Raw genomic sequence first — 108,839 nt, forward strand, 5'->3', positions numbered from 1 at the left:
ACCATTTATTGATTGCTTGCCAGGTATTTAGACACTCAATCGCAGCATGTGGTATCAAAATGTTGCAACTAGCTGAGGTTGGTTAGAGACAGTATGCTTGTTGTCACTATAGTTTATAATTTTTTTTGTTTTGTTTTTTTCCTCAAATATCAGTGGTTGGAAAATCACTGATTTCAGGCAACTTAAAATGGAACACTATCCATGGCTGAGGTTTTTCATCTCACAATATAATCATTTACTGTATGATATAACAATATTTAAAAAAAATATTTGAGTTTGCAATGATACCATAGAAATCAGGATGATCGCCCATTGATGCATATTTCCAGAGCTCATATCCAGGCCTGTTGTTCATTCACTGATTACTTTATCCTCCTTGACTCTTCCTTCATATTTGAAGTACTGCCTCTTAATTTTGTTTGAATATTTTGCAGTACAGAGAGAGTCTATGCTGCCTCACTGTGTTTATTCCTGATGCACTGACATGTGATGACAGAGGACTGGCAACCTCTTTCTTTCCAGAGGCTTCCCCTCTGGAGGCACTGGAGGCCTACAGTATCTGTGTTTGTGTTACTGACTAATATAACTCTGGATTTTGGTTGAACACCCAACCCACATACACACATAAATCATTATGCACCTGTAATACGGTTTAGACCTGCTCTGTGTAAAGTGCCTTGAAATGACTTTTGTTTTGATTTGGCGCTATATAAATAAAGATTGATTGATTGATTGATTGATATTTCTGTATTCTGTCAGTAGTATTCACACATGTCTGTGGTGAGCTTTATGTATTTGCCCTGAAGTTTTGTTGTTGAGCAATCATTAAATGTGTAAGCAAGGCCAGTAATTATACAGTCACAGCAATAAGACGTCACAATCCCGGACATACATGCGCAGATTGTCTTCACCGTGCATTTACACATATACTCGAGAATTCCAGGCAGAGTCATTTAGTGCGTCACAGTTTCAGTTGTTGTGTCTGTGCTTGTCTGAGGTGAATTAACAGCTTCAGTTGTGTTCAGTCTATCCCACCTTTCTCTCTCTCTCTCTCTCTCTCTCTCTCTCTCTCTCTCTCTCTCTCTCTCTCTCTCTCTCTCTCTCTCTCTCTCTCTCTCTCTCTCTCTCTCTCTCTCTCTCTTTCTCTCTCTATTTTCTTTTCATCTCTTTTACCCTCTGCCTGTCCTCCATCTGCTCAGGTTCTTTGTTTGTGTTGGTTGTGTGTGTTAAGCTCTGTTTACTGGGCAAACATGCTTTGTGTTTTCATGAGTGAGGATTTGTCACTTTGTCCGAGCTCCTGGCCTGACCCTCACACACACACACAAGCACATGTCCAAACACACACCTCAAACAAACTCAAGCACAAGATTTGTCCCGACAACTTTCAATTAGCTATAATCAATATTGTCATATTAACAATGGATCACATATGACTACTTGTATGTGAAAGGGGTGGTTTATTAATTATAAACCAACTCTACAGTTTCAACACGACTGTTTTGGTTCTCTGTCACCTCTCTTATCAGCATCAATTTTGCAACCTTTTCCAGCGAATAAGCCCTAAAAACCTTCTGCATGCTACCTGTAAATGACAAAAATCTACAGGTACATTAAACAACAAGATGGTAAATATCGTGAAGCATATAGCAGCTAGAGAGTCAAATATTTCTCTCAGGAATTAGTGGACATCAAATACAGAACTAAAGGAAGAGTGAATATTTATTATATTTATTATATTTTATGCCTCCATTAGAAACAAATGGGCTTGGAGATTAGGAAGTCAAAAGGTATTGAGGGATGTTTTCTTTTCATTGGATTTGTTAACAAGAATAACACCAGCATTATTCTTTAGATTGCATGACAGACAGAGACAGACAGAGAGAACTCTTCCTCCTGAGAGTAAACATTGAAGCCCTGTGAGTCTGTATATAGAAGTCTGTGAAACTGTGCTGATGTGTGTACCGTCTGCCTGGCCTGTTACTGACATTGCTTGGCTCTTGGGGTTTGTGTTGTCTTTGTGTCGGGGCTCCTGGGCCTGGCACCCATCACACACAGGAAACAGGCCCTGGCCCTGAGCTGCACATTAAACACACAGGAAATACACACAGGAAACCGTGTCTCAACCTCATGTGCGCAGCTTGCTCACTCCTCCAGATCCCAGAGGAGGGCTGGCCGCCAAAGGCCTGCTGCACACTCAGCTGACAACCTGTCTAATTTCTCTGCAGTGTGTACAGTCTCCTGTGCACCCTCCAACCCCCTCACCCCACATCCTCCACATCCCTAACCCTGAACTCAGACCTACCATAAGTCCTAGAGCCAAATCTGGTTCTTAGAAGGCAGGAATCAGGGTAGAGTTCACCTTTTTTTGTCAAATGCTTTATGGATAGCATTGCATTTATCTGTAAGAAATGCCACAAAACCATATTTATAAGAAAGTACTGCTGTGGTCATGTACTAATGATTAGCTGTTAAATGAACAGGTACTGCACTTGAAACCAAGTGCCCTGAGTCTGATGTAGTGGATATCTTTCTGCAAATTTGTCTCACAATTCCACAAACCACATGTGCTGCTAATGACTTTTCAGCTGTTAGACAGATATTTTACCTTCCATTAAGGATAGTTAACTCTATATCTCTACAGCTTGAAATCATTCTCCCCTTTGTTACTTTTCTTTGCGCTCCCAGTTCTCTCATAACCTTTTTTTCTCCTGGGTTCACCACAACTTCTGGGAACATCACTCTCCTATTTCAACTGTGGGATACATGCCGGATCAATTGATTTAAAGTGTGTAGAAGGGGATGCAAGGAGATAATTTATAAGGCTCCTTGATAAGAAAATATAACTATGTGCCAAACCTGCAAGTATAGCAAATAAACTGATAAATTCATCCTCTAATCCTCTTGGAGTTACCACAGCAGTCTGTGGGCCCCTCCTCAAAGTCACATTGCAATGTGGTACTTAATGCACACAGACTTGTAGGGTTAATAGAAAGAACAAAAAAAAAAAGTCAGTTATACAGTTCAGATACATGAGAATGAATCTTTCTTTCCCTGTTTGTCCTTCGGCTGCTAAGTTAAAGCAATCATCAAGCACTTAGAGACTTAATAATTGAGACCCTATCTGTTTAGTGTTGATTATTCAATGTCATGTTTAGCTCAGCTGGCTTGGAGTTAATTTTCCTTTTCAGGGATATTTGTTTCACTCTGATGCCAAAAGCACAATGCACTTATAATGACTCTTTGTAAAACCAGGATAAATGTATTGCTGTTTTCTATTAGAGATTTGGCATATTCACATTGTTTTTTAAAGGCTTTCAGTATATATAAGGGGCATTGCGCATTAGAGCTGCAGTCACAGGACTCCTTGAACTAATTGGTTAATTCATTTAATTGAAAAATCAGTCAGGCTGGGTTTCCCCCTTTTACTGGGGAATGTAGTCCTGCAGAGGGACTTTTTCAAATCCTTGCCCTTGCCCCTTGTTTTAGAGTTTTCCCTCTTCCAACACACCTGATTCAAATGATCAGCTCATCATCAAGCTCTGCAGAAGCCTGATAATGACCCATTCATTTGAATCAGGTGTGTTGGAGCTGGGAAACATCTAAAACATAAAGGGCAGGGGTTTGAAAAACACTGCTGTAGAGATATAGTGATATCAGACAGAAATGTGACCAGATCATTTTTTTTAAGAACTGCCTAATGACTAAACGTGTGTTCCTCATAAAAAAATGATTCACTGACTAAAGAAATTCTCATTCAACCAGACCTTAAAATTCACATGTCTAACCAAGAGGGAGCTCTTATGTAAATGTAAGCCTCACTGTCAGCAGTTCTGTTTCTGAGTCTGTCCACCATCTGGTTCACATGTCTGAGTTTCCAAGATGGAGCCATCCATCAGTTAGATGGATGTCTGCTGAATTTTTCCTCTCTCTTTCTTGTTTTTTGGAATCTCTGTCAGTGTCTCACTCTTCAATGCTGTCTCTGTGGGTTTCTTTCACTGCTCTTTCTCTTTCATTCATACAGGATACAAGCATATAAAAATAGATCGACATGTACTGCATGAGCACATTCTCATGTAGAACAGGGACTATGGGGAAAAGTTCATTTCCTAGGGTTAACAATGAGCAATAATGCAAACCAGGGTGGCAATACATTCCTCATACACTATATGCTTTAGTTTATTCAAATTGGATGATGTGTGGAAAGATGTGCCAAGCTAAAATCTTGCATTTAGTTTTTATGAGCCATATAAGAGAATTTGGAAGCAAGGCAAAGCAAAGCTCAGACTGGGTCATGAGATGGATCAGAGATAAAGAGACAGAGGCAAGTGTGATAGATGGGCAAAGCAAGGGTAGGAAAGTAATGGTTATGTTTGATCAAGACATGAGCTTTCTTTGATTCCTTTGAGCTTTAAATTGAAAGATAGATTAGGAGGTTCATCTTAAGGGAAAACCAGTGGGCTGGTCATATATCCTTGTGACACTTTTAGCTGTGACTTAATTGAAAACTGACTCCTGGAGTTTCAGCCTCTTCTGCTCCCATCAGCCCCCTGAGGTAGACTGACCTCTTTCCCCAACCTCTGGTGACCTTATGCCAGGACCAGAGTGCCTGACTGATGCTCACCTGGTTTTCATTACTTGTCAATCAACACACTTCTCACATCAACAGCCATCATTATATCTAATGCAAACTTAGACTTAAAGGTCTGATGTTTTGTACAGGTTTTATGCTTCAAATGACACTGGAAATGTCAAGAAACTCTACATGCTATATGTAACTTGATACATATGACATTCTGTGTTTTCCTCTTTGAGCACCATCAGGAAGCCTGTGTGTATGTATGACCCCAGAGTTTCAGTCCCTCGAACTGGCATGGAGAATCAGATAAGTGACAGGTTAGGTCTATGTAAAAGCTCATCATCTGTTCCTGTATTTTGTTACTCGGCACTGACTTACCTGACATGTGTTCAGACAGCAGGATCCAGATGGAGGCATGACACGTATGAATAGGAATGGTCATGAGGATTCCTATTACACATGAACACCACTCACACGCACACGTGTATTTGTATCCACGCATATCTGCACTAAGCATCTCAGCTTCACTGGAAAAAGAGGTAAGGGGTCTCAGTGGCCCTCATCTTTCCATATAGGAAAGTATTTCTAACATCCCTCCATGTGCAGCATGTTTCATGGGAATAAGGGTGCATGTTAGAGCAGCCAAATTTAAATTAGGCTCTAAACTGACTGATCCATGTCAGAGGCATACTCTCACCTTCCACACTATGTAAAGTTATTCCACACAGCATCTCAGCACAGCGATTGTTCCCTCTTTCAAGGTCTAGCTTGGCTGATGTCCATGAGCTTAATGGTCCAAGGAGAAAAGCAACAGTCTTCACAGGACCATTACACTCTAACAGAGCTCTCCGTTTACACCATGGCAATGTGACCTGTCTTAAAATCACTCATCCAAGTACAGTCAACATAACCCTCATCCCCCTGTTCCATCTAAATGTATTCTCGCAGTGCAGTATAGAAACCTCTGATGTACACAGGGTGCCAGCACAGGACTTAGCACAACAGACCAGAGATGAATGATGAGTGGGTGGGGTAGTAGGTTACAAGTTTGATTGCATGGCTAATGTATGTACATTTTTAATATTGCAGTGAAAATAAAAGGATGTGCTATGCATGTGCAAACAGCTGTAGGAAAACATGTGCCATTAAAAACATTCAAGCACAACACGTGCTCACTGTCTGTATCTGATCCTCTGCCCAGACTCATTGGGTCACTTAATGCTCACATGCTGTGTCAGAAAGAATTTGTCAGCTGCTGAAGCAAAACAACATATTTATATCTATGGAATAATATCTGCAAAGCTTCTTTACGTTTACTCTGTCTCTCACACTTTTTTTAAAAGTTTCTGTTTTTACTTTAAGTTAAGACACCTCTAAGATTCAGCTTCAGTAATCGTGAGTATCAAGTAATCAAACACTTACACAACACACTGAACTGAAATGAATATGTGGCTGGATGGAGCCAGGTCAGGTTGAGCCCTGAGGGACCTGACCTCAGGGTTAACTACTCAGCAAAGTGCTGTAAGTCATAAAGCTAAATGTGAGAGAAAAGGATCATTAATGAGGATTGTTCATTGTTAAGGAAGGACTGCTGCGGTGACCAGAGACCAGAAAGACGCTTCATCCCTGTCACATTGTCTCATATGAGGGATGGGGCCTGGGTAGATCCAGCTGTCATACAGCACAATGACAGTGACCACTGTCCAGCTGTGGCTTGATGTGATGTATCTTATCATGTGGTTTGGGGTAATTAGTTAATGAGCTTAAAACAAGCAACTATCAGCTATTCAATCATACATTGTATGTTCCCTACAGTAACTTTTTGATTTAAAACACAGCTCCATAAACACATAAAACACATCACTAAGAATGTCATAAAATACCATTAATTGCCTGTTTGAATAGCACGCTGTACAGCAACGTTTATGTCACAGTATACTTGCAGCAGCTTACAAAGCCATCCTATTTTATCTGTACAAATAGTCATGTCGTCTGATTTTGACTTCTGAAGGCAAATCCTGGCTAGCAAACCAGGTTTGAGAGTAAGTATTGGAGCTGCTGATTTATATAGCAGGAAAAGCCTCTTTGATTCCTGTCACATCCTCTGGGCTGAGCCCAGAGCCTTGAAGCCTGTTGTGGTATGCTGTGGGTGCGATGATGGCGTTTCCCCCTGGGAAATATTGTGTTACACTGCTGGTTTTTAGATCAGAAATGGGATTCAGCATACTCTGGTGCAAGGGTTTTTTTGGATCAGTGGATCAGACAAGGGTTTAAAGAGGAGCATAGATGTCACATTTGGATAATAATCCTTGTCATCATATGGTGAAATGGAGAACACTAATACTGCACTCCCCCCAATACTATACATTTCCTCCCTTTAAGTGTGCCTGATTTGTAGTTAATAATAAACTCCTGTTAGAACTGAGTCTGAAGAAACAAGTGCATGAATTTCACTACTTAACAACTCAAAATCCGTTTTGTTTTGTTTATAATGATGTAATGTTTGGCCCCTCATGCACTATTGTACTGGTTTCCACAGGGGAAAGATGTTTTTATTTCTCTATTTAATTTATTGTTACATGTCATTGGAAATCTCAAAATGACTATTTTTCACAAACTGTTATGTTCCTTTATCTGGACTCCAGAGTCATTTAAAAATGTTGAGTCCTGTCCTATTGAGGTCAGTGGTGCAGCAGGCTCCATAGCAGAAAGGCAGAGAGAGAGGTGCAGTAGCTCCATGGTGACTCCTCACAAGCTTGCTTTGTGTGGAGGGCCGTTTCCTGCATTCACAGGAAACACTCATATTGGAAACACATTTTCTCTGACAGATGATGTGAGCCACAGCCCGGCTGAAACCAATCTCATCTGCTCCAGCCTGCACACAGAAAAAGAGGAAGGTATTAAGGGAGGGGGGACAGCTTTGAAACTCATCTCCCTCATCCTACAGGGTGTGGAGTATTTCCTTCATTATTTTTTCTTTTTCACATTCACATATTTTCTTTCTCTCTCTCTCTCTCGCCCTCCTCACCGAACTGCTGCCTTTCCTCCTCGTGTGGGGCTCATGTTTCACTGCTGAGTGCTGTTTAGTTTTTCAAATGTCAACACACAGGAGCCTGCCTGGGTGGAGGAGTTACCACCAGCCTCAGCAGTACAGCAAAGGTCCATGCAGAGCAATGATCAGATGGAGCAGCCAGGGCCCAAACATAAATACAGCATGCGACACACCATCACAGCACGCTTTTAAACCCTCTAACAGAGGAAGTTAACATCTCAGTGTTGCACTGCAAGCAGACAGTCATCTACTGGGTATATAAAACTGTCAGGAGAAACGCAACTGACCCTGGACTCAACCCAAACAATCTTTCTGCTGTATGCAGCATACAGCAGCAGAGACACACGTCAGGTTTATGCACATGCATGAACATACATATATACTCTTAGATGACACTAAAAGAAATAAATCTGAAAAAAGAAAGGAGAGGAGTGTTTGTATTTATGTGAACTGAAAGCTTTACATACTGCAATAACTTTGCATTCAAATTTAAAATGTCTAATGCAATAAATATATGAAATTCACTAGAAGTTTACTGCCTTTAAATTCTGGCAAAATGGTTCAAAATAGATATCGCTGACTATATTTGGTGTCTGGTTTTATTGTTAATGCATACATGATTGCCAACACCCTAATGTGAGAATGACAGATGCAGTTATGTCTGTATTGATACAGAAAATGACTCCTCAGTGACCAACACACCAGAGCAGCTGCTTAAGTCTGTGTAGGTATCATCCAATAGCCACCATCATTCCTCATGGGTGCTGGAGCCAAGATTACCATGGCAACAACCCTGAGGTCAAGGGAAGTGTGCCAGGGGCAGGACCCCCCACATTGCAGGCAGGGGTCCTTAGGGGCCACACTGTTACCCCACAGGAGAATACTGTTTACCTCATATCATAAAGTGGGGAAAATGGACAAAGTGGCATACACACTCAAATGAGAACTATGTGCAATGTTTTTTTCCTGTCACAAGCTTTCTAAGGAGGAAGTATTGGAATAAATAAAATGTGTTTGATTGCAGTAACATATTGTATAACATACATGGTGTAAGATCAAATTTATGTGATGCTTGTTGCCTCTAAATTGTCAAAGTAGTAAGGTAAAAGAAGAACTCCTTAATTTTAACTCAATATGTAGAAATAAAAAAGAAAGGTGGACTGGGATGCATGCAATCAAAGGCAAAGTTAAATTTAGTTTAGTGTTTTATTGTTCCCTGCAACGGTGTATTTTCCCCTGTGCCCAAGTTTGACAGAGACAACTAAATAAAAGGAAACATTTAACTGATTTGGGTGGGGCTGTGCAAACCCTTTTTTGTGTTTTATAAAAATCACTGAAATTTGATTTAAATTGTCTCCACAATATACTGATTGCAGTTTTTAATTTTGCTGTTGTGGTTGATCCTTGAGGATTTCCCACCTTTTCCTTTTGGTGTTGTATTTCTCTATTGCTAATCCTCATCCCCTTTTTCTTTCAGTCCAGCCCACGTCTCTCCTGCTGTGAGCTGGCTTGGCCAACTTCATAGCCCTTTGTCCTGCAGTGGTGGTGGCCTAGGCCTCATCTTACCTTCCAGGTGTTCTAAATTAGCTGCAGGTATCCTAGCAACCAGGCAGGGAGCTGCTTCTTGGGGAGTACAGGCAGATGCGGGTGCACAATGCACCCACCACCAGCACTTAAATCATCCAAAACAACCCTCCCTTGGATCCTGTGTTTTTCCCACCATGCCATGTTTTAATTATAGCGCAATCCTGTAATGCACACACACATGCACAATAACCAATTGATGGCAGGAATACACCGCAGGAGAGAAAATGAATCTGCCGTAAGCTATGAAAAGGAAAGGAAAGACTTCTCCAGCTCTCCTTGTGGGAGACGGCAAGTGTGTTCACAAAGCCCCAAACATGCAGTCAGGGAGCTCTAAACAGAGGTTAGTGGGAGAGAGGTTTCCCTTCTATCATATTTTATTCACAGGAGTGCCACGCTGCCAAACAGCATGTTGATTTTAAGACAAGGATTCAGGGTGTGTGCTGTAACCTTCTGCTGGGAAAGAATTTGCTCTGTGTGTCATTTTGTGCCTCTGCTCTTGTCTATATTTGAGCATGAGAATCTCCGCTGTGGTAAACCAGAGGCTTTACACTGGGTTCAGATTGGAAGGTTCTTGGCGTGGCCTAGTGATTAAATACTGGGAAAGAAAAGAGCAGCTGAGCAGATTGGATCGTTTTACCATAAGCCAGGATCCTCGAACTGACTGACAACTGCACAAACTACTCTGTGGTCCCAGCAGAATGACAGCCATTATCTTACTGATTGCTCTATGTAAAGTATTTTTTAAATATTTTTCATGTTGAAATAGTTTTGTCACAATAAACAATGAAAGCAAACAGTTCATTGTTCCTTATCAGGCACAATATGGCAAACACTGATGTACTTGTATAAGATAAGGAGGCCTCTGTAAATAACATACATCTGTTTAAAATAGCAATACAAATGTAAGCAAAACATTTCAGTCTAGCAAAGTGATTTTAGGCAAGAGGAACTGAGCTCCCGAAACAGATGTCTCCCTCTGTGTTTATACCTCACCTTCTATTTTCATTCCACCTATTTTCTATCTCCTGCCATCTTGCAATCACCCATATCTTGTCGAGGCTTGTCATCCCTGTGCGAACCTGAAAGTGCATGTGGTTGTGATTTTATGTGCTTGGTTCCAGGGCAAGTGGCCTAGTCCCCCCACTGCACTTAGAAGCTTTTCACACATGGCTGTCAGGGGAGGGGAGGCTGCTGCACAGCACTCCTATTAACAACTATAATGAACTGTTCACCAGCTGGATAAAGACTAGCTCTGGACCTGACAGGATATAGCAATTAGATATATTATAATGTATATATTTGCTCAATGGCTAACATTATTAAAGGAATATTCGCTTGCTTATTGAGAGTAAGATGAGGAGACTGACACCACTCTTATGTCTGTACACTGAATATGAAGCTAAAGCTAGCAGGCTATTAGCTTAGTTTAATTTAGTTTAAGGAGTGGAAGCAGGGAGAAACAGCTAGCCTGGCTCTATTGGAAGGTTTAAAAACATCTGCCTACCAGCACCTCTAAAGCTCACTAATTAGCAGTTTTATATCTTATTTGTTTAATTTGTACAACAAATTAATTGTAAAACAAACAAACAATTTGTGATTTTACAATTCTGGGACTAGCACTGTTATCACCACAAACAGGACATGTTTCCTGCCAGCTAGGGCTACATATTTAGCTTTAGAGTGGTATTTTCTCATCAATTTTCTAATCTAACTCTCACAGCGAGAAAGCAAATATGCATATTTTCCAAAACTATTCTTTTAAAGGATATTCACTGTAACTGAGATGGTTGTTTTCTTCAACCAGCCAAGTGAATGTTATGTTGATGAAAAAAGGGAATTTGATGGAACACAAGCACGTAGCAGCATGAGGCTTCTTTGTGATATCTTATATCTCTGCGGTCACATTTCAATCTATATTTGTATACTGTTGATGTTTATAAATGGAAATTATATCTATGCGCTGTGAAGTAATAGCTACTAATGTTGAATCAGTAGCTTTCTCTCAGGTCAACTTAAGGTCATTTCCTTCGTGTTTTTCCACGGTCAACTTCTAACAGCAGACACCTACCACATTTTATAGCATGTAAAAAGATGGAGACAGCTATAGAAATAACACAGTGATACTAAAATCGAGTATAAAACTGCTTGGGGTTACCCAGTGTTAATGTAATGGATGCCAGTAGGCGTACATCTTGCCCTCCGCCATTCACAAATAAACACATTAGAGAGTAAAAAATCTCAACCCATCCTTTGTAGTTTGCAGTCTGGTGCCAATTATCGTGATTGGACAGCGTCTGCTGTGTGAAGGTGATTACATCCCAGCACCAAAGCCACATACCATCAGGTGTGGGACAACATGAAAAACCTGAAATAAGAGATGGGTAGTGGGGGGGGGGTACAGGAACTTGGGCACTGGTGTAGTCCAGCTGTGATTCACTCAACATAATTAGAGTCTAAGGTTCTTCACAGCCAGAATAGCTGGAATCTGACTCCTCTACAAAATGGTGCACCATTTTCAAAAGTAGTAAAACACCACACTCTCATTTCCCTGATGATTGTACTAAACTATATTTTACAAGGAGGCTAGCAGTAAAAACAAATATGTTGGATGTGCTAGTTCCTTGGGAGAGCTGCCCATTCATTTTGAAGAATAGTAATAGACACAGAAGATTAAGTTGATGCCAAATTTAATTTTGGGCCAGTACAAGCAGAGGCAGGAGAGTTAACCACCAATTAATATCTGGGTAAACAAAGTATTTCCTCCTGCTGCAAGTGGTTAATAAAATGCTGATTCATTTAAAGCTATTATACACTTGCTATACACAACTGTTTTAGAGAAGGTGTTCTTCTCATACTTTTAAAACAATATATTCCCAAGACATTGTGGGTGGTGCTCAGGTACGCTCTATCATAAACATCATGATAAGCCACAGCTGTCAGTTTAAGACAAATATGGGACTGGATACATAAAGTAAAACCTCGCCACTCCATATCCGCCTCACTTGCTATTGTTTGGACAAGTTGCTGTAAACGTCTGCCCATAGGGAGGAGTAGCAGAAGTTAACTACATTGTTTAAACTCAGCAGCTTTCAGTATTTCTTCAGTCCTTTCCTTATATAGACCTAGATCACCACTTTGTTTGGCTGCAGTGTCTAATTTCCTCCAGAGTAGTGGACAGTGAACCTCTCCCAGAGGGCAGATCTTGGGGTCCAGGAGGTCACTGGCTGCAGGCACCTCTTGGTTCTTGTGGGTCCCTTTGTCCATGTGAAAGTCCCTCTGTTCTTGTACTCTTAATTTCGCCACACTTCCTTCCCATATTAAATCTCAGTGGTCTACAGAAGCCTGTGTTGTAAAATGCCAAGCCACACTGAGGCACAGTCTGTCACAACTGACCCTATTGATCTTTTCCCAACTACTGTGACATCTGCTCTGCACTAATTGAGAGAAGTTTCATGTATACAACTGTCAGCATGTATAGTGCCAGACTGCTGTAAAAGTAATTCTCTCAATGGCGTTAACTAGTCTGTGTTGTTTACTGACATGGAGAAGTCAAGATGAGTGTTTTTTCTATTTCTTTCCATATGGAGATTCAGTCACAGAAATGTATATTGACTGTGCAATATATTTCTATGTAGTCTGTCAGAATAAAGGTATTAAATCAAAGTCTCATCAGACTTTATGATATTCAGTAGAAAAAAGATATTGGACATTTTCACTCTCATCACCAAATCAGTTTGCTCACTTTATGACTTTTTTATTTGGAGGTGAAACTGGAAGTGAGCCCACTTGAGCACACAATTGATGGCAATATTTCCTCATAGAACAGTAAAACTGTACAGCACATAACAACAGCAAATACAATAGGTCAAAGTTGAACCAAGAGGTTAGTCTGTGAACTGTGATCAGATGTTCAGTTTACTAAGAATTTTACTTGCTATAAGTTTGCCTTTAGTTAAACTAACTTTGGGGTCTGATTTAAACCTGACTGACTGCCCATGTTTAATGACCGTTCTGACATCTTTATAGCGATGTTGCCAGGTTTTTCACATCTCAGTAATTAAGGTGGTAAGTACAGTATAGATTAGATATAGTTTACAGAAACAAACACCAAACCTACACAAATATGATCCCAGTTGTAATATACTGGAATTATCCTTTATTATTCACTGTGATAGCGCAAATGCAGCTAGTCATCTGTACTGTATAGCATGTGGGCGTCAGAGATCCCACCACAAAGAGCAGGCTGAAGGGCACACATCACCTCAGGGTCCAGGGGTCGAGAGGAGCCACACTTCCTGTTGCCCATACCATGTAACCCCCGCTGACTGCTTAACTGGCTCTCTCATTGTTCAGATTTATCATCTTCTGCCATTGATGTGGCCTCTCACAGAGGCCATTAAAGACCAAAGAGCATCACCCCGAACCAGATGTTTCACCCAACAAAGTCATCAGTGCAGTCTGTCACTGAAACATACAAAGTGCATAGAAGTCACTGGCTATCATAAAGCACTCCTGCAAATGAAAGGATCTGTGCAGGTAAGACATTCCTGCAATGGTTTTAATTTAGACAACCACATCCGCCTCCAGAAGAATTCTTTATACTGTATATTATAAACTGATGGGTGATGTGTGTTTTAAACCCACCGATATGAGGTTTAAAGCACACTTCATCTCTGAATAAACCTTTTTAAGTGATTCAATTTAACATTATGGTTTAGACATTTGGATGACTGAAAAAAAGATATATATATATATATATATACACATTACAAACAACCAATAGGACAGCACTAGCATCATACTAGTGTAAACAACTGAACAGAAGGGCAAGATTGAGTAAAACTGAAAAATACAAAACAAAACTGAACAACAACTTTAAACTCTTCATTATCTCTTGTTTGGGTAGAAATGTCCTTTAATCAGAACAATGTATACTTTAAACAAATTGAGTCATGATGTTTGCCTTAAGAGGAACATAAATGAAAATAGTTACTGCTGTTTGCCTTTATGAAACCTTCTGAAAAGCTGTAGTTGATCTGCTAAAAAAAAAAATCTTTCTTTAATTCTTTAAAATAAACATCTTCTAGTATGTGTTACACCGGATAATAAATATGGAGGATGCTTAAAAAACACTGTTTGGGCATTTTTCATTACGCCTTTTGATACAGCAACTGATATGTCATGACCTAATAGTCATGATGTTGTTTTAACACTTTGTAAAAGACATTTTGATACAACAATATGAGAAAATAAAAATGTTGCAAATTTTTAACATTCCATGTCAGATCTGTGCATGCTAATTAATAAGTAAAAGTTGAACCAGGAAGTTAGTCTGTTGACAATTTGCACAAGAGTTTTATACTAGAACGCCTTTGGCTTTTCAGTAAAGCAACCAGTCAGGGCAGATATCCGCTCACTTAAAGCCTAGTTTTGCTCATGGTTTCTTCCTATTAAACACGGGTTTTTCCTTGCCACTGTTGCCAAGTGCTTGTTCTATGTAAAAAGTGCTCTGAGATAACTTCTGTTGTGATTTGACACAACATAAATAATATTGACTTGACCTGGCTTTTATTCCAAATTACTTTAACCTGGAGGTTAAAAGAAAGTCAACACATCGCACCCTGACATGGCACACTTGGCAACACTGAACTCGTGCCAGAAAAAGACAAACAAACATTTAAGCCTTCAACAGAGCCAGCTTCTCTGTCAACAAGATATAACTGGACAATATTTTTGAGACTTAAATAAATAACAATGACGTCCCCACCACACTGCCAACAGTCTAAAAATAATGATAGCACAAAACATACACTTCACATATAATTTGGTTGTCAGAATCCGGTATGCACAGCTCATTTTAGAGTTATTTTGGTGGTTAAGTGCTTTTCTTCAAGGCAGCTTGGTGTTTGTTGTGGGTGAGAAAGTCCCCTGTGGTCAGTGGAAACAGAGGGAGAAAAACTGTGAGAGAGTAAGAAAGAGAGAACAGAGTCTGGTGTGGTCTGACGATGTGGCATGAGAGCTCTGTCATTAATGCTATAGTCAGGACCGCAGGATCACCATCTCACTGCTGCCTGCTAGGCTACAGAGGCAGGACGTGGCTGCAGAGTCAGGGGGATAATGTGATCACATCAACCTTATTAAGAGGGTGCATGAGGGGGAATGTTGCTGAACACAAAGGAGCACAGTATTCACCTCTGTTGGTCTGATAGAAGAGAGCTCCACATGCCATGTGATAATGACATTAGCATCTAATCAAAGGCAGCAGTTCAGACTGCTCCCATTGCAGATGATGTGCATTTTGTGATGATGATAGTGTGGTTTCTCATTTGCCTAATGCAGGGAGTGTGGCAGAGCAGTAAACAAGTGGATGCAGCATCTTCTTTGACTCTTTTTTGAAAGTGATGTGTCAGATGAGAAGACAACTTAACAATTCCCAAGTTGTGACCCTCATAAGGAATGATTTCAATTAAAACCCCTGGGTTCCACAGCTGTGACATGAGTGTGACTGTCTAAGCATGTGCTTGAGACAAACAACAAATGCTGACAAAGTAAGGAGCAAGTAAGGGAAAAACACATCAAAGTGCAAATTTCTACAGCAGGCCCTTCAAATTTGAAGAGAATTCACTTCATAGTCAGCAACATTGCCCTTAAAGGGGAACACCATTGATTTTACACATTAAACTCTGTTTGCAGGTCTTGGGTAGTACTATTTGAAAAAAGGTTGTATAAACATATGTAAAATGCATTTTTTGGCTCCAGATGAAGTTTGTTCGAAATTTGGCTGGGACTCAAGACTAAGTCTGAAAATGAGAAAAATCTGAGGTTTTGGAGTTAGAAAGTAATTAGATTAACAGACCTCTTTACCCCACTCCTCATTTCTGCTTGAGAATAAAAAAGACAATATCTCCAGTTCTGATGTATCAATTTTGTTGTTTGAAAAGAAACATTTAATTTCAAACCTTAAAAAATAATTCCTGGCTGAATTCAGCTGAATTTACATTTAAAACATCAGCATACTTGTGGGTTTACCACTCAGTAGTAATGTGGATATTAATTGCTGCAGAGCCAGCGTACAGTATTTGATTTGTACTAAAAACATGCATTACTCAGCCTTGCCAAATGACACATCCTTGAAAAGCAGCCAAGAGCATGGCCTGTCTTCACTGTGTAAACACAAGTACTATCTGGGGTTTGTTTGCTCTAGTTTGGTTGATGTATGTGTTTTGCTTCAAATACAGGAGGTGAAAAGGCTGCGTGATAACAAAAATGGAACAGAAATTGACTTCTGATTAGATTACACAGTGTTTCTATGATCACTAGCACTGATAAGATGATGCAGTGGTCATAGGCGCCGACTTTTGTTTTTGACCGTGGGTGCTCGCGGTTCCCAACTGGGGGTCGCGACTCATAAATTGCATAATAACGTTTCATATAGTCCTATTTATTTTCCCTGTGCATATCGCATCAATATTTTACAATAAAATAACCTATTTAAATTTAAATCGAAAATGGAATTACACGGCAAACGCTTGACGCGACACAACCGATGGCACTTATGACCAAAACTATTTCCCGGGATGAAAACACGGTAAAGCAGTCAAGCTGAGCTTTGTAATATGACAAATCAATCTGTAGCCAGCCTAGTACATGTGTTGTAGTGTGGTAATATCACTTTGCTAAAAGATGTAGCCTACATTTTATCAAGGGTGGTGCTTTTATCCCTGCATTGAGTTTGGATAGGCTGCTAACGGATGGGTGCGCGCGCCATCTCCATTGGCACTTTTAATCTGACTCCCCTCCTCCAAATTTTCGACACTCAAAGGTTTCAGACATCATGAAAATATTTCTATTAACTGGTTTAGAGTTAGGCTAAAATAATGTCCAGTACAATAAAAGAAACGCTTATTTAATGCCTGAGCGAACAGAACGCACAGAGGCGAAACGTTGTTCGCTCTGAATAAAGGAGCGTAAAGTCAAACAAGTGCTTTCCATTTGAAACGTTTATTTACCTCTTATTGCAAGGCGAGTAGCCTAACTTTGGCACTGTCAACGTGAGTCCTAGGCATTGCATTTTTTTTAACTGAGTAGCTTAATTTATTTAGCTGAGTAACCATGAAGTTGTATCAGGAAATTCAACAGGCTGATACTGAACGCTGGTTGATTGCAATCAAACAAGTTAAACACAATCACATTGCCCAAGATAACTGATTCCATTCATAAACTAGGCTAAATCAGTTGATTTAGACAGGTCTTGCTACTGGTTGTAGCCTATAACAGATTTAAACATGAGTGCTATTGAAACGCTTCACAAAAATAGCCTATCTTTAACAGATGAGATGACATTAAAATAAAATAAATCAAGAGTGAAAATCATTAGGCTACATTACATTATCATAGCCTACATTTCATTGCATTCGTGAGACGCTTTATAACCAAAAATTAGAAGTAAGGAACTGAGAACGATGTTGCTGTAAGATTTAGAATGGTCATAAATGTATCATCTGGAATCGTGTCCCAAAGCTGATCTGCTGCATAGCACCACACTGCGGTTTGACAGGTGTTTCCAACAAGTTTTTCTGCTGAAATCTTAAAGACATTTTTGGTGTGTACCTGTACAGCAGCTGCTTCGTTGGGCAGGAGAGTGGTAGCGTGTGTGTGTCTGTGTGTGCGCGCGCGCGTATCAGGGCAGCGATCCGAACCCTTGGCACAGGTCCAAAACCTCCTTTATTAAGTAAATGACTACACTTCTCTGCGCACCGTTATGCAAACATATTTTAAATAGAGCGCTATATATCCCAATCGGACGTCCAACGGTAGGAGTTACAGTGTTTTAACAGAGAAACCGCTAGTCTCGTCCGAAGTACGTGTTTGATTAAAAAAAAATGTCAGCTGGATCCCGTGGGTGCTCATGAATTCCCGTGGGTGCCCGGGCCCCGGAGCACCCACGATTTCGGCGCCTATGGCAGTGGTGAAATAGGGCTGTTATTTGAGCTGATACAGTGCTGAATAGACCCAAATGGGAAACTTGAGTGGACTGATTTGTCCCTTATACAGTGCCAACCAGGGATCGTATTATGCACTGTATTGGAAGATGAAAAGGAAGAGCTTTTTCCAGCATATTGTATAATACTTCAGGTCTGAGTCAGGGGTTTAGCTCTCTTGTCAAGTCGAACACTTTCGCTTTTGTCATGGCTCAGACTGTGTTTTAGGGGAGGGTTGATGGCTCTGTGGTGGGTGGTGACAAGTCACAAGGGACCACAGAGGTGTCAAAGCACAACAGCAAGGTAATTAGCAACACAGTGGTCAGTCAGAGTGGTCAGATGTAAATGCCGTTGTACTGTTCTGCCCTACAGCTACACAGACAATCTGGTGCCACAAGTCACCATGGCAGACAAGGTCATAAAGTGGTTGACATCACAAGCTTATTGCCTGAGTGTGTATGTACACCTTTGTGTCTCTGTGTCATAGATCACATGCTCAAGCCAGTGTCAAATGGTCATTTGGTCAAAAGATGCTGCTCTGCTTTGTTTGCTTCTTGTTTCTCTTATTCATAATGTACTTTGCGTAACTACTATATGAATATATAAATACATACAGACAATGGAGCAAATGCATCCCCAATATTCAATTAAGAGTAGCAAAGTTATGGTTTTGCGACCCCATGCTTTGTCTTTTTAAAAATAATTTTTCACCCCTGCAATCAGGTGGTTGTATTTAAGCAGTCTATATATCAATGACCCTTTTACTGTTTTCAGCAGCCGACTAAATCAAATACTAAAATAGTGAGAAATCAAATATTTTAGACTCTTTGAATTATTTCAGTTGACCCTGTCACAGATCGATCAGAGCAGACTGACAGCTCAGTGAGAGAATATATGTTCTATGTTCTTTGTTGAAACATTGCGGGGCATGACGAACGCGTGTTCGTCATGGGATGCAGGACAGTGGCTTGTTGTTGTTGTTGTTCCCTCCTGAGAGTAGAATGGCACCAACATTCTCACATCCATTCTCCCAAATTTTCAAATCCCTTCATTCTCCATTACTTCTAAAATCTATTACATTATCAGTTTAGTCAGAACCATTTCTCTCTTGTGGGTGTCTCAGATGTATAGCAGGTAAATGACCAAGTTATTTCTATCAGTTGACACCCTATCTGTACATAAATTACATTAAATATTCCTCTCCAACTTGACAAGATATCACAAATATACAAATTATAATCAACAAAACCTTTAACCCACAATAATCCTCCCATTCATATTTAGTTGAACCCATTGCATCACTGATCATCGAGACCATAAAACCAGCAAGTGTTTGGCTGGCACCCCCTTTTGAATCTTGAGGAAGCATGGTGGATTTGGTAACAATACTTGACTGATTTGATTTAAGCAGGAAACATAATGTGACGTGATGTAACTTTAACAAAACATAAAGCAAAAGGCAAACATACTCTTCATAGTATGCACAAGCAATGCTACAGATAAAGATTTAATACTGCCTCACATGCATGGTTATAAACATGTTAAACTGTAAATAAGGTAAATGGTGTGGTCTTTGTTACAATTATACATCATATACACCATGAACCATTAGATTTACCATTGGTCAGTGTCAATGATGAGACTCAAATTATTCTACTTGAAATCAGAACACACAAACTACTGACAACTGAACTTTGAGGTTTGCTAGTTTGACTCCTGGCCTTCAAGATTTGATTGGGATGAATTGATATCACTTGGCAGTTACAGTTATTTGATGTCTTGCCATGACCACAATTACTATGGCCCTCACTTTTTGAATCACCTACTGACCAAGAGTTGAGAGAAAATACAAAAAAAATGTATCAATTACGGTTTTCATGCTTTCCCACATGCCTGAAATTATATTTATAAAAACATTACGTAGCCTAAATGGTTGTAGGTTGCAGGCTTCTAGGCCATCTTCAAGGTCATACAAAGAACCAATTTATATAAATGTCAATTTCTTAGACAGGTTTTAGTTGTAGCTATTCTCAATAGCACTACTAGGGATGAATGTAAGATTTCTAAAACACCAACACAATTTACAAGAAGTGTTTGGTTGCCACCCCCTTTGAATCTTGAGGAAGCATGGGCATTGTAACAATACTTGACTGACATAACTTAAGCAGTAAATCTAATGTGATGTAACTTTAACAAAACATAATGCTACGCACAAACAAACTCTTCATAGAATGCACTAGAAATGCAACAGAGAAAGACTTTATACTGGCTAAACAAACAAATGTCATGCATGGATAGAAATATGTCAAAGTGAAAATGGGGCAAATGGTTGGGTCATTGTCACAATTATACAACATGAACACTGTTTGATTTCCAGGAGGCCATGGTCTGAATTCAAGGACTGTGGGTCTCCTCTCGGGTTAGCATCCTAGATGGTGGGCATTTGGATTCAGTACAAACCCACAAGGAAAAACCTGATGACCTGTGACTTCTGAATACAATGTGGCTGCCAATGGCTCTAGCTCGACTTTTCTATTTATTTCTTGTCTTGATGGGCTTCTGTTCGTGTAGTGCAGAGGCAAAACACTCAAAGTCAAGTGCCTGGAGCAGACCCATTTAAAATTTGATGCAGTTATGCGTTCGGATAGTACATTGTCCCACATTTTTCCGGTCCTCTGGTGTCTTGTTTCCTCCTCAAGTCGTAGAGCTTCATCATGGGGAAGCTTTTGCCTTCATAGACATCAGACAGCTCTTTGGGCAGTACAGTGGAGTAGTTGAATGGGGGAAGAGGGAGAGAGGGAACATTGCCAGACAGGACAGGGGTACTCAGGATCTGGTAGGTGAGAGCAGATCCATGTGGGATCACATATTCCACGTTTTCTGTTTGTTTCTAAAAGTCTCGCCATCTCACAGTTACTTGTAGTTGCTTTAGAATTTTACAAATAAGTATTTGCAAAGGGCAGAGGTTAGGAGATGGAACAATACATGTTTGGCAAAGTGCCATAATTTTCTATCTTTTGGTTTTCATGTGTCTAGGGTGGTTTGATTTTTATTAATCTTCAGTAGAGTAGTTGGTGTGGAGTTTATACCTAATTCATGTGAGGAGGCATGCCAAGTCTGAGGTAATGACGTTTTACTTTCCTAATTTGCTGTAATGGGCAATAGTGTAAAGAAGGAGGCAAATAACATGGGAGCAATGTCTTAGACCAGCTGTGCAGGTACAGCTGTTTTTTTAATCCTCTAAACTCCCTCTGAGGGAGGGGTCCAACAGTAGTGTGTGCCCACAGGTGATTTATTTTAACACTTTTCTACCATTTTTCTGACAGGCTCCTTTTTACACAAATTAGGGTTTGCCTTTGCTATGACTGTGGTGTTACTGCTACCCTCATTTTTGACTGAACTCCAAACAAACCGGTTTGTGGTATTTCACTTCCCGACTATGTCATTTAATATTACATTGCAACATGAAACCTATCAGGAAAGATGAGAGTAATGTTTATTAATTGAACACCAAATAAAACAACGAAAGCCTAAGTGGCCTAAGTGATGCACTTGAAACACTTTTTCATTTTTATTTTTCATTCAAAAATAACTAGAATAACAACAGTGTTAACGTGTCATGTTTGTAGGCTATCTTTTGTATGTTGTGCATCTAGATTAGCCTGGCTAACACCTGGCGTCTCAATCTCATTTGAGATTGAGGTAGGGTCTGGCGAGGAGCCGTTCATTTCCTCGTATTTAAGGCGGGATCAACGAATGTCGATTAAATGCTACTGTACACTACTGGACAAACTTACAGCCAATCGATGACGTATTCAGAGCCTGTAGGGAGCAGCGCGAACACATCCTTTTTATGAAGGGAAACGCTCTACGGTCATCATCGCCTTGAGCCCACCTCCCTGTTCTGTGATTGGTTCCCTATCTCAGGCGAAAATGTTGTCTTGGTGGCCATGCTAACTTTATGAGCGAAGTAAAATCTTGCTCGAATGAGAGCATGGGTATACCCAGGCTACATCTAGATAATAGTGCATAAGTCATGTATTTGATACATGCATTAATACTTTTTTAATGTGGACCTAAAATTTTGAATATGGGTTGCTATCATTTAACAGGTTATGCTGTAAATGATGTTGATGTTTTAAAATCTTGTTCCATGTACCTTTTTTTAACTTAAAGCTCCTGCACCTCTAAAGGTCTGCATTTTGACATAAGAACTTGAACATAAGAAAGTACAGATAAGTAGCCAAGTAGTGTAAAATAATGTGACGCTGTGGTTGGTTTTCTTACTATCCTCCCCAATAATCTGAGTCATCAACAACCACTGGTCTGAATTAACAGTCAAATATTCAGCCATGGAAAGTGAATTATTTAGACTTCTACCGACTACTTTTCCCTAATTTCAGTTTTTGTCAGGATCCAATGTTCTTTGTTCGGATGGAATGATTTTTCAATACAAGGATGCATCGCTCTGTGCAATTATCTGCTTTTGACGTTATGATTGTGTCCTGTGTAACATTACAACTACATCTGCTATTAGATTGTTCTTGTGAGGCCATTTCATTCATCCAAAGTGTTTTACCAGACTTTGAAGATAGCCTTGTGAGTATTGAGAATAGCAACTCTCAGGTTTAACAGTGTTTAACCAGCTTTAAATATACAAATCATATTGTGATGTGTTATTTTCAGGACTCTGGCTGGGTCTCCAGTTTTTCTCCATGTGTTTCTCTGTTTTCCCCTATGTCTCTGTCTCTCCTGCTTGTGTGTGTGTCTGTGCCGTGGGTGTGGCTTCCCTGACCTGGCACCTTGTTCAAATCCACACCTGTCTGCAGTTAGCTCATCAATTCACAGCTAAAGCACTCCTGCTCTGTTTCCATTCATTGCCAGATTGTTCAGTCAGCTCAGTGATAGCTAGTTTCCTGGCCACTCACTATGATAATACTTGAGACATTTTTCTTGTGATTGCCTTGTGCTGTTTACTAACTCAACTTCTCCTGTGTTCAGGTATGCAGTTCCACCTTTTCCACCACCCTCTCTCTTTCAACACAGACTCAAGCCTACTTTTCAGCAACTCCACGCCAGGTTCATCCAGCCAACAGTCTATCTCCACCATACAACATCCAAAGCAACCTAAGCCTAAACAGCTGTTTCATTTATATACATTTTGACCTTGATGATGCCCTATTAGACTACAGCATACTAATATTCATGCTATATAATGTTTTTATAAAAATAATTTCAAATATGAAATTCTTCTGATAATCATTTCCCGTCTTGATCCACCCAATTATACTGTTCTTGGTGCATTCTTGGTTTTCATAGCTCCCTCAATCTAACTAATCTAGTGCAGGTGGCTGTCTCTTGACTTAATCCAAGTGGTTAGGTTTTGTAGAAATGCTAGACATTTGTTTCAAATAACCATTGTGTGTGTGTGTGTGTGTGTGTGTGTGTGTAAATGGTTAATAATATATTTAGTAATATATTTAATTTACATTCAATTAATTAACTGATCATTTCAGCTCTAAAGGGTATTGATTTTTATTATGATATAATAAAATGACTTTCTAGCTATATAGTAACCTAATAATGCTTAAGAAATTCAGTGAACTATTTTTGGTGAGCATTTTGGTGTTCTTTAAAATTTACATTTAAAAAAACATGTATAAATATAGTAAAACAATTATTTTAAGAAATATTTACTGTGGTTAGTCCACTTTATTGCAATATTCTGCTGAGATAGAGCAGCTTTTAATAGTGATGTTGACAAATAAAATGTTTCTGTATTTAAAGTTCCACCTTTGGGGCTGTAATGAAAATGTTGCAAAAACCACTGCATAAACATTTAGAAATATATAAATGTGTCTCAGCATTGAAAATATCAGTCTGCTTTCAGATGCATTTTTTACTTAACAGAATTTTTATGTGCTTGCATGGGGGATAAATGAGAAAGATTTTTCCCACGCTGCATCCTGTGCGCAGTTTCCCCCAGTTTCAGTTACTGAGCTGGTTCAGCCGGTCTAAAGTGTGATTGGAGTTCCCACATTGCTCTGCCTTGGGTGCAATAGTGATCCATCCCGTTGCCTGACTCATCAGCCAAATTGAATCTTGTTTTCCTGCCATTCACATTCTTGTTAAGGGACAAGTAGAGGAGGGACAGCAGTTTATTTCAAGGCTGATCTGCAGTGACAGTTTGGTGTAGAGGCCTGGAGGCCAACAAACCAGAATATTACTCATTTTATAGCCAGCACCTGAAGTCATTTCTATTTGTGCTGGTGATTGGATGTGAGAACTAAACTGTCTACTGCTGAACATAAAAGTGCTCCAGTTACACTGTACTGAGTGCAACTTTGGTCCCTGGTATTTCAAGCACATGTTGCATGCAAATTATGTTGGACAGTGGGAAATTTAATTTCAGTTTCCAACCTTCTGTGTCCTTCTCACCTCATTTAATAAAACAGACAAAACCTCAGTTTCTTTGTAAGCAGTGCTGTAATTATGTGTTTGTGTGTCTATTTGTGAAAGTGTCGAACTTTGTGTGGTCCTGTGATTGGCACAACTTTGGCGGGCAGGGTTTACCCTTCCATTAAATTAGCTTTCATCAGGTACTGCTGCTAATCAGTTCTCAAATATTGCTGTCAGATGAGACCAATCAAGAGGGTCAAACAACAAAAGTCACTGTATGCTGCTGCCTCTCTGCACTCTTGCACTAAAATGTGACTCTAATTAAAGTGACAAGTATGGTGAGGAAACAATGAAAATGAAAGTTTTTTATTTGATCTCACCCAACCTGTCTCACTTTTTTTGTGGACTGTTGAGTCAACTAACTGACTTCTACCACAAAAGGCTGGAGAAGGCCTTCAAAGGGCCTTAAGGCTTGAAATTCTGATTATGAAATAGTGAAACATAGTCACACAAGTCATACAGTACTGTAGTCAACAAATGTTTCTAAGGTTGCTTGTGTAGTTTCATTCTGGCTCTACTCACATGTGATTATACTTAAGTTGTCTCTAACAATAGCAGATCTGTCCAGAATTCAATTATGCTGCATATTCAAGGATTCAATGAGCTTTATTTGGCACAGAGATACAAAGTAAAACATGCAGTGAAATGAAGGGAATGCTCAGTTGTAATAGATAAAATAAGATAAAGATGAGACTATATATGTGTATGTATGGGTATACATACCGTATGGGTCAGTGACAAATATATGTGGACCAGTGACAAATATATATATATGTACAATTTATTAAGAATATAACTATAGTTTGACATAATAAACCCAACTCAATATCCACTTACTAGCTCTTTCCTAAGTTCTCAACAGCTATACTGTAACATCATATTAATACAGTAATTTAGAATAATCAACTAATCTGTTGTTTTTAACTTAAATGTGTAATTTCTTATTAATTTCATGTTAATTTCAGGTAAAATCCGATTTCTAGTTTTAACTTACAAACCATTTCTTAACTTATGAACACAAGTTCTTCTGACTGATTGAAATTATTTAATTGAAATTAATGTACTGCTGAGAGTTCACTCAACTTGTTAAATCTTTGGAGAGTAAAATACTCTCCAAAGACCCTTCTTTTTGTATTTAGTTTGAAGATAACCTAAGTAGTGGAAATTTGCTGTTTGTCTTTAGTACATACTTTAATACATTCTTTTCATAGTTAAGAAATCAAAGCAAACCATGATGGGGGTTAGTACTGAAATCAATCCCTACCCAAGAACACTTATAATTTTTACTGAGAGCAGCCTCACATGTTGACTTTTTCCTTGCTCCGGTACAAAGTGGCTACAACTGCACCCACAGCTGTAAGTGCTTTGTCAAAAACTGAGTCTTCAGACGTAGAAAATCGAAATGGAAAGCAAATCTTACAGTGACCTTTTGTCAGTGTGAATGAACGGTTGTAGATTCAACTTAATACCTTATTTTTCTTTTCAGTCACTTGTTGGGTTAACTTGTCTCAGTTAGTTTTACATTTTCATAACTCATGAGTTGACTTTTCCCTAATTCTTCAACTTAACTTCATTTAACTCACATTTTTATGGGAACCGATTTCTAGATTAAACTGTGGATGAAATTATAACACAGCCTCTGTCTTGATAGATCCATCTTCATGTCCACTGAGCAAAATGGGAGGACAGCGGAATACAGTTGAAATCTACAGTAAAAACTAGTGAGTAATCCTTTAGTTGAGATAGTCAAACTATATTCAGAGTTTCACTGTAGATACGTTTTTTGTTTGTTTGTTTTGCCTTGTTTTTTGCTGGAAAGCCTATCACAAATCCTGTGATGCACTGTAAATTCAATAAACTATATATAACTAAACTATAGTAGCTTGCAGTTATCTTCACAGTAAGCAGTATTGAATCAATTTAAATGGACCTCAAACTATTGAGGCAGGACAAAGCATGCAGTGTGTACGGTGTGAGACAGCTGAGTGGGTGAAAGGGTGGAGGGGAGTTTGACAACTCTTAAGTTTAATATTTGACTCCATCAGTGGTACTGAGGCGGTCACTCAGTCATGCGGTCTGCATTAGGACTGACAGCTTTGTTTAAAATCAGCAGATGTCCAGGTGCGGCAGACAGCCATCTGGTGCCTGCAGTAGCCCACCTCCACTGGGCCCTGTTGACACAGGGGCCATGACGAGGACGTGCCTCACTGCCAGCCAAGAGTGTTGCCAGAATACTGCTGTACTGTTGGATTAGGTGCTTGATGTTGGAACTTTACCTATTATACAAAAAAAATATGTTATAAATGATCAGGTGTGTAGGAAAAAACCCACAAAGGCTGCAAACACAGAATAATTTAACAATACAAGCATCCCAGTACGAGAGCAAGAAACATGAGAGGAGTGAGGTTGAGATCACTTTATTTGGGGCAGATTAGAGCAAGAAAAGGCTGATGTCATAACAGGGGGTTTCTTCTTTGGTGTGAGGAATCTCAAACTTTTCAATCTTTTTCTGTGTTTCCTACATCTAAATAATTATGTTATGAGTGAATTTGGTGGGGGAGAGAGGTATGGTGTCTCACATGATTGTATAACTTTATCCTCTGTGTGGACCACATGACGACATGCCCTCAAACATACGTTCAGCCCAGTTGATCATCTACAACACATGATTTGAACTTGGATCACAAGACACTGCTTTTTTGATAGGACTTCGTCCACTTTTGCTCTATGTCAGATGCAATCCCTTTAAATAATGTATTAAATGTTTGTCACACAATGGTGGAGTCATGTAAAAAATCAGTAAGGCTTAATCATTGACTCATGCACATCTGTTTTTGATATAGATTTCTGGATTTAATCCATGTTTGTTAAACTGGTCCAAGATGGCCAGAATCTTTTAAACTGGGGTTAACAGTGGGGTTTCTATTTACTGCAGCACATTAGAAATAAATCTCTGAAAAGGTAAACAAACAACCCGTGGGGTATCATTATGATTATAATTTGTGTGTGACTGTGTGGCCTCTGTGGACATTTCCTCTCATTTTTCTCAACATTTCTATTTACACTCAGGCTGCTCTGGCATACATCAAGACAAGAGGTCACTAAACAAGTTCAGACGTCATAACAAATTAAACGAGTCAGGCATGACCAACTGGTTCGACAGTGCAATAAAGCAAAGCTAACACAAACAAATAGTATACATCTTCAGTGACAAATATCTGCAGGGGTCTATTCTGGGTGGACAAAGTTGAAATGCAAATCATTTCTGTTGCAGTGAATTGAGAAGACAGAGCTAGATAGAAAAGATGAGATTGGGGGATGTCAGCAGGAAGTAAAAATGTCAGAGAAAAAAAGGCTGAGAGGAAGCAAGAGACTGAGAGATCTTTGAGACCACACAATGTCTGCTTTCTGTCTGTGTTCTCAGTGTAGCCCATCTTAGAGTGGAGAAGGACTCTATTGTGTGAACGTCTAGCAAGGGTTTTCTGTCTGGAGTTGTGAAGGGACAGTTTGTGGTATGACCACGCTGTGGAGCTCCACAGGAAGACAACTTATCAAGGTCATTCTTCTGACGTCAGTTTCCTGCCCATCAAAATGACCGATTGTGTGACCGAGCAGTTCACAAGCTTGCATTCTGATTATTGATTTCCCACCCAAATGTGCTGCTTTGCTCACATCTTAAATTATGCTCTACAAATGTCAGATATTCTGGTATTGTATGCCTCCGTTTGCTCCTTCCCTTCTCTCTCTTCCTCGTAGCACAGGATTTATTTCTCTTCAGTCTACATCTTATCTCAGCACACCTTGACTTCATCCGAACACAAGCCAGACAAACCCACTCTCCCACGCTGCTTGTCTGCTTCCTGTGTCTGTGATATTTGGGCAAAAAAGAGGTTATATTGCTCCCCCATGCTTTGAATGTCAGTCACATGTGCTGCTTTCAGCCAAGAATGATGGTGGATAGATGATGGCAAAACTAGGCAACTTTTTATCAACGGTTTAAAGCCCAAAGTCAGTTTTACAGAAGATCACATTCCAGCTACTCTGAGTAAAAAAAAGCTCCATTATGCCCTTAAATCAGATGACATTGGTGGTGTATGTTTATAAAAATGTGCATTTTTAACTTCTTTTCCTTCTTTCTGGGTTCAGGCGAATTCCTCAGAGGATATTTTAGTTTATTGATTGTAACCTTCTGTGTCTATTGTATCAAGGTAAACTATGTGACAATGTTTGTGTGTATGAGAGTGTGAATATTTGTGTTTGACTTAACCTGGCTGTTTGAGTTGATGCCTTGCCTGTGTGACCATAAACACACATTAGGCCATGTGGTTGTGAAAGGACTCAGAGACACTCTCACACTTGCATCCTCCAACATTCAATGGCACGAAGGAATGTACAGTTTGTGGCTTTGGTGTCTTGCACAAGCTCTGTTTTGAGAGGCCTTTTTTGCAGGGACCATTTTCAATTTTTCACCATTTCCAGTTATAGCTTTGCAAAGTGATAGGGAATGACATGATGATGAATTTCATCTAAATGTATCTGTATAAACAAAAACATGTGGGTCTCTGTCCCATTGTCTCAAGCAATTGCCTTTTCCAAGCCAACCTTCTGGGGTCAATCTTTTTTTAGTCAAACGAGGGGAAATGGCATTTTTGTGGGAGTGCTGAAACATGATGCAATGCAAAAAATAGAAAAACCATTAATTGTCTCCAGTGAAGCTAATGTTTTTTCCGTTCTCTTTACTGTGGTGCTTTTTCTATATTTTTCCAAGACAGAGGATGGAGTTGGAAGCAGGCTGCGGGTTCTGCAGAGGCCCGTAGCTCTTGTCATTGAGCCAAATGTTGGTGAACTGGCACGTGAAACGACACAAGCTTAGGCAGGTCCAGGCTCATATGCAGGTACACTACATTCACAGTAAAAATAGACAGCAGATAATAGCTCTACATTCCAGAGATGTGAGTTCTTTATTCAAGCTTTAAAATCTGCAATGCAGCAAAGAAGGACTCTCTCTAATAATACCTAATTAGCAAAAAGCCTATGGATAAGCTAATAGATTAATGCATATGGTGTGTATAGATTTTACACACTGTATCACGTATTACACAAGCAGTAAAGATATTATTATGCATATTATTATCCTTGATTTTCTGCAGAAACTGCTGATTTTGCAGAAAACTAGTTGTTTTATGTTTCCCTGTATTGGTTTTCTGCCTTTTTGTTGCAGTTGTAAGCAATAATATAAGTAAAGCTTTAATACAGATAAAATATTTTTCTTTCTTATGTAGGAACATTTCAGAAACAATAAAACCTGAAACTTCCAATTGATTACATAAGCATAAAACATGTATGTATGTATTTTAGCCTTTAATGAGGCAGTTTTATGTTTATGATGGAATTGTGGGTTTGCTTGTAAAGCTGCGTGTTGTACTGAACAGAGGAAGTGAGATGTGACCTAAGAGGCCCTGTTTGACCATGAGAGCCAAACCAAGGTCTCCTGGGATATTTCTCCTGTGTCATCTCAACTGTTATGATTCCCATGAACCTCATGGTCTGGTTTATAGTAAGCAGAAGAAGCAAGCAGCTGTGTAGTTTCTAAATAAAGCTTGTGTGATAGTTCAAATCTTGTATAGGTCCTGTACAGATTATAAAAGGTAGTCTACAGTATAAAGGGCATCCAATATTGATCAAATTGTATCATTTTTTAAGGGTTCTACTCATTATGAGTAATGACAAATGATCATTTCTGTAGTAAACACTGCAATGCAAGAAAACCTACTGTGGAGGTTGGCGAAGTATGGTTCAGTTAGATATAAGAATCAGAATAGGAACAGCAGTGAATGAATGACTCCGGAAATTAACTCTTAATCTTGGCCAGGTTTTAATGGGGGAGTTTTGCCTGGTAACTGAGAGCAGATTCTCTGACAAGTGAAGGTCCAATATTAAATGTTCTCTCTGGTTTTGTTTACACAGACATTTCATTGCCAAAAAAGAAAGAAAGAAAATAGAAAAGAGCATTAATCACATTCATTCTCTGTCAGACTGCAGGCTAAACACCCCCCACATTTCACTTCCTGTCCTGCTCTCAGCTAGTTGATAGGTTAATAGGAATAGCATGCTTGTGTGTGTGTGTGTGTATTTTGTGTGTGTATTTTGTGTGTGTGTGTGTGTGTGTGTGTGTGTGTGTGTGTGTGTGTGTGTGTGTGTGTGTGTGTGTGTGTGTGTGTGTGTGTGTGTGTGTGTGTGTGTGTGTGTGTGTGTGTACAGTATGTCTGAGCAGTCATGGGAAGAGTCCCATTTCAGTAAAGGCAACATAAGTGCTAAGTTGATACTTTCTATATCTGTGACGGAGCGTTTTTCTGTTTGTGCAGCACACAAGAATTTAATCTGTGGAAGGCAAACATTGTCGGGCAACTGTCCAACACATAACTTAACTGTTAACTGGTTAACTGCACACAGCTTCATAGGCACTTTATTTGAATCAAACCTTTCCATGATTTAATTCCAGGATATACTGTACTGAATGTACAAACCATGGTTTTCTCCTTCCCAAACCTGCTTTTTTGATAGTATCACATGATGCAAAAATGCTTCCAGCAAAATGGCCTCATGATGTCATTTACCACTAAACATCTCAGTGACAGTGTTTCGTGTGTGGGATCAATCGAGGATCATGTAATCAGAGTCAGCAGCTCCCTGTGAGCAAGTAAAAGTCATAGAAACAGTGGTTCCTTTCTTCTTAAAAGAACCAAAAGAAAATCACAAGATCTTGTAATTATTATTTAACAGAACTAAAGCAAGCTTCTAACAATTCCACTGTTTTCTACTGTGCAGCAGTTAAACGGAGCACTTTTACTCATTGTCGTTCATCCACTTCTGACTATTTTTTGCAACTTCTGACTGGAGAGAGATGGAGCTCATTAAATCTGTTCAAGTGTTTCACATAAGCACTTGTCCCTTGCCCATATTTATTCACATGAGTGCAGTGAATGAGTATGATCATTGTTTAATGCAACTGAGTAGAGAAGCATCAAGAGAACCTTACTGGAGCAGAGAAATAATTCTGTTACATCCCTATTGATTGTAATAACTGCCTGACACTCCCTGCTGTGTGAGTAGACCAGTCAAATGGGATGGATTATAAATTCTTTTTGAGTAAAATATGACACAGTTAAATGTTCTAATTAGTTTGTTTTAATGCACGTTTAATGCATCTCTGCAAGTATTGCAGAGATGAAGAGTTTGCCAAATGTTAATACATGCCCTTCTCATTCTGTGTACTGAAGGGATAATTATAACTTGGGTGATGGGAGTGAGGGATTAGTGAGCATGAGTTCAAGGCTGCCCAAGACTATCGGACAGGACCAGTAAAAAATCCTCAACACCTTTTAATTAACGAGAGATTTGTTGTGTGTAGACTACATTATTCTGGACCACCCTGTAAGTCGGTGATGCGTCAGCAGGTTTGGTCTAGATCATTTTGTATGCCAAAATGAAAACCTGCACATACTGTCAACAGCTACAGAGAGTCTCACCATAATCAAGGTGGCAGACATCATCTGTCTAAAAGCTTGAAAGGTAAGTCATTTTAACAGACTCCTGTATTTGATGCATCAGCTTTACCTCTGTGCCCAGTATAAAATGTTCCTCTAAAAGCAGTTTGAGACCCATTAACATAGTGATAGTGATTGGTGATTATTGCCTTATTGGCATTATTTACAGAATAATAGCACAGGTTTTAAGAGGTACATTTGCATTTTGAATATTAGATGAAGGAGGTGGTCACAGAAATGAAGATAAGGAGCAGAGGTTCAAGATCACGCTCAGCCTATTGTCGTGTCTGTATGTAGAGCAGGGATGCAGAGAGTGAGATCAAAAGGTGGAAAATAAAGGAAAAATCAAACTGAAACTATCTGCAGGTGGGATGAAACCATTTTCAGCGGGGGGGGGCAGAAAAGCCTGTCAAGCTCTTATTGTATGAAAGTCATCCAGTTAAATTAGGGGTTGATGGACGGCACTGTAAAGTCAGAACTTATTTGGCACCAAATGGTTGATGTTTGCAATCACAGACACTGCATCTTGTAAATACAACTTTTTTCTGTTACTTCTGTATATTGTTTGGTCTTGGGTTGTTATTTATTTATTGTTCATTTTTATTTAGATTTACGAATGATGCTGAATATAGAAAATAATCTCCTCTAACACAGATAAATTGTGTCCTACGTGGGGGAGAGTATGTGCTGTTGAGTTGAGCTGTGGGTTTAATCCGTTGCTTCCTTTTTCTTTCCTCTCATCCCCTGAATGATTCTCAGTAAAATGGGGAAGTTGATATAATGATGCCCTTATCCAGCTGTAGACCACTGGGAACCAGTGTACGCTAAAAAGGAAAATCAGCAGTGCAGCCAGAGAATGCTCTGCTCTGCTTTCTTTACAAATATTTCTTATTTTTCCATCACTGGTTGTCACACACTTTAAGAAATGTTCAACGTAGTGTGAATGTTGCAGCTGTGCCCTGATAACAGTTCATTATGCTGCTCAGCAGTGTGCCACAGTGACATTCCACCAGGAGACCTAGATAAACAGGCTAAGACAAACGGCACCCAGAAAGAACCATCTCTCTTCTGTAACCCCACATGCCCTCAATATGAGGCATGATTGGTGAGGCTGGCTGCAGCAGGGAGCATGGGAAATCCCTTTTGGGAACACACTTTATCTTTATAATGTCTGGTGCTATTTTTCCTATGAATTGATGAATAAAGCTATTACGGTAAGGCAGAGGTGAAGTGATCATTAGCTTATCTTGGTGCATATGTCACTCCTTTGTATCATTGTTTTTTTAAACTTTCCCTTAGAACTAATGGTACCATTAACCAATGTGTGTGCATGGTTTGGCACCACCTGTGAGGCTAAACCAAAAATAGGAGTACGGACTGGGTTAAATGATGCAGGGGTCTGTTAGTGAGACGTTATGCTTCATAAAGCAAACGGCAGAGTAAACTTCTGCTCCATCTGCAACCAGCTGCTTCGCCTCTCTTCACCTTTCACTGCACAGACACATGGGGAATTACCTCATCAGGCACACAGAGCTCTGTGTGTTGATACAGCCTCTGTTTTTGGCTTGTAAATAGCTTGGTCATCCTGTTTAATGCCTCTCCAAAGGACTCAACTTTTAGTTGAGTAACAACAGAAATGTTTTGATAAATCTGAGTCCCTTGGTATCTAACAAATATGCTCCAAAATGGACTCAAATGCCCTTATTAGTCCTGGAATAACTTCACATATTATCAGTGTGGCTTCTAGTCTCTTTTAGGATCAATTTTAAAGTGCTTTTGATCACATACAAAGCTCTGAATGATCTAGTGCCAAAGTATATAACTGAGCTCCTCACACGATACTGTCCGAACAGGCTCCTCAGGTCTGCCAGTCTGGGTCCTCTAACTATTGCACAGTCCAGAATAAAATGGGTTATTGAGCCTTTGCAGTGCCTGCCCCCCAGCTCTGGTACAAAGCATCAGCAGCAATGTATGTATGCATGTATATTTGTTTCATCATTTACCTCTTGCAATTGTCCCTAATGTTGATTATGTTTTGAATTCCCTCACCTTGGAAAGCCCTTTGTTCTGTAACACTTAATGCTTATTCCCCGAAATGTGCTCTATAAACAAAATTATTATTATCATTCAATGTATATTTTCTATTATATACCACTTACACATGTACTATGCATCTATGAACTCAATCATGCATGCCCAGAATATCACATTTCTAATATAAACAAATTAACACACTCTCATTTGCTATACTGCAGACACAAGTAAATGCCTCTTTTAGCTAACTGGCTGTAATAAGCAGTAATGAAACTCAGATGACTTTGGCGGAAGCTTCGTTAAAAAAAGAGGCTTCAAATGTTTTCTTGAAATTCAAAATGATACATACAGCACATGAATAATATAAATAAGAATGTCAGTTTTAAATTATGAGAACGTCTTTATTTCCAATGTCTACATCACAGCATATAAAAAGTGAACAGTCATATAAAAATAATGTGAGTCTAAGGGTTGTCCAGTCTGTACATGGCTTTAAGTGAGAACTGGTGTGTCAGATGTAACTAATGATATCTTTGCAGATAATCGGCTGCCGGCTGCCTGATTTCATGAGGGCTGCAAAGTGGTAGAAGTCTGTGTCCAGTTCATTAATGCCTGAGTGGGACTGGTGGAAAAAGGGGACTTTAGTCTGTGATGCCACAATGGGACAGGACAGACGTTTTGAAGCATTGGCAGCTCTATTAACATGAGCAGACTCTGTGGGTCTCATCCTCACTCTGTCGCCTACACTCTTAGAAAATCCAGTTAGTCTTTTTCTCATGTTGACAAAGAAGCCTCTTCCCGACCTGTGTCTCGAATTTGGCGTCAGCTCAATGGGCTCAGGGCAATCTGGCAAGTCCATCCAGTTCTGTATGAGATCAGCAAAGCTATTGTCACCAAGAACCAGAGGTTGGCGGTTGCGTCCTCTGGTCAATAAAGAGTTTGTCCAGTCATCTGGGTCGCTGACCTCAAAAGATGTCCATCTCTCTAGACAGGCGTCAGAGGTGGATTTGGGTCGAATACGTCCGCTTGGTGCCCTGTTTGTGCGGAGGCAAGCTGAAGATGACACACGCACATTCCTCGTCCTCCTGAGCACCACTCCATCATCTTGCCATGATGACTCAGAGTAGCCTGAATCAAACTCCAAACTCTTCTGACTGCTGGGAGAGCCCAGCCTGAGGCTCAGGCCCAAACGACTACTTGCATCATCTTCCTCCTCCTCCAGAGGACTCGCCAGGCAGCAGGCTGAGTCATAGGTACTGGCCGTGCTGGCATCAGACATCCGCAGACGCGTTCGGTGTTCTCGCTGCAATGCTCGCTGCTGACAAGCATGTGCCACTGCAGAGTGGCGCACTAAGGCTGGGAGTTGGGTGCTGATGGGAGCAAGGGGGCATCTGGCTGCAGAGCAGGTTTTCCGCAGATTTTTCAGGTCTTGCAGTGACCTCATCATATACTGCATCTGCTCCCGTAGGCAGTCACCTGAGTCACGTAGACAAAGCTGAGGAAACAAAAGAAATTGAGTCAAACAAATGTTGGCAGTAAATGAAAACAATAACATAAGTACATACATTCATCAAAGGCAGATGACTGGAAGGATTCAAAGTGTTTATAACCAACTGCTGCACAGTGCTCTAATAATAACAAGAGTTCAGTAAATGCAGAGTATCACAGGAACAGCTTCATGGGCATGCTGAGGCTTGCTCACTTCAATGTCATATTGTCAAATTTCAACATTTGAAAGAGCGCCTTTTTCATATTGTATTCGTGACGGCTGGGCGAGCCATGTTCAAATTCAACTGTTCAATAGACACATTTCAACACAAAGCAAATGTATCTGTCCGTTGATTAAGTCGACCACACCAACACAATAAGTGAACGCCCTATTTTCACTGACTCAGAAGTGCCAGACAGATGTTATTACAGAGAGATCTGTGCTCATTTCTAACTTCAACAATTTATCTAAAGAAGGGCAGGGGCAAAGTAAAAACAGCTGCACTATATGAAAGAGAAACTGGGATCTCATGGATCTTGATTTAGCTACACAGTTCCTGCCGCTTTAAGGGTGCAGCATGCCTTCCTATGAAATTCACCATTGGCACACGAAGGCATATAATACGAGGGCATTTCCTCTCTGACTCACAGTTGTGATTGGTCAGAATCAGCCAGTGAGCGATAGCGGCCCCCTCTCAAACTCAAACACAGTATGAGAGATCATGTGACAGTGTGTGTGAAAGGTTTTGAAATGGGAGTGAAGCAGGGAAAGAAAGAAAAAGTCCCAAGTTATTTAAACAAGTATTGTCTATTCTGAACTCAACTTGCCCACAAAGATTAGTTTGCTCTATCTTATTGAAATCTTTTCAGTTGGGAACAACATTAACTCCCAGACTATGCAAAAGACCTCCAGCTTAGTGTGACACTGCCATAAAAAATGAGAAACTGAGCTAACGGAGAGGTAAGATATGTAAGCACAACCAGCAGAAGAAAAAAAAGCACAGGATGCAGGTTCATTTCTGGCTACAGAGGTCACTTACAACACAAGCCAATATAACAGCACACTTCTTTCCTCCACCAGTGTCAGTGCAATAACCTCTGAACCTGTGTGACCCCTCTCCTTTGAGTCTGCACTGTCTTTTCAAGCATTTGACCCTGTTCAAGACCTTCTGCCCCCATTTTGTTCTCATCATAACTCTGCTAGATGTTGCAAGAACTTGAGAAAGTATACAAGTCATATAGTCATGTGCCAACACAGACAGAAATGAAAAAAACAAAAACTAAATACTCCATCACAGAATGAACAGAAACTGCAATTATACTGATATATATGTTCTGAATCAGTAGGCTATCAGTGAATGCGGTTAAAAAGTCTCCATATGCTTCTTAACTGTCATTATGTACTCCATCAAACACTATGGATGCATCTGAGCATCACTGACTATTCAGCCGTCTGCTACATTGGCAGATGTTGTCTCCATATGTTGGAAGACCACCAAACCTGGTCTTCTATTCTGATTAAAGACAGTTGAGAGTTTACTCTTCATTTTAAAATAGCGCTCCAGATGCGCAAAAATATAATAAAAAGCGCAGTTTTGATCATTATAATATAAAGTTTTTAGAGAGAAAACACACTTACCATTTATTTTCTTCTCATCTGTTAAGCTCAACTTCTGCAAGAAAAAACATGAACCACTTTTTAAACTAGACCACACAGACACATCCCCTCCGTGAGAAATCACAGCAGCTTTTAAAAAGTAGGCAGCACAAGTAGACACCGCTCACTTCTAACGCCACAGGCTCTGTCTAAAGGAAATATTCGGTCCCATAAATAAGGTCAATGTCCCGGTTCCACAAGAGGTGTTGCGGGCCACAGTGTCACCAGATCCTGGCTCCAGCTGCTTGTACAGAGGCAGATGTGCTGAGTGAGATCTTCAGCTCTGTTCGCCTCTTTTTCACGGCTCCAGCCAGTCACGGCCGCTCGCATCTGAATCAGCCAATCACTACGCAGGAAGCTCACAGTCTGCATGCGGCTTCACTGAAGTGCAAGAAATGCAAAGAGGACTCCCTTATCATTTAGACCTTATCCCACAAGCATAACAACGTGTGTCTTTTTTTGTAATTTTAGCTCTATAAAAGCTGGAGAAATATTGACCAAGAGATTGAAAACGTTAATCAGAATGTGTCTTTGCTTCACCTTTAACTTTAGCCTCAAATGATAAAGGTAATTAGCCCAGCAAAATTGCAGGAGACCATCAGTAACATTACTGTAAACACACTTCATGTAGTTATTTAGAATCAGCCTCAGATCCATTTCACTTTTTGTATTTTGTTGAACTGGGTGCAAGAATTTGAGTTTGTTTTGCATCTTGCAGCTTAAATATATGTAATTCTGTGTCTTCGCTCATTATTTAATGTATTGTATTGTTCTGGCTATGGCTGTGAGGATCATTTTCATTACTCACTGAGTTTGGTTTACAATATGTCTCATATATGTCCAAACAAAGGTAGCCTACAATTTCCCCAAAGTCCAGCATCTTCAAATAGCTTATTTTGTCCAAAAAACATTTAAAAAGTATATTCATTTTTAAGAAGACAATCAGCAAAATTTCACAATTCAGAAACTGGAATCATCGTTTTTTGTGTAATTTAAATACATTTTCAGTCAATCAATTCTTTGTTTCAACTGTATTATTACATATTTTTGTAATTAAATCTAGAAAAAGCAGTCAAAGTTGGTTTCTAATCCCCTAGCACTTCACTCTCTTTTCACTTTTTCATGAATGTTTAAAACTCTATTGTTAAAAAAATTCAAGCTTCTTCTACTGATGGCTCATTCTAAATCACTGAATAAGAATGTAAACAGCATGCCTAAATGTAAATGTAATGATCTGCACCCTAATTGGGCATTGAGCCTGTAGCCTTGACGATCGTTTAGCACTCAACCCTCCATTCATATTATTCAGTGAATAAATGTTCATGCTAACCTGATGGGTTGAGAGGAATGCATTGTTTGTTGTGGAATAATCCAGATCTGATGGGCTGCTGTTTACGTACAGATTTGTCTCAACATCATGTCTTAGCATAAAGGTAGGCATGCCCTAACCTGTTTAACCAAGGTGACCCAGACCCCATAATTTCTACACGGCCGTCCATAAAGTTGGAATAAAATATTTTTTACCTCTTTCCATGAAATGATTGTGAAAATGGGATTTATTCTTGATAGATAAAGTGTATATATTCTCAAAATTGTATTGATCAATCTCATTGCACCTGGTCAAAGGTGATTACTGATGTGTACAAATAGAAAATAAAAAGAAGAATGTGTCTGACAACAAAATTATTCCAACTTTATGGGCAACCGTGTATAAAGTGAAGAAAATGGCTGATAAAACCTTTGACATTAATACGATTATGTTGATCTGTTGATGCTCACATACTTGCAGGCATTTTACTACACAAAGCCTCAATATATAAAGCGTGTATGAAAACAAAAATGATAGAGTGCTATCTGCAGATTCTTCATGCCAACATAATGTTTCTAGAAAAAATACAAAAGACCCCATTAAGGATGGTTCCACCTAAAGCCCTCCATTTCTAAAAAATCCACCAGCCCATACACACTTGACTATCCATTAAGTAATTACATGGGACTGCTAAAGGATATACTGTATGATTATGTCAGTTTTCAGTGCAGGCTAACCTTTTGTTCTGAGCATCTCTGCTTCTCCCATTGCTTAATGGATTTAATTATTGTATAAGCTGGTACTTGAATACAACCCATGTGCCTTAAGGTCACTGATAAACTGTTATCAGTTTTATCTTGGCATTACAGTTATAAATATTTCAAGGCTGATGCTCATTAGGATGAGCACTCTGGTAACCAAGGCAGAGCGTACAAAATCCACTTCTACATCATTGCACTCTACTGTCCTGATAAGCGGTGTTCCGTCTCACTGGTCCAGATAGGTTCTTATAGGTTATAGATAAGTTTTGAAGCACCACATTTTAAATGTGTATGTCATTGTCATTCACTGAGTCTCTAATTTTTAAAAGTCTGGCTTTGAGGGAGAATAATTCATTTTCACAGGTGTTTTTTTGTAGTCATGCTCTATGGCTTCAGTAGATATTTCAAACCTGTGAATATGGAGGAAACCATTTGAACACTTTACCAGCAAGATAATCTTCTTTCACTGTTGGGTACACAAAAACTGTTATGTTATAGTTCCAGCCTCTGTGTCAGAGGATCATAGTGGGACTGGTGGAGTCTTCCAGGTGTAGAACTACAGCGCCCCCTAGAGAAAGTACTGCAGAAGGGTTGAAAAACTGGATTAAATCAAATCAATGAGCAATAGACATGCATGGTTTTGTATTTGATGACAATGTGCATATCAGTAACACAGTTCACACTAATTCATAGAATTCAGTCGGAGTATATCATTGGCAAGTTATATTGAATTGGCTGAAAAGATATTGATGATATCCTCAATGATAGACCTCGAGAATGTGCACATTTTCTGAGCAACCAAACATAAACCTAACCTTTGTGTTAAAAGACAGCTGTTATTGCTCTGACATCACTGCTACCTTTCAGGGGGTAAGATTGAACTGTAGCATCAAAAATAGCACGCCCAAATATCCATATGATTTTATTTTTTTACACAGTAGTAACACCTCTGTCACTGACATCTTTTCTTAAGTTTATAGGGCAAATCAGTTAACATGCAAAGTGTTGATTATGCTTTTTTATGTATCAATTGGCATATAATAGTAGTATTATATTTATATTGGCATAACATTTTAACAAGATGACATTTAGAGCTCCTGTCAAATATAAGGGTTAGGGTTAGGGTGGTCCTATGTAGATAATAATTGGTAATTATAGACTTTTATAGTGTCAGCTTATTCATTGTACATATAGGCGTAGTAACAGCATTGTGCTACAATCATACATGTGAATAAGGATGTGAATGAACCACTATGAGGGGCCGTACAAGCCATATTTCATTCTGGCCCTCTCACATACATACATTCTCCTTTCACATACATATATTTTCACTCTCACATACATACATTCTCCTTTCACATACATATATTTTCACTCTCACACACATACATTCTCCTTTCACATACATATATTTTCACTCTCACACACATACATTCTCCTTACACATACATATATTTTCACTCTCACACACACACACACATACATTCTCCTTTCACATACATATATTTTCACTCTCACACACATACATTCTCCTTTCACATACATATATTTTCACTCTCACACACATACATTCTCCTTTCACATACTGTACATATATTTTCACTCTCACACACATACATTCTCCTTTCACATAAATATATTTTCACTCTCACACACATACATTCTCCTTGCACATACATATATTTTCACTCACACATACATATATTTTCACTCTCATATTTATACATGTTCATACTATAAGTAATATATGTATGTAAAAGGAAAATGTATGTTTGTGAGAGTGAAAATATATGTATGTGTAAGGAGAATGTATGTGTGTGAGAGGGCCAGAATGAATTATGGCTTGTACGGCCCCTCATAAACCACTACACTGATCCTGCACCTTCAATCTCCAGTATTTATTCACATCAAACTAATCTCAGACCCAGTCCTCAATGACACCCTTTCTGTAATATTTCACATGATATTCATGAATGTTACTTACAGTACATCTGTAATGCTGTCAGTTTCTCTCTCATGTCGTTTTAGCTCCATGTAGTTCTCTTTCACTTCTTAATCATTGAAGTATGATCATTACTATTCTGCAGAGCATCTGGAGATGATTGGCAGGCTGAGTGTAGAGGAGGGACGGTGCATGAGGACACAATCATTAAGTTAATACAAGCATAATTAATTAGCCTTCTTATCTGAGTGATATGGATTACACCACTGACAGCTTCTCATCTACTTGATGCAGTCCTGATTCCAGACCTGAGGCAGGATTGAAGCATAACTCTGCTGAATGCGGAAATTTGCATATTTTCTAAATATGTTAAATTTGGGAGTGAATCTTAATGTCCACTTCTGCTCTCAGATGGATAGTTAATGACAATGACAGGTCATTTGAAAATTGCGGTCTGTAATACTTTTCCTTGTCATGTCTTCTTTTCAGATGGTTTCAGTCTGTATTTGTGTTAGTGTGGAGAGGTGTCAAGACCGCTAAGCGTGTTAACACCACTGAGCTTTGTGTCCTTCAAATATATTGACAACAATCCTTCATTTAACAAACTCCAGCTTAGAGATGGACAACTGCAGACATGGCAGCAGCATAATAAACAGTTTTGAAAAAGCAAAATTAGTTAGTGTCTTTACTTCTTTCCAGTGTGGAGTGTTATGTTTTTGTCAGTGTTTTAAATGTATTACAGGTAATCATAGGTATTAAGTATTAAACATACCTGGATACAACACTGAGATAAATAAAAATGACCAAGAAAGTCTGAATCAGTTGTTGTATGTTGCCTAGAATGTTGTGACATTTACTGTAGATGTCATGCACTGTCATGCTCACTAGATGGCACCATCAGTTCATTTAAAAGTCAGTCCCTGAGGTGGGCGTAATGGTGATGTTGACTGATGTGTCTCGCAAGCATGAAGCTGAATTATTATAAGGCATTTTTAACAATTCTTAACTATTTCTTTACATTAGAAATGTGTTTAATAGCTAACAGACAAGATAACAAACATAGCTAACAAATTCTCACAAAATACCACAACTGTAGAAAAATCCAGTTTCTGAGCAGTGTCAGGAGGATGTGACCTTTTGACCTGAATTACACTACTTTGTGAGTGTTGATTGGGTTGCGTCACCTCAGGAGAATATGAGGGAGAATAACATACTGTGCTTACTTACTAAAATAGTCACTAACGCATGAGCAATTGACATCCAAGAATATTAAGTCTTTTTTATTTTATTGCAGCGTAACACTACAGCAGTTAATGTCATCATTTAGGTACTTCCTCTCTGATTGAGGATGTGTTGACTGAATTCGTCTGCTCCAGTATAATCCCGAACACACTTTGGTCTTCATGGCGAAAAGATGCATTGCATTAATCTCTTGCTCCCGCTTACTTTAATGGTGTAAAACTGACTCATTTTAAGAAAAGCAGTGAAAATTGGTGGATTATTCTAAACCTCAAGTGCTTTCAGTATATTTATGTTTGCAATCAAATCCTCCAGAGCAGACAAACTGTGTGTGAAGCAGTCAGTAGAAACAGTGTTGCAATACAATAACATATACACACAACAAAATGGAGAGGAAAAACAATGTGCAAGAGTCAGGTGATCTCTACTTTTATTTAAATTAAATCATATAGGACTTTAAAGCATTTTAATATTTACCAAAAACACTAACTTTTTTTTTTCTGAATTAGATTTTCGTCTCTCATTAATAATCACTATATATTCATAGGTGCTAGGCAGAAAAATGGAAGAAAAAAATATAGGCGCACAGTAGGTCAAACAGTACTGAAAAGCATATCTAGGAATTGATTGTAAACAGAAGTCAAGGCACAAAACATACAGCAACAGACATGGAAATGATACTATAAAAAAGTGAAAGAATGTTAGGTACACACAAACTTTAAATATCAGTTAGAATTTTGCCATAATTTCTGCCTGCATGTGAAGCCATTTTTTTAATTAAAAAAAAAAACTTTTAAAATATTTTTGTTTTCATTTTGTAGGAATGTTAGGTAATTTGTGCAGATTACAGAGCTAATATTTGCCATGATGAGTCATGCAGAACAATATACGGTTTGGCTATGAATGATGAACTTATGTAAACATTATTTAAAAAAAAAAAAAAAAGCACTTTCCTTTATCAATTGTATTTTATGTCCATGCCTGTGCTTCATCTCTTAAAAAATAAGCTTCATATGATTAAAAGTTTCATAATTTGCACATCAGTTTCTAAAAGTAAAATGAATGCATTTATATAAAAAAGTTTTCCTTTGCCTCCTATAGTAATTGAAAAAAAGAAGAAAAAACAAAAATACAATAATAAATGTTGATTTTTGTGGTCATAGCCCAAAGAGAGTTAACAATACGAGCAACTGGATCAGCAATCATTGCAATTCTGCGAGGCTCGTCAGGTTTTCAGTCTCTTAGGTGTCTTTATAAAAAGCAGATCAAAGCAGAAATTGTGGTTGGCCAGTGCAGTCATTCATGATGTGTGTATATTCCCCCATCTATACGGTCATCGGAGCTGTTCAAGTAATCTAGTAAAATACAAAAGACAAAACACACAAAAATCAGGCATCTCAAGACAGACTTCATTTTGTGATTTGTTAAAAGATCCGACTCATGCTTCTCACCTTGAATCCTTCTCACTTGTATTTTAGAAGAGGCCACAGTCCTTCAGGTTGTTCTTGATGATGACGTCAGTGACGGCATCGAACACAAACTGCACGTTCTTGGTGTCGGTGGCGCAGGTGAAGTGAGTGTAGATTTCCTTGGTGTCCTTCTTCTTGTTCAGGTCCTCAAATTTGGTCTGGATGTAAGCCTGGGCCTCCTCGTACTTGTTAGGGCCTGAACAACAAGGGAGAGTTGAGAGTGACTCAGCTTCATTAGTTTCTTCTCCAAATCAAATGTCAGCAGTTCCTTGAAACAAGTGTAATTTTCTTCATGATGTCTGATTTATCTGCATGATTTTGCTTTGTTTTATGATTCTGTCACAGGAACACAGCAGTACAACTTAACTAGAAACAAGTGGGAGTATCACACTCTATATGTGTGTGTGTGTGTGTGTGTATATAAATATATATATATATAAAATCTGAATAAAACATTTTTCTATAAACTGAAATTTTTATCAATCTATACCAGTGTACTCAGGGAAGCAGATGGTCAGAGGGCTGTGGGCGATCTTCTCCTCAAAGAGATCCTTCTTGTTGAGGAACAGGATGATGGACGTCTCTGTGAACCACTTATTGTTGCAGATGGAGTCAAACAACTTCATACTCTCATGCATCCGGTTCTGGGTGGGACAGACACAAATGTGGAGATAAAGGGATTATTAGAGAGCACAACTAGGGCACATGAAGGAAATGAATTCACAGAAGCCCCGACCTCCCTCCCCATCTAAACCATCCTGGGAATGGGCTTTACTCTGAAATCATTTTTAAATCTAAGGAGTATAAGTGTAGCCATCATGTGGGCAACTCACCATCTCCTCATCCTCAGCCAGGACCAGGTCGTAAGCGCTCATGGCTACACAGAAGATGATGGCTGTGACTCCCTCAAAACAGTGGATCCACTTCTTCCTTTCTGACCGCTGGCCGCCAACATCAAACATCCTGCAGGGACACACACACACACAGTGTAAACATGCTGTTTTTGTGAGAGAGAGAGGGAGTGGATAGACTTGAGAGCAGGAGTTTTTCACTGACAGAACAATGAAGTAGTTTCATGGTCTCCCTCTGGAGATGTGTGTGCTCTCTCTCTCTCTTTCTCTCTATCCTGTGAAAACATCTCTGCATTTTCTCTCTCTCTCCTCTCCTCTCTTCAGACCAGGGTGTTCACTGCACTGGTCTTGTCATTGTCTTGTCATTTGTTGGCATTTTCGTACAGTGCAGTTGCTGTGGTAACAGGCAACCTTAAGACGGTTTGTAAAGTGGCAGTCGCAGGTTTTTTACCAAGATCCTATGACTTATTCATGAAGGTGGAGGGGACCTAGACACGAGAGAGGATGTTCGTCTGGAAGGTGCCATCTCATGTTAAGAGGACGTTTTTTCAGCTGGCAGCTTAAAGGTAGACGTGGAAAACACCAAGTGTAACGGTTTGTAGCATCTCAGAGTGACACACTTTTTTCATTACAGCAGAACTTTGACTCTCACGGTCACTCAGCTTTAGGCTGAGTAAGCACAGCTCATTAGAACAGTGACATACTTTAGACTGTTTAGCTCACTAGTGCGCTCATCTCCAGCACTGCTTACATAAGCTAAATATATCACAGCAGTACAGCACTGAGTAGACTGCTCTAGGTAAACATACGCCAGTTGGATTTGGTTTATGTCTTCTACAAAGAAATAAAACACATCAAGACATAAATATGAGACTTAATATTACACACAGTTACATTTCCACTACCTCCATGAAGTAAGTAGTTAAAGTGAAGCCTGACTAAAAGCATTCTTTAATCTTTGGTATTTTACAATTTTCTCTGTTGTTTCCAAAGCTGTAGTGGTGACTAATGTCTCCATCAGATATGTTATGGGTGTGTGTTTGTGTTTGTGTGTGTGTGATTGTGGTGACCACAATCTTCATTATCTGAGGAATTGCCATGCCATTACCAGTACACATGAAACAGTGACCAAAATGTTTTTTAATAATCACACATACATATCATTTATCACTTTCCCAATAATTCCCATTACTCATATGTGAAATTCTGTTCAGATAACAATCCAGCTATTTAAAATCCCACACATATGTATTCTTGTTTGTGAGGGCGTACACACATTTATGGTTTGCAGTTTACTTAAGGTATTTCCCCTCTTCTTTTACTATGTGTGAGTAGTAGTAAGTATGGGGTTCCCTTTAAAAACTAAACAAAATAAAAAAACAAACAGATTGTGTGGGGAGAGTGTTTGGGGTACATCCTAAGCTCAATTGCTGAAACGACTCAGCGATTTCACAACAGCGCCACAAATCTGGAAACAAATGTTTTCCTTTCTGTGAACTTTGACTTTTGGCTTTCCGAGAAGGGGAAACACCGACATACAGCGCTGCCAAACAGTTTTAGTACGTAAAATCTATGACTCATAGATGAATGATGATGAATTTTCCTTGGTTGCTTAGGTTCAATACTCAAAAGACAATCATTATGGTCAAAACACAGTGAAATACTCTCAGCTCATTTTCTAACAAGATATGATGATTTTTGATTTCTTTCACTTCGTATTTAATGTGTTATTATCCTCAAATAAAGCGGCGCTGTTTGAGTAGCCCTCGGAGATCAAAATATTTTTAAATGATTGGTATTACTCTCCGATGCAATTTTTTGTGTAAATCTTTGAGTGCAAAATATTCCAGGCATCCGTGGTGTTAATGAATCTCAGGAATGAGAATGAGAATTAGGAAGCCTAATCAAATAACTGCTGTCACCTGCTGAGCTGAGTCTGACATATCCTGATGGCATCTCATCCTCTCTGATCAATTGAACTACTAGATGATAGTCTGAACAATAGTCTCAGTTGTTAAAAGATATGGCCAGCAGTTTTAAGAATTATAAAAAGGAGAGTCTTACTTGAAATGCAGGTCTTTGAAGGTGAAATGTGTTTCCACAATGCCCGTGGTCTTGACTCGAGTTCGCAGCACGTCTTGCTGTGTGGGGATGTAGTCTGGCTTGGCTATCCTCTCCAAGTCATTTAGGTAGCTGAGGGGAGTAAGAAAACAGATTAAATATAGATCAAATTAAGAGGGTTGTTCTCTAACCTTGCAGAGCCAGAGAGAATCTTAAGGTGTTATGTTAAAGGTGTGGGCCTGAGGAGAGGTTCTTTCAGGTTAAACGTCTCATCTGTTCCCTCACACACACACACGAGAAAAACAGAAGTGCCTCATGCTGGAACTCTAACAGCGCTGGCAGCACAGTGTCGTCTCAACACAGGTGGGTTCAAATTTACGTTCACATTAACATGAGTAGCTGATGTGCAGGCACACAACAAAACAAGGCTGCTTCTTTACCTTTGCTGATTCCATAAGAGTTCACATCAGAGTGTGAAATATCTGCAGCCACCCAGTTTCCTCTTAGTTAAAATGTAAACCGTCCCACTTACACAAGCATTTTTCTGAAATTTTATATCCTCTGACATTTTGAATGCTTTAAAAGATAAGTAAAACGCTCAATCACTAGCTTCACTGAGACGCAATTAATCATGCTATTGAATACAGAGATATTAAAAATGTGCATTAGATACTGCATCCACACCTCAGCTATAAGAAAGCAACTAAAATTGATAAAAAACGGAATAAAATCTTCAGGAAATCAGACAAATGATAGCCAAACATTACCCTAAAACACATTTTGTGACATAAAGTCAGCAGAAAATAGTTGTATTTTCTGAATAAATCAACTCTACCCTGCAACAGGACGACACTGAGCTTTTAGTTTTTTTTTCAGACAATAACCTTCATTTAACCACTGAAGAGAAAAAAGACCCACAGAGACATTTAGCCAAGGCCCTGCCCCCAACTAAGTTGTAAATATGAATGCCAAATTACTCATAATTTTGTCTTAGCCAGACAAGAGGTATATGGATAGCTTTGATGGACTTTATTTATTTTAATCTGAGATTTTGCTTCCTTTGTCAACATTGTCTCCACATTTTTGGATTGTTTTCAATCTATTCAGAAATGTGTTTTTGTGTGTGCGTGCAAGCATGCATGCAAACATGGCCAAATAAAGCAATCTGTCCTTTCAGGCCAGCATGCCTAAAGCCTGATAAAGGCATTAAATAGACCACAATCAACTTTTACAAGTATAACGTTACCATGGGAGACACAAAAGGCTAGAGGCCAAACATATTTTCTGTCCACTTTTTCTGCAGTATTCAACTGCATAAAAAGACTGTTGTATAACACAGTGTTGGTGCTGATGTAATCCCATACGAGCTGCAGCCCAGGTGTAGATATTAAAGCCTTCGCACCACTACTTCATGCCACGTGTCTGACAGTTTAATGATAATCCCCCCCAACAGAGTGCTTTCGGTTGCTTTTGTAGTCCACACATCAGATACTGTAATGCTGCTTAATTTGGCCAATGGGTTCATAAGCCTCGAAGATTAATTGAATTTGGTCGGCTTACGCTGCAATCAGGAAAGTTACTACATACTAAAGCCTGACCGATAAATAAGTCAGGCCAATATTTCAGCCGATGTCAGCTCATTGTGGGTGTATTGGTATATATGTCAAAATACATATATGCCAAAAATACTGCAACAGTGTCACCATTTTAGTTTGTCTACAACAGAGTAATGACAACTGTTAATTGCCCAATATATTTCCTAGTCATAATTCTTAAAAAAGACAAAGTTAAAGGAAACTTTAACTTGAAAATTCTCAAATGTCATTATGGGTAACAGTTGGGCTATATTACAGAGACTCATCAATGACCACATAATAGCCTTTTCAAGATTTTTACAAGCTATGTTAAAACCACCCTATCACAGCATAATTCCATTTTTTTTCAGTCCACTGGTGAAAACAACTTTCCTAGTTAAAGAAACAGGATGGTTTCTGCTGTTGAAAGCTGGCAAATATTGCAAAAAATTAGAAAAGGAGAGACCATTTCATTTGTATAAACACAGACGTGTGAAAAGGTTAGCCTTGTTTGCTCAAATAATGACAGATGGATCCAATATTTTTGAATGTGCAGCACATGTCCCCACGACTATAAAACCGATGTGTCAGAGAAGAGAGGTCTCTGCTAATGTGTGCCATCTCTCTTTATGTTCTCCTTCCTCTCTCTTGCTCTCAGCAGGTACTCAAACATGGACCACGGTGCCAGACTTATTTAGTCCTCTATTACAGTAACCGACTCTCTCATCACTGTAAAGTCTCCATGCAACATTGTACCTTGTCCACTCTACCAGCAGAGTGTTTGCAGGTCATGGTTGCCAGGTCTGTGTGACAAAACCAGCACAATGGTCAATCAAAACCAGCCCAAAACCACACCTCTAAATATGCCTCCAATCCAACCTCATTATTATCATTACCAAATGTATTGCAAAACCTACAAAGCAATACCATAACTGTTATTGTGCCAGCATTAAAAGCAGTTTTCCCCAAACAGGACTTTCACCTGAGTCCTAAAATGGCCTTGTATAATTACATACAGTACATTATAAAAAAAAATATAGCTCGGTGGTATAGATCAGTGGTTCTCAACCTGGGCACAGATTTACATCACATTGGGCCAGATGCAAGAACCACTCGTACGCACAGATTCATTCTTAAACCATGCGTACGAGTGATTTACGAGGATTTGCCGCATTCACGGATGTGAACTACAGGGGATGTAGAGAAGGGGGGGAAAGTATATACTATGTCCCGTTCATTAAATTGCACTTCTGAATCCATAATCATGATGACATTACTCTGTTTGTAAAATAATTAGGCTATTTAGTATAAAGAAGTAGGCTATTTAACAATTTAGGTAGATATATCAGTCATTTGAACTGACAATTGAAACTATGATATAATGCAAGCGTACAATATAAATATTAGCGGCCGAAACTACAAAGCGACTTGTCCACAGCTACTTTTCCACAATATAAACTGACTATTTAGTAATAACTGTTATTCATTTAATTGAAATATTGCTTATCGAAGTAATAGTTCCCTCCCTGGCTGATGACATCCTCTGGCATAATTCATGTTCAGTCATTTTTGTTTTTATTTCTGTGATGCTGCGCGCAACAGCTGAGACAGCGTTCACAGCACGGGTCATTTTTCCTCATTCTTTGTCTTTCTCAGGACCTTTAATTCCACCACTTACACACTACATAATAATCTGTGTTTCTGTTGATCTATTTCTGAGAGCGGGACCTCAGTCTGAGCGCTCGTAAAGTTCTTATTCTTAGTCTTTAGTGCCATTTTCATGAATGGAGCTTCTCCACAACCTGCCGGTCGTCTGACCTTATATGGTATTTTGGGGGCGTCATTCATGTTAATTTACTATTCTCGGGAACGCGCGTTCATTTAGAACAGGTGGGATTCATCATGTTTACGAAGGTCATTTACGACTGTTTCCTGGTGAATCCGACGTGGCACACTCGTAAAATCCACCTCACGAGAAAAGTACGACAGATTTAAGAAGAAAATACGAACATAATCATGCATCCGGCCCATTGTCAGTGTGTGTGTGTGTGTGTGTGTGTGTGTGTGTGTGTGTGTTGCATGTTGGCGTGTGTATGTGCTGATCTGGAGCCAGTTTGGTAGGATTTGGGTATAAATTAGTTATTTAATTTAAAACATTAATTTTTATTTATAGATATTCATGTATTATGCATGTAAAATAAGTCTACCCAACAAGTGGACAAAAAATTTAACTTGTGGCAACACTTCAGCTTCTGTACTGCGACGTATTTGCCGGTGCAACAGACCATTTGAGCAGTGTATAATTACAAAAGAGATTTAAATAAAATGCATTGAATATGTTTGGACTGCTAAAAATTGGGCAGCACTGACATTAATTTTTTGAGAGACATTTGGCATATAACAAGAGACAGATGAACAAATAAAACAGGGACAAAGGATTAAACAAGAAAAGTGGAGCACATTCTGGAGGTGTCAGTCTGGAGGTAGTATTATCAAAGGCCTTATGAGTTTTAAACAGAAATGGGTGAAGTAATCCCTGCTGCAGCTTGCAGGCAGCTGGAGTCCAATGAGGTCTAGGCTTGCTGCTTTCTCTGGATTTCCATTTCAGAGCAGCAGTGCGTCCCTGAGGATCAGAGTGATAACCACCTCTCACCTGTTACCAGCAGCCTCTAACAATTACCTTATGCTCTCCCTGTCATTACACTGCTACATTATAACAATGTGGCCAAAAAAATGGGGCACTCAGAGATGAGGGTCACTGAGGTAATTAAGACCTGGGGAGAGGTTGGCTGTGTTGTTACAGATTAGTGATGCGACCGGTCGTAAAAGTGAAAACTGCTGGTTAAAGAAAACAATATTTTCTCTATTAACAACTGTAGCTACTCTCTGTGGAGGCCTTCTCTAAGGCTACTGCTATGACACGTAGAATGATGACATATTGATATAATATGAGAAAAACAAAACCAGAGACCAAAAAACAGCATTGAAAAACTTTTAACCCATTAAAGCATAGCGAAGAGCATGGTGTTGGTGGGTTAGAAATAGAGAAAAAAAAGTAACTACTAAAGTAACTGATAAAACTGCATATGTGGGCAGCATGGGCAATTTATAATTTTGGAGCAATCTGTAGGAATATTATATAATATTGTATTAAGATTAACCTCTGGTCTAAATACATGATAAGGGACAAGGGCCCTCTACAACTATAATACATGATTGAGATTTACTGCAAGTTACTTTTCAGATCGTGATATAGTGTGGTAAATCAATACAATCCCACATATGTTGCTTGTTACATATTCTAAAGCTTTAAGCTTTGTAGGATTTTTGTGTAAAACTCTTGAGGTAAGAGTGCAATAAATTCAGTTTTTAAACTCACACTGGTTGGAATTTTTTTCCATCCACAATAGGGGAGACGTGTAACAAGCAGGAAAACCTGCTGTTCATAATATTGTGGCGTACTACTGTTTGTGATGGACTGATGCCAGTGTCTATGTATGTATTGGGCTTTAAGTGACATTTCCAATCCACACAGAGCTGCCACAGATGTTGAGTAGCAAAAATGTTAACATCTCTAAACACATTACACCATATATTTTCCTCCCTGCACCACATGCAACACCAAAGACATGCTGTTAAAGATGATGTGTCTTTGTAAATTGAAACTTTGTGTTGTGGTTTCTGTGTGTCTGGTAGTCGCATTTCATTTTGAAACACAATGATCCAAAAAATAACCTTGATCTTAGCTTATGTTATTAAGCCACTCACTAAGCTGCAGAGTCATTGAGCTGGTACTCTCGGGCCCGTGTGAAGCAGCCCTGGACGCCGCCATCGGCCCACAGTCGTTGGATGACGTTGGACAGGTCCTCTGGCAGGATGCCCTGCTCCTCAGCTGCTGCTGACAGGGCAAACAGTTGACGGGCATCGTCCTGACAAGATAAAACGTTTATTAATCCACATTATTTTTCTTTACAAGGCAAAGCTGATAACAAAAATGAGTGCAGGATCAAGATAAAGGTTTTCTTTCCACATGGTCAGCAATCCATTTGTCTCTTGCTGGGTCCAGTACTGATCAACCTGTGTGCAATTTTTTACTATAAAGTCTATAATATTGACAGTTCAGAATAACCTCAGTCAATTTCATCTGTATGATTTTTATGCAAGTACAATATTCCAGATTGTAACATTGTTTTGTTTATTGCATGTTCTTGTCTATTGTAATATTGCATAAATGAACCCTCATAGCAAACTGTGACTGAGGCTTTTTGATCACCACCAGTAACAAGGAAAACAGACAAACAGAGAAGAGATTCATTAGGCTGGTAACTTGTCTAGTTAACATGAATCTGCGAGCTAGCTTTCCAATATACAAACTGTAGATTGCTGTCAGTGCACAAATCCAGTGTGTGCTTTTGATAATTGGTGCTTTTAAAAAAGCAGCTGTCTCAATCAGCTTTACTTTGAAATTGCAGATAAGAGGTGCACCTACTGTGAAATAGCTGGTTCTACAAGGAAAAGAAAATCAGCATTTTTCTTTCCATGTCATGTAATTTGAAGTTCCTGCAGTCCTATTGACTCCATACTGGTCTGATTGACATATTTTACTGTCAGCAGTTGTAAAATCTGATTGGTTGAAAAAGCATGAGTTAAATGCAAAGGCAGTAAACCAAAAAGTGATCCATCATTGGTCCAATTAGGCCAGTTATACTATTCCTCAATCAAATGGCCAACGCTGATGTGTCAGTGGCCCATCACACAGTTCCATCAAAATTGCCCTGTAATGACTTCATCTATTAAGGTGCAGCAACCTGGAAAAACTGATGCATCAAATGGCAGACAAGTCAATTAAACAGAAAACATGAAAAACCAAAAACACTGCGGAGGGAAATTGACTTATGTTTTTATCTGAAGCATTTACTTCTTGTGTCCCCTCCATGTACAACAACCTTTCCATTCTCTGTTTTAACTATTTTAGCCATGGCATAGCCCTATATAGCCCTGATCGCACCCTTCATGTTTGACATTGAACAAGAGGTTACATAACCATTTAATGTTAACTATTGACTGAAGACTTCTATGTATTGGTTAACCATTGTCCAGTCCCCCACTCCATCTCATATGTAGGTCACAGTAAGTTAGCAGCTTTTTACTTTTTACCGTTTACCAAATGCTAGTAATTCAATCCTGTGAGAGAATGTAAAATACTGTCTGATGCCTTTACTCTCCTTGAACAACCCACAGAACAGGCCTTCAGTCCAGCTGAATATATTCAGAATTAAAGCACATCAACAACTAAAACCATTACATGATATAGTCATAAAATCTTCTGATGTGTTTAAAAATGGATCACAGGAGAAATGATACATTTTCTGTAGAAATCCAACATGACATATTTTGCTAAGTGCACAGCACTAGCAGAGGTATGCACTGTACCAAGAGTTTGCACTCCATGTCATGCTTGGCCCACATTGATGGCAGCTTGTTCCTCATGTATAAATCAAGAGATAAGACGAACAAGTTCAGCTGCACACTGACATTTGAAAATTGCTGAATGTTGACTGTATCACTTCTCACTGTGAGAAGAATATTTTCAATTTAATAGAAATCGGTGAAATGTTGCAGGATAATCAAAGCTCTTTTTAGGCCATTACAGTGGGGGAAGGTGTAACCCAAATAAACAACATTCATGAAACACTGCAATCTGTCCTGCAGAAGCCATCATGCAGAGCTAGCTACCTTAACCAAAGCCAATCCTGACATTAACCAGCAGGCAAAAAGCTCTTTCCACATTGAAAAAAGTGTTTATCCAACTTCTCTGGAGAATGCAGAAGAGACTATGTTTATTTATGTTATTTATCTAACTTATGTGCACTTGTTACATTTCAGCTTCAGAGTGGCGCTACTCTCCTGTGCTCTCTGCTGTGGTTCACTGTGGGTGGTGCTGAGCCCTCCGTGTGTGTGCTGCACACACAACGCAGCAGAGGAGGCACAGTGAACAAGGTGAAGTACTTGAATTGATGATAACTAAACTGACAACTACACGTTATATTACTCTAAGTGCACTAAAAGCTTTGTGAGTAAAAAGCCAAGAAGAGTTATTTATGAATGTAATCTGTGCACAAGATGGGTAGATTTCAAATGATGAATAATATTGAATATTAAGTGTAATACATAATATTACAATACAATACAATAATACTGAGTGTGATTTGTGTCACAACCAAATAAATGATTGTGAATAATAATAATAATTTTTATCGTCACATGATATATATTGTCATATCACACAGCCCTAGTTACCAAAAATAAATGTCATTGTCCTCAATGTGTAGAGACTGGCATATCATACATATTTTAGTAGCATGTTACCTACCATATGAATTCATCAATTATACCCGACACACTGCTGCTTTAGTACTTATTCTGATTTTGATAAATTGTGAGTCTAGTGAACCACAGTACAGCTGTCTTCTTTTCTCTGCTTTTTCATTAAGTCAAACATAATCTATTTAAATGTACTTTGAGGGAGTTCGCCGACTGCTTCATCCTCTATAATTTAGGATAAGTACTTAGAAATATCAAATGATATTTGAGAATTGAATATGTGAATCACATTTGTGAGAGGACGGCTCAATAGAAAAAAAAGGAATGTTATTTTCTCATGAGTAATTTTATTTCTGTGATTTGATCATCTCCTGAAGCGCTGCCCTGTTGAAAGGCAGGTCTTTAGTGTTTCTTTGAACAACACACAGGGACAGAACATACATGGCTCTGCAGGAGTCCGTATTAAGCATCTGCTACCCAGAGCTGATTTCCTCGTACAAACTGTCACACTTCACTTGACAGAAATTCTTGAGCTGCATAATTTCTGCTGCCTCAAATCCCCAGGGCTAGACATGGGTGTTTAAGATAGAGGTGGAGTGGAGGCTGAGGTGGTGATTAATAGAAGTTATATTAGTGAACAGAGTGCAGCAGCTATATTACACTATACTTAAGCCAGTTCCCTGAGGGTTTGTCACTGCCTTTAACAGCTTTCTGTTATTAAACAATAGGTTAGTTTCAAACATTACGGCCACATCTGTATTTAAAGGTGTAATATGAGGAATTATTTTGCATAGTTGAAAATGTACTTTAGCTGGCATGTCTTTTGATTTTTTGAGTCGCTGCAATTGTTTTGTATTCCCAATGTCATTTAATTCATTTCTTTCTTCTGCAGTGTGGACTTTATTGTTGGAGACCTACCGCTCTAGCAGGTTCCTCATATTCAATCTTGAGGTTGCCCATGGCTTTGATGATGGCCATGATGGACTGGATTGTGTTGCTGTAGACAACTGCTCTGTACTGCTTGCACTCATCCTCTGAGTATCCATCCTCATGGATAATCCTGAAAACAGAGACATGAGGGAGGGAGCGTAAAAAAGTGTAATTTATGCTAAAATCACAACATGACAATAAAACATAACACTGACATTATTACTGCATGAAATGTTGGTGAAAATTGTGTTAGTCACACAATACTGTGTTTTGCTTGGTTGATAATGCAACATAAAGATTACTTCTATCATTGTGGAAACTGTGTTCCCCTTTTTCTTTTTTTTTCACAATAAATCTGTTGTATTTCATTGATATTATATCAGGTTGATAAAGAGTTATCTAGTCTTGCATATGTGTGATCACAAATTACAACACTGCTGGACTGAGGTAGTGGGAGAACCACAAGAAAGAAGCATGTGATGGAGAAAGCACAAGGCTGAGAAAGGAACTGCTGGGCTGAGAACCAAACAGAATCATCTCCCTGGCCGTCACAGACCAGAGACCAGAGCTACATAGCCAGAATGCTCATTGGTCGTGTGATGTGCTAAATAGGACCTCATTAAAATGCAAGTGAGCTCACTGTGAAACACAGACATAGCCAAAAGGACTGAAAGCCCCCACTGTTTCCCCCTTACTCTATGATACCTTAAATAATTCAATAAAATGTCTTTGATTCACTCGACTGTGAGGCACTTTGCAAACTTTGTTTTGCTGTTCAAATAGTTACTTTATCAAAATTCAACATTAGACTGGCAAATGTAGACCAGGTGTGGTTGAAGAAAAAATGTTGCCTAGCTCTTTGCATAATATCAGGAAGTTGTACTTCCTGCACTTTAACACCTTGTCTAAATACAGATTTATCTGATTTGAATGTAAGACTGCAACTATTTCTTCTATTGTTTGGATTATTTTCCTTTTTGAATCTATTAATTGTTTGTTCTATAAAATGTCTAAAAGTTGTGAAAAATCTTATTTTCAATTTACTACAGGTGATTTATTCCTTTGATCAACAGTCTAATCTTAGCTTTAATGATCAAACAATCACCAAATTGTTGCATAACTATTTTGTCAATCGACTAATAGTTTGATAATTTTTGCCCTTTTAGAGTCTGTTTTGAGTCTTCTACAAAATATTCTGTGACAGATTAATTGTTAACACATCTACAACTAAGAGGCACTCATAAAGCACAAACATGACGGACACATTTTTGGAGAACACCTAAATACAGGGAATTTTAGAGATTTGTAACAGAATGATTTATGTAACATTAAAAATAAATGAAACTCAGAATTTGGCAATCTTTTATAGCAAAACAATACAATCAGATATTTTACACAACATAAAATTAGGTTAAATCTGCAAGTGTTGTACTGTAACGTGGTAATGTTTTGCATAAAAACTAAAGATGTTGGTTACCATGGCTACATGACACATGCTTGACCAAAGAATTCAGGGAAGAAGAATTTAGCTCCTACACCTCACAGGTCTGAGTTCTGAACCAAAATTAAAAGAACTTCATGAATGACCAGATGAAGGCACTATCCTCAACATATTTGACTGAAATTTGTTAAGTCATTTGAGATATGCTTTAAGCCATTAGACAAACCGAACTGAGAACTCAAGGGTGGTTATAATATTGTATGGACTTTGTGTGCTCCCTCTTTGTCATTTAAATATTTCATTACTGCTGTGTTAAAAATAACTTACAAGTCGAGTGTGTTTCAACAGATTTCTAAAACTGGATTAAAACTGATATCCTGTCATTAATGCTGCCATTTCCTGTGGCTGTCAGATCTTTTCCTACAAGCATAATTATCTTTTTTTTGTCATAACTTGTAAGTCTAGTATCAACCAGAGGAAATGTTCTTATGAAACTAGATTCAATGAAACCCCATCATTAATGCTTTAGTTTCCTATGACTCTCAAACACTTTTGAAAGCATTATCTTTTTGATAACATTGTGGAAAGAAAATTCTGCACTTTCTCACTGAATTTCTGAAATCTACCATTTGTTCATCTTACAAAAACGACACCCAAAGAAAAATATTGTTCATAGAACTTTGCCTTTGAGTCTAATTTGGGGTTAAGGACAAACTCAAATGTGGTCACACACAGTAAGTTATGTTTGTTCTCTATTTTTAAGCAGCCAAAAGAATTCACTCCCACTCCTTTATGAGAAAAGACAAGGCAACAGTGTTGTTAGTTTTCACTGCAGTGTCAGTATTCATGACACATTTTGACCCATCTTAGCAGGGAAATTACAGGTGTAATTAACAGCATCCAACAACAGCATTCCAATAAGGTTTACCAGTTCCAGGGCCCTGCATCATTAATGTCATTATCGTCATTAATCATGATCTGCCGAGTCAAGATATCTTCTATGAGTTCTATGTACACCTGTACATTGTATGCGCACATGTATGTGGCTGAGTGGATATGCATGCTTTTGCTGTACAGGACCACTGTGTAAGATTTAGTGGCATCTGGCAGTAACATTGCAGGCTACAAAACTTACAAAAAACACAAAAGGCCCTCTCTAGAACCAGTGTTTGGGGTTTGTCCATTCTGGGCAACATAGTGGGCTCCATGAAAGAGGACGACCCGCTCCCACTGTACATTTAAAGGGCTAATTTTAAGGTACTTAAAACACAATGATTCTTATTTTCAGGTGATTATACACTAATGAAAACATACTTATGAATATTATATTCCCTGTCTGCCAAGTCTGTTCCACAAGATGCCATTAAATTCTACACACTGCACCTTTAAAAGCAAACATAATGTGTACAGGTGTTTGTTGACATGTACGAGGATTTTAGAAAACGATGTATCTTCAGAGTGATTTGTAAAATTGCTTCAGTGAATGCACAGCCACTTGACAGGGCTACTGGGAACTTAATGGCATTCATAAGCATCAGCTGTGGCGATTCATCAGATTACAATAAGCACAACAGGAGTTATACACTAATTTTGAAGTTGTAGGCCAATTTTGGATCGCACATATGCAAAAAAGAAAAAGAAAAAAAAAAAAGAACAGGATTTTTACGGAATTAGATGTCACCAGCAGGTAACCAGATAGATAATATTCTATGCAGCAAATGCACACCCCAATTGATTTCATCAATTACTTAATGATTGTTCCTCCCTTCTGTAAAGCTGATGATAAATGTGAGTTCTGCATTGTCTGCTAATGGCCTACATCCAGCTTGCTGGCTCTGTGCCAAGCTAACTGGGCCAAACTCAATATGTTACTCACTGTATCAGCAGGCAAGAAGATTGCATTTTATTTGAGGAGGGACATCCTCAAATGCAGTATAGAGGAAGATACAGCTTACCTGTGTGTGTGTGTGTGTGTGTGTGTGTGTGTGTGTGTGTGTGTGTGTGTGTGTGTGTGTGTGTGTGTGTGTGTGTGTGTGTGTGTGTGTGTGTGTGTGTGTGTGTGTGTGTGTGTGTGTGTGTGTGTGTGTGTGTGTGTGTGTGTCAGATAGAGTAGAAAAGGATATTTCCTAATAGATATACACTGGATGACTACATTCAGCAACTGCTTCACTTGATTTTGTATGGGGAGTACAAGGGTAATATGATTTTTAAATCCACATTTATTCCTTTGTACATGTACACATTAGGGTTAAAAATTAAAATAGCTACATCTTGATAGGTGAGGTGAGAAAACTGTTGTGGACTACCAAGTAAACCCTTCCTGCTTATGGACCAGTCTGGTTAATTTCCTGTCTTCCTGTCTTGGCATTTTAAGTGAGAGAACAGCAATAAACAGTTGAGGGCACATCCTTGATAGTTTTCCTTAGGTTTAATAGACTTTAACAGCCTTGATTTGTCTTATTAGATTTTAATCTTATTAGAGTTTGTATCTTATTAAATCTAATTAGAGTCACTCTTTTTCTCTCTATCTCTCTCTGGGAAACACTGAGTGATCCTCAAATAAATATTTGGAAACTTTATACATTAACTCGGGGTGTTAAATCATTTATTAATTTGTCACTATGAGAGGAAAAGCAAAAACAATGAGCAGCCACTCACTTCATCTGCTTCACAATGGTGCTCTTCCCTGACTCTCCAGCACCTGCAGAGAGAACAAAAACAGGCAGAGGTTAAAAATATGCTCCCGTTAGCTGAGAAATGTAAACAGACAGCCAGTGAGGCCGCCTCACATCTGGGCCGTTGTCTCGCTTCCCCTCCCTTTACCTCCCAGTCTCGGTTTCAGCTCAGCAATAGAGCCCATCTCTCATTTTCATCCTGGACCAGTCTCATACTCTCTCTCCCTGTACATTCGTACAGGAGTCCTGAGTCAGTTCTGTCTGAATTCAATTGGTAATAGAGTGGTGTCTTAATTTTTCAGTGGAAACATCTCAGCCAGTCTCTCAGCTTTAGAAAGGAACACAAACCACCTGCTATCCTATATTCCCACCTTTCTTATTCAAGATAAGTTACTTTATCATTGTTAACGTTTTAATGGCAACGTCTTGCACTGACAGGATATGGGCTTTTCTTATCCACTGCTATGTTTATTCGAACAGCCCGAGGCGACCAGAGAGAGCTCAGCTGCCACAAGGAATCTAACACTACACACACATAAGACACACACACACACACCCAGGGGTGCCTGTCAGTGCACTCTCTACTCGTACTCGCCTGGGGTGAAGTCTTTCTGGGATGACCCTCAAAATACACTACTACACAGCATGCACATGCACAGTGAAGCCCTCGGGTAGAAATGGGCCAAGACAGTTTTCACAGACAGCTGTCAGCCCTGCCTTCTCTGTGGTATATGAACTCAGACTGAGCAATAGAGAGCAGAACATGCAGTTTGCCTTGAAATGAAGCTGATTTTAACAAACTGATTTTGGCAGTATCAAACATGTCATCATTTATCTTGTTGCAAATTTAGTTGCAGGAGTCATAAAGACTGTCACACAACAAAGCCAAAGGAGAATAGAAAAGCAGTAGTTTGAAAATATCATAATAAGGATTTAGGTTCCCCTTTTTTATTTATTTTTTTTTCTTTTTCTATTTTTTACTTATTTATTTTTTATATAATTTTTATGCACATTTGTTTTGGTTTTTCTTGCACCTTATTGAAGTGCAAGGTTACACTATCACTATTATTATTATTTTTGATTTAGTTGTTACAGTCAATTTTTGTACTGTCTCTATTGTCATTAATGAGTCATGTTTCTTGGTTGTAACTTGTATTCTTTAAATAAACATTTGATCACAAAAAAAAAAATAAGGATTTAGGTTCCATCAGAGACTGCATTATTTTAAAACTTAATAAATGACCGTCGTGAGTGGGAGGGTTACTTGCCCCAATTCCTGATACATTTTCATATCAATATTAGAGAGCAAATTCTGCTTCATATTGTGATTATGGTCTGATGATCTATTATCTATCAGTGTTTTTTTAAACTGAAGTATTTTCTTTGTCCATAATCAAAATTGAGAGCATTAATGTATTATAGTAATGTTAGAAGGCAGAACAAAACTCAAATCTATCTCTGAATTTGTTGTACATCATGCTGCCGCAGCCTTTACATTGACCTGACCGTATTCCTGTCAGTATTAAATTCTGACTTGTAACTAGGTGTGCCCTGGTAAGATTGCTGTTGTGACTTTTATGGAAAAGTGGCTTGGGCACTTATTCAGACATCAGACCAAAATTCCTAATTTCCCATCAGATCAGTGTAAAGGCGTAGCCTGGCTAACACCAGACCGTGTCTCAATCTCATGTGAGATTGAGGTAGGGTCTGGCGATGAGCCATTCATTTCCTCGTATTTGAGGCGGGATCAACGAATGTCGATCAAATGCTTCTGTACGCTACTGGACAAACTTACAGCCAATAATATCAACGATAGACAATGACGTATTCAGAGCCTGTAGGGAGCAGCGCAAACACATCCTTTTTATGAATGAAAAATCATCCTTGAACGCAAGTTTTTGTTCTATTTTCAAAGTGAACTTGCCTTCCAATTTATTTAGCACACAATCTACTGCTGCTTCGAACGGTTGCTGCACCTCCGTGGCCGCCATGCTGGATTTAAACAGAGTCGCTCTACGGTCGTCATCGCCTTGAGCCCACCTCCCCATTCGGTGGTTGGTTCCCTATCTCAGGCGAAAATTTTTGTCTAGGTGGCCATGCTAACTTTCTGAGCAAAGTAGAATCTCGCTCGAATGAGAGCATGGGTATACCTAGGCTAGTAAAGACGTGCATGTCTGTGACAGGCACATTATGGCATTCTCCACTTTACATTCACCTTATAGTTTTTAAGTCCCCACTCTCCCCATTAAAAAATGTGCAAATCACATTGTGATGAAGCACTCGTCCATCTGCTATACAGTCTGTGGGCCATATTGTTACGCAGGAGGAAAAAGGAAGAAAGAAATGCTATCTCTGGCTCACTGCATACCTTACAGCGTGAACTGAATCTGTAAACAGATTCCATGCATAAGAAAATGGGAAATAACTGAGCGATTTAATGGAAATAGGCAGTGTGCACCTCATATAAACATTATTATTTTGTCAGAATGCAGATGGAATGCTTAAGTCATGAATAAATCATGTGCCACTACAGACAAGCACTGGTTAAAATTACACTATTGGTTGAAAGCCAAAAGGCTGCGTACCTATAAAATACTACCTCCATGCACTAACTCGGTACAGCCATATCTATCAAAGTACCTGTCAGGTTTTAGAAATCATCAAGGAAACCAATAATTTATATATTTGCATAAATAGCAACACAGTGAGACAGACGTAACTGTTTGTCCCTGGAGCCTCTGTGGCCCAGCCACAGATATGCAAGTCACACAAACTGCCAGAACATACTTTCTAGACCTGTGAGTTTGTGAGTGACCAGGGCCAAGCTAACACACACACACACACACACACACACACACACACACACACACACACACACACACACACACACACACACACACACACACACACACACACACACACACACACACACACACACACACACACACACACACACACACACACACACACACACGAAAGTAGTAAACATGCCCTTTGGAGTTTGTCCAGGGAACTCGAAGCTGCTAACAGTTAGAAATGAGCGGTGAAGTTTGGCACATACCTTGATGCCACTACTGCTTTGATTAACAAATAAGTTGCAGAAGCTCTCTTTACTGTACAATACAAACACCCTGCTCAGTTTTCAAGCATGTGGATAAGGAATCTATCAGTTCAAATGATTTTCCTGCAAAATAGGCATATTCCTCTTTACACATGACAGTAAAATTAATGTGAGAAGACCAGACTCACCCCAAAAAAGATTAAAAATGTCCGGATGCTGCAGTAATCTTTATTATTAGCACTACAGCAACCACAATGTACATACCCGTATGCCGAGGCATAGTACAGTCCTGTGCTGCGCTCTTTGGCTTTAATATTTCATACTTGCCAGCTGGCAGTAAAAGCCTGCAACAACTGTATAAGCACATGTACTTCAATAAGACTATTTGCAGAATTCCTCAAGGACTGGACCCGTTTTGTTTTTATTAATAAAACCTTAGCTGAATGAAACACTCCTTTAGTAAGACAGCTGGGAGTGGGGATATGCTGCAGGATCACAGAGGATGCTTTAGTCTTTGTCGCTGATGTGATAAGAGTGACAATCACTTTTATGATTGGGGCAATAAGCATATGTTGCTGGTGGTTCTGTGAGGAAAAGCTGTGGCCGGACCTTGGGGCCTGATGACAGTGGGATTGATGCTCCACTGATCCTGTCACTATCACACAACATGCTTTGTCTGATCTGTGGCTAATGCTGCATTATCACCATATCTCCCTTTGGACCGTAGAGGCTCAGAGCTGCAGCTGCATGAACACACACATACACACACATACCCTTTCCACTTGGCCTTTTGATAGAAGTACTTTCCAAAAGACTGTTTGGAAAAAATGTGTATGATTCAGCGCTGAAGAGGCAGAGCTTCTCTCTACAGTATAACTGGTGGCCTTGGTGACAGAATACACCATAGTCATCATCAGATTTCACACTGAGCCAAAGTAAAACAAACCAAGTGGTAGCCATGGCCTCTTTTTTCTGTTTGTTCATCACAAACTGTGCACAATATAATCAACCCTTTAAAACTAAAATATAACTAAACTGATCTTTAGCCCTTTGCTGCTGAACTGACATAAACATGGGTGAAAAGTTACAATGAAAGGCACAGTAATGTACTGTATTTAACTAAACTATTGGACTAAGCCACAGAGGGATTGGGCTGTTTGTGCAGCAGGAGAATAAGAAAAGTTGAGTGTACAGGAAATTAAAAATACTGTCCACTGCCTAGCAACTGGGCTGTATGACAGTTGTGGCTGACTATGAATCATGGTAGAAAATGAGAAAAAAAAAGGCAAAGTGTCCACTGAAGTCTCCAAGTTCATATCACTGAGATCAGTTATCTTTTGTATTTCACAATAGCAGCAGATCGCAGATGGGCACAATTGGATGAAGATCTGAGTATCATCCTGGACAACATCAAAACAATTTTATTAGAATCAAAAATTAATATAATAAAGTAGCCAGCTGGACTTAAATTAGTAGTCGGCTGTTTGGCCAGCAGCCGGTGCTTATGGAAAGCTTGATGAGGCTCTTGTCGAAGGATGGCACACAGCATTATTCCCCATTAGAGGTGGCTGCAGCAGCTTCCCAGCAACATCAGTATGCTATTTTATTTAATTTTATTTTTTAAAGAAGACGGGTTTGGAACCAAAACAACTGAAGTTAGATATCCATGGCAGCTTAACCAGCTCAAGATGGTTGTGGTTGATAACAGACCCTTCTGCAGGTGAAGGCTACTTAAGTCCTCACCGCCCCATTGAGGTGAGGTGTACAGGCTGGGGGAGCGAAATGCTTGCAATGCAGTAACGGGCAACACCATATCTATTTTCCCTAAGCTTCACTGATAAAAAAAAAGAAAAGGGTCGCTGGTTCAATCCCCCAGATTAATCTGGGTGGGGAAAAGTAAAGAAGCAGTACTTGTCCCTCCTTCATTACCACCACTGCGGTGCCATCATCAGAGGGGACTGATGTCACTTGGCTTGTTGAATCACATAAGTTTAGCCTGCCTGCACACACCAAACTGATTGGGTGGTCATTATTCCACTGTTTGTGTGTTGGTAGGCACATCAGAGACCCAAATATATACACAGAGAAGTATTAAAAAAAAGTGAGTTTTTCAACACATACAAACAGAAACATGAATCCTAGGTGGCCACAAAAGCTAAAGTGAGCCTATTCTAATTGCAAATAAAGGAAAGAATACATTGATCCCATTGATTTAAGATGTCAAAAACAAAGTGTTTTGTTCCCCTGGAGTACCTGGTGGTTTCATTCATTTAGTTGTTGGAGGGCTGATGAAGGAAATAGTCCCATATGTATTTATAGAAAACACTGATCTTGCGATCTGTACTTCATTAAGACTCAAATGAGCACACTTGTAATTGGGTATTTACCTTTGTTTGGAGAAAAGCAGGCGGCTGCTTAGGGAGTGAAAAATAATTATCATTACTATACCAGGGGAAATCTGTCTGTTTCTACTGTGCAACAAGTTCAGAAACCTAAAAGACCAGACAGACCACAGGTGTGTAAATATTAAAGTCAAACTTAGCAGCTAGTGTTTCAGTGCCAAATCTGAGTTGTGTACATAGATTCAGGAGCCTTTGTGCCACCTTATGCCTCATTTGACTCAATCAGAGAAATGTAATACGTCTAAAATGGCAACACAGAGCTACAACCTGTCATTGTCCATAATGCAGAACTTCTCTGAGGTGGTCCTGTTTTCAGCTAGTACTTTACTTGACATAATAAGCTTGGCGGGACCTCGAAAAACGCCTAAAATCTGCTAAATCAACTCCAATAAAAACTAGTTAAGTTTTCTTTCTTGCAGAAACAGGATCTGAGAGAACAACTGACAAAGCTTTATCAGCGCTCACATTAGACCTTAGATGAAATCTGACATGCGAAGAAGTGTGCCAGCCAGCCCTTCTCTTTTGTGAATTCCTAGCATGCTCACATCATCTCTAGAGTTTCGTTTTTCAGTGAAGCATGATGCAATTGACAAGTCCAGACATAAAAGCAAAAGAGAATAACGATTACTTCCAACTCTTCTGTCAGAAAGGAAGATCAACAATTTAAAATAATTCATGTTATTTCTTTATCTTCCTGCAGTGCCCATTTAATGCATCAGCATCCTGCGAGCAGCCTCATAAAGTTACACGACATCAAGGCTCTGTGTGTGTGAATCAATGTGCATGTGTTTTGAGCAAGTGTGACCCATCCTTGTGGGACTGGGAGCTGGACACAAAGGCTACAGTGTGGGTCCCTGCTAGCTGAGAACACAGGGTCGCTGTTGATGTTTAGGGCCTGGACTATTGCGATCAGTGCTATAGCTCACACTAGTTACTTGCCCCTTTTTAGTCAGCATGACAACTGCCTTGGCAAACCGTGGCAAATCGCTTTATGGCCACTGGCAAGAGAAAATGCCTGAGGGGACATGACTGAAGAAGTTAAATCTTATTACTGATGAGAGGAACATATGTTGAACAATAAAATGATTTAAGATAAACACTTAAAAGCAAATAATGCCTCAAGCCATCTGGGCTCTTAGTCCTGATTATTACATTGTCAGACTCTGTTTTAGGACTACTTATTAATAAAGAAGTGAAATCATTTTTTATTACACTCTTTTTGTTATAGTGCCCCCAAATTTACTCAAAGTTCATTGAAAATGTTATGACAGGAGCTATGGGAGGAAAGCACAAGAAGATTTTCTTTTAAGACAGGCCAGTCCCACCCCTAAATCTATAATGGGCTGGTCTGCTGGTGCTTCCTGTCCCCACTTCAGAGTCAATCTGTTGAATAAATCAATACAAGACCCTCAGTGACAGACTGGCCCATAAATATAAACGATGCGCTGATTTGAAAGTTTAACTATGAAGACAATAGAGGTAAACAGTGGATGAATCAATACTCATGCAGAGTAAAGGAGATTTAACTCGTTTTAATGTGATTTTTCCTGCTTTCGTAAAGTGCTGACAAATACTTGTTACAGTGCAGGTAGGGCTCACTTCTCACAGACTTGAGACTTCTCACAGAGTCCTTTTCTCAGTGTCGGCACCATGAGACACACTGACATTAAAACAAATAACACATTGAGACGCTTGAATTCTTATAATCTCCCCACTAATATATAATATACTACATATGCTGGGGAAAGCTGGTGTTAAAGCGAAGATGAGTTACTGAAATGATATCGGAAACGATGGGAATTTAAGGAAACAGAGGTATAGTAGAGAAGAAAGGGAAAGGGTTAGTTTAAAATGGGAAAAACTGGGCAACTCTAGCCTGAAGCAAGATCCACTGAGATAGATAAGGAAGAAGGGAGATATTATCACTATACTGAGCTTTCTAAACACACAGAGATTCTATAATCTAATAGATTTTAATTTTCATAATTTCTCAGACTCTTCCTCAAACTGTCCTCGGCCACCTACACACCAACCATGAGCGTCCCGATGCCGCCTGTTCTCCAATCTACGTGTTGCCAATGTGCCAATGCTACATGTGCCAATCCAGACTTGAGACCAGAGGCCCTCAGAGACACATGTGCCACTTCCTATTCTCAGATCCAATCAAGGAGGAAATGGAAGCAGCTTGCATGAACACGTGCACATAAGTGAACGCAAGAACACGCACGCACACACACACATAGACAAACACATATCTGCCGTTTTGAAAGTCAGGGACGGAGAGATTCAGTCTCCTCCAACAGATGGCTACCATGCCTCGGGCAAAGAGCGAGTCTGGACAGCACACTGACAACTGCTGCCAAAGCAGCAAGGGATGAGAGGCGAGAAGACCAAATCTACTCTCTCTATGTATCCTGAGTGAATGTGAAGCATGACTGAGAAATGTCACACAAGGCGTTTGATGACAATTCTGTGTCTGGATGCAAATTTCCTTAACCAATGGCCAGCCACTGTAACAGATAATCCATGAATCATTCAAAGCTTCTAAAACACAGAATGTATGTGTTTCCTCAATGGAAAAGCAGCAAATATGTGTTAAATGAATAGCTACAAAGGACCAGTTTGGGAAAACTGAGAACTCCATGTTAAGTTGCAACATGTTTTACTGTGCCATTCCTGTGGTATGGAAAAACCCCTCTCGCCGTGCCTGCAGCAAGGCTCTGATTACGGTGAAAATCAATTAATCATTAACATCACCAGTTCTGGAGGCATGAAAAAGAGAGGAAAACTAATGCATTTGATTACGGAAACATACATTTGCAGAAAATTAATCAGTGGAAGCTGAAGAACTGCTGAAGAACTATGTGATGGTTGTGTGACTCCTGCAGAGATTATTAGGAACAACGGAGACATAGACAAAAGTTTGGGCAAATTTAAGCCTGTTTCCGTGCTGCTGTGCCTCAAACAGAAACAGAATCTCAGCTGAATCACAGTGTAAATCTTTCCATACTGTTTTTTTTATTGAATCGCAGGCCATGAACGCAATGAGCAGTCACAAGGTTAGATACAAATGCCTACCAGCCATACAGTGCGTCTTCCTTGAAGGCAAGGATGCTGCACAGACATCCTCTTTCCGTCAACAGAAGACTGAGACATAAAGGGCTGCCGAGGGAGCAAATGCAAATAAAAGTAAGGGCAATAACACTGAGGTATCATCCTGAAATGTGTGAGAGAAACGGTCAGTTGACAATGGAGCTCACCGAAACTCAAGATTCTGTCAACCGTGAAAGAGTACTAGAGGTCTAATGTACTGATGTCTGGAAATGGCTCCGTAGCTGTCTGTATGATGTGCTGTCTTGCTTTTCTGGACTTTGACAGTTGATCAAACTGATCTGGAGCCCCATTGCACACAAACTTCTAACTGTCCATCTTATTTTACCTCAAAAGTCAAAGATAAGGAAAATCCAATTTTCTCACTACAGCTACTCAGATGTAATGGTAATATCCTACACTGCGTTCCTTAGCAAGATACGATTGTGATGTGAGAATGTAGCCTCAGGTGTCAGCAGTTTTGATGGGACTTGATGAAACAACAAAGAAGTCAAGTAGAAATCTGACATTTATTCATTGTTTTATAAATATGCCAGGTTAGGTTTTACCCACTGAGGTTCCTCCACATCCTGTCCTATTCCTTTCTTTCTAAAATCAACTTTCTACGCTCCCCTGGCAACTGTTTCTTCCCCTAAAAGTCTTTTCTACAGACTAACTCTATCTCTAAATCACCTGCTTTCTGGTCAACAGAGAGGGGAGGTTGAGACTGTGGCAGAAGTCAGAAGTAATGTGTGTAGGTGAAGTGCTATTTGGAGGTTGGAAAACAGAGGTAGTCAGCAAGGGTGACGAAAAGGTGGGAGTTAGAAGTGGGATGGATTGAACACGGGGAGAACATGTTGACAGGAGACTGAGAGCAGTGGGACAGCAAACCATTAATAGTGGAGGACAGCAGCGAGCATCAACTGAGTAGAGTGAGAGGAGGAGAGAGATGGTCTATACAGAGACCATGATGGGACACTTGAGTGAAGTCCCACTGTGGAGGTGCCAAATTAACTGGCCAGTCCCTCGCCCTGACTGCCAGTGACTGAAACAACCTTGAAATCCACAACACTGAGGTGTAGACAAGTGTATAAAAATTGAATTCAGAAACACTACACAACAGGAATGCTCCTCTCATTCAGGCACTGATATGAGTCAGTCGATTTGTATTACAAATGGCTCAATTATGGTCTTTAAATTAGCCGATGGGAAAATATTTAAATAGGTGAGGTCTCTCCTGTACTCATTTTTTCCCCCTTGGCTTTCATCCAAGTATTTCTCCTGCCTTATTTCATCAGCTCTGAATTCTGGTGGCGAAAATTTGACAGTGCTGTGAGCAGGAGTGGCTATCAGGCCCACCAGATGGAATGAATTCATTATTGATGTTCATTTTCGAATTGTTTGCAGGAGTGAGGGAGCGTCAAGCAGGAGGGTGATGAAAGTCTGCAGCCTCCCAAGCTTTTTGTAATGTGCTGCAACATCTGGAGCAGGCTTCCCTGGCTATGGTGTGCCTACAAAGCAAATAAAGAGCCAAATCCATTTCCCAATACAGGATGACTTGATCTAAACATATTGATACTAGTAGAGCTGGTATTCACTGATTTTTAAAAATAACCTGCAAGCTGCAATGAAAGTGCTGATTTGAACAAAACGTGCATAAGTTTTAGGCATTTGGCATCACTTATGTGAGTTGGAATTGTTTTAAATGTTGGTGAGGTGTCCCCTGATTTAATAAGACATTTTTTAAATTTCAAAAAAAATCACCAACAGCATGTCATTATGGTTACTACATCTTAATAGCAAAGAGACACACATTTATGTTGTTATTTTTTATTAATTTGCTCCTTTTATACACTTTCCTAACACCGCAAAAACTGTGTATAGTTTTCAGTTATCAGTAAATCAATCTGTAAAATCATTTATTTAAATAAACATCATACAATGAAATGACTCAGAGAATACAGGTCTGTGCAAAGACATATCTGTTTAAAATCAATAATTACTGCATCTATTTATCTATTTGAAGCAATGATGTATGTGCATCTTTGTCACAGTAACTGTGTTCCAGTTTCATGCCAATTTCAACTTCGTCTAATCAGAGCTTGCATCTTGCAGGCATCTGGTGAGGTCAGGGTTAGGATTGTGTTACATGACCTCTGACACTACACTGCAGCCCTAGCTAGAGACAAAGACCCAGGCTAGCATGAAGGGTATTGAAAGACAATCCTTCTGCGTACACAAACACATACACACACACACACAATACAGGCATATTATCCTACAGGAGGACTGGGGTCACATACTGATTAATACCTCATACAGATGTTCAAATCTGCTAAGAAAAGACACAACACTGGGCCACTTCGTTAGAGGGATAAAATAAGCTATGTAGCTCGCACAGCTTTAATCACAGCACAAAAGTATATTGTGACTTCAACTAAACAATGTGACATGATTTCCTGTGTTGTGGGTTCTATTTACTAACTAACTATTTTATATTATATTTCTGCTCCCTTCCTTCAAGTTTCTCTCTGTGTGTTCTGTGCTATACACATTCAATATTTTTCTATTTAACACAATTTAATGTTGATATACATTCAAATTCGATTCTGTAAAAAGTTATGCAACTGGCTTTGGTTAGGTAATCTTTTTCTTTTGTTTAAACTTCAAGTATACAGGTGTAACACAGGTTTTGCTGTCTGTAGTCATTCTTCCTATTCATAATGGCTATTAGAAGTTCCCTTACTAAAGTGATATAAATTTAAGTGATGTGGGAGAAAATCCACAGTCCTCATTCTGTGTAAAAATACATTCCAAAGTTTATCTTATTTTTTTAAGAGGCCTCAGCTGACTGAGTGAGACAAATAATGGGTATATTCCAAAGTTAGTGTGTTTAAAATCAAGTTCCTTGTTTTGGTTTTCCCAGACAGTGTTTCCTTTCCAAGTAAAGGCAAAAGGGCAGTAACCCAAAGAGGTAATTTCAAACTAAATGTTACGTAATTCTGGAAGGTCCCCACTTTATTTATCTCAGTAAACTTCAGATAAACTTGGAAATAAATACTTTTTTACAGAGTGAGAACTGTGAACTGTACAAAGATATACACAGTGCACAGTGCACAGTCCACCCCTGGACAAACAAACTCAAATCAACATTGGGTATACAAAAATTTGTGAAACATATTACTAACTGAACACTACACTGAACTACAAATATGTATCCTGTACTGTACTGTTTTGTGCCTGAAAGCCCCATAACACTCAACTACTTTCTAAGTAAGAGCCACTCCAGACAATCATTATTTGAGGGTCAATCTCACTTCCAGCAGCAATACAAAGCTGTCTGAGCTTAGCATGTCCCACTGGCAACAGCAATCCACAGTTGCGACAGCTGCAGCCTCACAATGATGAGGCTGAACCCTGGGAAGGAGTGCTAGCCTGTGATACAGCTGATTAAAAACAACAACAAAAAAAACTTCACAGCATGGATTTGTTGTACTGATCTTGCACATTGGGACTTTACAGTGGAAAACCCCTTTATTCTCCATGAGCTTGCAAAGATGAAGGCAAACAGAGACCAAGAGGGTGGTGGGCCTGAGCTCACTGGGGGCATCTTCTGCATCATGGGCTTTGGACGACTGGAAATGTACTGCTGATGCATTATACATGCATCCATTACCAGCCCACCCTTCCTGCACTAACCTTTGTACCTTTGCACATACACAGAAATGATGGAGGAAAAATGTTCCATGAATTACGGATTAGTGCATCAAAATATGAGGAATGTAGAAGACAAATAGTAAAAACATTGGATAAAAACAATGCTCAGTGACAAAAACCGGACAATGAGGCAACTTTAAAAACGGAAACTTCCTTGATATTGTTCTAATTACCAATGTCCAGTTTTATAGGCCTATATATAGGCCTGATATTAGATACCTGCTGATACTGAGACTGATTTGATACTTTATTTACATCAATATCGATTAAATAAATATCTGACTTATTACAGTAACAGGTGCAGCCTAGTAAATTTGGATCACCTTATTTTCCCAAGCTTCTTGAGACATAATAATGAGATTAGTTTATGGGTATAATTATAGTTATTGCACATATGAGTCTATTACTCTGTTGGAGCTGTTTGAAGTACAGAAACACTCAATTGTACAGCTGTGTCAGTGATTGGAGTTGCTTCCTTTTACGAACAATCATGGGGCGAGTACAGACAAAGGCTTGCACAGAGAATTTTAACCAGACAACAGACAAGTTTAATTTTGCTGTGCCATCAAGTTACTCATGAAATGTTCCAACTGCAACAGCAACGTTTGTTATTTTAGATGACAAAAGAGATCGCCAGCGCCAGGTAGAAATGAGAAGTTGCTACCTGAATGATTGCTTCACTGTGTTGGAGCTTAGTGACACCATTCCATTCCAATAAGCCAAATCAGCCATTATACAAATCCTTAAGACCGGCTCAGTAACTGAAAAGAATCAGAAGTCAAGTTGAGGAATATGTGACTGTACTTGTGCAATTGGAATCACTTTTTTCCTGAAGGTGAAGGCAAATGCTAGATTTCAATGTGGCTGCATGTATCCACTTAATTAAGCATACTGACCAGCTTAAAAATACAGAGCAGGTCACAAACCCAGTATATTCCTATTAAAACTGTCCAGAAAAAGGCAGAACCTTGAGAAAGAAAATGAGACCATTTTTGATACATGTTCTTGAAAAGGAACAAACACAATATTGTTATTATTGCTTTGCTTTAGCTGAAATATATGTCAATTCAAATCACATCAGTTCCAGTTTGGTTATATTGGTGAAACAACAGATGTTAACTAGATTATGTGTAATCGTGTGCTCTTTTGTTATTTTCCAATAGAAAGACATTCATTTGGCAACTTCTTGATGCAAATCATTTGCACATATATAAACAGCATTTTTTCAGTTTATGCACCTTACTTCAAGCACCTCAGAGTGGACATGGCGGTCCACAAAGTCACCAGCCTCCGAGTCTGGCCTGGGATAATTACTCCAAACTGAAAGGCCATCGATCAAAGAGCAGACGAGGTGACCAAGGCTGCCTGTGACGACTGGCCTTCTCACAGTCCTAAAAATCAGAGACTGTCCTGGCCTTGAAGCCTGCAGACATGAAAGAGCCGACCAGACGGATGCACCTGACGCGGCCACAGCAAACATTATCACTCAGCATTTCAACTCAAGTTTACATGAGACACTGCGACTTTGAACCCAATTTTCACTTTTAGATAGAACCTGTTCTCTTTCAAGATTAATTATATATTTTTTGCCTGCACTGATTAGACATTTAAAACTGGCTTGATATTTGCATTAGTGCTGAAGTAGCAGAAATAGGTCAGGACAGGTTTTTAGGATTTAACTCATGAATAATGCTAGAACTAACTTGCTATTTTAATATACATCGGCTACTTTTAGGTGTATTGTAACCAACACATTAAGATGAATGATTTTAAGAGCTGGTAATGAGGATTTACAGATTAGCAGTAGAAAAAAATGTATACAGCCCCTGTTTTACAAAAACGCCAGTATTTCTTAGCTGCTGTGCTGCATGATGCTAAAAGATAGATGATGTCAGTTTAGTTATAAAGCACACTCACACTTTTTTTCTGCTTTCAGGTAAGTCCTGAATGGTGAACAAAACATACTCTTAAAAATCCTCATTTTTGCTCATCAAACAAACAGATAATGTATTACGTATTTTATAATTATCTACATAACATTATGAAAGGAGTGTGAAATCAACAAATCTGAAATATGCAAGAGAGAGTGTTAAGGAAGAAAAAAAAGGCAGAGAGGCCGCAATTAAACACAGGAAACAGACAGGAAGTGTATTCCTTCTGTGTCACTATAGCAACCTCAAATTGAAAAAAAGCACACGAAATGAAAAGAGGAGGGGTGAAATGGGAGGTTTCTCAACAGTTTACACATTTCACTCAGAGTGCACAGGCTGAAACTTGCTTTGTTAACACCTTTCAATGAATGAAGTTGACTTGTCACATCATGAAGGCGAATTCAGTTTCTGAGGTAATGGTTCCAACTTTTAGACAAATTGGGTTTTGATGAGTAGCTGGTGATTTAAAACTTTTGAATTCTTGTTCTCATATTGTGATGATAAAATGTATATATTTCCATTGTTTTTCTAAAAACTTGTACGATACAGTAACAAGCAGAATTTCCATTAATAACTTTCATGGTATTCTATAAAAAATAGTTTTGCCATGTTTTTTCTCTAGTGTTGATTCTACACGGAAATGCTCTGTGATCGCTGAGGTGGCAGACTTGAAAAACTGAAACTCTCTTATTCCCTAACAGCTGGCTCATGCCCCTGCAACTGAAGGCGGCAAAACTGACGATGTATGACCTGAGAACAGTGGAGGCAATGTCTGCAAGCACCTTATACTATACTGTAACACAACATCACAGAACCTTATTAATATGTCTGAATCAAGCTAAATATTTCTCACATTAGCCTCAGGAAATCAAAACGGGCCTGATTTCTATAATAAGCTATGATTTTGTCTCTTTCTGCACTAGTTTCTGCTAGAGATGAGGAATACTGTGCAAGCAAGAGAGAAACCCTGTATGCCCAGTATGCTAACCAAAAGCCAGTGATACAGAAACGGAGTTAGTAAAACGTGAGTAGTCTTACTTCAGTAGCAAATTTCTTACGAAAAAAAAAAAGGATTTTTACTAACGAATGCTTGCACAGGAGAGAGATTTCCTGTTTCTGTTGCTGTGTTAAAGCATTGAACTGGATATGAACACATATGCAAGGACATTGCTGACATGCCGTTGTCCTTAAGGGACCGCTTGCAGCTCATCAGCCATGGAAGCTGTCCCACCTTAAGCTAATGACAATCCTGACCCAAAAGAATCTTGATTTCTCACAAGACCTATTAGCAGTCCAAAAACAACCTTGAGCTGTCCTCACCAGTCAGTGGACCATTAACTGTCAGCTGCTCACTGTGAAACCATGAAAGACAAGACAAAACAGCAGGGAAGTTTGCTAGTGACACTGTGTATCCAGGCCCGCATTCAGTTTCTCTCCTCTGCAGGTTCATTAGTCAGGCCCAGCTCTTTCAATGATTCAATCCTGGTAGGTGACAGACAGTTGCACTTTTCTTCTACCAGTTATTTTTGACACATGGGGTTGTGATTATATCAGCTTGAAATGTCGAACAGACACTTGTTATCCTGCCAGAATTCAATTGCACTTGCTTCTAAAACTTTGTTTAAAAACTGGGTTTGTAAAAAAAAAAATGTGTTGCTTAACTTTCAAATAAATGTGTCACTTGTAAGTTAATGCACTGCAACTTCAGCTGGGCCTCCTCAACTAAAAAAAGTCAAAAGGATTTGTCTGATGTGCTCAATTCTCTGCCCTGGGATGCTTTCACTGTAAAAAGGTTGGTCTCACTTTGTTTCCTGTGCTTTTTTTAGGAAGTTTTTTTTTTAAAGAAATTTGAAGGGAAAAAAGCACTTAGGCAGGCCATCTTCGATATGGATACTGTAAGTGTGTGCGTGCGTGGGGGGGCTGTAAAATAACCTAGTCTGAACTTGCCAGCTGACAGCTTCTTCCCAAAATATGACTCACTTTACTAAAAGTTGTCTTGCTAAAAACCACAAACATCTCCAAAACATTGACTTTGTATAAGCTCCAGGGACGTTGTACTACTGCTGACCTGCTTTGACCTTCCATTAAAATAGAAGCACAGATTTCATTGACATTTCTAAAGACTGACCCATAATAACCTGTGAACTCTTATCTGTCATTGCACTGTTACTGTAAACATGTTTACTGGTATGTAAACACATCTGTCATAATGTTTATTACTGCACATGTACATTAGATACTGCTTTACAATGTCCACCCAACATACTGTACACTTATTGACTGCCGTGAGTGACCTTTCAATAACATTCAGTTATCTCCTGGTTCAAATCAGTCATGCACTATTGTGCCATAATACGGTAAAGACTAAATATGTGTGTGTATATTCTACATGAGTGATATGCACAGTCTGCCATCTGTGATCTGTCTTACACTGACCTTTTGCAGTATGTGGGAGAGATTAATGTCATCAATGATTCAGCATGGAATTATCCAAGACCCAAACTTGTACGATCACAAAGTTCTACTTTGGGTGAATTTAGAAAATTTAGCAACATTGAGTATAATACATTCATAGGTACAACATAAATATAAGGATAATAGTTAAGAAAGCTTTCTTTGTCTTTGCTTCCACACAATTTGTCTTAAATCCATGCAAGTATTCCTGGTATTCCATTACTTGCATGAGACATCATGTTGACCTGTAGTTTAGGCAATAAACCCAACACATCAGCAGAGAAAAGGCTGTGCAACAATCCACACTTTAATTCTGCTACTGATCCCTTTTCTACCATTTGTGCTATAAAATACTGCACATGCCAGGAAAGAGAGGGATTGTGAGGGAGAAATATAAAAACATAAGCAGAAGATGACCTCTTTGGTGCAGCACAAAGTGACCCAAGTTTTAGAGAGTATAGGGTGTGACAAGCCGTTTATCCAGCACAAACTACTTTAGTAGTCTCACCACTACAGACTTCTGCTGCTTAAATGGTCTATGAGATCTGAGACAGGTTATCTGTGTTAATAATGTTCACGGTAGTCTTAAGGGGCAAGAACTGACAGAAGCAGGGAAATACAGCTACAGCCAATAGATCACAACCATATTAGAAACATAAATTAACTGAAATAGGGTTAACACAGCCGCAGTCATCTGATGACAAACATTTTATTGTAATAACACTTGAATGAAATCCAGATGGGCTGAATGACTGTTGAAGGAAACAGTGCTCTAAGACTTCCTGACATGATGGCAAATTAACCTCCAATACTGACATAAAGGCTTACTGATATTAGGGCTGGGAAATTCTTGTAATATTTTTGGCATTTAAAATAACAGTTATGTAACCAAAGAGCCAGACAAAGAAAACAGTTTGATGTGGTTTTATATGGCAGCAATAAGGCAGCACTGTTTTGACATCAACAAGCATTACACTTCAATTTAAATTACGACTAGCATCTGTGAGTAACAAGACTAGCACTGCTTGTACCTGCAGAGCTAAATATAGTAAATCTATTTTATAATCAAGGAGTTCTTTTGGGAGTGTGGAATGAGTCTGTGTTTACTACGGATATTTGCTGACAAAAAAATGGTATGGTCAAGTCAAATTTAAGTCTGTGTGATTGTGAAGTGTGTGTGACATACACACTGTGTGCAGAGTGGCTCTCTATGGTGGGCCTGAGTCCACCCAATTACAGGGTAGTAAATAACAATTTAATGTTATCTATATTTTGTGACCACTGAAAATAAAACATTTATTGCATTTGGGTCTTGTTTCTCAAACTGTATGGTCATATTACACTGCCAATCAAATAAATATCTCAACAGGGTGTCATTTAGATGACAACATCTCCACACTTTCCCTGAAACAGAACTGAGTAAATCATTGAACTATAGTGACATAATTTCAGTGCCAGTGTCATCACAGATATTTACTTTGTTTTCTGAACCCACTGTGGTGGTTATTTTAGTTAACAGATGTCTGCCGTGTGTGTGTGTGTGTGTGTGTGTGTGTGTGTGTGTGTGTGTGTGTGTGTGTGTGCACTTACTAGTGACCGCCAGGCTGTGTTACCATGCCTTCATGAGATGTAATGTTTTTTTATTTTTTGGAGCATGTTCACATTGGTCCCTATGACGGTACTTAATCTAATACTGGTGATGTAACAAGTATTTTAATAATGGCTTATCTTTTTCAAAAAATACTGTACTTTATGGTCTTTGAGGTGGGTCCACATTCATACAGTTTTTCTGGCTATGCTGCTGGTGTGTGAGTGTGTGGCTGAGTGAGTACTCAACAGGAATACGGAGCACTACTACTCACACAGAGAGCTCTTTGTGTGCACATTGCCCCTGAACCAGCATGTCTACCAAAGTCTCGTTGCAGCTTTGTTTGGCTTACTTTCCTTTTGTTTATGCCACTTCCTTTCAGGTTCCTCTCTCTGCAGCTGATGGCCCTGGACTAGGAAAGAGCGAGTGACGGAAGCTCAGTGAGAGACGGACAGAAAGATAAACGCTCTCTAGTGTGAAACAGGTTTAGGATGACAAGGGTAACTGATCAGCTGAGAGGGTAAATATATTCTAACTGTTACTGTACATATGAAATCAAAAACTCTTCAAAAAGAGCTTGCTTTCTTCATCATTTTCAATGTTTTTTGTTAGCTACAAACTGACGCAGTCCTTTCTGTTTAGGAAAAAATATTTCACAAATCCAAGCATGTCCTACTTGTTATGATCATTTGACTGCAACTAATTACCCCAGTCATCAAGTAAATGTCCATTTGGGCCTCTGCTCTACCCTAATGGAACAAATGGAATTAAACTAATAGTTATGGAATCCTGTAAATGTGTAAAATGTATCATAAGTCTTAATCTCATAAATTACACCATAATTTGGTACAACATTGACAATAAGATCCAGGTTAGACTATTTCTTTTAAAAAGGACACGTAGGTGCACACACAGTCACCTTCATTGCTGTCAGTGACATCCTCCCAGCTGGTTATAGTGCCAAAACAGACCTGTTTGCTTTCAAAACACACTCTGCCTCAGTGATAATCGCCATAGTAACCAGTGAGCTGAAACCCTAAGCTATCTGGACCTTTCCACACGTTAACAAACACAGTTCACTGTAGCCAGTGTGTGGAAGACTGCCATCAACCATTGGGTCAAAGATGAACAGACAAAGCAGATTTAATTCATTAACACTGTTAAACCTATAGTTGACTTCTCAACGATGAAAACATTTCCTTGACAACGCAGCCTGGCGACAGAGCCCTCTGGCTTAATCTAGGAGATGGCATAAAGAAAAGGTGCAGATAAGGTGTCTTCGCTGAGTACATGTGTCTGTTGGTTTTCCCCCCCTTTTTGATCCTTATTTATCCAGCGTAGATTCACTGAGCGCAAATGCTCTTTTGCAGGAGCGTCCTGATCCTCACTCACACTGGAAACTGCCCAGTTCAACCACAGTTTAATCTATAGGTCACTGAGCAGTAAGGGGTTGCGTGTCTGACTCAAGGGCATCTCAGGGGTGATAATGAGTTGAATGCAAATGCTCCTCTTTTACTTCCCTGCCCACATCTATTACAACCTTATGATCTCAAACTCTTTTCAGACCACTGCTTCCTTTTGAAGCAGTGCAAGGTTTTAACTGTAAATATGAGAATTTGTTTCACCGTTCCAGCAAGTTATTTCTATAGAATTTACAGGCACATTTGCAAGTTCATTGTTCTTCACCCTGAAGAGGACAAAAATGCTGGTGGTTCATTGTTGAAGGGGAAGTTGGCACGACAGGAAAACATGAAAAAGAAAAAGACATCTACGTCATCACCCAACAAGCTCAGCTCCTTCCCCTTTCTGACACAGTCTACAGAAAGTCACAGTAAACTGAAAAAGTTGCGTTCAGTTAAAGGCAAGCTGAGGCACACACATCATTTCAGATGCTAGAATGCTTATATTCCATTAAAACTCATTATCCATTGGCTCTCAAGGCTTTACCATGTAGAAAGAGGAACAACCCCCCCCCCCCCCCCCCCCAAACAAAATGCAACCCTTTCCCCCCAGAGCAACCACAATTATATTGTCAGCACTGGGATTGGATTCATTTCTTTCCTCCTGTCTCTTCTTCTCCTTTTTCACCACGGCTGTCCCTCTGCCTATACACATTTTTTCAAGTGGTGTAATTCAGTCTCGTCATTTGTTGATGCAACTTTGAGCTTGATGCAACTGATCTCCCAGCTAATGCAAATACAGCAGATTTGCTGCCATGTGATAAATGAACTACAAGATGGTAGTGTATAAATCAAAGTAACAATTTAATTCTGTAGTGGTCTTTGACAGTGTTCTGAAGTATATAGACTTGACTGGGGGTAGGCAAAGCGGGTCTAGAGTGAATCGCAGGTCCTGTAACAAATAGCACATGATGGTTGCCCTAGAAAAAGATGACAACTCAGGCACGGAAGTTAGACAGAACTTGGTGCCGTGTTACGTCACAACACGGCTATATATGGTATTATAGGAAATGTGAGTTTTTGAAGGGAGTTGTTTCTCCTTTCTGAACAGCCAGTCATATATCATAGTAGGAAAGCTTTATTTGAACATGCACTAGTGCACAGAAACGTTTCCTTATTCTTTTTACTTTGGTAGATAGCTTTGTTGCTTATTAAAAACTCACTAAACTAACATTTTTGAGATCAAACATTGTGTGCCTCTTTTCATGCAGAGTTCTTTGTATTCAATTTCATTAAAAATGTATAGAGTAGAGGAGATGCGACATCATCTGCCATGTGCTGAATATTTGCTACATCTATGGAGAAGGTTATGCAACATACAGAGACTGATGTAAAACTCATCCACTGCAACTGCGCAACATTAAGTAAGCTTAGGTAGGCTGTGGTGCTGTTTTCTATTATCGCAGATGTTAGTTTATCCCAACCTGACTCTGAGAAATATCCTAAAAATATCAAAACATTATTTTGATGTTTGTCCTTTTGAAAAAACTCAAATCATTATCTAAACAAAAGCAACCTTGTCTTCAAGTGATGTTGTGTCAAGCGTTTTGTTTCTTTTGTTCAACAGATGTATTTAATAAAGTCAGACATCATCTCAGATGCCTTTCATGGATTATCTCTTCATTCTGACACTGAAGCAGAAAAATGAAAAAAGACATTTGACTCCTAAAGCAAAAAAAACTGACATTTAATATGAGGTTTGGGAATCTTGGGAATCAGAGTTTATGGGGAGCGCTTTAAGACAGAAACTGAACCCAGCTGTCATTCAGTTTGAAGTATTGATAGTGTGAATACTTTGGTTTCCAAACAACACTGTTCTACTGATCCTACAGCCGCAGAGGGATGACAAATTGCTTATTTTTCCAGAGGGTATTCTTTTGTCTATTGTTCTAACTTAGAAGACTGTTTTAGCAGCAACTGTATTAAGCTATGACAGAACATATATATTCACTGTGTATTCACTGATAAACAATCTGTGCCATTAAGACTTTACAGAATAGAGAAAGTGATGTTTCCCGGAGCTGCCCATCTCCCACCTCGATGCATCCATCTTTTCTCTAACCATATAGGGCCAATCATTCATGTTGACGTCGCTGTGGTTTGTTTAGGAATTACACTTTCTTAAACTGCTTCCTCTCAAGTGCCATATGTTCTATTACTTCAGTCTGTTTACTCTGTTGTTTTCTGTACAAAAGAAAATGTTGCACTTTGCCAGACGGCACTGAGAAGAACTATTCAAACACTGACTTTTATGCATCCAGAGAGAAATATATTACACCTACATTTTACTTTGAATGCATGAATGCTCTGACCCAGCACTAAAGAACTGTTTAATTTCCAACAAGTTTCCCTTTAAAATGTATAGAAATGAATGATTGAAAGAGCCCCCTGTAAACTAAAGAGCTATTCCTCTGGGAAGTCTATATTTGCAAAAGTCCTGATTTCACAGAAGCAGTGTAAGAGATTCATAAATTGGGTTATGCCTGCTGTAATTTCACACTAACCACAAATCTGCAGAGAATGATTTAGAATACAAAGAATAAAGCTGGACTGTCAGAGCAACCCTTATATGAGGGCAGCATCTCTGTATGATAAACAGTGCAATATAATAAAACCATATTTGGTGTAACAAAGGTTTGTGTTGTGGTCCACAAGGTCAGTCATTTATGACCAATGAAAGCACTCAGTCAGTTTGACAGCGCTGTAATTCCTGTGTGTTGGCTGTCTTTAAAAGAAAATTTAAAAGGCAGAAAGTTATTGATTTCATTTTCACGCTAAATAACAAATACTTCAAGGTTTACAGGTTCCCACATTTTTAGTCTTAGCTATGTAGATTGGTGATACAAACTTTGTTTTTAGCTGACAAATGAGGTATAAACAACACAAACATATGCATCACATTTATTTTCTATCCTGTGCATCACATTTTCAGCAAAGGAAATGAGACCCAGCTTAATACAAAACGTCACGCACGACATGAGTGTGCATGATACAGTGTTTTCAAGTGTATCTATGACTAGTAAGTGAAGGCTTAATGTTTGGGGGGTACTTCTGGTAATGGAACATTACAATCAAGCACTGATACAGTGAGGCTCATGCAGGGAGGCAAAGTCGTAGTAGTCAAAAAATGTGTCGCATAATTAGAAAGTTTCTTCATGTAATGCATTCTGTGTGAATACAGAACAAAAAGGGAGCAATGAAGCACATAACCAATCCACTACTTAATGTCAGCGTAAACAGACTGGGCCCAAACAGCTGAGTCATCCATCTCTCCGCACCTTTAATTTGCCTCTCTTTTCATGTAAAGGTCATGGTTTGATCCTCAGACGAATGTCAGGATCATACTCTCCCTCATGCTGCATTGACACTATTAGCTCTTTTGCATAGTAACCTTCAGGAACCTTCAGTGCCTAGAGCAACCTGAACACTGATGGTTCCATGTCTAGGGACCTAAGAAGAATCTACAGAAACCTGGAAAGGCATAAGAGGAAAAGCCACAATGATACAAGACGGCATGTAGACAACAGCTGTTTGGTTGCAGCATCTGTCACAGCCTGTCGTATAATGTCTCTTTAGTTTCTCCCTCTACCAGCAGTGCTAACTGGCCAGTAAGACATAACTAAATGTAGTAGTCTAATCTGAATACAGAGTGAGGCACCATGGATTGTTTATTTTGGATTTTGGCAGCAGCAGCAGCTCAGAGCAAGTACTTATAGTGCTTCTGTGGTCTGACCCTGCTCACTTCCTGCCTCACAGGAAACACGCTGCACAGCCCAGGCCCTGCCCTTCCTGTTCCCTATATTCATAATGACACACACACAATCTACCCTAGTTGATGTCCTTTACTTCCTCACTTTAAAGTCAAGCTCAGACTACAGGAGTTTTAGGCCGGTTTGTCCCCGTTTCAATGCTTCCGACACTCTGGGGAAAAATCTGGTCTGAGACCTTTGTTGGTACAGGTGTTCGGCCCAGATTATGGTAATGTGAGGAGTTTACAGAGCCAATCTTAAACATTCAGAACTGCTTGCAAAGTCATTGGACCGACATTGGCATTATTTAGAATCTGAAAAATTAGTTTAAAACATAAACAAGCGTTCAACACTGAAGACTACACAGCTCATAACAAGCACTGATCTGCCTTGCACTTCCCAGACTGTAAACCCAAACTACCTTGTCTTTGCTCCTGAACCACAACTTGAGACTGAGCCAACAAAAATGCTGAGACGCAGAGATCGGAAAACATCGGGATTACACGTGCCTAGGCTGTGATGGGCTGTAACTGAGAAGTGACAATGTTAACAAAACAGTTCTCCTGTAAAGCGTGGAAAAGCTGTATTTAGGGACCCCTTGAGAAAAGCATAGAGGCCCCCTCCCACGCTGCTGCAGTCCAGAATCCTCTATTGTCTCGATGCCTCATTTCCCCACACACTTTAATCAAACTGGAGTGGAAAGGGCAGGCCATTTTTCACAACAGGCTTTAGCCTACCGCTGAGATTGTTTAAGAATGGGGATCCACTTTAACAGATTATGTGACAATGTGGGGATGTAAGAATATGGAGTTAAACACAACAAAAATGTGCTCTGGTAACTTCAAGGGCTGAATTTAACCTCCATGTACTTCCTATATCTGATCTGCTATTTCTTTGGATATGAATGCACCAGAGTTGAACCAGGCTAAATGCGTGCAGTGTTTCACAGAGGGAAAAAAATGTTTTTAAAAAAGCAGAAAAACAGGAAGTCAACCTGCTGAAACTGGCAGCCTTCATGGGCAGGACTGAGTCAATGCATGGCCCTCTGCCTTTGGCTCAGCCTGCTTTTACGGGCAGTCTCCAAGAAGACAGATCGATAAGCAGATACACAGAAAAGCACTGAATCACTGTCTACACACAGCACCTTAGACTTAAAACGGACAAACTCAAACTATGACGACTACCTTAAAAGGATTTACTGTTGAAAACATTCGGCCTAACCAAACTGAGATCAATGAAACAAATCACAACAAACATGATGGGCTATTTCAGATTTGCAGCCTTGAGGTATAAACGTCTGGCCATGCGGGCACTGCAATTAAAATGGCATGCAGACTTCTGATGGAGCTGTGCTCCTCCTGCCCTGTTTCTAACAGCTGTCTGCTCTCTTCAACTTAACAGGCACGGCTCAGACACCGACTGACAGCAACACTCCAACACTTTGTTATCACCTCTGCTCTCCCCTCAAGCTCCTTCCTTCATCCTCCTGTTCATCATTTCCTTAATATCTATTCATGTTCTGTGGGGAGATATACCAACATCTTCTTTTTTTTTTTTTTAAGTTTGTTGTTGTCCCTGAAACATACTTGTCCTTTCCTCCACATTTAAATAAAGGGATCCTCAGTCTTCTCCAGATGCTGCAGAGAATAAAGAGTCAGGTCTCAGTAAACACAGGACTGAAGGAAGCTGAGCCGCTCCACTGCAGACAAACATCATTCATGCAAAACACACAACTGGCTGACAGCTTTTCAAGCTCAGCCAGCTCTCGCAAAAAAAAAAAAAAAAAGGACAAACACGTAAATGAAATGATTTGCGTAAAATTCAGCCAATCGCAATTCACAGCGATTTGAGATCACACATATTACACTGTGGGGCAATCAGACTCAGGATAACAGGATTACCATGAATGTTGGTGCAACATTTTGTGACAACACTCTCATCATTGTTAAACTATGTCAGTCTGGATGGAAGTGGTGAACCAACCGATACTGATCAAGTTTACCATCTTCTCTAATTTTACTGCATCCGTGGGTTGTTAAAATTAATGACACTGGTGTCAGCCAGCTATTAATGCCAATGTAGAGCTTCCTGTGGCGACCTTCTATACTGTTGCCAATCTTAACCCACACCTGTTCACTTTATTCTTGCAAACACATAAACCGTGTTTTTTAGTTACTGAATGAGGCATAAACTGTACTTGCCAATTATTTATATCCACTCTGTCTAGTCATGGATGGTTTTATTTTTGACCACTGGCTTGTTTTTTCTGCGATTGTCCAAATGTACAGTCATCCAGTTCAAACATCTTACTAACCACACACATATTGATCTCGCAAGAGAAACTGTGAGAAAGGGAAAGCTGTTTTTTTCCAGCAAGTTAAGGCTGCATTTAGAAGTAAATCTGACTGTTTCTGAGTCACGGATTCTTGCTTGGCTTCAGTTCAAAACTCAGTTCCAGTGGAGCTCCGGCCATGTCTGCTCATTCTTGGTTTAACAGAAATAGTTAACAGTGACCCCGGCCCCACCCTCCCTCTGTTCTCCTACTCAGTATTCCCTGACTAAAAAGAGCGTCAGTGTGGGAGCGCACCAAACTGAGGCCCCACAGAAAACCACATAATTACAAATCACAATAAAGCCCTCAGTGCTACGTCCCTGCCAGAGGCTCAGCTGCACCCTGCTCTGCTCCAACTCCAGCCCTTTGCTTACAGCTATACACCCCCCCTCTTCCTTCACCACTTTCTTTCAGTCTGCTAACCCATGCCCTCCTTCCCTCCCTCGCCCCTCTCTCTTTCTCTTGTCCATGCTGTAAATCTTATTCTTTCCCTCCTGTCCCGTTTTCTCTCGTCTCCTTTTTTGTTGTTCAAGTATGTCACAACTGTCCTTCCATACTCTATACTCCAGGCCTCATTTCTCACTGACAAAGAGAAATAAAGAGAACTAAAACACTGCTCAGAGTGATTCTCTGCTGCAGGACTCAGCTTCTTGATTGACTGACACTTTTCACCCTGCTGAAGTGGCCTTGAGCAAGACATTTAAGCTCTACAAGTGACCCTCCACCTGACCTTTGATGGAATTCAGTATGGGAATCAATAAAGCTAATTTCCCAGCCACAAAACTATTCCAACGACCTCTGAAAGACTCAGAATACCAGTGCCAACTTGTACTGTTCAGATCATTTGGTGAGAATTAACCTGCACCTTCTCATGCAAGGGAATGGGAGGGTGTGTCCAAACTTTTGACCGGTTCTGAATGTAAAGTGGAACTTACTGGAGAAAAAAGATCTGCAATAATCAGTTTCTAAAATGCTCATACCAAAATCCAGTAAATAATAAAGTAAATAGGCTGAACTAACACTGTACCAGCCAGACTGCACAGGCCAGTGAGCTGACAAGACACAAGTTTACTTTTGGAATGTGAGTACTGAACAGAAACACAAAAATGTGCTTATATTAGCCAAGGATTTGTGCCAGAGCAATAAAGACTAATACAGTCTAATACAGAGCTAAAGCTCCAGCTTTGAGCACACTAACCTAAGCCAATCATTAAGCTGTATTGAAGTGAAAGGGGTAAATCTCTCCAGCAAGTTAAATGGTAATTATGGTTCAATTATTCCTAAAGGGCATCAGCGGTGGTCTAACATTAGAAATAACCTTAAAAGGAGTCAGTTAAAATGGTTATGCAGGTTATGAGACAAGGGCAGAATAACTATTGCTCTAAATGATAGAGGTCAGTGGGACTGACTTTGACTTGTCAACTCAGCTGAATATATGCAGGAATGTACTGTAACTTGCACAAATTTCATTGACTTGAGTGAGTGTGATGACATTTAACTTTACTCTCAGCATCTGAGTTGAGCCCCAAAGCTCTGCTGGGGGAAAAAAACAAACTCAAATCTACAACTTAAAGATGCCTCCCAGACATATTTTAAGACATATGAAAATCTATTTTGAATGATAATTTTTGTCTGACATGTTTTTTTCCAGAAAAAAACTCACATACCAAAATCTACAAATATGCAAATATTTCCATGATAAAAGTGTAAATGCTGGACAACAGACGTCTCCTACTTCACTGTAAAGTCCACTCTCAGTGTATGCACAAGTTTATGCAAGTGACTCAAGTCTCACTTTTTACAAGCTCACTGTATTTATTGTATCAATTAAGCAACGAAGCTACACTACAATACTTCCCTCATAAATGTTGTAGAGGTTCTGTCTAGTGTTTACAATACTTAAAGGAGATGTATCATGTACTAAGTCTATATTTATATTCTGGGGTTCCATTGGAATATCTGCAGGATTTACAGTTTAAAAAAAAAAACAACAACCCTCTGTGTTTATCTTACACTGGCACTTTCTGCAGGCCCTCAGTCCAGCCTCTGTCTCTTTAAGGCCCTCCTCCTGTTGAGCAACCTCTATTCTGATTTGCCAGCCCCCTCGAGCCTGTCGAGGGGCAGCTTCCACAGGCTACATAAATGAAACCGTAGTAGTAGGATTTCACTTCTTTTTCCTTGTTTTTTTCCTTGAAATGGAAACCCTAATACAAATGCATCTTACCATGTTTAAGTCCAAATCCAATCCAACTTGTATGGAGCATTTTACATATGTTCACCTTAAATTTTGGAACATGTTTAAACACAGACATCAAAACAGTATAAATATAACAGAAAAAAACATGATATGTCTGTGGCAAGGAGAAAGCTACAACAAAGTACTCAGAAGCAGAAGTGGGGACAAAAGGCAATGCTACAGCAACAACTCACACAGTTAGACAAAGCCAGTTTATTTGATCTTTCTCTAGTCTCTCGTTACTGTTTCATATTGCTATCCAGGCATTTTGCACTTCGCCTGCAGGTCTTGCCCAACGAGTGCAAAGGTTGAAAATGGGAGTTAACTGTCATAAAAAGTGGGTGGTGGGTAGCTGGGCTCTGTAGTGTTGTGATTTTATGAATGTTAGGCCACACCTAGCTTCTGAGTTATCTGAAAATATCCCTGGGGGGTATTCCAGAAAGCGGGTTATGTGAAAACTCAGAGTAAGTTAACCCTGAGATGAGGGAAACTCTGTGTTATCCGTTCCAGAAAGAGAGGTAACTGAAACTCTGAGTCAGTCACCATAGTAACTGACTTTGTGAACATAACCTGCTCGCTGGCAGGTTTTCTTTAAGAAACCCTGAGTTTCTACCGGTCTCCTCCCACCTGAAGCAAGCTGACAGACATGGGTTGTCCGTTTCTTCGCAATCCGATAGATATCGAGACAGAATTAATTCGCAATGCCTTATGTCGGGAGATCAGGGCTCAATTGGATGTGCTTTCATTCCGAGATGAATATCTGTTAGAACGGTACCACTGTTCATTACACTCAATCATTTCTTAACATTGTCCGGCCATATCTGCCTTCTTATTAATCTAATTTTTAGGAAGTATTTTATTTAATATTCATGTACACATCGTCACATGTTAGTCTTATAATCAATGACTCCTATTTGTATTATATGTAAAATTGTGTTAAATAAAAGTGTTAAAATAGTGTAAAATGTTAATCTACTAAGCAGGATATTAGATGAGAGGACATATGTGTTAAGCAGCTTTCTGTTGGGGGTTTAAATTACTACATGTTGAAGTAGCCACTGAATTAATATTTACTTTGTTTAATAGCCTACGTCAAATATGAATAAAATCAAAGCGAGGTACAATCATAGCCCAGCAAAATGTGCCTTACTTTTCTGAATTATGTTTTTTTTTTTTTTTTTTTAGCTGCTTCCAAATACATCCTGTATGCTACAATTTTAAGTGAGGTAAGTTAAGTCAGTGGAGTAGTGCATTACAATTTAAGAATTGACTCGGGCAGCAATTTTCTCCCATGCCGCTTCTCTCTCCTTAGCGTCTGCAGCGGTGTTACTTTTTGTGAAATATATGATCATATTCGCCACAGGCCTGCGGGGGGAGCTCCAGTTACAGTGAGGTGACGTAACTCGAGCTTTTTTTCTCAGTAGTTGCCATGGTGAATCAAGGTATCGGGGCTCCATTGATGATGGCTCTGTATAGTGGTCGCGCACGCGCTAAACTCAAGGTTAACATACTCAGAGTTGATTTACCTAATTCAGATCAGCTGTTCTGGAACCGGATACTCAGAGTTTCCCATCTCAGAGTAAGTCAACTCAGAGTTCTGGGTTAGACTCAGAGTTTGTTGAACCTCCTACCTGGAATACCCCCCTGGTTAGTCAGCCATTGTGACTGTTTATGTTTACAGCCGAGAGAAGTAGGGCACAAGGACAAGTGCCGCTTTTACTACTGCTCATTTTGTTCTCTCTCGCTGCTTTTTCTGCAAAGCAAGGCACTCATCAAATGGTGGGCACCACTCTCACTGTTATCTCCTCAGCTGTTGTTGTTATTTTTCTTTTGTCAGAGTGTAATTACTATAAGCATCATTTGAACCACAATGAACTTCCCTGTCTGCGGGAAGGAATTCTTAATAATGTGGATGAGACCATTATATGCTCTACTTATTAGTTTTCCTAACCCCCGGCTCACCAACAGACAACTGCGCTACAAATGGAAAGTGCACAACTCCTCAAGCCATTGGCACAGTTGTTGCAATTTCAGTTATTTATTAAGTGGTAAGTGCAAAGCTAGTGTAATATCCAGAGTTTATATTCAAATAAAATGTAAAAGGAGTGATGTAAAAGTGAGGGTTGAAGTAGTTTGTTGGGGTTTTTTTTAGGGATTTGCAGCCCAGAGCAAATAATCTCATTTTTCTATGTAAATACTTAAAACTCCTGTGATAACAGTCCAAGCGACCTGCTGTATGTTTACTGTTGCATAAGAACTGAGGGAGTAAAAAACATTTTGTTGCAGTTGGCATGTTAGCAGTGTTTAACATTAGTGGAGAGATCATTTCGTGGAAACTAAGCCTGTTAGGAAGGAGCCAATAAACTAATTCCCCTGGGAATTTCCCACAGTTATGAGCTTTTACCTCCGAGTCATTGCTAATGTTAGAGCATTATTTATCTGAACACTAAACAGAACAAAAAAATTACAGCAGACCAGGGTGGTGCTTCGCCTTAGGATGGTTATTTTCACTATGAGTGCTGTAAGGTGCTTTCCCTTTCCTTGTAAACACATGGACAAACAAAGTAAATGTAGAGATCATGGGCCTGTTCACACATACACACACTTCTGTTAGCATAAAACAGTTATAAGATGAACTGACACACATTGGCACACATCGACAGCAAAGTGAAAGCCGCTTCCAAGTTGCCAGTAGGTTTGATTAAAATATCGCCAGAGGACATAATCCGTGTCGACGAGAGAGCTGCTGAAAAGGCAGGTGCTGAGTCAGCTTTTTGTTTCCATTCCCTCGAACATGAAAACTGAGGTGATAAAAGCACTTCTGCTTGCCTTTTCTTCTTCAAGCATCTCTATATCTTAACTCACTTCAGCCAAAATGAGCCATTAACAGCGCTGCCTGTATGCTCGGTTAGTGTAGGGTCAGATGTGTAGAAGAGGGAATGTCAGGATTAAGTTACTCCCCTGAATCTGGGCTAAAATTCAAACGTGTTCAGTGGAAACTCTCCACTGATTTAATACACTGTATGTTATTTGTCATGTTATTATAGAGTCGTACAACACGTCAAAATGTGTGGTAAGAATTTATTTTTAAACAGCCATTTAGACCACCTGCTTTTAATAGATACATCAGCAACGGTTCCATTTGTGTATTGTCTCCACATGCGGTCTTTGCTGAGAGCAGACGCAGCAGCATGCAAAACTAATAAATCACCTTTCCATCAGAGACACGGAGTGTGTCGCGGCTGCGGAGAACATAATCTAAAAGGCTATGCTATTAAGTAGTAAATGCTTTATTGCTGTCTCAAACTTACTGTGTGTTTTAATGTCTGCTTTTATTTTAAACTGGCTCCCTACTAATGATATTCCCCCCTCATGGGAAAGTTTTTCTGGACAGATTTTAAGTTGAGTAGTAGTTCGTGTGCCATGTTTGAGGGAATGTCAGCCTATTTTCCACATGCCAAATTATACACCACACACACACACAAGCCCCCCCAAACAGAGAGAGACACACACACACACACACGCACAAATTACAAGAGGCATAACCCAGCCTGCTTTGCCAGGGATTTTTTTTAAACTTTCGATAGCTTGGTACGGGGTCTTGCACACGTTTCTTAATTGTGCCCTGCTGCTTTAAGAGTTATTGTTTTATGGGGTGGAAAAGAAAACAACGCACCAAAGTGCAAACTTATTTTATGGCTCTAACACATTCTTTCCGAAATCATTCTTAGCTTGAGGGGTGTGTTCAGACAAACAACCATGCTGACCGAGTATTATTATGAGTTATAACAGTCCTTAAGCATCAGAGCTCCAGTCACTGTAAGCTGACGCATCATCCTATTGGCCAATGAAGGGGTGTGTAGAGCATGTGTGATTCTCATGTTTTTGGAAACCCTGATCAAAACCTCATCAGCTGATCACACTGATAGAAGTGTTGTTAATACTGATGTCATTTTCAGAGGAATAACAGTGACAAACAAGGGAAAGTGCTATACAGGATGTTGAATGAAAAAAAAGAAGACCTTTTTTTAAAGGTTTCACTGTTGCGTGTTTGCCTGCAGTCTGGGGATCAGCACCAGGCAACTGTCACAGGATGGGTGTGCTGGTTTCCTCAACCAGTCGAACAAAAGACATCTACTTCTCTTTTACATGCAGCCAGCTGAAAGAGGAAGTGACAGACCGGTGGTGGGGGCGGAGGATGAGAGGCTGAAACAGGAAATGACATCAATTCCATCTGCAGAACAGTTAGCAACCTTTAGAAATGGTTTATGAGAAAGGAGATAGACGGTGATCTTAACATGCCAGCAACAGAAAAAAAAGGCAGTAGGTGTCTTATCTCTGCTGTGATCAATTTAAGGGAAATATTTGCTTATTTCAGTGTGTTAATCACAATAAACCTTTATTTTTTTTAAATGTAGAGGAAAATGAGAAAACTCAATGGTGAAAATGAGCTAATGCACACTTATGATCTCAATTTCGTCTCAATGTGAGCTGTTTTTGTTTCATAAATCACTCATACCCATGGAGGACCATACTTTGTAGAACAGAAGATAGCTCTGATTGGTTTTAGGCGGTGAACATGTGTTTTTGATGGACTAAGTACATAAACCCAAATCTAATTTCTTGCCATGAATTGATTTCACAGCACCGACTCGAGTCTTTCAGTGGCATTAAGAATACTGTGGTCATTCAGCTGTATGTGTAGCTGGAACAAAAAAACGTGAATATAATACAAGTTATAGCTGCTGGTAGACCCAAAACAATACACTGCTTCTGATCAATACATTCATTATAAAAGGCTATAATGTGACTGCAGTGATCCAGCAGACTTATGACCACTATTATGAAGCACAGCTTAACTGTGTAAGAATAAACTCTGGGTGTTTGATCACAAACCCAAATGACATCGTTTCATTAAAATTTCTACTGTTGACCTCATTTAGGTTGGGTTCACTTAACATCTCTAGGGCTGCAACTAGTGATTATTTTAAGATCAATCTTTTAATATACAGACTTTGTCATTTCTCAGCACTCACATAGAAACAAAATGCATCCTCCACGTTTGACCCATCCTATATACTAGGGCCAGTGGTCAGCCACAGTGGATGCCTGGGGACTAAGCTCTTTTTGTCAGTGCCAGTGGTCATTGACCAAAGATACATGTCTTTGATGGTGGGAGGAAACCAGAGCAACTGGCAGAAACCCACCCAAACATGGGAGAACATGTAGACTCCATATAGAAAGGACATGGGACAGCCAGGCTTCAAACCCAGGGCCTTATGGCTGTGAGGCAACAGTTGTAACCACTGAGCCCTCCCTCGCCTATTATTAATTCATCTATTTATTATTTTCTCAATTAATAATTTTGCCGTCAAATGTTTCATGTTGTCCAATTAACAGTTCAGAATCACAAGATATTCAGTTAACTATCATATATAACACATAAAAGCTTAAAATGTTCACATTTGGGAAGCTACAACCAGCAAATGTTTAGCATTCTTCCTTACAAAAATGACAAAAACAATTATCAAAACAGTTTTGTGACAATCCACTTTTCAATTAGTCATTGCAGCTCTAAAATAATTTAAAATCATGTTATTGTTGTCTGGATATACTGATCATATTGAGTGTGTACTTTGGTAGTGCATTGCAGAGTAATGGTAGTGCAGTGCAGTACAAATGAATCATGTTATGTCCAGTTGTCAGATAGTGGAGAGCGGAAGACAGGCAATACTACTGAAACAAATTGACCTTTCAATTACAGTCTTGACAGTGCAGCTGCCACAACATTATCACACCCCCCCATACCTCACCCACTGTGACATCTAAACTATTCCCACCATCTATCACCTTCACATGGGCCCCCGCTGCTCGTGTTATGTTAGGCACCTCACTTTCCCTGCAGCACACAGCAAAGTGAACCAACACAAGCCAGCAGATGTTCCAAAGTGCGACAGATCAGGTGAGGTCCCGGGTTCAGCTAAATACGTTACTGGAATACTTAACAGAAGTGTGGAAGGACAGTGATGCACACTGAGGAAAGAAATTGCGAGAAATTCCACCCTTTTCCTCGGGAAGAGTGACACCTCCCCTTTCCACCGCCGCCTGCCCTCTGACAGCTTCTCTACATCAACACTTCACATCACAGCAGCACACTGTCACTCAGTACTAAACGAAAACAGAGATACCACCTGTTGACAACATTTTGCAAGGTTGAACCTCTGATATAGCTTTCCTACTCATCAGCTAGACACTGCCCGCTGCTTTCTTCTTGCTTGTCTAGGACTGGGTACTGAGCTTCTGTACTTTTATGGCACTGACTAAATTGCTTAGATACTATCGAGTATCAAAAAATGCCTTGTCATTCGATTCCAAATTACAGAGGCTGCCACTAATAAAGCCGTCCAGACCCACAGAGGAGGGCTCCCGGTGAGTGAAAAGCTCAAAGTTGAGCAGCTAACCCATCTGGGAACCCCCAGTAGCACTGTTAGCTCTGTGAGTTGGATTAGCAGTGCTAGCCACTAGCTCGGACATTTCAGTGTTGGCATGTGGCATCTGCCATCCTCCGGCTCGCCAGGGGACAAAGCGAGGGATGTGGTGGCATCATTGCTAGCCTTAACTACTTCCCGATCTTTTCTGTGGTACCCAGACTTAAAGTAAATAGGTTTATTTTTGTTATGAAAGTGCTTTGAGTGTGTGAAAATGCCAACGAGCTGAAAAATAAAACTAAGCATTCGGACCATAATGTGTAATTTTTTTTTGTTAAAATTGATTTTTATAAAATTGGTATCAGTATTTCAGTCAAGGTGTCAGGACCAGTATCAAAAGTTTTTGAACAATACCAAGCCCTATACTCGTCCTTCTTTTATATTTTCTCTACCACCAAGAACACATATAAACAGATTCAATACAAAAGGAGCGATGAAGAGATCAAGCCATTGCTGCACAGTGAACAAGGGCAACAGTGCTAGCTGTGGTTGAGTGAAGCCGCCCTGCTGATCGCACAGACATACTCAATCTTCCACTTGGTTAAATATGAATTGCAGCCCGTCCTCTGCTCTCACTTATCTTGCAAGCTTTTGTCCCGCAGAAAATCATCCTCTCTTTCTTCTCTTTTCATTCCCACCTCACCACCCACCCAAGCGCGGCCTACTTCTCCAAGATTGTTCCAGGTATCAAAGATGCACAGCCTCCATTGAAAATTCAAGCTACTTTCTTTCTGTGGGTTAACATTTTGACATTTAACTGTTAAAGTGTGCTTTCAACATATATACACAGGCACAAAGCTGAGAGTGCAGGCAGGCCCCCGGGGGAGACCAGGAGCACCAGACTTTCCAGTGCAGAAAAATGACAGGATGACCCTATGAGGATGGAGGGGGAAGTGAACTGAGCTCATTTCCTATAATGGCAAGAAGTAGGAAATGGACTGTGGGAGGGGAGACAGAGGATAATGGTTTACAGTATTTGTGTTTAATGACAAAGTCAGACAAAGGAAGCCCAAACCCCCGACTTCCTAAAGTCCCTTGAAAATGTAAGCAATATAAAGAGGGGAGCTTTGACATTTGTGGTGGTGCTATGGGGGAGGGGGAGGGGGGTCATGAACTTGGAGAGTCAATTGTGTTTTTGCAGAGCCCTGGCAAAATAAGCAGCATTACAGGGAGTGCTTTGTACAAAGACTTTACAGAATAATGTCAATCACGTTGGAGCTGAAACCTGACATAAAAAGGTTTTTGTGGCCCTGGGGCTGAATATGAGAGAAACAAAGAATAAACTACTTACTGATGAGCATAAGCTTCAAGGGTCAAGTTGTCCAAAAAAGTTGTTTCCTTCTCAAAGTGCTACCTCGTCATTCAGCTAAATTTGGTTTTATTTACCCTGCTTTTGAAATCCACAAACTGAGAAATCTGCCTTCATCTAAATACAATGTAGGTGAACTGAATTTTTAATGTGGTGCTCACAGCATTGAAAAATGAAATTAGAAGAACTCAGAGGTTCAGTATTTATTTATTTTTACCTTCAGTTCCCAATTAAAAATGGGTATGTCAACTGTCAAAAAATAAATAAAATGACAACAAAATATTTCAGCTAAAAGGAAAAATATTTGCACTGAGCTGGCTATAGAAGACTCAGTGGACAAGATCTCAAAACCATAGCATCTAAAGCCAAAATATATATAACTAAGGGTAACTGGTAACAAAAATATTTGTTTTGTGTTGTTATTTGAGTGAAATTACAAAAAAATGACATTAAGGAAACTACAGCAATTGGGAAATGTTATCTCAGACACCATCTATCTCTGTGCAGGGCTGTCTGCAGGTATATATGCTGCACACACACACACACACACACACACACACACACACACACACGAAGAGTAAGGCTTGTGATCGGGTCTTGTGTCAAACATCTTCACACCCTGTGCTGACAACCAAAGTGAATCCTGAGGGCTGCACTCGTAGCTACCACTCACACACACCTCGGGACACACACACACTAACCCGACCACATACTTCATCTCCTTCGCCAAAATATTCAACTCTGTGCTAGAGCTTTTTTATGAAACAGAAGGGAGAATTTAAGAATAAAGCTGTAAGATATGAGCTGTGTGTAGAGGTGGAGATTGAGGCAGAGGTGGAGGATTTTCTGTGCTACTGTATCAGTATTTCCAAAGCCGAGAGGATAGTGCAGCCTTTTCCCTGTGGACTCGCACTGAGACACGCAGTCTGCAGGAGCAGACTATCTTCGGAGCTCTCCCTGTAATTGCAGGATATTCAGCCCCTTCGAGCACACACACTCACAGATCTGCCATCCAGTGCGTCATACAGCTAATTGGGCAGCGCTGTGGCACAGACTGTTGAGTAAACAAGGTCAAATCACCAAAAAACATAGGGCAGCAGCTCGCTTGATAAATCTCTTTAGAACTGGCACTTTTTTTTGCCAGCATGGCTTGTTGTTAGTATCAGTTACAAAGCAGCTGCTAAGTGGCTCGTATGAGATTTCTTTAAGGGAGCTGCGAAAAATGCCCGCTGTTGCCAGAGCCAGCACTCCGAGGTAGAGCTGTTTATACCTGTGGAACTTGGTGCTTGGTTTTGCTGGAGAAACGCAGGTCTCTATAATCAGCCTAGTGTAATTATACCTGACACACACTAAAACTCAGCCACTCACTTTAATAAGAGGGAGGACCTCAGTGTCTGTGCAGTGCTGACCACATGGACTGACCAGCAGTGGAATATGTCACCTGATGTAGTCATCAAACACAAGTATCTACAGTAAATAGGTGATTGTACTGCAGACTGGGCTAAAATATGAAACTTAACTCTGTCATTCAGTACCAGATTACACTATGTGAAATGAAAATTGTCCTCCAGTATTTAAGGATAGAATTATTCAGGTTAGTTCAGGTGTTTAATATGTTTTTTGGGTTTTTCCTTTTCTTTAGAAAATATAACTTTTTTTAACTCCTGGTTTTACTTTCTCGACACGTTTCTAATCACGTTCCTGTAACCAAGTAATGGAAAAAGAACTGGGCTTATAGGAGCAGCTTTCCAGCATTTTGCAGAGCACTGAAAGAACTCTAATCACCAGCTGGCAAAGAGATAATAATGGGATAAAGTCAGAGAGAAAGAGGGAGGCTCAAACTCTCTGCCTCTCTTACCGTACTATCACAGCAGCTATAGCTCAGGTTTCCCAGCTCAACTCTGCTTAGATTGATGGCTTTCACAAAGGGCAGCAGTAGCTGGGCAATTCGATAGAGGCCCCTTCTCTCTCTCTCTCTCTCTCTGATCTATACTGTGTCTGCGGTGCAGAGCTTTGAAGAAGTTACCTAATCAAAGCATTTAAGAGAAATGAAGAAACGTTCATTTCCCTGGAGGAACCCACCAGCAGAAAAGTGTCTTTGAAGATGTGTGACAGTGGTTACAATCTAATAAAATTAGACGAGATAAAATTTCACCCTCGAGTGTTTTGGTCATGTTCTTTTATTCCAAAAGGGAAATAGAATACAACACGGATATTAATTAACACATAAATTCAAGAACTGAATTAGAGAAAGGACAAACTGAATAAAAAGAGAGAGATGTGTGCATCACCGTCATGATTCTTGCATTGCTTTGCTTTAACAGAAGCAATGCAGTAGTGACATTTAATTATTATCCATCAAATATTTGGCATTGAAATGAATTACTTTAAGACAAAGGTGTTTTTCGGGGTACAACTTATTTTATAATAAACAGATTTCCATTTTCTTTAATGTACCTACATCAAAAAGAGGTTCAAAAGGAGGTGTTATTTATTACAATCAAGTCTGAGCTTGCAAAAGTCCATTAGTGAGAAGATTTATCTGATGGGTGCAGTGGTCTAAACCTCAGTCCTGGTGATGTGACACTAACTATAAACACAGAAAACAACAACTGTGATATGAAGGTACAGGCTCCTTTTTCCAAATGTTGTTATGGCTGTCATAAAAAACTAGGAAAATTAGAGAAAATTAATGGAGAAAAAAAAATTGATGCAAAAAGTGACAAATGTAAGCACAAAGTAAAGGTAATAATTGTACTGTTGATGTTGATATCTCTTCTCCTTTTGGATAAAGGCTTATGCAACATGTTACATGAGAGTGCTGTGTATAAGGTGAAATACTGCAGATTAGAAAAAGGCAAGAGAGCTCTGAGAGTGACTTCAAGATCAAAAAGGAGTTATTCATATGCCACCGTTGTTTCTGTGGTCTGCGCCCGTTCTTACTGTCGCACACCACTCATGCAGAACAAAAGTAGTTGATAAACAAGATACCGCATCTCAACAGCAGGTGTAGAACCGGTAGTTAAGCCACAATTATACTGGCAAACTTCCTGTAGGTAGCGACAGTTAAAATAATTCCTTTATGCTAGCTAAGATAGATGTGGCTAAATTTTAGCCCTAAGTAGCATACCCTGTCCGACTGCTCAAAGGCTGAATGAAAACACACACAAACATCTATGTTATTTACAGTGGATAACTTTGTAAACATTTGCACAACAATAACAATAATGACAACATCCATTACACAACATGCCAATGGTTTGAGAATTTGTGCTAACAGACGTCGAAATATTGGTGACGAAAGTGTGATCTGCCAGTAGGAAGTGATGTCTGTCAATGACGAGCTAAGTCCATAGTAAATAGTATCTAAGATCTGTATGGCAGCCACTACTCATTGTATAGTTACACTGATTTAGAGCCCAGATCATGCAATGACTGAATAACTGAACCAGTGCTAGGTGGAAGTACACACACACACACACACACACACACACACACACACTGTTTAAAAGAGGAATGACTGGCTCAAATCTTTTGTCTGTGGTTGAAAAAAAAAAAAGGAAAAGCCAATATCAGTTCATAATAATGTGTTTGCAAAAAAAAAAAAAAACACCTCAAGGTGACCGTGCTCGTTACACAAGCTTCTCTTCGCATCCCATCCCGACATGTCGACAATATATGCTCAGCCTCCAAACATTAACAGCACATTTCCCATCCCCAGGCATGAGCAATGTGATGTTGCTGCCGTCTTCATTTTAGGTTAACCATTTGATGCTTTGATCATGAATAAAACCAGCTGCAGGCTAAACACAGTATAGTCAGTATACATTGTTACATGTGGCAGCCTTACTGCAGAGTCCACGAGGAGCTCTGTGACGGAATCCAAGCCGATTCAACACTGTAGCAACGACCGAGTCATAAATCGAGTCTGTAGTGCATAATGCAGTGCTCGCCGCGTATATCATGCCATAAAAGAGCTAAACATCTTCTATCCACAGTGGAAATGAAGTGAGCACTGCTGCTGTATCAGTTATTTTTAAGAGTCAAAATAGACCGAGATGTCTCTCCCCTGATCAGCAAGTTTTAGCCACAGCCCTATAAAACTGTCTTTATTTTCCTTCATTTATCAGCTCTATACAGTCAAGCTGACAGCTGGGGGGGGAACGAGGGGTTCTCCACTGCACACATGTGCTGCACACGATTTTAATGCGCACACATATCAAGATATTTTTAGTACAATGTCTACATATCTGCGTTAGAAGTAGATGTCCCTTTCTACTCTGCCCACAGGCAGCATGCAGGCATTCAGTATGCCAACGTATTTACATAAAAGCACTGCCTGTCAAGCCTCTGAGCAAATGTGTTTGTGTACAATTAACACTGAAGTGTGTGTGCGCCTGTAAATATGTGTGTATGTGCGTACAGCATATCATGCAGAAATACTCTCTACTAGCAGGCTGCTGCTGTTAGAGGAGAGCACGGTGCCAAAAGGGACTTTTCATTTATGCTGAGCTGGAAAAAAAAGTTAGTGAGCCAAAGAACCGAGAAAAATCAACTGAAGTGAGCAGCAACATTTTTGTGTTGCAGAAGGGGAGGAGATTAAATGTCAATCAAAGACCAGAATCAGCAGGGGAGACTATGAAAGAGTGCTCCCTGTTAATGAAGGTTTAAGCCTCAACGGTATGAAGTCCTCTCTGGTACATTAACTAATGGTTTTCTCCAGGGACAGCTAACAAGACAAAACAATCCAATACAGCCTCCTTCTTCAGCATAATTAGAGAAAAGCGGTTACCATGGAAATAAATGATCGCATTTGTTTGTTTACACCAGGTAAAATTTGAAGTGCCAACATTTTGATTAAGCCTCCTGTTGTCGGGCTGCCTCGGCTTGTTGAAGGAAGGTGGCGATTCAGAGTCCATTCAAAAAGTGATCCATCATTGTTCTCTCTGGCTCCAAGAAGACACGAGGCTCATCCTTCAACCTAACAATCTAAAACCTCAAAACTCACCTCAGAGTCTCAAGTTTTTTTCAGCAGGGACCTAAAACTACAATTCACAGAACAGATTTCTTCCTTGAAGGGCTGGGCTAATATATCAGCCAATTTTGCAGCACAGGGGTATCCACCAGGGAGCTCTGACAAGTTAAGTTAAACAAAAAACAAGAAACAATCCTAAGAAAGCCAATTAAGATGATTTATTTATTTATTTTAAATCTGCCGGGCAATATATTGTTATTAGATTTTTTTTAACAGTATCAGTATCAGCCAAGCTTGACTTTCTAATGTAACCATGTAGGAATCAGCAAGACTTTTGTCAGCTGTTCTAACAGATACACTGGTGCTGAAAAGCATACCTGAAGGTGTGATGTAGCGCTTCTGAAAGGATGTCACACCTCTGTCACACGTACTGCAACTCCAATACTCCATCTTTTATTCAGTGGATTACATCTTCCCAAAAAGAACAATGCTATTGAACTGAAACACTGTCATTAACTTGAGCCTGCTGGCAGGATAATAAGACAAGCAAAACAAGCAAGGGAGCACAAAATCAGTGTCCAAATGAATTCTGTTCAATCTTCACAACTACATTTACCATCAAGTTTAGTAAAATGTAAATTGAACTATTTAGAGACCAAACTCTACTAGACATTCCACGTTTATATCTGGGTGCAGCTTCCTCATGCTGCGACTTGTTTTCCAAACTGCACGAGCAAAGGGAAAACACTTACTTGCATGACGCGAGTCTTTATGCAAAAAAAAAAAAAAAAAAAAAAAAAAAAAATCACAATCCCTGAGTTCAGATTCTCCTATAATTCTTCTCAACCCTCACACGCTGCACCGGATGGTAATTACTGATATGAAACATGCAGTACAGAGCACAGTATGTAATTAGCCTTCTAACCAGGGGCACAACTTAACAACCAGCCGTCTCTTCAAAGACTCAGGAGGGCAAAACACAGTATGTTCCCTATCAATTTAAGCAGAATTTTCTGTTTTCTGTCAGGTAAGAGGACGACAAATCAAATTAGGGATTCTGTCATCACCAAATTGATAAAATTCCATGTTCTGTATGAACTGCTTACAGTAAAAGCAGCAGAAATATAGATGATTGTACTTAGGTACTTTGAGATTATGTTTTTTAAAATAGTATCTAGATACGGTCTTGTCTCTAGTGAACAAATCTTTAACGCAAAGAACATCAAATTCCTCTGCTTGCAGAATCAATGTCAGTTTGAACCTGAGCATTTGTTTGGCAAGGTGTAAAACCAAATAACTCAATGTTGCTTTAGAGAATGGCATTGATTCTGATTCCAGATTAGCATCTGGAGATTAAATCAATGAGCATGAGGTGAAACATATAACTGATGCAGGAATGTACAGATTTCAACTTTTCATTCACAAAAATTAATGGTTTAGCAGCCAGTGATGCACAATTCTGACTTCTTGTCTTTCTGCATTTCTGAGCTGTATATCAAGTAATGTTTGGACAGTTTATCAGCAGTTTGCTCTATACAAGAGCTGCCAACAATCCATAATGCAATTCAGTACAGCTTCTATACCAAAAGGACTTTCTTGAGAGTAATAGATTAACTCAACTGTAGCGTATCCTGTAGCATACCCAACCCCTACTCCTGGCATAAAGCTAAAAGAGGGAGGAGAAGTTTCAAAGCCTGGGAAAAGTGTCATTCTCCCTTTGCTTCCAAGCAGTGCTTTCAAACTGTTTGCGGTGTGTGTGTGTGTGTGTGTGTGTGTGTGTGTGTGTGTGTGTGTGTGTGTGTGTGTGTGTGTGTGTGTGTGTGTGTGTGTGTGCGTGTGTAGCCAGTTCTGGGAACAGTCAGTGCTGTTCACCCTCTATCCAAACAGCGGCCCACTCATTATCAACCACGTCTGACCCGACAGTCCAGTCCTGCATGGAGGAAACCACTACAAACTTACAAGTGTTGACCTGTCCTGTCAAAAACCTCTGATACTCTACTCTGATGTTACTCTCAACATGACACTGCATAGCATTTTAACACATTTCTGCATATCATCATTTCGTTTCAGGGACATGTACTGCCAACTCTTGTTTGGACTCAAAACGTTCCCCAAATGTCTCACTATAGGCCCACATGTTTGTGTGTGTGTGCAGCTCTGAGAATGAAGGTACAGGGAAACGGTGCGGTTACAACATTGGGGAAGTGGAAGGTCAAGTTCACAATGATTGCTACTGCACTCATATTTCTGATTGGCACCAGTGCTGCCACGTTTGTCTCTGCAGGAGCTGGGTGAAGGAAACACTTGAGTTGAGCTGAGCCGTGCTCTGTCGCTCATTGCATGTTTTATTGTAAACTGAACTTGCATTTTATTACTAGTGCTTTTGTTTATAGGTTTTATTACTAATCTTATATGATGTAAGGTGACCTTGAGTGTCATTAAATAAAAATGTATGACTTAACCCAAACAATTGAGAGCTATGGTGTTGTTCGTTAGATACTGCAGGAGTGTGAAGGGCAGATATGAGGGCCACATTTGTCGCAACAGTGGCTAAAAATACAACTTACTCAATGACGTTTTGTATGTGTGTTCACATATTCTCTCATGCTGTTGCACAATTCGTCTATAACCATGACTGTTTTGCAAGCAAGTGTCTGTGCTGTGTTGTGACAGCAGACTACTTACCCAGCAGGAGCAGTTTCACTTCTCTGGCAGCCTTCTCTCCATCTTCTCTCAGGTTTTTATCAATCATTTTAGACCTCTCGGCCGCGGCTTTGTCTTCCTGACTGACTGTACAACCCATGTTTCCCAGTGCGCGCTTCAGGACTGCTGTTTAGTGGGAAAATATTACCTGGGAAAAAAATTACTGCTGTGTCCGAAACCCCTTATTTAAAAACAAGGGTTGAAGTTGAGTTAAGTGACTTCCCTTGTTTGATGAGTGGTGACAAACGTGACGGAGTCCGTTCATCCGCGAGAGGGAGCGAAAATCATGGAAAAAAACACACACACATACGATTTCCTTTCGCGGTTGGTCTTAACTTGGAATTTCTACTGTTAAGAAATTCCTAAAGACTGGATGGTTGTTCAGTCACTGCGCCAGGTTTCCTTTTCTGAGCGTGGAGAAGTTGTCCAGCGGCCAATAAAAAAAAGAAAGCTTGAACAACTTTTTAAATAGACTTCTTACTAAATTCTCCTACATCTAAGCATCAGGTTAAACTCGCGAAAACGGGCCAAGAAGTTGCAGGGGGAGAGAAAAAAAGTACTCCAGCTGTTGAAAACAGAGCATACGGACCCCCGCTGCCAATCAGGCTACTGGACGCACACTCGCTCGTACACGCTTTTCAGGTGATATTTATCCTTACTAGTTTGATATCTTTTTGTTGTTGATATTTTTAATCTGTACTGCCCTTGCGCATTCTTTTCCCAGCGTTGAGATTTGTCACGTTTGAAGCCACACCCGTAAAACCGCCGTGAAGTTCCCCTCAGCCCGAGAAACAGCAGCGCCGTCACTCCCAACTCTACATCGGCACGGTCAGCCTTCAGAGAGGGGAAAGAAAAGCGTCCCCGCCCACCCCTGGTGCACCATGGGAAATGGAGTCAAAGGGGAGAGTAGCGTTTATTTGAAGAGCCATGCGCATATGGATGTGGGAAGTGTTTGCCTTTAGCTTTCGAGTTGACATCCCACAAGTTCCAAAAGTGATTTTATGTGATGACTAAGTTTACGAGAAGATATATTAGTGGGGATTTTTTATTTCTTCTTCTTTTTTTTTTAAAGATTAATTTCTGGCTAATAGTTATGTGGATTTCCCCCTTTACAGCGGTGGAAGAAGAAGAGGACATAGGCTCAGTGTTGGGGAGTAGCTAATTACGTGTTACGACGTTACGCAATTTAATTACAAAATAAATGTAACTGCAATCCGTTACAGTTACTGAGAAAAAAATGTGTAATTAAATGACAATTACCTATGAAAAAGTAAATGATTAGGGGGTTACATCTGACGTCACAGTACCAATTACCAGATTTGAGACTTTTTTCATAAAATATTTTATATTCCAAAATCTACATGAACTAATGAATACATTTTCGAAAGAGAGATAAATATTGCTTCATAAGAAATTATCTCCCTTATAAATAATGTCAGTATCCATGAAAAACACCTGAACGTAGATTTTGGTGCTTAATAGTCACACTAACCTTAACAGTTGAAAACATGAATTAAAAAAATAGAAAAGTAATCAAAAAGTAATCAAATGTTATAAGTAACATTACATTGATTAAATAATTTAAATAGTTGCATTACTCATTACATTTTAAATAGGGTAACTAATCTGTAACTTATTACATGTCCAAAGTAACCTTCCCAACCCTGTTGACATCCTACAAGTCCCAAAAATAATTGTATGTGTTTGAGTTTACGAGAAGATACATTAGTGGGGATTTTTAATTTTTTCTTTTTTTTTTAATAGCTTAATTAACATCTGGCCAATAGTTATGTGGATTTCCCCCAATACAGTGGTGGAAGAAGAAGAGGCTATAATATTGTTTACTAAGGTAAAAGTAGATATACCATAATGTAAAAAAAAAAAAAATTTTAAATGCCATTACAAGCCGCTCACTTTATTCACTGTATTAAAGCAGAAATGCCTATTATCTACAAATTAAGTATCAAAATTGCCCCCTCTCAAACTGTTATATTAAAATAGTTGTATATGATCTGCAGAGTCATCTTTAACTATTGCAATAAGATATAAGATAAGTATCTGGGTTAGGGTATTAACCTCTGAAATGTAGCAAAGTAGAAATATTAAGTAGCATGAAATGACAAAGTGCAAGATCCTCAGAATTGTAGTTAGTACTTGCCACTGTCCACAACTGAAATACAAATTGCCTCTGCAATCTGTATCAATTGATTTTTACACTAAGGTTGCATTTATGTTATGAAGAGTAGCTTAACTTTGTTTTGATTTTAGACTAAAATAATTGAATGACTGAAATTATATGACTTTAAATCTCAGGAGCTTTATATTAGCTAAAACTACCTCATTAGTCACTTTATTCTAAATATTGGTAACCCAAACTGTTTTTTGGAAATAGCTGAATGTAAGATGGTTTATTGTATTTGTTAAGACTAACAGCAGCCTTTGGCCACATGGATTAAAACACTTTGACAGTAGAATGTTAAAATAGAGACTCATATTGGTCCAATAGGTAACAATAACAGCAGATGTTCTGTTAAACCCTAACATTGTGTTATATTGAATGCTAGTCTATAACATAGCTAATCCCTATTACAGCTCTATAGCGTCACCTTGTGGAGAGTCTGATCCTCAAGGCACAAAATGTACTGATAATTGAATGAATGGACTTTACTTAAAATATTTGGATAGCAAATAAATAAAAAATACTTCAAACCTTATACAGCATGCAACATATGCAATTTCATTTAACAGAACTGTTTGTTTAAAACGTAATGTTACAAATTGCCATGGTTGTCCATTTACAGCTGTTGCTTTTCTACTTTTTTACTTACAGCATTCACTACACATTTTAATTGAATTAAATGCTAAAAACAATGTGTTCAATTTCAGGGTGATAACATGGACCAGTTACTGAAAAACAGATTTGTATTAAATACAATCCATATATGATCTACTAAGAATATTAGATACTGTAAAATGTTTATATCTGACAGATGTTGAAAGATAAAAGTGATGTTACCTCATTATCTTTATTGCAACATTGTTTACAGTACAATAACTGCCAGCGAAATATTAAAATATATAGAGATACAAGAAAATAGACATGAATTGAAGGACAAAAAGGTTTAAAAGCACTTTGAAAATGATTACATTTATATTTTAATAGGACTAAAACTTTAATTGCTATTTACATTATACAAACTAGATATGCATATAGAATATAAAGGGTATACATTTATATACATTATTTATAAATGCTGGCCGATGTCAATATTTAATATGTTACTATTCAATCATACACATTTCAATAAATCACACATGGAGGGACACTAACAACACTGAGATAGAGGTCCTCAGGTATCATCTTGTATCAGCCACTAACACAGTGTATCACTGTTTCCCTCTTGTTTAGTTCTATTTTTTGCGTGTTGTGAGGTTTTGAAGTATTCTTTGTATGTGCACCATTGAAAAACCTTATGACATGTTCTCTAAAATGTCACTCCTCTGTTTTCATACATACAGCCAAAATGACTAAGGTCAAAATAAGAACAGGGAGCTGGGGATAAATACAACCCTTGCATTTGTTAAACAACACTTAACACTGAGTTATGCCCCAGTGGCTGATTCAGATGATTCCCTCTGCATATGAATACATAAAGACAACCAAATGCCCAGAAATCATTAAATAGAAAGGGATTAAAATATGTTTGTTGTGTAACAAATAACAGGAATATACTACCCATACAGCACTCACTGTAATGTGGTGTGACAGAATTGATCATATAAAAAAATGAAATGTAGATACACCAGCCCACTAGCAACTCAGAGTTGGCAGTTTAATGTCTGCAAACAAGCAGCAAGGAAGTCAGAAGTGATCCAACTATACCACTGATGATATACCACTGACTATAAAAGATACATTTAAGAGAAAAAAACCCCCAGCAAAAGTCATGAACAGACTTTTGCATCTTGCATTTAATCACTGGATCAGATTCAACTGATACGCCTGAATAAACATTTAAACATGGAGTTTAAAACAACAGTTAATCTATCAATGGCATGAGACAAACACTTCTGATCGGAATATAGGTCCAGGTTTAACAACACAAATGCATATAGTTACTATATTTAAAATACAGAGGAGCCATGTTTTCTTTTTTTAACAACACGGACACTCAAAAACCTCCAACAGTACATCCAATGTATTAGAAGCTAATGATCGCAGGGTCTCACAGGAAAGCAAACTTTTACGTTATTTCAAGTAATCTTTGAGAAGACATCCATCAATAACATTGCTAATTCGTTGTCATCTACATTAGATTTATTAATTTACCAAAGATTTAGTTATACAAAGGGTACATGCCCTTAAATCACATCTATCATATGTGTGAATTTCTCACAAATCATTTGCTCGCATTTTCAGCTTATTATCGGCTATAAGAAGTTGTGCTTATCAAAGGAAAGTGCTATTGCTAACCACCAACTTCAAAATTTGTTAAAGAAATATTATTCCCATGTCTGCTATTTCCATTAGGGATCAAGCTTGTGCTGGACACAGAAATATTTACAGACACGCAGCTGTTACTCACCACTTCATGAAGTGACCCTGTTGTTTTATACATGTTTTGGTTATCTCTGATTACTTACAGTAAATGTTCAGAAACAACATAATCTTCCGGGTAAAAATCATCCCTGCTTGATGACGAGGAACACTGTGCGGTAACATTCTTCTCTTCCTTCCAGTTATCACTTTGATCAGTGTAATTTAACTGATGTGGTCTTCAGTACCATTTATCACTTCCATCTACACAGTAATACTGAAAAAGAAAAACTCTTTGCATAATGTAGGCGTTCTTTTTATGTAGTGATCTGGACAGCCAAAAAACATTTAAAAGCACTCCTGACATGAAGCCTGCCTCTCTTATATTGATCTCCTTTCTAAAATCAAACTGAGGCCTTTCTCTACAGTCCATACTGCATCTTCTGAGGTTTTTTATCAAGTAGAGATTATTAATAAAAATATACATCTAGATTATATTGTGTGTAGGAATGTTACGATAAATGTGCTCACAACACTGCACCACATACATTCTGTGGTTTTGCACCCTGCTCTGTCAGAGGTGAGATTTTCAACACCTCCAAACTGTAAAATAAGCAGCAGCAGCTGTTATAAGTAGATTGGGAGCTCAAGGCGGCCCACCTTGACTTATCCTTCTTTTTGTGCAGCTGCACAGGATCGCAAAGATGTAGTTATTCAAATAACTTATATAATGATAATGATAATGATAATGATAATGATAATAATAATATACTTTTAAACAGATTTAGTTTTATAATTTGAGTAGCACTTTGCAGATGACAGATCATCTTAGGTCAGGACAGGGATGGCA

General features: G+C 39.3%; 2 protein-coding genes across 2 annotated transcripts; both read right to left on the reverse strand.

Moving 5' to 3' along the window:
- Positions 1-34,662: 34,662 nt before the first annotated feature.
- Positions 34,663-37,621, reverse strand: LOC133977859 (PAK4-inhibitor inka2-like). The gene is made up of 2 exons (XM_062416156.1): positions 37,364-37,621; positions 34,663-35,731 (listed from the first exon to the last, which is right to left on the reverse strand). The coding sequence occupies exons 1-2, from the start codon at positions 37,364-37,366 to the stop codon at positions 34,748-34,750; spliced, it is 987 nt and encodes a 328-aa protein (XP_062272140.1). The 5' UTR covers positions 37,367-37,621; the 3' UTR covers positions 34,663-34,747.
- Positions 37,622-43,419: 5,798 nt separating this feature from the next.
- On the reverse strand, positions 43,420-104,276 carry LOC134005219 (guanine nucleotide-binding protein G(i) subunit alpha-2). Its single transcript, XM_062444266.1, has 9 exons — positions 103,435-104,276; positions 59,941-59,983; positions 55,830-55,971; positions 52,356-52,516; positions 47,017-47,145; positions 44,935-45,064; positions 44,592-44,745; positions 44,084-44,297; positions 43,420-43,987 (listed from the first exon to the last, which is right to left on the reverse strand). The coding sequence occupies exons 1-8, from the start codon at positions 103,550-103,552 to the stop codon at positions 44,107-44,109; spliced, it is 1,068 nt and encodes a 355-aa protein (XP_062300250.1). The 5' UTR covers positions 103,553-104,276; the 3' UTR covers positions 43,420-43,987; positions 44,084-44,106.
- Positions 104,277-108,839: the final 4,563 nt, after the last annotated feature.

This window comes from Scomber scombrus, chromosome 3 (assembly GCF_963691925.1).
Source record: "Scomber scombrus chromosome 3, fScoSco1.1, whole genome shotgun sequence".
NCBI classification, from domain to species: Eukaryota; Metazoa; Chordata; class Actinopteri; order Scombriformes; family Scombridae; genus Scomber; species Scomber scombrus.

What these genes read in the sequence shown, in the direction of transcription:
- LOC134005219 (XM_062444266.1), bottom strand. Translation starts at nt 103,552, where the DNA reads ATGGGTTGTACAGTCAGTCAGGAAGACAAAGCCGCGGCCGAGAGGTCT. An exon ending in ACCATTGTGAAGCAGATGAA is followed by an intron (nt 55,972 to 59,940) that starts GTGAGTGGCTGC and finishes CTCTGTTTTCAG; the next exon opens with GATTATCCATGAGGATGGAT. An exon ending in TTCAAAGACCTGCATTTCAA is followed by an intron (nt 45,065 to 47,016) that starts GTAAGACTCTCC and finishes GTGTCCCTGCAG; the next exon opens with GATGTTTGATGTTGGCGGCC.